This window comes from the organism of the source record quoted next, unplaced genomic scaffold (genome assembly GCF_019419815.1).
Source record: "Pyrus x bretschneideri cultivar Hongxiangsu unplaced genomic scaffold, Pyrus_bretschneideri_v1 Contig13, whole genome shotgun sequence".
Taxonomy (NCBI): Eukaryota; Viridiplantae; Streptophyta; class Magnoliopsida; order Rosales; family Rosaceae; genus Pyrus; species Pyrus x bretschneideri.
Genome location: NW_025999424.1, coordinates 8,017,795 through 8,156,316, shown reverse-complemented (window position 1 = coordinate 8,156,316; position 138,522 = coordinate 8,017,795). Strand labels below are relative to the sequence as shown.

The following is a 138,522-nucleotide window of genomic DNA, read 5'->3' as shown; positions in this document are numbered from 1 at the left end:
CGTGTTAACACAAGTGTAACCCAATAATTTATCACATTAATATGACCAATTGATTGGTATTCAAATTAGTCAATTGACTTGTTTGTAAATATGAGACCATGACCTTCTAGCCTAAACTAGACCTCTTTGGCCATAATCACAAGTTAGGTAACGAAGTCTAACAGTTTTTTGTTAACATAATTTTAGAGGTAAATTACATTTTCACCCTTAAGTTTAAGGTCAATTACAACCTCATCCAACATTTTAAAAACATTTCAATCACATATATTTACTTTTATTTCATTTCAATTTCATACCATCATTAGAAAATTTGTTAAGTTAATGGTTAGGTGATGATGTGGCAAATATGAGGATGGCAACCAATTTTGCACCATGTGAATAAAAAAGAAATAAATATTAATTAATAAAAAACAGTTTTTCGTATAATTGAAATTTTGGAAAATATAAAAATAAAATAACATTCTTTTCTATCTCCCGTCCAACGTCTCGAAGTCCTTCATCCCTCGTCCCGCCATTGCCACCTTCATATCAGTACCCAGAACATCATATGCATAGTCGAAACCCATTTCAAAACCTATCTTGAACATTCACAAACCCATCTCGAAACTCATCTTAGAAATCCCTTCCCTCACAATCTAGATCCGACAAGACACCGTTCACAATCCCCAACTCCAGCAACCTTAGATCCAATCCAGAATCCAAAACCCAAAACCCAAAACCCTTCGTCTCTCTCGGCATCTCTGCCATAGCGACCAATGGAGTCATACATCCTCCAAACTGCACCACCGCTATTCTTTTACCACAACACTGACCCACAGTTATTCTTCCACATCATCACTCCTTAGATTGTCAAATACCAAAATCCCCTTTTGATTTCGTTGCTGGCTGCATCTCAGTGGTTCGATCGACGCCAATTTGAGGTTAGAATGAGAGAAAGAGATGGAGGAGGTCGCTGGAAATAAGTGGGAGGGCGGCATATAGGGCAATAGGTTCCGACCTTTCCTCTATTTTTTTTTGGGTAATCTATTTTAGAACACACACACACACACACATACATATATTTTTTGGTTGATACAAATCTAGGTTTTTTGGTTGATCACAAATAATCTTGGTTTTTTGGGGTTTTGGGTTGGGGGGTTGCAGGGGAGGTGGGGTTCTGGGGTTTAGGTTGCAGGGGAGGGGTTGGTTGAGGGGGGTGTTTTTGGGTTGCGGGTTTTTTGGGTGGGTGGGGCGTTTGGTTGCGGTGAGGGGAAGGAGGTTGAAGATGAATAGTAATGGTGGTGGGGCCCATTACATATGTTTTAAAAAATATTAGCATAAAAAGTTATTTATTATTTTTAATAATTTTTTTCTTATGTGGCATGTTAGTGACATCCACGTTAGCAAAAATGTAGTGGCATGTCATCACTTAACGGTTAAATTGACAGTTTGAATATATGAAGTTATAATAAAATTAAAGTTTGTATGTGATAAATTTTAATGTTTTAAAAATAATGTATGAAGTTGCAATTGCATCCAAATCTAAATGGGCAAAATATAATTTACTCTAATTTTAGTAAGAACAAAAAATATATATTTTAAGAGTTGGTTCTGACTTTGTGAATAATAATGTATAAAATGAGCTTATCTAATATTATTTTTTTCCTAAAAAATTGTCAGTAACTGCATATCACAGACAAGATTTGTTTCTTTCTTGTTTGCCTCTTGGATTACACAAGATTTCTTTCTTTTCTTGTTGCCTCTTTGATTGCATGTGCCTTAAATTTCAGAGAAGAACATGTAACTAAGATGTAAGTGTGATGTTATCTAAAAAACTATGTGATATCAACTGGGGAAATTAAAAATACCTAGAGGCATGTGATTGGCCTAATATAATGTCATCGTAACATCTCAATTGCATGTAAATTTTTTACTTGAGTTAAGACTCAATAAATCAATGGACGAATTGAATGAATTGCAATCTGGGTACTTGCGTTCATGGTCATTTTACACAATCACAACACTTTTACATAAAAGTTTATCAAACATTCTTGCGCTACTTTTTTTGTTACAAGTACCTTTACAAGTACATTTTATCAAACACTTAATTATTTAATTTTAAAATGGTTTATTTTATAAAAAAAATAGTTTTTAATCCCTAAATAAGATGAAGTTTAGAAAAATGTCTTATACAAGATTAAAAATTGATTTTAGTCCCTAGACTCTATTTAATGTCAGCATATGTATTCAATGTCTTTTTTATTTATTTATAATTTTATGAATTTAAATTTTATGAAAATATTATAAATTTTAATTCTCATTATGGTAAGCATCTTATATAAGAAAATATTTTCGTAGAGATTTTTCGGTACATTTTTGTTTTTTCATATTTTCTTATCTGCCACTAATTCATTGTAATATATTTAGATACGAACATTTCGATACACTGGGTTAGTATAATATGTTTAGGTACGGACATTTCGGTACACTAGTTTAGTATGATATATTTAGATACTGACATTTCGCTACACTAGTTTAACATCATATAGTTAGGTACGGAATTTTCAGTACACTTATGTTTTTAAGTATTTTCTTATGTATCACTAATTCACTACAATAAATTTAGGTACAGGCATTTCAGTACACTAATTTAGTAAGATATATTATGATACGGACATTTAGGTACACTAATTAGAGAAAGTTAAATAAATTTAATGAATTAAAATGTATATAATAATAAATTTAATGTAATAACATTAAATAAGTTATCTATTAAATACAAAAACAAAAATATAATATGAATTTGAATTAAGTACACATTAAGGGATTAAAATCAATATTCAATCTAATATTAGATTTTTATTAAATTTTAATCTTCTTGAAGGATTAAAGTTCAAAAACCCTTTTATTCTAATATCACAACAGAAACAATTTTTTAAAAGCACCAAACTACCGAACTAGCCCTAACACACAAGGCAGGAGATGAATTCAAACACTTCCATTAAAAGTAAGACAACCACACCCAACAAAAAAAAAAAACACAACCCTATTAGATAAAATCTCTGCAAATCTTTTGCATATATATATGCCTTCTCATCGATGCTTTGGTAGAAATCTGAGTTTTCCTTGTTCAATATTTCAGGGAGTTCTCAATATCCACCACAAACCGGTACTTCACATCCTTCTTTATAAGCCTCTCAATTGCTTCATTCACATACTGAATCGGAACTATTTCTATGTTGGGATATATTTTCTGAGCAGCACAGAAGTTTAGCATTTCTTGCATCTCTTTCGTACCACCCGCCACGCTACCAGATATCGATTTCATACCTGTGAAAAAAAAAAAAATTTAAAGATCAAAGCATCTTGTTCAGCTAATCAGTAAACCACCGCATTGTTTAATGTAGCGTAAAATCACTAATTTTCTAAATTTTAAAAGCACCAAAACTTTGAGCAATGAAAATGTTGCAGTACCCAGAATTAGGCTCATAGGACTCAGTTTAACTTCATTTGGTGCCCCAACCATGACAAGAACGCCGGCAGTCTTCAGAAGCGACATGTACATATCAAATGAGTGATCAGCAGATACCGTATCGATGATGAAGTCGAGGGATTTAGCCATGGCCTGCATAAAATGAAGGTTAATACAATCATTACATACAAATATATAACAACTCATAACATAGTGCAAATAATGCCCAATTTTGGAAGGCTTGTGCATTTCTACCTTCATCTGTTCTTGGTCGGATGAGACCACGAAATTGTCTGCACCAAGCAGAGTTAGAGACTCCTCTTTCTTTGATGTGCTTGTGCTGAAAACTGTTACATTCAGTCCGAAAGCCTTACCAAATTTCACGGCTAAGTGACCAAGACCGCCGAGGCCAATCACGCCTAGTGATTTACCGGGTTGGTTCATCTTATGGCGTATCATTGGAGAATAGACAGTAATGCCGGCGCAAAGAAGAGGTGCTGCTGAAGCCAATGGATAGGATTCTGCTATCCTGAAGCAGTACCTGTATAAATTCAAATACATAACCAACAATGTCATTGATTTCTCAGGGAATTGAAAAACTTGCCTTATAATTCCTTGAGCATTAGGCAATTAGGTTATATGATGCTGACATAACATGAAATATCAACAACCCCGTTAATGCTTATTTTAACACGTTGATTAGTAACGCTACATGGCAATGCAACTGTTATCAAACTAAAAGATTTCTGATGAGAGGACACAAACGACACCAACCTTTCGCGGACAACAATGTAAGTGGAAAATCCACCTTTCGTCATGGTACCATTGACGTCAAGACGGTTGTAAGTGTAAACAACTTCTTTTTCACAGTAAACTTCAAGGCCGTCATTACAGTAATCACAATTTCTGCATGAATTAATATAAGTTCCCACTCCAACATGATCACCAACTTTGAATCCGCAAACATTTGAACCGACCTCTTGCACAATGCCGGCGATCTCATGTCTGTAATTTGTACATTAAGCAGTAGTTAACTAAGAATTAATCATATGATAAAAATAAAATCATGAGTTAATGGATGCACATATATACGTACCCAGGCACTAAAGGATAGGTGGCATCTCCATGTTTGTTCCTTGTCCAAACCACTTCAGCATAGCAAACTCCACAGTGTGTGATCTTTATGGAAACATCGTCACTCCCAACAGCCCTGCAGATTCATTAACAAACTCATTGTTAATTAAGCAGTACGTTTAGCATGCAAATTATTAATTAATTAATCAAAATCGAGCGTACCGGCGGGCAAATTTGTAAGGGGAAAGAACCCCAGACTCATCTCTTGCAGCCCATCCCAGGCAATCCTCCCCCTTATTTGCATTTTCTGAGCTCATGTTGCTTGCATATATATATTTATATATATATATATATATATATGTAAGAGATCGAACGAGATCGACAAGTAGTTGTGGGTTTGTTGATATATAGTAAAACGAGACCTATTTATATACTTGCGATAGGGAATAAGGAGGATGTAACGATGACGCAAGGGCATGCGCATATATCACTTCATCATAACTATTTGAGAAAGAAATTAACAAGGAAAAAGGTGGTCACGACTCTTATCTCTTATGTTCATGGAAGTGGACCTATTTTTAAACCGTATTAACTAATTAAAATAATGATTATGGAATATTGGATCCTAAAGTGTCCTAATTGATTATGTTTGAGGATTAATGTCCTTGGCCGACTCTATATACAATAACTTAAAGGTGGAGAGAGAAAATTGAGCTCAGAATCCTATGATTGGCGGATGTATTGAACCTTAACCGAAAAAGCATCTGACCCAACCGAAGATCGAGTAGGAGAGAGGAGACGATCGCCTTCTCTCAGTGTGTGGCTTCACTGCAAAAAGTAACTAAGTAGCTCGAACATTTTTTTTTTCCTTCTTAAATTGGTATGACATAACCTGGAAAAAAACTTACTAAAAATACCATTAAAACATAGTAATAATGACATCTATAGTGGAGTTTAGAGAATGAAATAGGCATTGTAATATTAATTGTTAATAACTTAGAGATGATAACCATACTTTGATACAAATTGTTAGCATCACGAATGAGTGCCCTAAATCAACACCTAAACTAAAATTTAAATTCAGACAGGAACGAATCAAACGAAACGACTAGTCGTAAATGATGAGACATTTTTAAACCATCAAAATAATTTCCCTCCACACACACACACACACACACTCTCTGTCCCGCTGCGCAGTCCCACAATGACTGACACACAGCGCACTGCTCCGTCCTAATTCAAACTGCAAACCCTAATCTCCCCAATTCCCTTCTCCGATTCTTCCACTTCCGATGTCCTCCAACGGCCCCGATGAGCCCTGCAACTCCGAGACCGAACCGGAAACAATAGCCCTAAGAATCAAGCAGAAGCGCTCCCGCCGCGTGAGCTTCGCCGACACCGAGATCACCTCCGTCCACATATTCAACCGCGACGAGGAGTACGACACACCTCCCGACCCCAAGCCCCGACCCAGCTCTCAAAACGACGTCGCACAGGCCGAGAACCCGGTGATAGGGTTTTTTAGGGACTTGGGCGGTGACAGCGACGATTTTAGGGATTCCGATGACGATGACCAAAACGACGACGGGAGGAAGTCGTTTTTCAGGCCAAATGGATCGCCCTCTCCTGGGAGTAGCGTTCCGGGCTCTGCTACCTCCAACGACGGTAAGCTATAAATTTTATCTTATTTTTTTATTAATTAGTAATTAATACACAATTAGGAAAGTAAAGGAAGATTCTTTAGAGGATGTTAGTACTTAATGGCTTATGTAATTGATGCTTTATATTACCAGCTTACGTTATAATCGACTTTAAATTACTCGGAGAGGCTGCAGATAATTGAATTTTTAACTACATAGATTCTTGTTTGTCTAGGTAGTAATTCCACTGAGTAAAAAATTCAAGTGTCTTGGTCGAAAATTATAGTGTTTTTTATGATTTATTTTTGCAGAAGACAATTTCTTTGGCCCTGTATCGGCCAATTTCATTAGACCAGGACGATTATCTGATTCCGCGGCCTCAGATGACATTCATGAAGCTACATTGGATACTACAGCATTTTCAATGCATTACCGCAGTCTTGCAAGGTCAGACTCCGGAGGAGATCTCAAGACCCCAACAGCAGTGCGCCTTGCCTTTGAAGAGAGGATGCCAATCCATAATACCAATGTTACTGATTCTGGAAGTCTCATGTCTCTAACAAAACCGAAGATGCTTACTCCTCAGTCTTCGGTCCCTGCTGATAAGGTTAGAAGTGGCGAAGATTCGAATGACATGAGTATTATAGAAGAAAACCCACATAAGTACGAATATGGAAGACTATCTCCCTCATTAGATGCACTTTTGGCAGCAGGCAGCAAGGATCTGCATGCTGACTCTGTTGCCGTCCCTGCCAGTTCAATGTCACCAAAGGGGGATGAGGTATCTGCATCAGATGAAAATGAGATTGGCCACATGAGAAATGGTAGAACTACTGAAATGGGCAATTTTGGCACTAATGACATGCCTAATGAGGCAGAATCAGTTTCTCGTATCAAGTTGAGTGAGGCAAATGGTGGTTCTTTTCATCAAACTGCTTATGATGCCTCATCTAACAGAGGTCGTAATCCAGCTGCTGGTGACTTCATTGATGGCCAAATCCAGACTCCGAATCAATTAAACAATGTAAGGATGTCTTATGCAATCAGGATTTGATAAACCCATTAGCAGTTTGGTTTGATCTCATCCATTTGGTATTTTAAATTAGTAGATTTGATGATGCATGTCTTAGACTCTTTGTTGTTGTTGTGAGGATTGTGGTTGTGGTGTTGTTAGAAGGGTGAAATTTCATGCACTTGAACCAAAAAGGTTCTGCCAGTGCGTATGATTTTATGTACTTCGAAAACGAGTTTTAATAATGGTTCAAACAGAGTGTCAGTAGCTGATTTGGAAATTTGGAGTGTAGCCATCTTATAGCTTTTGTTGTTTGATAAAATGGATTGCGACTGTTTTGTGGGCGTGGGAAATAAATACTGGACTTTTCTATGGTTGGGTTTTGTAACAAAATAATGTGTGAGAAACCCCCTGTTTACCAAAAAAAAAAAAAAAAAAAAAATAGTATGTGAGAATGAAGGTAATGTAGTAGCTTTTTATGTGAGATTAAGTTGTTTGAGGTTGATGAAATTTGGCTGTTCAAACATGAAGGGTTTCAGTAGAAAAATTTGGAAGTTGGATATTTGGATTGGACAACAGAAGCTGATACTTTAGTTTTCAGCTGGAGTAAATGGCCTCAGTTGCCAAAGATTTTGTCTAGTAGTCTAGTTGCTCTGATGGATGATGATTTATCATATTAAAGTACATTTTTAATTTTAATTTTCATCATGTTATTATTGTAGTTGCATGTCCATAATCAACTTGTTCTATACTGAAATACACATTTTACCATTATTCCATTCGATCTACACCAAAAAGAAACTAAATATCTGTTGTTATCTTATTAATAGCATCATCTTAGAGTTATCATGCTTGACAATTCAGGACTGGTCCTATTCCTGTCGACTTTAGCTTGCATAATTGATGCATTATTAGTGCTTGCATTCTAGTTAACTATTCATTCTATTATATTATATGTTTACATTACCAGTGAAGAAAACGGGAAGTGTTAAAAAATTAGATAAATGTGAGTTTTTGTATCGGTGAACTGATGCACAGGTTTGTTTGCAGGTGAATAAGGAATTTACTGAAGTTGGATCTCCAAGGGATATGAAAAAATTGGAGTTAACTGCTGTTAATGGCAAAGTCCTACCAGAATTCAATAGTGAAGCACTTCAGTTTAATGTGTTTGTCCAGCATGAACCTGTTTATCAACATTCAAGTCAAGGCATGGTTCAAGAATATTCTCTTAAGGAGAAAACATATAATAGAGATCAACATTTGGACCAACAATATAGATCACCGATGGAGGGGTCCACATTATTGTTATCTGCTAGACATCAGCAATCGGTTTGGAATACTCCTAATTTGGCAAGACACTCAAGGATAGTGACTCCATCCTCGAAACAACCAGGTTCCTTTTTAAGTGCGGAACACACAAAACATAATGAGTGGGTTTCATCAATTCAGAAAAGTATTTCTAGATTCACACTTCCTGAGCCTTCTCCTTGTGCTTCTAGTCTCAAAGATGGAATTGAAAAATTAAAATGTAGATTATCAAGTTACTCATCTGTGAATTCTCCCATAAAGAATGTTATGGCTGACATTAGCAAAGATCTCCAATGCAAATTTTCTAATTCTCCTACTGCTTGTTTAGAGAAGCAAACAGCTATGCCTGATCTCAACAGTGGACAGAAAAGCTTATGTAACACGAATAGCAATGGGAATGAGAACCCAATAAACATCAGTATGTTGAGCCAGGTTAACGAGACCACAGACCTTGATAAAGATGAAGAGCCTCAGCATAGCATGGTTACAGACACTCCTTTGAAGGATACATTTGGCACACCAAGAAAAGCAGTGGCTTCACCCTCTCAGCTGTCAATATCAGGAAGCAAAATGACACAGCACCTCTTGATGTTAGAAATTCCCACTGAAGGATTATTGGTTTCTGCTGGAACTGCTCCCATATTGGCAGGTGAGCGAGAAGATAATCCTCCCCATCTGCAAATTGAATCTGAAAAGAACTTCCAATCACCTTCAAGAGGTGCAGTCATTCTAAACTGCCCAGATAAAAGCATTCCAGGTGGAGCAGAACCACTGCATTCTAAACCATATGTCTGCAGCAGCACGACTGAACAATACCTTCAGGTCTGTATATTTGCTAAATTTTAAAGGGACATGGACACGGGGCCTATGTTTTATACCACACAGATTTGTTCGGCTTTGCATTCCATGCTCATTCTATACACAGTAGGCTGGGTGTTGGGCTAATATTTACTCAAATTTGAAAACAGCTTTATATAGTTTCCCATGCTTTAGTTGGCTGCTGTTAAATACTAGGCTGTTCTATTTAGAGATATCATTACTTGTTCTGTGTTGCTTAGGGGTTTGACATTTTGTTCGGCAAATGGTCAATGCAGAGCCCTTCCAGTAAAGAGTCAGCTGAGAACCCCTCCACGAAAGGGCGAACTCAGGGTCCACCCCGGGAGAATCCAATCCTGAATTCTACTGGGAGAAAGGTAACTCAGAGTCCCCTCAAGAAAGTGCCAAGTCAGAGTCCCCACAGGAAAGAATCAACTCCGAGTCCTCCCAGAAAAGAACTTACTCTGAGTCCTGGAAGAGAACCAATTCGAAGTCCCTTTGTGAAAGAGCTAACTCGAAGTCCTATCGTGAGAGACCCAATTCAAAGTCCTATTGTGAGAGAGCCAATTCGTAGTCCCTTCATAAAAGATATGAATTCGAGTCCTTCAAGAAAAGAGTCAACAGATAGCCCCTCCAGGCTGGATTCATCTTATGCAGCTGACACTGAGAATATGCAACCCTTTGCTGGGAAAGGCCTAGTATCTCACGAGTCCAATTCAAATAGTCATCCTAGTAGTGATGACTGTTATCAGGGAGTGTATAATTCACATAGTCCATTTACAGGGCAAGATTCAGAAAAATCTGTTGGACGGAAACGACGAAACCTAGGAATAATTTCTGAGGATGGATACTGTAAAGATATGATCCCCAGCATCCAGAAAAGCCCGAAAGTTCCCAGAAGTGAGAACTGCAATCCAGAGTTCATGCTGCATCAGTCAAATAAAGGTTACGATGGCAGAGTGAAGTGTGGGGGCGATACAACATGGAAGTGCTGGACTGATGTGTGTGTACTATTTCATGTTTTGTGATAATCTACTTGAATAGCCAGGTTTTCTGGCAGATATGATAAGTATTTTATTTTCATACCTTTTCTTACTTCAGTTTTCCCTCTTGCAGATTTTAGTAAAATTCTCAGGAGATACGGAACAACTGCTTTCTCCATTGGCAAGAAAACTAAATTTAAGAGCGGTATATTCCTTTTTTTAATTACTTCCTCCCAAGTAAAATCTAATCTGGGTGATAGAATTAACCATCTTATGGTTAGGCTTGTTATCTGTATCTGTTGGTTGACATTGCTGTTTTATCATGATCATGTAGATCGGTGTGCTGGATGATATGCTGGTCCACCTATTGAAGGCTAAAAAATATGGGACATTGTGTTCTGAGGTCCAGTCTCAGGTTTGCTGAATTAAATGGTCAATCAGGGTCTGTTATGGACATGTTTACATATTATAGTCGGACCAGATAGCATTCTTTAAATCTAATAGAACTTCTACACTTTCAATTTTTATGCTAATAATGGTATTTAATGTGTACAGAAGTTCGACTGCATCAATGTTGGGCATAAAAGGTGGTGTCTTTCATCATGCCTTTTTTTTTTTTTTTTGCGAATTCTTACCTGTCCAGGAATGTGTGTTAGCTTAATAAGCATTGACATTAACCTTTGCAGAGTAGCTGAAGCAAGATTGCTGCTTTATAAAATAGTGTATGAAAAGGCAAAATTGCAGTTAATGCAAGTGAAGCGCGATAAATTACAGGTTTGCATTTTTTTTTAAATATTAATTAAGGTTGGCTCTCTTATGTTTTTCATTTCTAGATGTGCATACAGTTCGTCACCTGGACTTATACTTGCCTGCAGAGTAGAGTACAGCTCTTACGCTCTGCAATTCAGAAGTCTCAGATGCTGAAATTGAATTACATTCGTTGTCAGTCTGAACCTAGTGAATGGCAGACTCATGTTGATGATAGTCATCATCAGTCCTCTCTAGTTAATTCTGAGGGTGAACAAGAGGTAATCATCAACTCTATTTACCATTTTCTTTGTCCCTGTAATCGTAGCTTCAGTAATTGTTCTTGCCAATTTATCTGTCCAGTGTTTCTCTAATTTTTAATAGAAGGATTTTAAACACTTACGAAAACTGTTACAAAGATTATAAACCAGAGAAACCTTTTGTAACTACAAAGCAAGGTGAATGATTTTTTTTGTTTTTTTTTTATTTTTAAAAAGCCATTACATGAGAATGTATATATGCAATTGAAATGTGATTTTATTAATTTCTAGGCAGACCCTACTTTATTGGGAATATATTAATCAGAGTTAAGTACTATTCTTTAAAGTTTTCCTGTGAACCAAATTCGAAGAAAGATGCAGTAAATAAAATTATTAGTAGAATTTGAAAACAGGTGACAGGTTTCTGTTATAAAACGTTCCAGAAAATTAAATAAGATGAATACAGCATAAGAAAACCGTTCTTCTTCCTTTGTCTTTCTCAAACAACCAGTTCAGCTTATAGATATTACAAAAAATAATTATGTGAAGATAATGAAATTTCAGGTCATGAGTTTTGTTTATATAAACCTTTTATTGTCAGGCTTCCGATGATAATGTAAGCACAATGAGGCAGGAGCTTAAAGCTTTAGACAGAGATGTAAAAAAGTTAAGCAATTTCTTTCACATCCACTGCAAGTTGAAAGGAGAACCAAGTTGCGCCGATGCTATTTCATTAGTTCAACATCAACTGAAGACAAGAGCATGTTGCAGGATTATATGTCATGATTTACAGGTATTTTTTACGTGATATGACTTTTTTCAGACACGAAATAAATGACTTATTTTTCTAAGAGACACCTATGATTTCAACAGCTATGGAATATTGATCATTTTGAGATTAAGAATGGCCATTACAACATTCTTCTCAGCTATCACGGTTATGTCTTGCAAAGGTTTTTTCTCGTTCTCTTTGGATGTTCTTTTGGCTAAGTCATGGACATTTTCTTTCTTGTTACAAAATTCAAGTATGACATGTGATTTCATGCTGATGATATATACAGGTTTATGGGTACTGTGGGCCCAACATCAAACATAGCCATCTCACACAATATGAATGATATAAAAATCACAAAGGTACTGAGGTCATTAGGTTGTTTATTTTACTATTCTTTTTCTAAATGGTTATTTTTTTGGACGTCAGGAATTCCCAAACATGGATGTTCAAGTTGCATTTGGTTTTGTGCTAAATGCTGAGGTCACCAAAAAAAGTTCTGAGTTGAGATGTTCGCCTTTGGCACAAGAAACACAAGTATGTTACTATTTAAGTGAATGGAATATTACGTGCATTAGTTATAGTAATTGTGATACTGGGTTTCAATTCCCATAGGTCAAAGTGGATAATATGTTTCCAACTCCACATTCTATACTGCTTTTTCACTTTGGTCTATATATAATGCAGGTAACCCGTTCACTGCTAAGAAATCTGCTAGACGTGGTTGAGGAAGTGCACCTGGCTCGATTTGAGATTGTAAATTTGATTCAAACAAATTTTCAAACTTCATCTGGTAACAAAATCTACTCCTCTAAATGTGATAACCAATTTGTTTATCTGAACTTTCACCATCATTCACTGAATAAATTTTTGGCTCACCTTCACATATAAAGTTATTTTTGTACTAAATTGTTGGTTATATGTTCTTGTTTATAGCTGAGCAGCTTGATCTGAAGCTTTGTTTCCTTAACTTTAAGAGTGGTAGACAAGTGGCACTGACTCTTGACGTGACCTGTTTGAAAAGGTACAATCCTATCCAATTTCCTTGACTATCTCGTTGCTTATTTAATTTGGAAATTTATACCATATGAATTGGCTTCATATAGTTGAACGAGTCACATATAAACAGTATTAAAGTATTCTGTCACTGCTGTAAATTCCTGTTGCAGTTTTAGGTTTTGTGCCCATTTATCCGTTCTTTGTACCCGTATGCATTTAATCATGTTACTTGGCCCAACAAATACATTTAGATTCCTAAACAATACTACACTCTTCTGTTTTTATTTAGGTTCGTACGTGATGACTCGTGGGTATCATGATCATCATGTGTGGTTTAACAATGCAATAATAATAATAATGCACTTCAAAACTGCCCTCCTTGTCTTTACCACCTTAAAGCTCTCCGAAATGCTATATGGACTACTTGTGATTATCTGCAAATGTTCGTTGTTCGTCTGTCAGTATCCTCTATGCCTTTCATACCTCAATGTGCTTTATACGCACATATACCTTAGTGCTTTTGAATAAATAGTGACTTGTTTGTTGCACATATACCTAGTGCTTTGAATAAATAGTGACTTGTTTGTTGGTTTCTGGACAGTGGGATTTATCCCTCGGAGATCCTTCCACATCAGATACAGGCTTCCGAATCTGCAGTAGAAAAGCCGCTGCCTGAGTCACTTTTAGCTGAAATACGAGCTGCAGCCGATTGTCTTGATTCTGGATATACGAGAATAATGAGGCTCTGCAAGTGTATCTCCAACGTGGTGTAACTTCACGCACAGAGTATCTCCAAGGGAGGTCAAACGCGTCGCCAATACATCGTTGGAATTTACCTTAGGTCACCCTAGTTGCATATTTAGCTAAAGATAGTTCGATAACTCGGGTTTTTCACCCAAATCCTATTGGGCAGACTCTTGTAATCGAGTTCTATCGCTCGAACCGTGCAGGGTCGCTAACATATTGAACTTGGCGAGGTTGAGCACACATTCTTATCTTTTGTTGTAAGTTCCAACATTTACGATCAGCAATGTCTTCGTATTTTTGCTATTGACGACCAAAAGAAAGAACAAATTGTTAGTAGGGTTTTGGAAGGGGACAAATTTATTTATTTATTTTTCAGACCAAAAGAAAAGTGGAAAAGGAATATTTTGTTGCTGCAATGTCGACTAGTACTTGGATCTACCAGAGGACATGATAGAAGTCTAGGGTTGAAGGGGTAGAGGAAGATCTAGGAAAACTTTGGAAGAGACTTTAAGAAAAGACTTAGAGTACTTGGATCTAACGGATGATATGATACAGAATCAAATATAATAATATTTTAGGATTCATATAGTCGATCCTACTTAATGAAAAAAAAGGTGTTTTTGTTGTTGTTGCAACGTCGACTAGATATTTTCTGAAAAATTGGAATCTCCAATTTAAATGGACAGGTGTATCTGTCTTTGTGGCCTACCAAAATCTATTTTTGGCTTGTAGGGTAGAAGATATTTGTCCCAAAAAAATAAAAAAGTGCAAGATATTTTCTTGATCTTTTTAATCCCGGAAAAAATCTGAGTTGAATGGTCAATTGGCACCCAACCTGTTTCATACGGGTAGTAGCCTCGGTGGACTTTTATCCATATTTGTTACGAAATATACTTTCTGGTTTTCTAAAATTGTATCTGGGCGTAGATTTTTAAGGGACAAGTTGAGATTTTCACTTGGGCAAAATGGTAATGTGCAAGAGTTTGTCCAATGGAGAACTCATGAGTCATAACTGATTGACGTGCCCTATGCTGAGTTTGAGGGTTGCTACTGATAGTTGTCTTTCAACTCTCATTAACGGTTTTGATAGTCATTCGCTCGAGCAAAATAGTAATCGGCAAGAGTTTGTCCATTGAATAACTCAGCTGTTGGCGTGCCCTGTGTTGAGTTTGAGAAACGCTATTGATAATCGTTTTTAAACATGTATTAACGGTTGACAGTCATTCACAAGCATGAACACGCTTGAGTTTGAAAAAATGCTACATAATTTACCTTTACAACCACAAACAGTTAATAGCCACTCATGCGTAATGAATTTTCTCACCTCCAATTTGAAAACGATTATGACAATCTAACGCTCTTGACGTTGATGGATTTGTAGGTCCCACAAGCACATGCTAATTGTCCCTACGCACGAGTTTTCCTTACTATTGTTCATGTGTGACTTCTATATATATCTTTTTTTTTTTTTAAGTAATATATTTACATTAAAGGGGGAGATGAGTTCGACTAAGCCACACAATAGGCAACCTAATTTGATATCAAATTCACCATCCCTTGTTAACGCAAACATGTTGAAAGAGATATTAATAGATTGATACGCATTTGATAGCATAGCGTTACAAAAACAATCCTCTAAATCTGAAGTTTGATTTTTTTGTGAAAGATTAGCTTATATTTAATAATTAATAAATTATAAATTAAGGATGTTCTGGTTTATAGATTTAGGTCAACTTCTTAATTTTCTTCCTTTTTTGGTGGACTTAAATGATATGCTAATTGCTAGTTGCTAATATAATACACGTTAATGGTCTCTTTTAGCCTTTGTCAATGGCATGGGGAGTCGCTGCCACTGGTAAGTCTGGAAGACTGGTAGTAGTAGTCCAGCAGATATTCCAGTCCAGGGAGGACCAGCAGATGGTCCAGCCCAGGGAGCACCGAGAGGATAGGATATTATGTGGGCACCGTGGCTTGATGTGAGAGAAACAAATTGTTCACAAGAAGGTTAGTTTGGTACATACACACAAAAATTTGACAGATGGCCAAAAGGGTAGCACTTTTTGTGAGAGTGGGGTTTGTAAGTTGGGACGGATCCTTTTTATCGGAGAGATTCATGATCATGTTTGTTTATCGTATATTAAGAGATCATAAATAATTTAAAGTTTAAAATTTAAAATCAAATATAAATAGTAACTAACGAAAACTGACCGTACAATGTAAGATGAACAATTACGATCACAAGATCCTTCGGATCCCCAAGAAAATGATTCGGCGAGGATCATTTTCCTGTAAGTTGAATCTCACATGTCTTTTCTTTGGCCTGCCTTATCTCTTATTACAATTAGCTGAGCACTAATCACAATACATAATACACTGGTTACCTTAATACATTTGATTAAGCTCATCTAATATACTTAGCTTCCTATCACCTCCCACTTTTTCTTGTTGCTTCCAACTCCTTTGGGGTTTTGGCCATTTGTAAGAATTTTGTATGATAAACAAGAGAGTTGATAGATGGATAACTACCCTAGCTTTTAGGACGTAAAATTACTTGCATTTGGTTGTATATTCATTTGTCTTTATTACTCTTGTTACAAAACGAGTCACGTAGCTTTGCGAGGAGAAAATAGAGATAAACGAAGATGGCAAGTCTAGGGCTTGTTTCCTTTTGATGTACCACAAAAAAATGATAGTTAATCCTAACTTTGGATAACAACTTACATGCAACGCGTTAACTTTTTTCTTTGTATTTGATTGTCTCGTTCCATGATGCAGCATGTGTTGGCCTGAGATGGTTGAATGACCAAAACACAAAACCTTGTGAGTAACGGCTGACCTGAGGCTCTAGCAGCCATTGAAGCCGATGTGAAGAGTTTGAAGTATGCGGAAGCAACTTTGAACGCCTATAGTCTTCTACAAATCATAAGAAGTCTATATGTTGTGTTGTAGGGTTTGCATGGACTGCTAGGATTATATAGCTGTTAGGTTATGACTTCTGTTTATTCAAACCCCTCCACACCCCCATATAATATGATATCAGTTTTGGTGAATAATATCAAGACGTTAATGACAGTAACTTGCCCTTTAAGACAAAACGATGGACAAGCTAATTATATGTGATTTCATGTAATCATGATATTAGACTCCAATTACATTCCTATTGATTTGTAGGATCATTTTAAGGTTAATTTATGTTGGAGTTCCAATCCAACGTTAATGCTAGAATTCAAATCCAACATCATGTAGTCACGTGAGGAAAGTACAAACACAAATGAATATACACCTCGTTGAGTGTAAATTTTTTTTCCTGATTAGATTAACTCAATGCTATATTAGATATACAAAATTGTCATTTAAAACCACGAAGACAAGTGAATATACACCTAAATTTCTTTCCTAATTAACTCCAATGCTATAAATGGCATAGAATCTGTCATTTTTAGAAAGGTAAGAAAAGGTATATTCACACACACCAACCTCAATAAATTATGGTTATCCTATTCAATCATGTAGAGTATAAGGTGAGGTGCATGCACCATAGTTATGATAGGACTTAGGTGTGAAAAGTGCAAATATAGGCTGTAGTGGGATCACATATTATGTCATGGAGTTATGACTCATTAGAGCACGATTATCATTATTGGCCTATTATTGTTGAATGTCAAATTAATAATTGTATATGGAGACTTTGCCTTCACTTTTTGGGGTGTCTTTGTGTTGTTGATATCAAGTTGCCTCATCAACACTCATATGAAGGTTTCTAGAGCTTTAAGGATTGGATTTTGGGGATGTAGTAGCAAATTAAGAGAGTGCAAAAGAAAAATACCCTAAGATTGGATTGGATGGCCGTCTAAGACATCAAAATCAAACGAAAACTCAAATCAAATATCGAAACGGATGTGAATTGGTCAGTGGACGAAGATGATGTGTCCGTCTTTTTTCATAGGAATTCAGATATCCTACCTTGTTAATAAGAATATTATTTTGTCATCAGTCGAAAAAAGGGGACATGTGTAAGTTAAGTCGGTTGTCTAATCCATTGTGTTTACACTTAGATCTGAAGTCAAATCTCTGTTCGTACAAACCAGATTAGAGTTTTATTTTTGTCAAGTGTAAGAATTTTATTTAAATTCTAATTAAAACTTTGCATCAACCGTTAAGATATTAAAAGGTCGAATTAGCTCTATATGATCCTATCTAGATTAGTTTAGAACATTACTTTGTAAGAAAATAAACCAAAAAAAGAAAAGAACCATAAACAAAAACAAAAAATCATCAAAAAAAAAAATGTAAAAAAATCAGACCAAGGGGAAAAAGAAAAACAAATAAACAGAAAATCTAGGGACAGATGTAAGATAAGTGATTAGGACACATGACATGCCAAATCATGTGGGATTAGATTAAGGACCATGTGGAAGCACTTTTGACAACTTGTACACCTTATTTCCATATACCAAAAAGGAAAATAAAAAATTCCCAAAAAATCCCAAAGATAAAACAGAGAATCAGAGAGATATTAAGAGGGAGTTAGCTTCAAAATTAAATATCAGTTTTATACGATGGGGGGACCTAGAAAAGTGAAGGGCCTAACTTTTTCCCTGCACTAGGAAAATGACAGGGACCCACACAAGTAATGCACTTTTTATCAACTTTGCTGAAGTCACCATCTTTTGGAGCCCCTCTGACACCAAAACAACAACATTAAGCTTATGCTCACACCCACCCCTCCTCCCCAACCCAATCTTTCTATCTTTTCCATCTCCACATAAGAAAGAACAACAAATTTGGGTGAAAAAACCCCAAAAAGTTCATATCTTTAGGAGTCCTTCAGAAATATCAAAAGCTGTTTGTCTACAGATCTTATCCTCCTCTCCCTTTCTCTTGGTAAGGTTTCCCCGAATGCTCTCTCTGTCTGTTGGTTTTTTGTTTTCTGTTACTATTTTTCAGGCTTATTTATACTTCAAAGTTTTATTGGGTGTTTGTAATGGATTTACTTTGATATTTCCTCTGTTGGTGGGTCTGATAATTCTTATCTGAAAAATCAGATGGTGAAGAAATAATATATAGGGCCTAATTGAACTACCCTTTTATTCATTTTTTTGTTTTGAAGAGAAATTTGAAGCCAAAATCTTTGCTGCAAAACTTGTTTAATCTGTTAAATTCACCCAAAATATTCTACCTTTTGTGTTTTTGGTGATGCAAGTTTGTTAAAGGCTTTTGCTTTTTCAACTTTCTGATTATATTTTCTTGTCCAAATACATCTGCAAATTTGGTTTTTGTATGAATTTTTCTTTTTTTTTTTTTTTTTTTTTTTAACAAAATAAACATGTTTGTGAAGCTCTTGTTTGAAAGGATGTTTTAGATATTTAGATCCATTTTTTTTAACCAATTTTTCAGATTAGTAATCATAGCATCTCCTACAATTGACATAGTAACTTCCCTGTTTCAATAGGCAAAAAACGAACCTTTTTGTTGTTCTTGTTTCGAATTTGTTCTCTACGAAAACTTGTTCGTGTTCTTCTTGTAAGATCTTTTTACAGCAGTAATACTGATTTTGTGTTAATGATGTTGTTTGAAGGTTGTAGTGAGATACACTCGGCAGAATTGTGGTCTTTCTGAGAAGCTAGTTTCGGTTGGATTCGCATTCAATTTGGATAAATTGGAGAAGATTTGATTAGAAGAGAGAAAAAAGTTGAACCATGGGTTACCTGTGTGACTACTGCCAGGTTCAAAGGTCCATGGTGCACTGCCGGTCTGATGCGGCATGCTTGTGTTTATCGTGTGACAGAAATGTCCACTCCGCAAATGCCCTGTCTAGGCGTCACTTGAGAACACTTCTTTGCGAAAGATGCAATTCACAACCTGCATCAGTTAGATGCACAGAAGAGAGAGTGTCTCTTTGTCAGAATTGTGATTGGATGGGTCACCAAGCATCGACTTCAGCATCTGGACATAAGAGGCAAACCCTCAATTGTTACTCCGGCTGCCCATCATCTGCCGAACTGTCGTCTATCTGGTCATTCGTATCAGATTTACCTTTTAACGGAGAATCTACTTGCGAGCAGGAAATGGGATTGATGAGCATCGCTGATAACGGCACCAGAAGTGATTGGAGCCAAACTGAAAGTAACACTAGGCAAAGTGCATCTGGTGCGGATGAAGTGAATGCTGCGCATTCAATGGAGAAATCTGGTATTCTGGTTGGTTCCTCTTCGGTGCCTGAACGTAGTCATGCTCGTCATGTTGTTGGCCAGCTGACCGGATCTGTAAATGCTTCATTGCCTAAGGTAATTTTTATTCCAAAATTATGATCTTAATACAGTATTGGGTACAGTCATGTGTATGATTTTGTTCTAAGTTTGAAGTTTCTTCATCAATGACCTTTGGAATTTCGTGTTATGATTATACAGCTGTACTCTCATGGGGGCAAAGGTACTGGACTCCCCGAAGACGATGACCTTTATGATGATTTAGATATGGATGAAATGGAATTGAATCTTGAAAATTATGAAGAACTGTTTGGTGTATCTCTCAATCACTCTGAAGAGCTTTTCAAGAATGGCGGGATTGATAGCTTGTTTGGGGCAAAGAACGTGTCCAGGGATTGTCAAGATGCGGTTGCTGCTGAGGTAATTTTGTCTCCTTATTTTCGTGCTTTATGATGCTCGGACTTTCGACATCTGTTTTTGTTCATTGCCTGGGCGCTTGTCTTAGACTAGACTACTGTATAACTAAAAATTGCTTTCTTTATCTTACAAGTAGCCGTTCTGAACTTTTTGGGTTTTTCTTTTGAATATTTCTTAACGTAGTTGGTAAAGTATGTCCAGATTTGAGTTTATAAAATGTATTTGTAGTTAACTAATAGTGCTTTTTTCCAGGGGTCTTCAATTGGACTGGGAAATGCTCCACAGCCAGCGTGCAGTAACGCGGCATCTGCTGATTCTGTAATGAGTACGAAAACTGATCCAGTTATCTGCTTTCCAGCAAAACAAGCACATTCAAACCTTTCGTTTTCGGGCGTCACTGGAGAGAGTAGTGCTGGTGATTGTCAAGATTGTGGAGCGTCCTCAAAGCTTCTCATGGGAGAGCCGCCATGGTGTCATCCTTGCCCTGAGAGTTCCATGCAGTCAGCTAACCGTAATAATGCTGTTATGCGTTACAAGGAAAAGAAGAAGGCTCGCAAGTAAGTGTACTCCAAAAAGTAAATATATTAGCAAGCGTGCACACACAAACCACTATTTGTTCTTCATTCATTTATTAAGCCAGCAATCGTTTTCTAGTTTCTTTGCCACTTTGTTTGATCACTTCTTGGAGTAGTCGTATGTTTGTTTCTTATTATTCGCCGTTTATAGAGATTTAACCATGTAGGATACCTTGATTTCACTCTATACTTACCTCTGGATGAAGTGGTTACACTTTGACGGAAGTCTTATTTGGTTATGAAATTTCATGCTATCTATTGAACATCTATATTTTCTGTTGTCCTTTCGATAGGTTTGAGAAAAGGGTGAGGTATGCTTCTCGCAAAGCACGGGCTGATGTAAGAAAGCGTGTCAAGGGCCGCTTCATTAAAGCTGGTGAAGCTTATGACTATGACCCTTTGAACCAGGCCAGAACCAGAAGCTACTGAGTACAATTTTTAACAATGTTATATAATATAAAAGACGATTTGATCCTTATTACGCAATGGTAGATGAAGTTGATGCATCTTTTCCTTGTGCAGTGAAAAGCTGTATGATTGTATCACAGGGCCTTGGTTTCATTGAAAGAGAAGGGTTGATGCAAACGGCCAGGTTCTGATGCTTCACTAATAAAGTGGAGGAGCAGATTTCTGATTCTAATCACCATGACAGATTGACTGATCGTGACATTATTCAGAGCGTTCGTTTCCCTTTTATGTTTCTCTGGCCGAAGTTCATCTGTTCAATTATTCTCCCTGGAGGATTCACATTGGTCTTCCAAACCATTACTATGCTTGATGCCTTGATTATCCCTGTTATTATATTTTGTCCTCCTGCTCCGATGACTCCTATAAAAAGCGGCTGCCATGGCGTCTTTGCAGCTGAACTTGTAGTTTCCGGTCATTAGGTTAGCCTTGGATTGCTATTTTCCCCCTTTTTTCTGTTCATTTGACATGCACATGATCTGTACGTATGCCGTTGAGTGTTATGAGCTCTGACCTAAGAGTTAAACTCGGACTTGTAAATTTCTCTTTCATTTTTGTTGGCCTGGGTAGACAAGAACGGGATGGTTTACATATGCAGTTTAGGGAGATTAGTTTGTAGTTTCTTTATACCGATAAGAGGAGGGGGATGTTAATTCGCTGCCGTTGCCGTAAGATGTAGTATCTTAATTGGAATACAGTTCACCTTGTAATTCTAGTGTGTAGCATCTCATGTACTGTCAATAAATTTTGCACCGTTCTTTCGGTTGCAGGACAAAACGTAGTTTCTTTCGGATTTCAGTTTACGCCTTTTGGATGCTAAGAAAGTCCGGTGTTTTGTTGCACATCATTGTAATGTACGCAAAAATATATTCCGCTTCGCTTGCAAATGTAAACTGCGAGTTTATTCATTGCTTCTGTGAGCTGCTTCTCCAAAATCTTCTGAAGGTAAAAGAAAATTTTGCACAAAATGAGCGAGAAAAACAGGATATTTTCGCTAATTGCATCAGAAAGCACTCATTTATAACATTAATAGAAATCGAAAACAAAACTCCTCCTGTGCAGTAGCAACAAGGATAACACGGTAGTGTTTACAAAAAAGTATGCCTAGGACACAATCAGCACATAGCCGTTTGTGCAGTTTCACAGCATCAATCATCATCGGAACTATCTCCAGCCGTTCGTGCAGTTCCACAGCATCAATCGTCATCGGAACTATCTCCAGCGACCCTTCCAATGTCATCTTCCACAACGGTGTCCTGTATGCAAATTACAGCAATATGTCACCAGAATACATAATAGCAACTACAAGTGCACTGTGTATGCGCGCACATGTTTAAGTGAGAGCACGCGAGTGTCTTTGACCGGTGAAACACTTAACAAGATGTGATTAAAGATCCTTACCGGCATCTTATTCCAGTCTTTCAATTTGGGATTTGTGAGCATGTAATTATCTCTTAAGGGAGCCCAGGCTGGCCCTTCACCATCCACTGCGCCTTTAGACGCATGAGCCTGCATGTTAAATCATTCTCACATATAAAGCCCACAAAAGAATAATTAAGAAAATATACTTTAGCAATTTGGCACTACCAACAATTTAATGGAACCAGGTGGTTGGAAGATAAATATATTTCAGAAAAGGACCTTCAACATCAGATCCTCCAAACAGAATTGGAGCAATGGTCTATTTGATTGTTCAAATCATTGAAAATAAGAAACAAGAATGTCTACAACCATACCTTCCCCAGTAAGGAAGATCAAGATGGTAAAAATGATGTGGGAGAATGCAAGGAACTGAAAAAAAAAAAAAAAAAGTAGCTGACCTTCGAAGACGTTTTGCCCAACTCTGAAAAGAATGCTTCTTTCCTCCGCTTTTTTATCACTGGAAACATTTGGACAACGATATAGGGAGATTAAACACACATTCAGAACAGAGATTTACACATTTAAACTCAAAATTTGCAACTGCCAGCAGAGAAATATGTGTTCCATGTGTCTCACCGACAAATATAGGAGTAATTAATAGACCAAAATGATCAGTTAGATTTGTGTAAACTGAATTTCAATAAGCATAAATAACTTGCCAGAATACACTTTGTTTACAGGGTTTGAATGCTAATGGTGAATTTGTGCTCAAAAGACATTCATGATTCAAACCAAGGTTTTAAAAGGCAATCAAATTATGTGAAAAATAGGATACCTCAAGAAAACGTTAAAAAACTGGCATTGATACACGGTCTATGAGAAAAATATAAATCATAAGATGACAGCATTCTTTTTTTCGGTTAATTAGAGAATGTGCGAGGCTGCTTGGAGGACAATTGACGGGGAAGAGACAAAGAGTCCCCTCAAAAGGCCTCGCCACAAAACACTGAATTAATATCTGCCTCCTAACAAAGCCATGTATGAAATCCAAATCAATCCATACGGCTACTCAGAGACGCAGGAATAAACATAAAATCACAAAACAGTTCAACACTATCTGTGATATGATGAAAACGTATTGCTTTCCCTATCAGTTTAAAATTCAAAACTAACTCAACCACATAGTTGATACCTGAAACTCAACAAAATAAATTGGCAAAACAGAGGGCCTCAGCAAAACTGAAGGTCTCAAATTGTAGCTGCAGTACTAAGAAGTCAGAACACACCTTTGGCATCTTTAAACTTGGATGGATTCAGTCCTTTCTGAGCATTTTGTGCCTTGTTGACCTGCATTAGACACGAACACAAGCTCATGACTCAATGCGGCGCAACAAAAACAATCTTACAAAACTTAAAACTTTTAAACTCCCAATTCAAAAACAAGCAAACAATTAGATTCACATAAGGCAACTTACAGCATTGAACAACTTCACCACTGCACATCCAGCATTGTACATGGTAAATGTGAGCTAAGTCAGTATGAGAAAGAAATTTGATAACTCCCATAAGACAAATAACACTTGATCAAATATATCTTAACCAAAGGGAAAAAATTCCGGTACCTCCTTTAGTAGCAACACCGATTAGAAACTTTTCATGCGTGTCCAAATAATTGGCCGGCATCACATGCCCCTTTTCTATCACCTATCAAATCAAAACGATCTAAACAAATAAGCATTAAACCTCTCAAGCATAATGTTGATACATACACATTACAATTGAAAACAAATCGAAGATATGAACTACCGTATGCTTTTCCTTCTTAGCCTCGCCCTTGGCCTTGCGCTCCGTCTGCTCCTCGGCAAGCTTTTCTGCAACAAGCTTCTTGTGCGCCGACATCACCGGTCCCTGTAAAGCAATCAAATTTTGTTATTGAAGAGTCAAGACACAAAAACTAAACAATTAGACATAGCAGCTCAACTCTATATAACTCACCACTGCATTCAGAGAAACTGACTTCTTGATTATACTCCTGAATGCCAACCTAAACGCATTGCAACCCTCCGAAAACTTCATGATTCCGGGCAGAATCTCGCCGTGCTCCTCGTCATCTGAAACTCCATCACCCCTATTGCGACCACCACCACCACCACCACCTTCCTCCGACTCTTCTCCTGAAGACGACGCGGCACCGCCACTCGGCTCCTCCTCATTGTTTCCCAACGGTTTCGGTTTCACATCTTCCTGTTTGGACTCCTCCTCCGACTCCGAATTGTAGTCCTTAGCTCGTTTCAGAAACAGTTTCTTCATTTTATTGTTAAACTTCTTCGGCTTCATGGCTCTGATTTCCTCTGACGAATGTAACATCTTCGCCTTCTTCTTTGCCTTGGAGCCTTTCTTCTTCCCTATTTTCCTCTTCCTTGGCTCTGTTGCTGCTTCTGGCAGATGGGTTTCTTCGGCCATGGCGTCCTATGCTCCAAACCAAATCAAGGTTGAATCTTTGCCTGCTGCTGCTGCTGCTGCTTCCGCCGATAACTGGCTGGGCTATTTGTGAAAAAGAAAAATTACTAGCAGAGAAGAAATTATAAACCGGCGGCACAAAAGAAGACAGTTTGCCCTATTTTTGTTTCTATAATTTGCTTAGACGATGGCGTTTTATCAAGAGCAACTCCACCCCCTAAGACTTTGCACCAGCATCAAGCCCATTTATCCACTTCAATAAACAGTAATAGACCCTAATGAACAGTAATAGGCCAAAGCATCTCCACCCCAAAATAAATGTGCTGGCACTCAGTCTAAAAATACGCTGGTACAAACGATCTCCACCCCTACAAAATGTGCTGGCACCCAGTCCATTTAAAATATTAAATAATTGTTTTATAAAATAATAAATAAATAAAAAGTTTTAATTTCGGATAGGATTTTTAACCAATCTCGTCACGCCACGTGTCATTATCTGAATGTACTATTTTTTGAATAGATTTCCGCTAAGATTTTCAACCAATCCCGACAACTCACGTGTCACTTCCTGTTTACAATAATTTAGGCAAGATTTTGATAAGATTTTTAACCAATCTTGTCACGCCACGTGTCATTATCCGAACGTACTATTTTGTAGATAGATTTCTAATAAGATTTTCAACCAATCCCGACACGCCACGTGTCACTTCCTATTTACAATAATTTAGCCAAGATTTCGATAAGATTTTCAACCAATCACGTAGTGCCACGTGGCATTGTCCAGAACCTCATCTTTTCTTTTTTTGTCCATATAAACCCTACATCCCTACATCCATCCTCACACTAAACTCAATCCTTTTTTTTAGCTCAGAATTCTTCTTTATTGTTTTCAAATCTTGAGTTCTTACAATGTCTTCTTCAAGGAGAGCGTATAAACAGTTGCAAGAGCAGCAGAAAAGGTTGTTGGCACAACAGGAAGAATTGGTCAATCTTGACCAAGGTGGAGGTGGAGATGAGGTCTTCGCAATGGAGGAGAATGAGGATGATCACCATAGAAGGCGGAGGGCCTCACATTCCTGCCGTATCATGGAAGCTATGGGTCAGATAGCCCAACTCAGACGTGCGGCAAACATCGATAGAAGAAGGGAAAGACGAGGTAAAGATTTCTTGGAAGATTATTTTATTCCCAACAGCGTTTTCCCTGATTATGTTTTTAGACGTCGTTTTATAATGCAACGAAGTTTGTTCGATAAAATCATGAGTGATGTTTGCAACCATGATCCATATTTTGTGCAAAAAGAGGATGTTTTTCATGTTCTAGGTCTTCTTCCTGAGCAAAAAATTACGGCTGCCTTGCGAATGCTTGCATATGGAGCATCTGCAGATTAAGTGGATGAGATCGCAAGGATGGGAAAAACAACAGTTCTGGAGTCCCTGATGCGGTTTTGCTCTGCAATTGAAGCCCTCTACACCAATGAGTACTTTCGGCAACCCACGCCAAGGGACATACGAAGGCTTCTAAGGAAGGGTGAGATGCGAGGCTTCCCTGGCATGATTGGAAGCATCGACTGCATGCACTGGACATAGAAAAACTGTCCAAGTGCGTGGCAAGGAGCTTATGGCGACAGAAAAGGAGCCAAAAGCATCATTTTGGAAGCGGTGGCTTCTTTTGATACATGGATTTGGCATGCTTTTTTTGGTGTTCCAGGAGCTCAGAATGACCTAAATGTCCTTGCCCAATCTCCAGTGTTTGACGAACTGCTACAAGGAAACGGGCCGAGATGCACATATTGGGTTAATGGTAATAAATACGAGGGACCATACTACCTTGCAGATGGTATTTACCCAAGGTGGTCAACATTTGTCAAAACAGTGCCACATCTGTAGAGTGAAAAAGAGAAACACTTCGCAAAGTGTCAAGAAGGGCGTAGGAAGGATGTTGAGCGTTGTTTTGGTATCCTGCAAGCTCGTTGGGCCATTGTCAGGGCTGCAGCTAGAATGTTTGATGTCGAGACTCTTCGATCCATCATGATGACGTGTATTATTCTCCACAACATGATTGTTGAAGACGAGTATGATTATGATGCCGTCGATGAGCCAGATCCGATGAACAACTCAAGAACACAAATCTACTATGCTCATGACCGGACCGAAGATCCCGTGCAACACGAGTCGTTGGAACGGGATGGACGTTACAATGAATTGATCGTTCAACGGTACACTTCATTGCAAGAGCCATACTGGCACATAACCCGCCAGAATGACTTGATTGACCATCAGTGGAGATTGCACGAAGGCAAAGATAATTAAAATAAGGCTTGTGGTTGAAGAATAAAGTGTATTGTTTTTTAAGTAATCTTATTTAGTGTGTTTGTTTTTTTTTTTTTAAGTTTAAATGGTGAGGTTATGTAATTTTATTTGGTGTTTTTTTTTAAATGTTTATTTGGTGAGTTTATGTAATCTTATTCAAATATTTAAATAAAGTACAAAAATTACATAAGAAATTAAATAAAGTTCTAAAAGTAAATAAGAAATTACATAAGAAATTAAATAAAGTTCTAAAAATAAATAAGAAATTACATAAGAAATTAACTAAAGTTCTAAAAGTAAATAAGAAATTACATAAGAAATTAAATAAAGTTCTAAAAGTAAATAAGAAATTAAATAAAGTTCTAAAAGTAAATAAGAAATTACATAACAAATTAAATAAAGTTCTAAAAATAAATAAGAAATTACATAAGAAATTAACTAAAGTTCTAAAACTAAATAAGAAATTACATAAGAAATTAACTAAAGTTCTAAAAGTAAATAAGAAATTACATAACAAATTAAATAAAGTTCTAAAAGTAAATAAGAAATTACATAAGAAATTAAATAAAGTTCTAAAAATAAATAAGAAATTACATAAGAAATTAAATAAAGTTCTAAAAATAAATAAGAAATTACATAAGAAATTAAATAAAGTAGTACAAATAAATGCGAAATTATACAAAGTCTGTGGAGTTAGGATATGTGGTGCTAGGATCTTGGTTGCTAGGATTTCTGTAGCTGGAACCCCCTTGACTTGTTTCGGCATCTCTTGCACGCCTCCTTCGCACGACATCTCTTTTTTCTGATGTCCAAAAATATTTTGAATTCGGAGATAGTCTTACTAGAGACTTATTCATAGTGTCACGATCTGTTTGAGTCATCCTTTCTTCTCTAAGCATCTCATTCTCTCGATGAAGTGCTTTTCTAATCATCTCGTTCTCTCGATTAACTATTTCTCTTTGTCTCTCAGCCGCCGCATCACGAGCCTCAGTAGCTGCTATTATTGCTGCCATAGCAGTAGCTTTTTCCTCATCTCTAGCCTTTTCCCATGCCATGTTCAGTTCACCTTGACGAGTAAGTTCCTTCATATATTTAGTGTAGTCATTTTTGGAAGAACTACCTTTTTTCTTTGATGCCTTTTTACCTTGAGGCCTGAGTGACTGATGAGTCAGTTGGGTCTCTGGCACTTGTTCAAGCGTCCCTTCCGTGTCTTCAAATGTGTTGGCTTCTTGTTCGGCTGTGTCTGCTTCTGGCGAACTGTGTAGACTCATACCGTGCATGACAACTTCTGGACCGGTTGCCACAATTTTGTATCTAGGGCAATCTTTGACAATTTGCCAACATTCCCATTTGTTGAATGATTTGTTATGGTTCTTTGCATTGTAGAATGCTTGTGCTTGTATTGTCTATAAAAATGTGGGATAAGATAGTATTAAAAAATACGGGTGTAACATAAAATATTGATGGACGTGGAATGCATATAAATTACATAAGAAATTACATAGAAATTACATAAAAGAAATTAAATAAATTAAAATATTGATGTGGGTGTAACACAAATAAATAAATTAAAATATTGATGGGCGTGGAATGCATATTACATAAAAATTACATAAGAAATTAAATAAATTAAAATATTGATGTGGGTGAAATGCATATAAATAAATAAAAATATTGTTACCTCATCCGCTAAACTTATCCCACTACGCAGATTACCAGAAGCATGAGAAAGGGCGTTTTTCCAACAAGTAAAGGATGCGTTGAGTTTTTTCCAACGACCTTGAAGACCTTGACTAGATCTGGCATCTTTTCCATGTACATCTTTTCCATGTACATCGCAAAACGATTTCGTAATTTTACTCCACATTTCTCGCTTATCCATCTCATTACCCGTAATCGGGTCATGAGTAGTGCGAACCCAACATTCACACAACGTAACATCTTCACTGAGCTTCCACGAAGTCATTTTTTTCTCTCAAAGTGTACAAAATATTCAAATGTAGAAAGTGTAGAAAGTGTAGAAAATATTGAAATGTGGTATAATGTGGAAGATAAGGGTTAGGTATTTATAGAAAAAAAATTATTTTTTTAAAATTTTTCTGCATTTTTTAAAAAAATTTCACAATTTTTAATTAATTTTTAATAAATTTTAATGTTGTAATTAATCTGGACCGTTGGATTTGAAAAATAATCAAATCCAACAGCCAACCAGCTGCCACGTGGCCAACGGTCAAATTTCTAACTGTTGGGCCTTTTTTTTTTTTTTGGTGAAAAAAACGTGGACCGTTGATCTGTGATCAGACGGTCCAATTTAAAAGTCAAATTTAAATTTTTTTTACCATTGGAAATCCAACGGCCTACAAAAACTAGCCGTTGGAAATCCAACGACTCTGAGGAGGGCCACGTAGCCCTCAGCCGGTCGAACGCAAGTTGCCCTGCACGCGGGCCCCACCGCCTGCAAGGGCTGTCGGCTACTCGCGCCTAGTCGCGCGTGTTGTGCACGCGCCAGGGAAATGGACCGGCTTCTGGGTCTGTCCGAAATAGGCTGGGCTGCTGCCTGGCTTGGGCTGGGTGCCAGCCTATTTGGCGGGCTGGAGGTGATGGACAGAGTCTCGGCCTATTTTTTTCACTTGGTGCCGGTCCAAATGCCTTGGGCTGGAACTGCTCTTACATGTGGCCTAATATCCTAGCAAATAAAGTATTAGTTTTCTATCCATGCACTTTTGATAGGGTAGCTGCCAATATACCAATGGTGATTCAGGCTCATATGTCCTGCCATCAAGCCGTACGTGACCTAATGCAAGGGCCTCAACTCCTCTCATAATGGGCTAGCAGTAATGTCGTTCAAATTTGTCATGGGCGAGAATCGAAGTTTAGACATCTAACTTACCAGTGAAGAAGAATACTACTAGACCATATGTAAAACTAAGTGGCACTAAACCTCAAATTTAAGATTTATACTGTAAAAACTCTTCCATTAGAGGCAATATTCTTTCAGAGATACAGATTTCTTTTAGATTTCTAAATAAATCTTCAAAAAAGTGGTGGGAGTCCCGAAGTAAGAATTCCAATTGAAAATGCTCTTCCCATTGAAAATTCTATCAATCTAATGGCTGTTAACATTGCAACTCATGATGAAGAGTTGTGACCAAAATTAAGAGAAATAAGTAATTAAAGTGGTGTAATACCTCCTTGAAGAGACATGTGGACCTGGGTGCATACGGGCATATTGAAGACCACCAATTCTCTCTTTATTCCGTGTATAATTCAAAACCTCCTCCATTGTTATATTATTTTCTTATACAAAAGCTCTAGTAACTAATATCTGCAAATTAGTTTCTAGTTTAATCTTGAGCGTTCTTATCTCTTTTAAGTGTTTGGGATTTGTCTTAAGAGTGTAAAATTTTGACAAACAATGAACGGAAGGCCGGGTTTCATTGTATCCACAAGGCTTATTCGTATATTCTCTTTACACATTGGATATGGGGCGAATAGAGTCCAGAAGATAGCATATATACGTGCCTTACCGCAATCTTTTATCCTTCATCATAAGTTCATAACCATAACTCACATGTTTACAAAATTTTCCCCAACAGTTTTCAGACTCTATTTCTAGCCTTTGGTTATGGACTCTGAGGGAAGATTGCTTGGTTCGATAATATATCATATATTCTGTGGATGCATTGAATTGGTGGAGGCAACAATGGAGACAACGATTTGGTGGAGGCAATGCAAGAGGGGCAAAGTAATATGATTTCAAATTTATGTAAGACAATTTCAATGCTTATACATAACTGGTACAAAATTTTATAAACGAAATTCTAAATGTTTGATTGGTTTAGTTATGAGAATTACAAATATGCATATGCTTGAATTATGTAGATCACTTGGTATATGTTTAATTAAGACATAAAGTGGATTGGATGTCATCGTTCCATTTCATGTTGCTTCTTATTGTATATATGTCGTGCGCAGTCTTCTTTTCTTTGAAAATGTTTAATTTTATACTATTGAGGAAATTGCAGTGATAGATATTGGAACGGTATGGATTACTTATATGGCATGAGGTTGTTAGGACCTGTGACTTAAAAGTGGCAACTGCCTTACAACAGCAAACTGTCCTGTCTAATGCAAAAGGACTTGTATCTTTTGCGATTGCTGCTGTTATGTGTTGTTGTGTTCTTGTTACTGAAAGCATGCTTGAAGCGGTGCATGCGCTTACTTTACTTCTTCATAGACATGCTTTTGTTAATACATGAATAAACTTAAAAGCCAAACTGGAAAAGTGATTTGAAATTAGTGCTTTTGTTGACATTCAAAACTATAATATCATGCTGTTGGTGATTCATATATCTTTTGGTAGGCTGCTTATAATTTGCTGATGCATATCTTGATATTGTGATGTATTTCTTTTTGTAAAATTTTGATATATATTATGCATGACGGTACGTAAATTATCCAAATAAGAAGGTTAATGGGATCTTAATTAGCATACTGCAATTGACTAGTGCAATGTGCGCGCTAAATGAATTTAGTTTTATTGTTAAATCAAAGATTAGCCTCTAGTGAAGGTCATGTATTGCAATGAACAAACTATGATTTTGGACAAAGTTGGATCTCAGTAATTGATCATGAGGTTTGCAAGGAGTAGAGGTAGGTTTACATGAACCCATACCTGCCATGTCAACTAAATCCTTAATATATATTAGGGTTGATTGATTCCCAAGAATGTCACCATTTGTCTTGTATGTGATCTGCACCCCAAGGAAATGGGTGAATTTACCCAAATCCTTTAAATAAAAAACTTCAGACGGTTCTTGAAATAAGTGAGCTCACCCTTAACATGCAATCAAAGCATGTTAAGAGTTGCAGAAGTACAATATATGAAGGCGATTGCAAGCACTAAGTGATTTTCATATAATGAAAACACTACTATTTAATTTTTCCATCCAAAGGTAACAGTAAGCCACAACACTACATCTACCACGGCTAATTGACCACAGACGTATAAAGTTCGTTATAAAAAGTCAAATTTAACCACGGACATTCGAAGTTCGTTGTAAATAATTATTATAACAACTGGCATAAACAAAACCATGGTTGAAATGGTTAAAATAACAACGCACGTTTAAAGCCCGTTGTAATTTAGCTAAATGTCAAAGTTCTAAAAGACACTAGGCGCTAGTCAGACGGCGGGCTAGGGCCTAGGCGGGGTCTAGGCAAGCGCCTAGGCGGACTAGGCAGATTTAATTAAATCTATTAAATTTCGTGTAAATAAGTGTCTATTTATACTTAAAATATATATAACTTCATCATAAACTACAAAACAGAATGACATATATATATTATGAGCTATTGGAATATAATGAAAACATGGGAAAGGAGCATATAGTGTGTCTTCATTTAAGTATTCAATAAGTTTCTTACAAATTTATTGAAAAAAATAAAATGCAAAATGTAAGTTATCTATTTTCTGTCTAAGTAAGTCGCAACCTATGTGAGTGCCTAGGCGGGTCTTGGCAGGTGCCTAGGCGGTCTAGGCGGGCGCCTTAGTAGGTCAAGGTGCTCTTTCTTAATTTCCAAACGCCTAGGCATTAATCAGGGCGTTGACCAGCCGCCTAGCGCCTAGGCAGAGATTTTTAGAATAGTCCACAACAAAGGTCGTGGTTGCAAAAAGTTTTAACAACAGCGCCTTTTTAATTTCCGATGGACTGTAACTGTAAGGGTAGTTTTGTAAGAAAAAAATAACAATTAAAAGAGATAAACAGAATAAAATAAACGTGCAAAAAAGAAATCTGATTGTGGAGGACTCGAACTAAACTGCCACAAACTGAGATAAAATAGAATGAAAAAGAAAAGAAATTGAATGTGCAAAAAGGAAACCTAATTGTGGAAGACTCAAGAAATTGAACATGCAAAAAGGAAAGCTGATCGTGGAGGACTCGAGAGTAAACTACCGCAAACTGACTGAAAAGATGAATAAACTATCAAGAACTCACAAATCCACATTCAGTGATTTACAAATCCAACATTAGAGAAGGAGGGAAGAAGCTTCATTATTGCTGCTAGTTCGAATGGTTTGAGTAAATTTTTGTTTTCAATTTTATTCTATGACGCTGCCAACAGTTACTAAAATCCAGCAAAAACACAAATTGTGCATTGTGAAGCTCATCGTTCCTCTTCTATTTTTGAGTCGGTCACAATTTAAGACCGATAGATTGTTTTTATTCTACTTTGTTCAGTTTTTGTATTTCTATGTTTTGCATCTATATACATAATGATTGGATTCTATCAAGCACTTTTGTTAGTTGTTACCTTTGTGCTTCGCCTACTTTTTCATGATGTTCATGGTTACATTCTGCAATCTACATGGAGCACATCCTAGTATTGCAACTCTCGTTTCTACTTAATTATACATACACATAGAGGCTCTCTCTTGTAGAAGTTTTAATCTACAAACATGACAAACCTCGCTATGTAGACGTGTAAACGAATGAGGGAAAATGCGAACGTGTGAGAAAATAGTTTCGCGGAAGCGGAGAAATAAAATCGATTGCTCCATTGTGAAAATCAAAAGCAAGCTCTTCTCCACTGATACCCAAAGGTTTTTATGTGAGTTTAGTTTTGCTTAAGTTTGGTTTACTTAACCATTCTCCTCTGCTTATATTACTTGATTATCCCTTCAGGCACTTCTCACACAGGAGTGGTCTTCTGTCCTTTTGACTATTATTTTTCATGTCACACTACTCTTCTAGTAAGAAACTCAATCTATGGCCTGGTGGTTTGAAATAAAAAAAGAGAGCCATGAATTATAGCAATAAATTTTTTTAGTATTCACTTGCATCAAGATTGCTTGCTTTTTGTGTAATTGACTTTGTGGATTTGATTTTTTCAATATATGGGCCTTGAGTGGTGAGTTTTGATTTCTAAGCTTTATATTTTTCCTTATTTGTCTCATTGGTGGTTGGTGGTTCTAATTCATGACGGTTTATAACTCAAATATGAACTACATTTACAGCCACCTGCAAATTTAAAGTGTGATTGGCTTGCAGGAGCGTGTCTTCTTGAAGAAACGATTGCAGAGAAGACAAATATCATTGGAGGACCAAGGTTGGAACTAGGACTCGAGTTTTGTTTTAGAGTGCGAAGCAAAGTCTCTACGTATTTTGGTGATTTGGTATATTTCTTAATATAACTACTCATTTTGTTGTTAATTTTAGTGTAATATTTGAATATATATGAATTTTAATAAAGTTAAATTTGCAATTTTGTATATAAATATCTATATATATTATTTTTATTAAATAATTTTTTTTATTTTTTTATTTTTACTTTTTTGAATTTTTTTTATAGCGAGCATTATCTGTGATCAATTTGTAATTCACAATAGCTATAGCACGTAGTGTTAGATCTCAATCTATTACAAGCATAATCCGTTACATTTGACAACATGCATAATCCATGGTAGAAACAAAAATTTTCTATCACATTCAGAATACTAATGGACACAATGTCCATGATAAATTGCAATTTATCACGGACATCCACCGTAGTAGATGAACTTTTTTCTTCTAGTGAGTGACTGATCCTGTAATGTATGGGGCAGTTGAGCAATGGCTCCTAATACGCATTGACTAGTTAAAATACTACAGTTACAGGGTACCGCATGCTTACCTATATGAGTGGGGAGGTGGTGCCGCCTTCTCTAGGCGACTTGGGGTAAGTCTCTAGAGCACTTACGAAGGTAGATATAGACACAAGGCAAATCCGCATGTCAGTTTTTAGAAACACTCGTAAGAGGTTCAAAAGTAGATGTGTCTGGTTAGGTCATATAGTGGGATCGTAAGTTCAAAGCATAGCTACTTCTCCATCTCGATTTAACTTTGATGTGTCTTTACTAAGCTAAGGTTCAAGTTCATAAGACACCTTAGTTATGCACTAGGCTTTCAAGAAAACTGCTCAAGAAAATTTTACAAAATGTTTTTAGTATTGTATTATTATTTTGAAAGGGTATTTTAGCCAAAATGATCACTGAGATTTGCATAACATATCACTTTGGTCCCTGAGATTGAAAATCAATAGAAATGGTCCCTGAGATTGTCCACCATCCATTATTTTGGTCATTCCGTTAAATGTCATGGAGCTCTTGGCCGAAAGTTTGGGCAATTTTTCAAAGCTTCGTAACTAAATCGTTTCTTAACCAAATTCGACCCATAATATATCAAAATGAAGATAGGAAAGTGTAGAACAAGATTATACCTATTTGGAAGCCCAATGGTTGCCAGAGATGGCTGGAAAATAGCCTGAAAGGTGACTAGTCCGCGGGAAAACTGGAAAACTCATCAAAAATTGGGTAAATTTTAAACGTTCATAACATCTTCAATACTCAACGCAATCAAGTGATTCAAAAATGAAAATCATACTTCTCGACGAGACGAAGAGAATGGTACCTTTCTTGATAGCTAAGGCCGGAAAATGGCTCCAAAGTGGCTGTCTTGGTCTCGAGTTAGCCACTTTCGAGTCGTTTTCCGGCCAAACCACGACGAATTAGCTACCTTCTCTTCGTCTCGTTAACAAGTATGATTTTTTTTTATTCACTCGATTTTGTTGAGTATTAAAGAATTATGAACGTTTAAAGTTTACCCAGTTTTCGGTGAGTTTTTCAGTTTTCCCGTAGACTAGTTACCTTTCAGGATATTTTCCGGCCATCTCCGGCAACGATTGTGCTTTCAAATATGTATAATCTTGTTCTATACTTTGCTATCTTCATTTTGATATATTATGAGTCGAATTTGGTTAAGAAACGATTGAGTTACTTGGAGGCAAATAGAATATGAAAGAAAGCATTTTATATGCGCTTTGAAGCAATCTTCCATCCTCCATCACAACCATATCCCACATGTTTACAAAAAAATTCAAACATCACCCCCAATGTTGATTTCTTCCATACATTTGGATGTCTAAAAGATATCCAATTCAAATGATTTTTGCATGAGTGATCTTCAAATGAATATCAAGAAAATTAACGGTTTCAATTCTGGAAATAGTAAAAATTCACAAAAAGTGAGATATGTGCTTCTGGAACGCAAAAATTATCCTTTAACCTTTCACACCCCGAAAAATAACTCAATAAAAAATAAAGGTTAGAATTAAAAATGAATGTAAGAAAAGCTAAAATAAATGTGCTGTCATTTTCCTTTACAATTATCCCACCCTTAACGCCCATCGAGGGTTTGGCAAAATAATCTAAATAACTTGCATTGAGTGAACTCATCAAATTGTGCAAGAAAAAGGACAAATAATGTGAGAGAGAAGAGAAAATAAAAAATTGGTCAATGGGCAGCACGCACCCAAGATGGTAACAAGAGGTAGGGTTTGCAAATGGTAATGGACAAGAAATAAATAAGAGATGGGCAGCACGTGAAATCCACCTGATACCATATCATTATCAGGCTTTTCCTATCAGAGTTACCTAAATTTCAATGAACTTTCATCGCACTACACGGCTCTCTTACCTTTCAAAAGATTATACATATGTATAGTCCTTTTTATGAAGCCACTCTTAAATTCTTAATCTTATAATCCTTTAAAATAAACAAATAATAGCGCATGAAAACATGAACGTATCCATATTAATTAATGAAAATACATACGGCGTCATGTACTCAAATTATAGATTGAAACTTTTTTTTCGCAATTTAGATTTGTTGAACGTAGTTATATAAAACAAATGAAGTTTTTACTACAAAACAATAGCATGCATAGTTAAACGGAAAGATATGATAATGTTGGTATACGGTGTTTCGAGTTTAGGGTTTGGGGTTTAAGATGCGGATTGGCCGTACGTATGCTAATTTGTGAAGAGATTTGGAGAGTTTTAATTTTTGTTAATTTTTTTTAAGATTAGGAGATTGTTTGGAGGAGGAGAATGAAACGCCCAGAATCTCTGGTTTCCACTCCTTTATTCATGACATGGAGACAAAACTTATCGATTTAAATATATATACATATATTATATATATTTCACCATCAAATCTGTGCTTAATGCCTGTCGGATCTGTATTATTGCATCCAGAAGCGTTTGAACTTGTCAGGCATAATATACTTTTCCAGATTATAGTACGAACGGTGCATGTGCAGGTCCGTGTCCATTGTGTGTACACCAGCTAACGGCCATTAAATGGAGTCACCAACAATGGTGTCTGTTAATGTCATATGTCATTTCTTGAAGAGGTATTTCTCAATTTCCTTAGTTCTTCCTTTCAAATTGATAGGGAGTTGTCAATTTTTTCTATGATTTAATTTTAGCCATCTCTAAACATTTTAATTAGCTAATTTTTCTTTTTAAATTTTAATTTTAGTCGATTATCCGTGTCCTGAAATTTTTTATTGGTTAATTTTCTCCTTGAACTTTAAATTTCTAATTGCAAAAAAATTATTTTATCCCTAATTTGGACAACATATTGTTTTCTTGTTCTTTTTCTCCTCAGCTAGTTCACTTCCTACACTTATTTGTTTGAATTTTAGAATTTAGGGGGGAAATTAGAGTTCTCAGTGGGGGAACTGGCCAATTATAAAAATTCAGAGAAATAATCGACTAAAATTAAAATTAAGGAGAGAAATTAATCAATTATAAAAGTTCAACGGAAAAACTAATAGCGCCTTACAAGTTTGCGCGGGAGAAATCAATCAATACCTCTTTCTTGAAATGTAAAATAAGTGAAGAATTCACGCAATAACCGAGTACATGGATAAATACTGTTAATAAATAAGAGATTTACAAACTCTTTGCTCACCTATCAATCACTAAAATGTCCTATTGTTTGACTAAAGAACAATACCAAGCTAGTTATTACAAATATATCATCATCAATCATCATTTGCAAAGTTGGCATTTCCAAAGATGAAGTTATCTACGTAATCTTATGATGAAAGTTTGGAAGAGTTAGATATGTTTTAATATTTATACTCAATCACAAAGCAGCATTTAGATCACTAATCCAACATCAATCCAATCAAGTTGGGTAAGCAGTCTTTAACTTAATAGTACAAATGGTGCTTATTATATATATACACACATAGCAAAAGTCCTTTTCTTTTGGTAGAAACCTTCAACGCGTTAGAATATTTCTTTCAACCCCGTACAAAAGTCAAATAATGTATAAAGTTGTAAGAGGGTGTAGCTGTAGTCGGTAGAACATTTTACACTCATGCACAGTGAGAAATCAACTTTTCAACACTTATTATAATATTAGAACTTAACACGTCATATTTGACATGAAAGACACGGCAATTTTAGTACATATTGCGAATAGGCGTGATATCAAATCAAAATAAATGCTAAAATAATAGATTCAACCTCAAATAACAAGAGGGCAAACGTAGACAAAGCATAGTTTTGATGTGGCTAGTGACTATACATTTGTACAGTTTTGGTCCTTCCTTTGCGTGCATGCATGAACCACTCCCATAGTTCAATTATTTACCAAACCAAAAGGACATTTTGGCATGTTTTTATGGGATCAGTTCAGATTCCAGGAAAGATGTACCTGTCAACCTAAACACACAAAATATAAACTTGCAGGACACTCCCTCTCCTTTTATCTTTTGGCTATGAAATTGGCAAAAGAGAATCTGTAAGATGTGAAAGTTCCTTGAAGAAAAAGGTTAAAACCCTAAAAAGGAGGTTTATCTTCATCCTTATGGACCATGCATGGCTAGTGGTAGATGACTTTGTTTGGCCATTTGCCGCGTGGCAAGTGGTGCTGATGATTGGAGTGCTCGGCTCCCATTGGCCCACTACCATGTCGTTTTTCTAGTGCTCCTTTGGAGAAACGACACGTAGGCAAGGGTTACTTTCCAAGAAAAGCGTAGTCCACAAACAAAACCTTACCGAGAAATGTAGACACATATGCACCTATGTGCAGATAGACATTGTAGCAATGGGACACATTGGCATGCGACAATTGGTGAAAAATGACATGTAATCAGACATCCCATGACACATGTCTATCGGAGGCGAAATCTTAGCAAGTAGGAACAATCTTACCTATATTTTGGCCACTCGATAACATGATATGATGAGTCTATAGAATTTTAAAACTTTGTGTTTTTTTCTTTAGAGAAACACTAACAACTGTCTTAAATTGAGATTTTTAATGGATTTTTTGGCATTTTATGTTTTTGACATTATGTTTTATAATATTAGTATGGAATGTTAAAAAGATGTGATGGAGAGAGTCCATGAAGAATTTTATTTTTGAGAAAGTCTCCTTAATATTTATATATTCTTTATTACACAATAAACGAAATAAATACGTTTATACAACTGACTATATACACAAAATGACTCAAGTTGCACAAGCCTTTGATGTGTTAAAAAATGTTAATTCTGTTGTGAAACTTTTGTTACAAATGTAAATTCATCTGATGATACTAGCATTCCATATTTGTTGGGAATGTTTGGAGGAAGGGTGAGAGCTGCTTGAGGCTGGGACCAAGGCCCTAGCAGACTTATGCAGGGCCGTGCTCCTAGACTCGGAAGATGTAATTAAGGAGAGAAGTGCAAAAGAAGAGAATAAAAGCGTGAAAAAGCAACACCAAATCAGAAATTAAGACATTCTAACATTAAAAAAAAAAAGTATTTCGAGTCTTAAACTATAAAAGAAGGTATATAGTAAAGCTCGTAATAAAATCACACCATTTGCCATGTAAATTTTCCATGACATCATCTTTGCAGATAAATCTTGTCATGCTATACCAGGTAGGTAGGTAAATCGAACACAAAGCTCCCTGAAGATAAAATTGGCAAGTAAAAGAAGAGAATGTTTTACCAAAACAAGACATGAAAATGGGAATAAAAGCAGGTTAAAAAGCCTGTAAACAGAGCAAGATGTTGATATAAAGTAACCATGGTTAACAGAAGATGGAGTCCGCATAAGACGGAAGCCTAACCATGGTTAGAGAACTTGGGTTAAGTTGCCGGTAATCTTCGGTGTGGATTGTTCCTCTTGCTATATATACATAGTGAGAGCAGACTGTGCAGAGCAGCCATTGTCAAACAAAATATATATTTATATGCTGATTGTGTGTGTGTGACTGCTGCCTAAAATCCCTTGAATCCCTTCTTCTTCTTCTTCCTTCAGCTCCTCTGGTCGGTACTCTGTTTTTATAAGGACTGAAAAAGCTTAAAAGCTCCAAAAGTCTCACTGTGTAAGTCTAAATTCTCAACCATTTTTTGAAGTTGCGGACTTTATTTTCTGCTTGTTTCTTCATTTTTCTTTTCTGGGTTTGATCAAAATTGTTCATTTTTTCTGTTAGTAATCAAAAGAATGCATTTTTAATGGTTTTTTGAGGGATTAATTCGAAGAATTCTAGATCTTATGATACATTTGTTGCTGGGTGTGCTGGGTTTAGGAAATTGGGTTGTGGGGTGGGATCAAGTTGCTTGCTTTATCTGTTTTGTCTTTAATTTGGTAATGATCTTGTGATTTTAACTGGTTTAGGCTTCATGATGGTCAAATTTTTGCTAGATCTTGATGGTGGTAGAAGCTTTCTCAATGGTTTTTCTTTCACCTTCCATCCAATCTTGCCATTTGGGTTCTCAAGATTTGGATCCATTGTTGTTGTTGTTTCTACATGCTTATTTTTTGCTTCAAATTTTTAATATCTCTGCTGGGTTTGAGGTAATAATTTGTTCTGCTCTTTTTAAAGTCCGGGGTATAAAGCATGGTTATTTCAGTTATATTTTTGAACGTTTCATTGACATTAGGGGGAAAGGGGGTGTTTTAATAAGAAAAGGTGTTGAATTTTCAATTCTTCTGCGGGTCATGCGCTTTTCATGTCCCTATATTTTGTGGATTTGCTGGATCGGTTTTGTTATTCTGTTTATTTGCGTATTCATGATCTCCATCTCTTTTCGATTTGATCAAATAATCTTTGTGCTTGATACGAATTCCGCTGTGAAAGTTTAAGCTTTTAATGCTCAAGGGTCTCCTTGTGATCAATTTTTATGATTCGATCTTGTTTATATGAAAGGTTTCTAATACTTTCCTTTATTGCATTGCAGGTCGGATTACACCAAGATATCGGTGACATTTCAACTTCGTTTGAATTAATCTGTCTCCCGTTTCGTGTCTTTGCCAGTTGATTCTGGTTTCACTGTCCCTCAACAATCTTGTACTGATTTTAGCTTGAGTTTGGATATTCCGGTGTTTACCATACATTTATATTCACAAATCCGAACCCCTCTAACATCGGTTTTGTTCAAATGGGTCTCTCAAGTCTACCAGCTCCATCAGAAGGAGTTCTATGTGTGCTTTTAGTAAACACAGCCCTATCAGTCTCCATTATCAAGGGGATAATCCGATCAGTCCTGCAAGTAGTTGGTATCCGTCTCACATCAGCCTCCTCATCTTCTTTCCCATCAGAAGACTCTGCTGAAAACCTCTCAGAATCATTTGAGTTCCATGTCAATCCTTCGGCTAGTTACATTGAGGACATCAGGAGCCATATCCCAGCAATTCGGTTTGACGCTGTGTGTAGCTTCAAGCAGCAGAAACACGAATGCTCCGTCTGCCTAACCGAGTTTGAACCTGAATCAGAGATCAACCGCTTGTCTTGTGGCCATATTTTCCATCAACATTGCTTAGAGAAGTGGTTGAATTACTCGAACGTTACATGCCCTCTTTGTAGGACTCCGTTTATGCCTGGGGAGGACGCACCCTGCTTCTGGTAAAGGGTTTGCAAAGCATGAAAATCGCGAAGAACTTCACGTACAGTGTTTAGTGTACAGGTATTTTACAAGAACGCATCGCCGGGCCATAGTGTTGTTATACCTATGTTATGTGCGAGTTAAAACTTTGATAGTATGTCGATCGGTCTCACAGACCAACATTTTTACGATTGTACATATTATGGAGTTACCGAAATTTACATATCTACGTTTGTCTTTGGGTTATGTTTATCGAATCTTCGAGTTTTACTTGTGTCATGGTTTACTGTGATATTCCCTTTCCTACTACTTCCAATCATACTTATGCAGCCATATATTGTATAGTTGTGCTTAAGCTGCGCTTTGAAAAAAAACTGCTTTTACTGTGCTGTGATAATAAGTTCATTTTTGTTGTTTCACGTTTTCAGCTTTTTTTCATCCAAAATTGTAAAAATAAGCTGTTTTTATTTACATATCCGTGAGCCCAATACCAGAGTTCTAGTTATATATTGAACGAAAAACATGAAGTTTTCAACTCACAAGGGCCAATGTGGTTTTGGTTTGTAAAGTCCGAATGGTTCTTAGACTATCTCTAATTATCGGGTTAAAACTTAAAATTTAGGTTTTAAACCTTCTAAAACTTGCTCCAGGAAAATACCGGTCAAGATCTAGACCTGGGTTAGTGGGGCTGGCCCACGGTGTGCGTGGACGCGCTTAGGAAAATGGGAAACTGCAACAAGGTAACAAGGCCAACTCGTTGAACGCGCGAGGCATTGACAGCAAGGGGGCCCCACCTTGATGTGATTGTCAGCCACCCAAAACGAGCCCAACGGCTCTATTCTGATCTAACGGCACGAGTTATTAAATCATTGGTTGATCAAGCGGTATATATTCAAAATAATTAATTTTAAACATTAAATTTATAAATACATTAAATCAGTGACTGAGATCGGTAAAATCTATAGTTAAAAAAAAATTCAACGGCCCAAAATTATATCCAACAGCTAAAACAATTTAAAAATAATTTATTGGCTAAACACATGTTTCATGGGGTCGGTTTAATGAATTTAATATTTATCGAAACCTAAATATTTTTTGGTTAAAATGTTCATAAAAATAAATTAGGATAATCTACTTAATTTATTTCTAAGAAAATTACTTTAAAAAACATTTAGCTTAAATTCATTCTTTAATAATCTCAGATTAAAATTTTAATCCAGAATCATTTTGGAGAAGAAAAAAATGTTAGGGTAAAAATTTTTAGGTGATATTAGGTGTTACTAAACGTATACAACTAGTGATCGAATTTCTCTAGGTGTTACTAGTTGTATACATATGGTTCTGTATAATGGTGAAACGTCCAATTTTCTTGTGAAATATAGGGTGGAGTTTGCTTCCTTCTTAATGAAGGTGTTATGAATCTATGGATGGAGTTTTCATTTTCTTAAGTTAACATCAAGGAAAGTGAAACTAGGAGGAGGCTTTCAAGGACCATTTCTTAATGGTTTGAGAAAATGGAACAAACCCTAAGAATTGAAGCATCAACTGAACACTTGAAACAACTGTTTGGAGGAAAAAATAGCTACAAAACAATAAACCCTAAGATCAAATAACGTTATAATGGTGGTCCTTTTTTTCTTTGTAGCTTAGTAAATTGTGTTTTCTTCTACGGTAGTGTTATCCACACACTCATTTTTATTTCTCACACGCTCCTTTTAGTTTTCAACCAGAGGTGGTTGAACCGCACACACACTCCATCCCCGTATATTTTGGTACCACTCATTTTAGCCTCATGTCTTGTATCTAGGGCTTGCATCTGGACGAAAGAGTTTCTCCACCGATGAAAATTGTAATAAAGTCATTTGCTTTCAAGCACCTTATAGTGCAGTGCATTCTGTCATCACAAGCCAAAAAACTTGATGGGGATGAAAGAGACCTTGCAGAGGGATTAATAGGGAATCATGTGGGCAGACTCAAAGCTAAATTCTTGAACCTTTGTTTAACATGAACCTGTTGATTAATCTAAAATTTTGTTTTTTCACGTATTTAATTACATATTGTATTCTGGGAGCCGAATATATTTTGGAAGTTTGGAATTTGAAATAGTTCTAATACGTTACGTGGCAGTAAACATATGAAAAGTTGTAAGAAAGTAATATCAGTACATTTTCTAAATAAGTAACATGCTCTTAAATATAATTTTTTTTTAACAAATGATATTATCTTTGTTAATAAGGTAGAGAGTGGATTAAGCCTTACAATGGGAGCTAGCAATAATGTGGTTCAAATTTACCTTCGGCAAGAATCGAACATAAGATCTCTTATTTATAATATCATTATACTATAATATTAAATGACTGCTCTTAAGTACAATTTTAAAAGAGAACTGTTATTAGCACACTCAAAATCTCATTCTATACTCTTTACAAATGTATTTTTCATTCTAATTATAAAAAATTTAAAATACAAAATAAAAACTTTAGAGTACCAATAACAATTATTAAAAAAAAAAAAAAAAAAAAAAAAAGCTGCCAACTTCTGCTATTTGTGGAAGACAAAAAAGCTGCCAAGCATATTTGAGGGTGCCATGTTGTCATGCTTTTGGCAAACTTTTAATAAAGTGATTAGGTGTGTCCAAATCGGTAGTTGCAACTAGAATATGGGAACCATCATTAGACATGATCTCTCTTTTTCTCTCTCTCTCTCCCTCTCTCCTCTCTCTTCTTTCTTTCAAGTGAAGTAGCCATATTTGACTATAGTTTTAACTTTGGAACTTGCCTCTCAAGTAATTTTATCTTCCTTGTTTCCACCTATTTTGGTGCATTTAGGGCTCGTTTACTTATTCATAATCAAATTGAGAGGAATTGAATTAAGGTGGAACCAGAATCGGATTTCTGTTGAAGTTGTTTACTAAAATTGTCTGGATTCGAAGTATGAATGATGTTGAGTTTATATAAGTTGTTTACTAATTCACTTCAATCGGAATGAAAACTTGGTTGATTACTGTATTGCCTTTACATAAATAAATTATTTTCACACTAATTAATTGTTTACTAATTCACTTCAATCGGAATAAAAACTAGGTTGATTACTAAATTACCCTTACATAAATAAATTATTTTCATACTAATTAATTGAATTAAATTTATATAATAAAATTCATCTATATAAAAATATATAAATAGGTTTTATTTATTTATTAAAAGATGGCATAATGAGTATCAAATGAAGGGCAATGTTGGGATAATTAGAAATAAGTGAGGGCATAATTGGTAAATAAAATTCATTCCGTATTCCTCAAGTCACAAGGAATTGAAGTACCTCCCTTACGTAGGGAGTCCAATTCCTCCAAAATTAGGAGTTGGATTCTTTAATGCGTGTGGACCCCACATGTATTTTGATTTCCTAAAATTACGTAAACAAAGGTGTACGCCGTAATTGGAATCCAATTCTGTAAATTGATTCCGATTACGGGTACGTAAACGTATTGGGGAAACTACTACTCATTTGAAAAGTGAGCTGCCTTGGCTTTTTTTTTTCTATCACTTTTCACCCATGGTATAATCATTTATTTTTATTTTCATGCATTATTCAATTATATATGTATATTCAACGCATAATGCACAATTTTAATACTGTGATTGAGTTGATCGAACAGTTTTTATGAAACCGCGTGATTGTATTTCGACAAACAGACAAGAGAATCAAGGCCATGCTGAATTTCAAGGTTTCTGCAGCACCTTTAACGCAGTACCCATTACTTGTAAAGATGCTCTATGGAGGTACTGAATGAATTTCCATGACACTATGCCAATAGGATCGAAATAAAATTTTGGTTACGAACCAAAACTGTGATGTAGCTATTTCTAATTCATAGGTGATTAGTTGAAAATGCGCTTTTTGATAAGCTCACGTTGAAGAGAGTTTCAAACTGGTAAAACTGTGAGTTAGTGAAAAACATCTGAAAGTTTAGCAGAAATACATCTATTGAGAAGTAGTTGATCACCATCGATTGGAAGTTGATATTTAGAAAATAGGGTTAAACTTGAAACATATTTGACGGTCATTTATCGAGAAAAAAATTTTATGTTGTCAAACATTCTGATATGCTCTGCTCTATCGTCAATTTTAATTAATAAATAGAGAGCGATGTATGATTCATAACTTGACAACGTAACGTTTCATATACCGAATATAAAATTATTGGTTGTTAAAATTTCGAGAAAGTTATAGCAACAGTCTCTCAATTTGAACTCAATTGGAGCAATTATCTCTCAACTAAATATCTATTACCATTGGTCCCTTAACTCATCAAAACGTATAGACATGGTCATTTTCGTTAACTCTATCAGAATTCCGTCAAAATGAGTTATGTTGTAATGATCATTGCTACAACTGGGTTAGAGTTGAGGAACCGTTTTTCCAATTGGATTAAAGTTGAGGGACCATTTTTCCAGTTGGGTTAAAGTTGAGGGACCATATTTACCTATCGATTCAACCTCATGTGTGTGACACATAACTCATTTTAACAGAAGTTCTAACAGAGTGGAAGAAAATAATAAAAGTTGATTACTCCAAGTGAGTAAAAGATGATGGGCTATTACTACAATTTCCTCCAAAATTTCGTACATCAATTTGTTTTTTAATTTTCTTCTTCTCACAACTCACTCACAAAGCAAAGCAGCAACAATTCATTCTATCCAGTTTCTCCAGAGTCCCAAAGCTGAAGCCTTCAAGCTCAGCACCCATCAAATGACGGACTGCCCCTTCAGCCAGTCCTAATTTACCATCCCAGCACCGCCCATTATGGCTTTTCACTGCCCCTGCTCCACTGAAGCACTGGAGTCGCGGCGTCTCATGGGCGTCCCGGAAGCTCACGCTCGTCCTCGGCGCCAACACCACCTCCTCACGAAGCAGACCCACTTCCCCTCTTCCTCCTCTTGGCTCGTTCGCTCCGTCAGCCTGAGGTTTTTATCACCGTACGTTTCGATTTCAAAATTTTCAAGTATTGTTGTTGATTGTGCTTCTGAATTTGTTTGGGTTTTATATGCTTCGAATTATGCACATTGAATTCAGTGTCTTTTGTCGTTATAGAGTATGAAAGCTTGCGTTTTTCGATGTTCTGGAACCGGGTTTTATTTGGGTCTTTTTCGTCTTCAGCATTGCTCTACTCGCAATGTATGTCAGCATACATTTGGGAATCAGAGTCAGTGTCATCTTGATAGGAAATTGTGTTTAAGTTGAAGCGGATTATTATTTCAGTATCCAAGGTAATTATGTTCATGTTTTTGGTTAATCAAATCATAGGAAGCATGAGGCACACCATTAAGGGAGTTTGAAATATATTCGCTTGATTACATGTCAAGTGGTTGGCATTGGTTCCAACGAAATTTCCAGCATTTGTAGTTACTCTACCCCTATCCGTGCATGCTATGAAAACATCGTTCAACAGATGAAATGTGGGATTATCAAATTAAATGCCGGTTGCTGTAGTTCCTCTGTCCGTATTTGTGCATACTCAGGAAACTTCAGCATTTGTGTCTCAACACAAGATGAAAAAATTACATAGAAATGCTTTAAAAAATACTTCTGTTAAGTCTGACTGTCTTTGTACTTTGTATATCTCTGTTTTTCTCTTTTTCTCTCCTTGGAAGGATTTATACATTATGGTATCAGAGCAGGTATCTATACCATCACATTGTTGAGAGTTGTCCCACATCGGTGAGGGACAAGGTTTGCTATGTGCTTATATGGTCTTGGACTACTCCCCATATTGCCAATTGGTTTTATGGTGGAATCTCAATTTCATCACTCATACCCCTCGGAAATGCGTTCAGATTCACTCTCTGTATGGCAAAGCATAGTTCTTTCCTGAGTTCTCCTATGATGTCCATGGAGAAAAGTAACGCGACTGTACTGTTTTTGAACATCTTTGATACTGTTTCCTTGTCTGTGTTAGTCTTGCATTAATATATTTAAGCTCATTTCATTGTCTGGTTTGAGAACTTCAACCTACACCCCACCCCCTGGCGGAAAAAGATGCATTTGTAGTAGTAATTTCTCTACTGATAGGACTTATCATCCTCATCTATGTTCAGACAGACAACTACGAGAATGCAAAGAATTAATTTGAGATTTTTCTTTGCATTATGCTTCACTGGTCTGAGCGATAGTGTTGTAATCTGAAGTTTTCCTTTCCACAATGATCATTCTTAGTCTTGTTTCTACCTATGATAAGGAATTCAAGGGAGGAGTCCTTTTATTTGCTTCTCTCCCCATTGGTGCAGTTTGTGTAAAGCTAAGGAGGAGAGTGTTAACCATATTTTTCTTCATTGTTCTTACACGATTCAACTGTGGTGGAAATTGTTTCAGGAGGTTAGAGTTAGTTGGGTCATTCCAAAGGGTTGTTTCGAGCTTTGAAGCACCAACTTTGAGGCTCTAGGAATTGGGAGGAAAGCTAAAGCTTTGTGGGGTTGTCTGGTGTCTGCAGTTTTTTGGAACATTTGGTTGGAGCGTGACAAAAGAATTTTTGAGGATTATACTGGTGTGGGGGTAGCAGATCTATGGGGAAGAGTAAGATATTGGGCAGCCCTCTGGGCTTCAGTTTCGAATGATTTTAAGAATTACTCTCTTTCTCACATACTGTGGGATATGTTAGCAGTTGTAAAGTGATTTTGGTTGAGGTTTTCCTACTTGTAACAGATCCTCTTGAGAGATTTTGTTGTTCTGTTCTTGGTGGATTTCTTATCCACTTCTGTGTATTTCACTTTTCTTTTTTAATAAATTGTTATAGTTTCTTCTCAAAAAAAAAAAATATAAGGAAATATGTAACCTCCTTTTTTAACGTTTTAAAGAAACAAGGATTATAAGAGAATGCCTCTCTTAGTACTAAAGTAAACTATTATGTCGTTAATGTTACACATCAATGACAGCATCCTTTCGGTAAGTACTTTCCTATAGTTAAAAATGGCTTATGGATCTAGAACACTCTGGTTTCTCAGGAAAGTCAAATGCTGCTTCTAAAGGAATGTGCAAGATAGTCTGGACAATAGAGGCTGATCTAGAAGCTGGCCAGTTTCTATACATAACTGGGGATCCTACTGTTCTTGGCTGCTGGGAGCCGGGGATTGCTATACTAATGTCTCCTACGGAACATACAAACTTATGGAAGGCTGAAGTCAAGGTACTTTTGCCTAGTTGCACAAAGTAACACGTGATTATGTTAGTTTTGTGAAGCATGAAATGATGCATGAATTACGGTATCTGTCAAATATGAGATTTATTTATTTGTTATGACTTACACAAATGAAAGCAAACAACAAAATCCATACACATGTTTCTAATATGATAAAATAAGTAGTTATGGATTTCCCGTTAGCATAGAAGTAACTAGAGATGTTTCTCCTGGGAAAAAGACGAAGAGAGACACAGAGAGGTAGAAATATTTCATTTTTATTTTATTATATGCTGTAAGGTTCGCTTCTTCACCCTTTACTGTTCGGCAGATTAATGGTGGTGTCAATTTCAAGTATAACTATTTCATAAAGACAGAAAGGTGACCTTCATATGACATCACCTGGAGACCTGGACCTGAATTGTCTATATCTGTACCCTTACCTGTCAAACAAAGTGGAAAAATTATAGTGCGGGATTCATGGATGAGGACCGATACCACAATGTCTCCGATTTGTTCATGGCATTCGTGGATAGAGGAGGCATATCTTCCAATACAGCCTTTATTCTCAGCTCCAGCTAGAGGTAAATCTCCCTCATAATGCCTTGGTATATGCAATCTCTTTCCTTGACATGTTTCTGAACACTCAAATGCTTCCAGTGGTTTGACAGATGAATATGAGATTACGAAACACCTTAAAAGTGATATGATTGAATCAAAGCCAGCTTTAAATCTTCCTATGGAGAACGCTGATGGCGAACTTAACGAGGGCTTAATTTCCAGTAGTGAGATTTTAGAGTTGAACCCATTCTTAATTGAACCAATGGAGGATAATGTGTACTCTGATGGCGACCGTATAGCGAATAGTAGTCAGAGGGGCTCAACTTCTATTAGTTGTTCAACTGAAAGACATTATCCTGTTGAGTAACCCTGGTTACTCCAGTCACCTCTTTTCTGTTTTGTGTCCAAGGATAAGATGAGGTCTGATGTGTCCAAAAAGAATGACAGCATAAAAGATGGTGCGGAGAATTTGGAAGATCCAGAAGATTTGTTGCCTGAAGAAAGGAATAACCTAATTTCGAAGGAACCTGTTCCTACAGTTATACTGATTAATTCTTCTGTATGTAGCATGCAAAGGATAGCTCTACTGGAATATGGGAAATTGGTTGAGTTGCTACTGGAACCAGTTAAAAGTAGCGCGGTGTGATAGCATGTATATAGGTGTGGTTTCGAAACTTGTCCCCCATATGGGTGGTGCATTTGTAAATATTGGGAGCTCTAGAACCTCTCTAATGGACAGTAAACTAAACAGAGAACTATTCATATTTCCTCCATTCTGAAGGAAAAAGAAAAGTGAAGTCAACAGTAATATGTTGGATGAGCACATGACTGCCTACGAAAATGAAAGTGTCACTTGATTATGAAGCGACTGATGACATCATTGAAATCAGCTCTCAGAACAATTATGTAAAATCGATGCACAATGATGTTGACGATGATGAGCATGATATTGAGGATGAATTTGATGTTTCACATGTTAAGGAAAACATCAATGGTCGTATACTCGATTATGGTGAAGTAGAAGCTGATCTTCTAGAAGGAGAAACTAGTTCTGTACCTGTTGCCATAAATGGATCTAGCAATTCTCAAATGTCTCACCTCCAAAATAAGAAGAGGGATACAAATACTGTGACTAATGAGAATAAGTGGGCCCGAGTTCAGAAAGGCACTAAAGTTATTGTACAAGTTGTAAAAGAGGGGTTGGGTTCAAAAGGTCCCACACTGACTGCATACCCAAAATTTTACCACGCTTTCCAGGTGAGCAATTACCTTCAGGAGATTGCCCCTGATCTTTGTGATCGAGTAGAGTTATACAATAAAAGAATTCCTCTTTTTGATGAATTTAAGATAGAAGAAGAGATTAACAGCATGCTCAGTAAAAGGTGAGTGGCGGGCAATATTGCTTATGCTCTCAGTTGTCACATTCTCTAACTCTGAAGATGTGTATTGACCCATTTGTTAATTTTTGTTTCATGATCTCTTCACTTCATTGACCCTGTATATTTGGTTTTCTCTTTATTTCTTTGGGGGTGCGGTGAGTAAGTATTTTTCAACTATTTTTGTTGATGTTTACGTCTTTTGCCTTACAGGGTTCCACTGGCTAATGTAGGGTCTTTAGTGATAGAGCAAACCGAGGCATTAGTCTCTATCGATGTAAATGGAGGACATGGGATGTTTGGTCATGGAAATTCACAGGAGAGAGCTATTTTAGAAGTCAACCTTGCAGCTGCCAAACAGGTATGCTACATGCTGAACTCTAGCTCTCTCTTTACAATTTGTTTGCCTTGCACTGACAAGCAACTTGTATATTTCTTGCCAGGGAACATATTACTCGGTTGTGACTTGTAAGATGGTAACAGATCATATTACCATGTTTATGCAACTATTACCTGGTTGCCGTCCGATTTCCAAAAGATGTTATATCTTTCTTTCAAGGCTTTAAGTTAGATTCTCGTTTTTTTTTTTCATCTGGTTCTTTAAGCATTAAGATACTTGTTTGACAGAGAATAATGTGTTCCAGATTGCAAGGGAGTTACGACTGAGAGATATCGGTGGCATAATTGTGGTAGATATCATTGACATGGCTGATGAGTGTAAGTCGAAGTCTCCCTCTCTTGTGGGTTTGTGGAAGTGCTATTGACATATTTAGGCATAACCATAAGTTCATAACTGGTTTTGTCCTTAGGATGGATAGAAACTTACAGAACTTCATGGTTTTATGGGGAAAAGGAGGCAGGTTAATAAAAATACATAAAAAGATTTTTAACCGTCATCATTTTTATTTTGGGAAGTTATATTTATTCATGAATTCCTCTTTGGCACTGGCTTATTTCCATCAAACAAGAGATTGGTCTATGAAGAAGCTAAGAAGGCTGTTGAGAGAGACAGATCGATGGTTAAAGTCTCCGAACCGTCTAGGCATGGACTTATGGAAATAACAAGAAAGCGAGTGTTGCATTATCACGATTCACAAGCTTTTAGTTTTCAGTAAAATTTTAAACAGAATAATTTTGATGAAGATTTGCAGTTAACGCTGTCTGAACTATTTGTGATTACCCAGATGGTTGCTTGAAATTGCAAATACGTATATAGATTATTTAATATTCAGAAATTTATGTCTAAGAGCGGAACATGGAAATCTTCACAAGATTTATATATTAACAAGAGGATCTTCATACAATGCTTGATGAGCTCAGTCAAGGTTAATTGTTTTATGTGATGAATGATGGAATGATGTTGGCAGGTACAGCCTAGTGTGACGTTTATGATTAGTGAACCGTGCGCTTGCTGTCATGCCACTGGGAGATTAGAAGCATTAGAGACCTCCTCCTCCAAAATTGAACAAGAAATTTCTCGATTACTTGTAAGTGAAGTTTTAGACTACTATATGTTGCTTTGTGTGCATATAAATCTGAAAACTTGGGAAGAACTGGCAAATGCAATTGTGTATATGTTAGAAAGAAATGAACTACTCAATCTCCTTTTATTGACGGAGAACTATTTCTTTCAAGAATTGAAATCCTGCTAGCAGGCTTTACAGCTATTTTAACCTAATACCATATAATTTTAGTTCGTTCAATTGTTAATGTGCCTTTTGGAACAGAAAAGTTAATAGTTCTTGAAATTTTATCAGGCGATGATGGAAGAGAGACCGGACCCGGGAAACCCCAAATCTTGGCCAAAATTTATTCTGAGAGTTGACCGTCACATGTGTGAGTACTCAACTTCTGGCAAAAGGACTAGACTTGCATTCTTGAGCGGTTCCCTCAAGGTCTGGATTCTACTAAAGGTATGTAAAACCGACGAATATTCTTGATCCCAATCCTTCAGTTTCTGTTCAAGATTTAGGATGACATGGGACCCGGAAAATGGTTAACTTGAAACTTCAGATGAAAAGTCATTTTCAGATGAAAAGTCACATAAAGATCCGCCTCCAGTAACGATCTCAATGTTACAATCTTCGGAAGGCAGAGGTAACAATTCTGGCCACAAGGTGACCTTGTTTCCGGTCAAAAAATGGAAGACCGGGCGAATATGAGACTTGCCCGATCGATGTGTACTTGTTCTGTATACGGACTAGAAAATTTTCTTTCTGATTCATTCAAATGTTTATTATATCAGAGGAGGATGTAGAGAAAGGAGAAAAGAGAGGATTATATGGCATTTTGTTGATAAAAGCCTGTTAATTTATTGGATCACATTGTAGTAATGCTTGGCCAACAAGTTTTGTTAATAATACCTTTGTATTATTAAATAATACAAAGGTTTTTGAGCGGAGAAGTTATACGGTGTGAAAGTCGCTAACTTTTTAACTACAAACTCCTTCAAAGCTCTGATTTTTTGGACAAAAAGCTTGCTTCTTTCACGGGTATTTGAGCTTTCTGCCTTTCTGGGTTCTAATTAAAGTGAATCTTCATCTAATTTGATATGGGTTTTCTTTGGTTTTGCCATTTTTGGAGCTTTTGATCTGGGTCTTGGAAGACTAGTATGAGAAATTGAGAGGTGGAGTTTTGTTGGATTGAAAGGTTCATCATGCTGGATCAAAGATGCTTATCTGATATGCCTATCCCAAAATTTGGTCGGTGTATGATTAATTCGTTTTTTTTTTCTCTTCTGTTTTTCTTTAGATTTTCCTTTTTCCATTTAACATAGGTTATTATGTGAATAGTTACTAAAATTATTTTGGTTTGAAGCAATTTTTCTTTTTCTCTGTACAGTGGCAGTATAAATAATACGATTATTAGTCCGATTTGCACCAAACGTCCAATTAATTTAATCAGTACTATCCGGTGACTATTTATCCTATTCGACTAAAATAGTCAGTACAGTCCAAACTGTCAAACAAGGCCAAATGACTGATTCGGGATCATGATATTGATTGTCCGGTGGACCGGTGCTTCTCTTTAGACCTTTTGCACTCCACTAATTTATTAAGTCCCTTGATTCTTCTTTAATTTATTCAATCATACAGCTAAAACGAAATAGGAGAGTGCAAGAAGTGAAAATAGAATAACATTAACAGAAGCACTAGCAACTTGGTAGTTACCTTCTCTGCTTAAATGTGCTCCTCAAGGTAAAAGATAAAAGAGTGGAAATTTGGGAATCGTTGTCGGGAATCTTCATTAGCACTCCAAACCAGTCATTTTGCCCTACATTTTTCTATTTTTGATGATTTTCTTGGAATGCGGGTAACAATTCCCTATTTATTGAAGGCTAATAATGATTAGAGACGAGTAAAAATAATTCTGGAACAACTCCCCACAAGATCACATGATTTAATACATGGGCTTTGACATCAAACAATACAAGTTCAACCGAACAGTTACGAAATTCGAAGTGGTGAAATATTGAAAGTTGCTTTTTCTACAAGTACAAAACTCATGACAAAAGCTACTTAATTCTAAGACTATCAGTTCAGGCTTACAATTTCTCAAATGCAAATCATAACAATAAGCTAAACATGTAAACACGTGGATATTGGCAGTGTAGCAAATAACGAAGTCACAAACCTTATTTGCGGGGATCAGCTGGTCGCGGTGCTGCAACTGTTGATACCATCCTTGCAGTCGTTGGTGAGATCGTTGAAAGTTTCAATCTGCTTTTTCCCTCTCAGGAACACTTCTGTATCAACCGAGACCCTCATGTAACCGTCAAATTCAACCGGAACTCCATTGTTGAGTTTCGTGGTTTCAGAGTACCACTCGCTGTTTTCATCCCAAAGATCCTTGTACTCGTCAAGGAAGTGAGTTGTATACTTGTCTTTCAAAGGATCAAAGAAAGATGTATCCGGCTCATTTGTTGCAATGTAGAGGTTCCGCCCGTCTTCAATTTTGTTAGGTAGGGTTGAGAGCAGTGCATTGGGTGAAGTATCTGCATCAAGGTTAGGCCACAACTCCTTGTTCTGTGCCTTCTCTCCTCTCTCAATGTGCACAGAATCATAATCCCAGTTCAATTTTGATGCAATTGCAGACACTATATCCATTAACCTTCTCGATTTCCACACCAAATGCCATGGTCGTTGAACAACAGACTCTGTCTCCCCTTCACACACCCTATACCAATAATTGTCTGGCTCCACAGACCCAAACTTTCTCATAATCAAAGTATCCTTGACATCATTAAGTTTCATAGGTGTGACCCTATAATCCTCCACAAGATGCAGACCCAACCCGTCTTTCTTCTGCCATTTTTCCCAATCTGTCCAAAACTGCTTCGCGTCTAACACAGATGCAGATTCTCTTAAATGCTCAAAGTCAAAGTAAAACCTGAAGTCCTTCCCTTCCTCATCTTGATTAGACGAAGTGTAAATCGAAGACAGACAAAGAGTCAATTCCATGACCAAAGTTCGGTTCAGGTACTGAGCTTCACCTAAAGCACACAAGAAACTCCACAAGTAATGGTTCATGCTCTTGCACCTATCTCCACCACCCGTATATATTAAGTATTTCCCATGACTGAATGAAACTTCAGACTCAACCACTGGTAGGGTATCATTTACAATCTCACCAACAACTGGCAAAGAATTCTCCTCAGTCTTCCCTTGCTTATCAAATCCGGCCTTCTTCTTCCTCTTCCTGGCATTTACTCCAGTATGGTACTCTCCAATATCACCCACACTAAGAGTACAATTCTCAGACTTCAAAATGCTAAACCTCCGATAGTCCTTGTAAAAAGAAGCAGTCTTCCCTTCCTTAGGCCTAAACCGCCAAGCCATATCACAACTGTTACCATCCGAACCCCGCACTGGTTTCCCAAACCGGTAAAAATGAATATCCTTAAACTTCTCTATGGTGGCCCTCATCATCAAATGGAACACTTCCGGGTCCCTGCAATCAATGGGACCCTCACAACTAGCCGATTCTGCTTCAGAATTCTCAGTAGGCGAGTTATCGGCCTCGCTCAAGTTAACAACATCAGTCATATTGATAAAATTTCCAATCTCTGTTTGATTGGGAGCCAAGAAATTCTCACCAGTCCGGACCACAGTGTCATCGGACTTGAAAGTGGCATTGGATTTGGATGTGAGGAATGTGGTGATCTTGGTTGACGGGTGAAACAACGGGTCTTCGGGTTCATAGGTAGCGGCAATGATAGTAAAGATCAACACTCCCAGCACAAAAAGCGTAAAGCAAAGGTTCCCAATCAAGGCAAGCGCATTGGGGCCCAAATTCTCAGGCCTAAAGCCTCCAGTTCTGGCAAATGGGGACCGACCCATCATTTTTCGGAACTAGAAGCTTCTTCTACAACCAACCAAATCCACAATCTACCACAAAACAAAACTACCTAAATCACCAAACCACCCAAAAAATCGAAGATTTAGTAAACAAAATGGAGAGAAAATAACTATATGGGATTCGAAAAGAGATTTTTATCGATTTGGGTCCTTTAATTTCAGATCTTGGAATAAATTCCAAGTGGGGTTTTGGAGACCTACGAATCGATGCAATGTACGAAGCCAAAAGATTAACAGACGAGCGAAGATTTTTACCTTCTTCTTCTGGTTTTCACGTGGAGAGATGGAGCTAGAACCGTCGGGAAAGCTTCATTTCGTCACCATTTTCGTCGGTTCTGTCGACTTTGCTTCTCCAGTGCGAGTGTGAGCTGTGTGCAGCTGCTGGATATTCTCTCTCAAAGACTTTTCGGCGAGGGACGATTGTGACGATTAAACCAGATCACCGAATTCTAGACTGCGCAGGGGGTGTACTGCGCTTATCCGTTAGGATGGTTCCACGTGGAAGAGGCGGCTGCGTGGAAGGAGATGAGTGGTGTGGCGTATTGCGCCACCCGTAATGAATTACTGTGTTCGGTGTTTATTAATGGGAAGTGTCTACTTCACGGTTTAACGACTACAGACACACCGACAGTGGCAAAAATGTAATTTTAGGTTCTACTAATAATGATAGTTAAAGTAATTAATAAATTAATGATGTATTTTAAGCTCCTACGTATCAGCTCTTTTAGTTACTGAGTTAACAATTTCTTTACCTAAAATTGTTGTCACATGTTAAGGTTGGTGCCTTAACTAAATAAGTAACTGTCCTTGAGCTAAAGTACAGAATGGAATGGATTCCAGCCTTGCCACATGGGCCAGGAGCATGAGAGCGGACTTGTATGCAGCGAGAATGTCGTTGGGCAGTTTCCGTGTTATTCACATTTACATGTGAGAAAGTTAAAACGCATGACAATGTGTGATTGGCTTGAGATGACGTTACATTGACATTCCTATTATATGGGTAATGACACTAATGTGGTATCCTGAAAGAATCCCGCATGTGAGAAAGCTAAAATGTTTGATAGCACGTGAAAGACTTAAGCTATTGCCATAATGACGTTCCTAATATAGATAAATTACTCCATGTAGCACTTCACCTTTTGGGGTTGCTTTAAATACAAGGCATCTTCAATTATATAATTTTTTTTTCTTTAGTTTAATGGAGGAGAGGGAGTCGAAAACAAAATCTCCGGTGCAAAGAATCATCTCTGAGCCAACTGAGCTACAAGCCCCTTTCCGATATCCTTAAATTTTGGACATGGATTACCAACTTGACACTGCCTATATTTTCACTTGTGGTCAGAAGAAATGTGCAGTAAAATATCCGAGTGATTTTATATATATACATGAACAAAGTTTGAGATATACAATGGAGTCACAATTCACCCTTACTCCAATCCAACATTTCAACTCCAGTAACTGGAGGGCGATTTAGCAGGGTGCAGAGTTTTAACTGGCCAAACAAAATTATTACATAGACTGCGTATTCGAAGGTGGACAAGATGCAGCTCTCTGCTCGATTCGGTTCATGCTATGCTCCATGCTTCTTTTAACCATGTCTTCCAATAACATCTTTGCGGTTTCAGCTGCTTTGTCCGCTCCATCTACCCTTGTGGCAATGTCGTATACAATTCTCTCTAAAACGGAGGATGCCAGTTGCTTTTGCTGGGGAGAATCTCTAAGCAAGTCTAGCAGCATATGAGCTCTATCCCGGGCTTCAGCTGTGCCATCTACTGTCAGTCGAAGAAGACCTGGGACTGCACCTTCGTTAAGAATGAGTTCCCTGTATTTGTCGCGGCAGCTCTGACACATGGAGAGCAATGCTCCAACCGCGTGTTGTGTGCTGATTAGGGATCCATCTTCAACAGTCTCTACTAAGGTTAATATCCCACCTTCTGTGTTTGAGATTGCAGTACGTCCTTCTTCAGAGTTGGATAGGATCTCGAGAAGGGCAGTAGTTTTTTCAGCAAACTTGGAGTACTTTTTGCATTCTTTGAGGAGGTTGATAAGAGGACGAACGGCTGTAGCATCCAGAATGGTAGTTGAGTTCTCTTTGCAGGTGGAGAGATTGTGCAAGGCAGTCACAGCATCAACTTTTCCTTGAACACTTCCGGAGCTGAGGATCTCAACCAGGAGAGGCGCAGCTCCTGATTCTGCAATGATTGGCTTGTTCAGTGCAGCAGCTGAGAGTGTTAAGATTGCCGCAGTTGCTAAATCCCTTAAACTACCATTTTGGAACTTGAGAAGCTCAACAAGCGGTGGGAGGGCTCCGGCCATCACAATCTTGACCTTATTCCTAATTAGCATAAAACAAGGACCCAATGAGACATACAGACACCATGTTGAATATTATACTAGTAACAGCCATAACCTAAAACGAGGGTAATGGCCAAAGAGCAAAGAATTGCAGTACTAGGGACCACTTTAAAATTCACATATAATAATGCAACCATATCTACCACAATGTGAATTCACATGATTATAGTTAGGAGAATCCTCCACAAAAGAGACAAAAAAGGACTAAAGGACACCATTTAAGCGCAATAACCGCAACAAGTGCTATTTTTACTCAAGGTGACTTTCTGGTATCAGAATGCTAGTGCAGCATTAAGATAGAGACAATATAATCTGTCTGAATTCAGCCAATGGATTCCGAACTAGCATTTAATTAAAATACAAATATTTAAACTCTGAGAAGAAATTTCTCTCTATTAACTTCCACACAAGTTTCCATTACCATGTGTACGAAGGAAAACAAACAAAAACAAAACTAAAATGAAAAACTGAACTCGACAGACTCACACCCTTCAACAGATACATATACAAACAAAGCCATCTCATTGGTCAAGCCTTTGGGCATTCCATCTCATTTGCAGCAAAAAGGAAAAATCCTTAGGAATCAAGATCCAGCTGGATCTTCCAATACATCGGTAAAAGGAGAAAAAATTCGTCAAAAAAGGCTCTCTCCGTCAAGTAGTTTGACATCATCAAGCACTGCCCTTTCTCTCATTTGTTCTTTTAATAACCACCACGAGGCAGAAATTTTGGTAAATTGGACTGAAAGGAACCTAATTCTTCCAGAAATTAAAAATCATTTTTAGTATCAACTCTTTGGCCCAATCCCAACTTCATCGGTAACCAAACAGAGGAAAAATACACTATCATCTATTTCTTCTTCTGCATATCATGTCACCCTCGCTCAGCTAGTAAATAAGGAAGTCATCCAATCCACACAATTACGGACAAAGATGATTTGTATTCGCTAATCTCAATCAAGAAATCACCAACCAACTTATCAAAATCCATTTATTTGCTAAGTAATGTGATCAATTCTTTTCATTTTTTGAATCAAAATCTAGAAGCAAAGCAACCCCATATGAGAAAAACATAAACTCATCTCCAAAGAATCATAAAACAATCACAGAACACAAAAAGTTTCAATCTTTCCGAAAATTAACACAAAGCAAATAAAACCCATCGACAAAATTAGCAATTTCTATTCCTTCAAACCTCAGCAGTGAATAAGCAGAGATAAATTCAAACGCAGAGCAGCAAAAGTTACCGTTCGTTTCGGACAGCAAGGTTGAGGAGCGCGAGGAGGGAAACTTGGCGCGCATCTGGATTAGGAGAGCAGAGCATCAACACCAGCGGCGGAATCACGCCCGCCGCGCCCAGCTTCGAGCGAGTCTTGGAAGACGAGGACGAAGTGGAAGACTTTCTGACCAAGTTTCTGATATCTCTGGCGGCTTCAATCTTGGATTCGAGATCGCCATGGATGAGCTTCGAGGAGATTTCGAGTATAAGGGTTTGTTTCCTTTGGTTCCATGTCTCTGCCTCCTCCTCCTTCTCTGCCACTCTTTCTCCTTCTCCCACTCCCACCGAGGTTTGCTCCTCCTCCCCCATCTCTCTCTGTACCAGCAGAGGAGTTTCCGTTTCTGTTTCGAGGAGTTTTTTCCTTTTCTTTTTATCTTTTTTTTGCTTTATTATCTTTTCGGTCTTTTTCTTCTTTTTTTTTTTTTAAAATTTCTTTCTCCAATGAAAATGCATTAACAAATGCTACGACTTGCAAAACCAAAGGGGTTATTTTCCAAAAAAGGAAAACAATACGGATTGGAATACTTAAAATGGGTGCAGTATCGATAAACTCTTTTTTACTTCTCATATCATCTTAATTTGGTTTAAAATTTTGATCTCTCAAGCATTATTATCAGAAATGTATGACATGTGTTGCTAAATTTATGATACATTAATGTATGACATATATTGCTAAATTTGATTTATTATTGATTTTAGACAAAAAATAATAATAATCATGGTTGGATCTACAAAATATTGTTGCAGTCAAATGTGAGGGCTGTTTCTCCACAAACCCAAGTCAAAATTCCCAAAATTCAAATGGGAAATTGCTAAAATGTGTAAGAGTTCATTTGGATGTACTTTTAAAATGACTGAAAATGTTTTTAGAGAAAATATTTTTGATTCCAAAAGCATTTGAGGTGTTATCTGTAAGAAACACCAGTTATGTGTTTCATCCATAAAGCACCTTAAGTATTTTTTTTGGATTTACTTGCATCTTAATTAAAGATTGGTTCTAAAATCATTTTACCAAAAATGTTTTCAGTCCTTTTCAAAGCACATCCAAACAAGATCTAAAACTCTAAGCTTTGAGAATGATTTTTTTTAGAATATTTTCCATTGCAGCTGTCTACCACAATTGTTTTATGTCTTTTTCTGTGTAGTTGACAAGAGTTTATTGAGGTCAAAAACCATTTCTCGTTGCCTTCTTCCCCGTTGAGCATATTAGGATCTAAGGTCATCTCTAATCGAGGGCTGGCGAAATGGCTCGTTTTAGCCTTCTGGTCCTCCAAGATATTAATATTTTAATGAACAGTACATGACCATATTTGCCTCCATCTCCAACCAAGTACATGACCATATTTGCCTCCATCTCTAACCAAGGGCCATAAGGCTCATTTTAGCCCTGTCACAAAAAACCGTCTCCAACCGAGAGCCATAGGGCCAAACATAATTTATTATTTAAATTTAAAAACTACAACAACTTAAATTTAAAAACAACAACTTAAATTTAAAAACTACAACTTATATTTAAAAACTACAACTTAAATTTAAAAACGACAAATTAAATTTAAAAACTACAACTTAAATTTAAAACTACAAATTAAATTTAAAAACTACAAATTAAATTTAAAACTACAAATTAAATTTAAAAACAACATTAACTTAAATTTAAAAACTACAATAACTTAAATTTAATATCCATAATCAACATCATCTTCATCATTCGCCATTGTAGGAGTATAGCCAGAGGTAAACAACAAAATCCGCCATCATCCGCCATTTGTGAGGAATGGTGAATAAATGGTTTAGGTATTTATAGAGAAAAATTTAGAATTTTTAAGAATTAAAAAAAAAAAAGCCAAAAAACCAAAAATAAATAAATAAAGGCCCAAAAATTTGAATCCAACGGTAACTGGCATTAGCTAGACTTTGGATTCAAACTTTTGTTTAAGCATTCATGTATATCCTACAAGATTGCTGGAATTTCTGGCCAGCCCTTTGACCCTTTCAGATTTCGTGTGGCCCACGAGCCCTATGGCCTAGCCCTCGGTTGAAGACGATTTTCAGACTATTTTTGGCCCTCTGTACCAATCGGTTAGAGATGGCCTAAAGTTGCTACTTGCTAGAGAAGAAGGAGAAAGTGGGCCCCTTTTAGTATTCTTAATTTTATTTTCAAATTGATTTTCTTTAACAATGAATATTCATTTTTTAATTTGTTTTTTATATACATTGCCTAAATTATATGAGTTCCGCGACGTGCACATGGGCAAATAACAGAAAAACTAATAAAAATTAAAACGAATGTATGATATTGAAATGAAATAATAAGTAAATATATGAGATTAAAATAATTTAACGATGTATGAAATTGCAGTTGAACACAAACCTGAAAGAAGGGCAAAATGTAATTAACCTCTTTTTATAGTTTTTTTTTTCTTAATTTTCAAATATTAGGTTTTTATTTAGCTTTTTCATGTGGCATCATATCATTGGCTTTATAAGTCCCCACACGCATGCCACGTCAGCATGCAAACATAAAAGTTAACGGAGTTGGAAGGAAGGGATGAATTGATGTGTAGACCAAACCATGAAGGATGACATTGATGAGTTTGAATTATAAAGAGCTAAAAGTCTGACTTTTGAATACATAAGGGACCATAAAAATATGAAGACTGACCACAACGTTTTACCATCACTAGGTCTAGCAGACTAAGACCAAATGGAGTTACAGAGTATACTGCCTATATATCGTCCATATCCCAAGGGAATGAGATATCAAGAGAAAAACGAATGTGTGAAAATCACTATTTTTTGTTTGTTTATAATAGTGTTTGGTATACCATTGGCGTGCATGTAAACCATACAATCAACGAGTCATTCTAAGTGGTTCGGATCCACCAACTAGATTCATTAGAATTGTTCAATGCATGTCTAATTGTTAAATTTAGCGCTCTATGTCATACATGATTGTATTGCAAAATTTTCATGCAATCAATACCATTTGAATTGATGCCCAACTACTAGTGGAGTTTTTATCATTATTATCTTTGTAACAAATTAAATTTTTGGTTGATGCTATCATGCTACAAAAAGGTCATCTTTTATTCAAAAGTCTGGACTACTCAATAGTACAAAACATAGATGGTCAAAATTGAATCGGGAAACTATTATTTTTCTCAACTTGTCAATCTAATTGATAAAAGTCAGATTACTCAATAATCCGAACTATTAAAGACGAACCCCAGAAGGCATTTAGGGCCGAGTCATGTAAAAATGGTACTTACGCAAAAGACATAGGGAATTAGTACATTCTATTTCTTATGCTACATATGCCCTTGTTGGATGCTCAAATGATTCTTTCTTATTAAAGAGGACCAAAACAAACAAAATGGCAAGGAAAAGGTTAAATTGTCCTAAAAAAAAATATGTTTTCTTCTGAAAAATCTATGTTGTCTCTGGTATTCTATTAGAAATTATCAGATCATACTAATTGTCTAAACAAACATCATTAATTCAAATAAAATCACATAAAATGCACTCAAAACGATTAAAACGACTCCAAAATTAAATTAGAAAGCACACAAAGATATGTAATACTTATTTTTCTTTGATCTAACAATTATCGTCCATGTGACATGAACTCAAATCTATTAGACGAAACGGTAACCGACACGACTTACAATTAACATAATTGATTAAACAAAAATAGGAGTATATCATTATGATCAAACTATCTATAGGGAAAGGGAAGGGTAGCATCACTCTATTTCTTCACACGATCGTTCCCATGAGTTTATGTGATTCCTGTAAGTGACGGTTGCCATGTCACAACACTTCGTACCCTTCTCTTCCCTCGATGAGATTGAGCGCTCGAGCTTTCACTCAAGCGCTCAGTTTCATCACCGTTGTGCTTGACATCAATGCCATTGAATCTCACATGTTTCTTGCCAACACTTTTCTTTCTTCTGAGAATACCACAAACAGAAGTATCACGTAGCTCACCAGCCGCGGTACCTTGTTTCTAGCGCGAAATTGTCTTAGCTGCAGTTGAGACATCCATGGAAGATTGGGATACAAAGGAGTTGACGAAAAACTCTTTGTTAGGTTTTCTCATTCCACTCTGGAGCTTCCTCACAGTTCATTGAGGAATAAGGTGTATTTTCTCACCAGTTATGTGCTTCTTCCAGGAAGCACTTTAAGTGCTTTTTCAGAATTTATTTGTATCTTAACTAAAGATTGGCTCTAAAATCATTTTCACCAAAAGTGCTTTCAATTATTTTAAAAGCACATCCAAACGAGGTCTAAAGCTTCAAGCTTTGAAAGTGATTTTTTTAGAATATTTCCATTGCAGCTTTCTACCACAATTGTTTTGTGTCTTTTTCTGTGCAGTTGGAAGGATTTTATTGAGGTCAAAAACCATTTCTCGATGCCTTCTTCCCTGTCGAGCTCATTAGGATCTAAGGTCGTTACTTGCTAGAGAAGAAGGAGAAAGTGGGCCCCTGGCCCCTTTTAGTATTCTTGATTTTATTTTCAAATTGATTTTCTTTAACAATGAATATTCATTTTTTTTTAATTTGTTTTTATATACGTTGCCCAAATTATATGAGTCCTGCGACGTGCACATGGGCAAATAACAGAGAAACTAAAACAGATGCATGATATTGAAATGAAATGATAAGTAAATGTATGAGATTAAAATATGGAGAAATTAGATTCTCATCCCTCTTTTTTCAATTTCATTGAGTAAAACCTTATTCATTTTTAATTTTTATTAAGGTCCTTAGGTTTTATTGAACGTCATTAATTATTTTTATAATAATATATTTTACATATCAAAATAATTAAATTTTATTTCTAAATATATTCATTTAGTGTTAGAACATTATATTGACATATTTATATTAATGGCTAAATTTTGTATCATATACTTTTATTTTTAGTTTGTACCCATTTTTAATTTGCAACCTTTTTTTTTTTTTTTAATTGTACCAATTTTCTTTTCAGTTTTAGTTTGTACTCATATATTATTTTTTTTTTGTGTCCATATTTTGCAAACTTTTATTTGTACTCATATTTTTTTAACCTTTTATTTGTACCCATAATTTTCTCATAATGTGTGACATCCCACATCGCCCAGGGGAGTGATCCTTATATGTATATCCTCATCCCTACCTAGCACGAGGCCTTTTGGGAGCTCACTGGCTTCGAGTTTCATGGGAACTCCGAAGTTAAGCAAGTAGCGCGCGAGAGCACTCCCATAAACAAAACCGTGAGGGCGTGGTCGAGACCCAAAGCGGACAATATCGTGCTACAGTGATGGAGCGGGCCCAGGAAGTGGTCCCCCCCCCCCGGGACGGGAATGTGACATAATGTACCCATTCATCTTTTAAAAATGTACCACTTTATTATATGTAAAATGTACCTTTTTTTTTTGTAAGTACCAATTTTTTCATGTAAAATGTACTCATTTTTTAATGTAAGACCTATTTATTTATTTTAATCTAAAATGTACCCATTGTTTTTTTTATATAAAATGTGCCCGTTGTCTTTTTCATACAAAATGTACCCATTTTTTTTTATATAAAACGTACCACCTTTTTGTGTAAAATGTACCAACTTTTTGTATGTAAAATGTACCCACATTTTTGTGCAAATATACCAATTTTTTGTATATAAAATTTCATTAATATAAGTAATGACAAATCATGGGTTTTATTTAAGTATAATTTGTTATTTATACTTTTTTATATAAGTATAGTTTATCTTTTAATATTTTTAAGCCACTTGGTACTACGGTTTGATGATATTCCTCTTCGCTTAGAAGTGAGAAGTCTTAGGTTCAAATCTCATGGATGGCGAATTCGATACCAAATTAGGCTACCCATTGTGTTGCTTAACCGAACTCTCCCTGCTTCTAGTGTAAAAATATCAATGTTCTAAAAATAAAATAAAAATTTAATCCCACAAATCATGGATTTTACTTAAAATCTCATCAATATAAGTAACTACAAATATCAAATTTTAATTTAAAATTTATATTGACATAGAAATGCATTGTTGCATTAATTTCAGGAACTTTAATAAAAAACTGAAATCCAACAAAGTTTCAATCAAAGAACGTTGATAATTAAAGACCGCATCCAAAGTCACCCTTAAAATATTTTAAAGATGTTGTATGAAATTGCCATTGAACACAAATCTCAAAGAAGGGAAAAATGTAATTTACCTCTTTTTATAGTTATTTTTCTTAATTTTCAAATATTAGGTTTTTATTTAGCTTTTTCAAATCATATCATTGGCTTTATAAGTCCCCACACACATGCTACTTCAGCATGCAAACATAAAAGTTAACGGAGTTAGAACGAAGGGATGAATTGATGAGGAGACCACACCATGGAGGGTGACGTTGATGAGTTTGAATTATAAGGAACTAAAAGTCAGACTTTTGAATACGTAAGGGACCATAAAAATGAAGACTGACCACAGCGTTTTACCATTGATGTGCATGTAAACCATGCAATCAACGAGTCATTCTAAGTGGTTCGGATCCATGAACTATATTCATTAGAATTCTTTAATGCAGGTGTAATCATTAAATTTAGCAATATATGTTGATACATTATTGTATTGCAAAATTTTCATGCAATCAATACCATTTGAATTGATGCCCAACTACTAGTGGAGTTTTTATCATTAATATCTCTGTAACAAATGAAATTTTTGGTTGATGCTATCATGCTACAAAAAGCCATCTGAAAGGCAATTTTTTCTTTAAAAGTCCAAACTACTCAATAGTACAAAACATGGACGGTCAAAATTGAATCAAGGAACTATTATTTTTCTCAACTTGTCAATCAAATTGATAAAAATCAGACTACCCATTAGTCCGGACTATTGAAGACGAACTCCATAAGGCATTTAGTGATGAGTCATGTAAAAATGGTACTTACGCAAAAGACATAGGGAATTAGTCCATCTATGTCTTATGCTACATATGCCCTTGTTGGATGCTCAAATGATTCTCTCTTGTTAAAGAGGACCAAAACAAAATGGCAAGGAAAAGGTTAAATTGTAAAAAATATGCTTTCTTCAGAAAAATCTATGTTATTAGAGATTATCATATAATTAGATCATACTAATTGATTTTATGTTGTATACATAAGTTCTCAACAAACATCATACAATTCAAATAAATTCATATAAAATGCACTAAAAAAGTTTAAGACGACTCCAAACTCAAATTAGAAAGCACATGAAAACATGTAATTTCTTCCCTTTGATCTAACAACTATCGTCCATGTGACCTGAACTCAAATCTATTAGACGAAACAGCTACGGTTGAGACATCCAAACGAGGTCTAAAGCTCTGAGCTTTGATAATGATTTTTTTAGAATATTTCCATTGCAACTCCCTACCACAATTGTTTTGTGTCTTTTTTTGTGCAATTGGAAGGAGTTTGTTGAGGTCAAAAACCATTTCTCATTGCCTTCTTCCCTATCGAGCTCACTAGGATCTAAGGTTGTTACTTGCAAGAGAAGAAGAGAAAGTGGGCCCCTTTTAGTATTCTTAATTTTATTTTCAAATTGATTTTCTTTAAGGTAAAGTACAAAAAACTACCTCAACTATTGTTCTCACGACAATTTCATACCTCATCTTTTTAAAATGACAATGTCATACCTCATCTTACGAATTTGTGCCAATGTCATACCTCCGTCAGTTTTTCTATAAATTTCTCAGTTAAATGCTGACGTGGCTTGATTTGGGACCCACTTTCTTTTAAAAATTAATAAAATATTATTAAAAACTAAAAAAAATCATTTAATATTTTTTAAATATTAAAATAATAAAGAAAAGTTAATAAAAATAAATAAAAAAAAACAAACAAAACTTCCCCTCTGCGCGCCGTCTCTCTTCTCCCCCGTCTTCATCTCCCTTCCTCTTCTTCCTACCTGCTACAACCCAAAAAAAAAAACAGAATAAAACTTTGTCCCTCCCCCTCCCCCCCCCGGGGGCGCCCTCTCTCTTCTCCCCCATCTTCATCTTCTTTCTTCTTCTTCCCCCTATCTACTACAACCCAGAAAAAAGAAAAAAAAAAAAAACAAACAAACAAACAAAACTTCCCCCCCCCCACGCGCCCTCTCTTCTCCTTCATCTTCATCTTCTTTCCTCTTCTTCCTACCTGCTGCAACTCAGAAAAAAAAAAACACAAAACTTTGTCCCTTCCCCCCCCCTGGCGCCCTCTCTCTCTTCTCCCCCATCTTCATCTTCTTTCCTCTTCTTCCCCCTATCTGCTGCAACCCAGGAAAAAAAAAAAAAACCCAATTGTCTTCCCCCGCACCCACCCTCCACACCCTCTTCCCTCCTGCCTCACTCCTTAAATCCACACCCATTCCCCCCATTTTCTCCGCGCCCAGGTTCTCCACCCGCGGAATTGGCCTAGCGAACGGGGATCTAGGTTTTTTTTTTTTTTTTTTTATGGGTTGCAGGTAGTGGGTGCGGGAGGGTTTAGGGAAGACATGAAGGGGGAAGAAAGGGATGAGTTGCAGAAAAGGGGGAGTTGGAGAAGATGAAGATAGGTATTGTGGTTTTTTTCCTTCTTTTTTTTTTTTTTTTTTTTTTTCTGGGTTGCAACAAATAGGGGAAGAAGAGGAAAGAAGATGAAGATGGGGGAGAAGAGAGAGGGCGCGCAGGGGGGGAGTACGAAGTTTTGTTTTTTTTTTTTTACTTTTTTGTATTATTTTAATATTTAAAAATATTAAGTAACGTAAGGTATAACATTGGACCAAATTCTAAAGATGAGGAATGACATTGTCAATTTTAAAAGATGAGATATGATAGTGTCGAGAGACCAATAGTTGAGGTAGTTTTTTGTACCTTACCCTTTTCTTTAACAATGAATATTCATTTTTTAATTTGTTTTTTTATATACGTTGCCCAAATTATGAGAGTCCCGTGACGTGCATATGGGCAAATAACAGATAAACTAACAGAAATTAAAATGGATGCATGATATTGAAATGAAATAATAAGTAAATGTATGAGCTTAAAATATTTTTAAAATGTTGTATGAAATTGCACTTGAACACAAACCTGAAAAAAGGGCAAAATATAATTTACCTCTTTTTATAGTTTTTTTTCTTAATTTTCAAATATTAGGTTTTTATTTAGCTTTTTCACGTGGCATCATATCATTAGCTTTATAAGTCCCCACACACATGCCACGTCAGCATGCAAACATAAAAGTTAACGGAGTTGGAAGGAAGGGATGAATTGATGTGCACCAAACCATGGAGGATGACATTGATGAGTTTGAATTCTAAAGAAGTCTGAACTTTGGAATGCATAAGGGACTATGAAAAATGAAGACTTGACCGTAACATTTTACCATCACTAGGTCTAGCAGACTAAGACCATATAGAGTCATATAGTACTCCTATACTATATCGTCCATACTACAAGGAAAAGAGATAACAGAGGATAACGAGTGTGTGAAAATCATTATTTTTTTTGTTTATAATAGTTTTTGGTGAAACAATTGACGTGCATGTAAACAATGCAATTAACGAGTCATTCTAAGTGGTTCGGATCCACCAACTAGATTCATTAGAATTCTTTAATGCATGTCTAATCGTTAAATTCAACAACATATATCATACATTAATGTATTGCAAAATTTTCACGCAATTAATACCATTTGGATTGATGCTCAACTACCAAGGGAGAGTGAAATAATATGTTGATGTATCAAGGTTCGATTATCTCTGTAACAAATGAAATTTCCAGTTGGTGCTATCATGCTACAAAAAGTCATCTGAAAGGTCATTTTTTCTTCAACAGTCCAAACTAATCTATAGTACGAAAAATGTATGATCATAACTGAATTGAGGAACTATTATTTTTCTCAACTTATCAATCTAATTGATAAAAGTCAGACTACCCAATAGTCCGGATTATTAAAGACGAATGAAGAATGCATTTAGTGTTGAGTCATGTAAAAATGGTACTTATGCAAAAGACACAGGGAATTAGTACATTCTACGTCTTATATATGCTACATATGCCCTTGTTGGATACTCAAATGATCTCTCTTGTTAGAGAGGACCAAAACAAAATGGCAAGGAAAAGGTGAAATTGTCAAAAATATGCTTTCTTCAGAAAAATCTATGTTATTAGAGATTATCATATAATTAGATCATACTAATTGATTTTATGTTGTATACATAAGGTCTCAACAAACATCATACAATTCAAATAAATTCACAAACAATGCACCAAAAAAGTTTAAGACGACTCCAAACTCAAATTAGAAAGCACACAAAAACATGTAATTTCTTCTCTTTGATCTAACAACTATCGTCCATGTGACCTGAAATCAAATCTATTAGACGAAACAGTAAGCGACACGGCTTACAATTAACCTGGTCTATAATTGATTAAACAAAAACAGGTATATCATGATGATCAAACTGTCTATGGGGAAAGGGAAGGGTAACATCACTCATATTTCTTCACACGATCGTTCCTATGAGTTTCTGTGATTCCTGTAAGTGATGGTAGCCATGTTACAGCACTTCGTACCCTTCTCTTCCCTCGATGAGATTGAGCGCTCGAGCTTTCACTCGAGCGCTCGGTTTCACCACCGTTGTGCTTGACATCAATGCCACTAAATCTCACATGTTTCTTGCCAACACTTTTCTTTCTTCTGAGAATACCACAAACAGAAGTGTCACGTAGCTCACCAGCCGCAGTACCTTGTTTCCAGCGCGAAATTGTCTCGGCTGCGGTTGAGACTTCCATGGAAGATTGAGATACAAAAGAGTTGACGGGAAACTCTTTGTTGGGTTTTCTCATTCCACTCCGGAGCTTCCTCACAGTTCGTTGAGGAATAAGGAGTATTTTCTCACCAGGCGTGAGGATCTCATCAGGCTTAACTACCGAATCCCAGGGCCGCCTAAAAACCTCAGGCCTAGCCAGCAAGAAAGAGGGGTGCTTCTCCAATATCTTGGCCGCCGGAGTAGCCATGTAGTACCTCTCAACACGTCCGCCGACATGGACAATCTTCAAGAGAGAAGTGCACCCCTCCTCCTCCGGCTCTGCTTCTGGGGCTTGTGGCCGCCGTGAGAACGGTTTGAGTTTATGGACGTTGAGAAACTTATGGAACATGTTGGCTTGGCTATTGTTCTACAGAGTCAGACATTGATCATACAGTCCAGCACAGAAACACTTGGTTTCCCCTTAACGTAATTGACATCGATGAATACAAGAACTCGTTTTGCGCCCCGATTGGGCAGAGAGTCGAAGTTAACAACGTCAAACAAATAAAAGGTCAATAGGCAGGAAAGCGAAGGATTGTCCGCGGCTGTCGGCAGGTGGCCTGCAGCTGATTTCGAGAGGCAGGCGTGTTTCAAAGAGTAGTCACCACATCAAACTCATCGCACAAAATTGTACTCATCTGCAGAGACTATCTGATCAAACAGCATCAAACTTTGGCCATCAAACTTCAGCCCCTCCGCCATTGAGCGCCGTTCGATCGTACCACCGATCAAGCGTGACACTGTTCAATCCACAAGCTCTTTGATGTGCAGAAACACATGCAGACAGTCAATTCAGCATGTAAAAAATTACAACATATGCATACAGCATGTATCAGAAAGTGAACATTCTGCACTAACATTATCTGAATTCAACTACGTATTTTTTTCTGCGAACACACAATATTTGACTTGCAACCGTGCAAACTATGAGAAGCACCATCAGTACCCGAGCCGGCTAATAGAAATGACATGTTTGCTTCTGTTATAACAAATACAACAGTTGAATACAGATGTTTCTTGCTATCAAAATTCACTTTACAGGTAAGACAGCAGAGTGGAATGCTAAAAATTCTTCGGCAGCCTATAATCTTACCTTCCTTAACCTATAAGACCTCAAATATAAAAGAGTAAAGAATGGAAGAGATTCTCACCACGCAACGGTAAATTCTCAGTTCAAGAACTCCAAAAAATAAAGTAAAACGAACTAAAGGGAAGAGACCAGATAGGACTCGAAACTATGAAACAGAAAAAATGGTAACACCATAAAGCAGCACAAGAAAAAGACGACCTGCCATGCCTACCTTAACTAACTAAAATGGTCAATCTCAGTTACAGGTGGACCGCACCTTTTATGTCCTCAAAACAATCTGAAGATACTATCGGCGAATTCCCTTTTTTTTTTTTATGGTTTCCAAGCCTCCTTTCACAGATTTACACTCAATCTAAGCCAACTTCGTATCCTCTTGATGCCTCTCTCCACCCAAACTAGTTGGAGTTGGATAATTTCCAAGATATTCTTCTTTCGAAGTTTACAAAATGTTTCAGTAGTTACTCGGCCAGTTCATTTGTGCATGTTGAGGCTGTTGATAAACATTGCCCCCAGGTCCCACCATGTCAACAGCCCCAGCCATGGTATGGGGCTGTTGGAGAAGCGGATGAACTGCTGCTGCTGTTGCTGCTTGCGCAGGGTGGTAGAGACCAGCAAAGGTTCCATGGCCAGCCTGCGTTGGGGTGAAAGTCATGTGCTGACCCTGATGGGGAAGGTTGTAAAACGAACTTGTTAAGCTGGATATGTCTCGGCCAGGTGCTGCAACCCACACAGAAGATCCTTCACTCTGTAGAAAAGCAATTTGCAAATATCATGTAATGGTAATTATGGTATGGAGGGGGAAAATGGCAGGACTTGATGAACACAAAAGATGAAAAGCCAACGCTCTACAATACTAAAAAAATAGTAGTAACACTTAGCAATGATGAGCCCTTACAAATTCACAAGACTGGGTAAAATAAACAACACACAACCTTTACAAAGTAAAACAAATTGAAGCAAATCTCGTTTACCTATATCAAACTCAAAGAAATCTATTCACCAAAGGGAAAAGCAAGTATTCAATAAAGTTGTCATGTTAAAATAAATGAAAACAAATAAATACAAAATTATAGACAAAATTAAGTATTTTAGAGACGTGCTTTGTAAACACCTTACCGTTCCTTTCCGTAAAAATTAAATTCACCGAGTTAGCAAACGAATAAAGAAAGATCAAGCTCTAATCTTTTACTGCTAGAATTTTGACATATCAAACAATGGAAAAGATAAACACCAACCTGCTGTCCCGTGATGTATACATTACTTTCCTTGAACCGAGATGAGGCAAGATCCTCATTAGAAGTAGAGTTTCCTACCGTTGTGGGAGCACTCGGATTATAACCAGCTGGGGAAGAGCCATATGGCCCATAACCACTTGCCATTCCCATATGAGCAGAGTTCCCCGTATTAGTCCCTGTTTTGTATTGCGGCAGTGAGTATTTGACTCCTGTGGCTGCTGCTGCTGGAGGAGCTGGATACACACCACCAGCTTGAGGTTGCTGAGGAAATGCACCATTGCCCAAAAATTGGTGGATGGGTGGAGGTGGAACATAGAATGGGGAAAAGTAGTGACTGTAGGGAAAATAGTTAGGAGGATAATGAGATATGTGCATCCCAGCTGGTGGTCGAAAGACAGGAACTGGCTGCTGAGTTACAGATATCGAGCTCTGAACAATCCCAGGAGCCTGTGTCACCAATGGTGTTGGGCCAGCTGCAGATAGAACCCCGCCCTGAAAATAGGCATTAAATATCATCAGAATACAGGAAGCATCTTAAAAACCAACACATGTCACCTATGTCCATCCACACATCACAGAAAGTACATACATGCATAAATAACCCTACTTCATCCTATCCAAGAAAATGAGCTACCATCAAAAGAGGAAAATTTAGTACCAATCCCGCATGCCCAATGAAGAGCAAACCTTGACATATACACATTTTTGCAATGTCGTTCACCAGTATATTTTAAACCCACGGTAGTTTTTCATGAGAAAAAACCAGAGTTGAATGGACTATTAATGTCAACATCAGATATTTTGGTGCTTGAGTATGCGATGCCTTTGTTCCATTCATGCTAGCATCTTTGGTTGATACTTGGTAATACGGAAAAGTTGCTATGCCTAGTACGCAAGTAGCGGTATCAGAACGACATAATTTTAAAAATTAATAAATTAATAAGGTGTTATTATCTGTGATTTCCTTTGGAAAGAATTATGATGTTATAAAAAATATACTTTAAGGCTCACTTTCAATATGACCATGTATATTAAGATGAAATCTCTTATGCTTGGATAGGCTTCTTTATAATCTTCTCAATAAGAATTACATCTAGTAGTGAACACATATTAATCAATCAAGACAACTCGGTGCTCAAATTTTCGAAATTGCAACTAAGTCAATTAAGAACTAATCTATATTGATTAAAGCTATAGAGACATGGCACCAAGGAGACCTTAGATAATGCGATTACGTTACAAACCCACAACTCTCTTAACTTTGAAAAAATGAAGGTGCTATTTGTGCAAACCTCTTGGGGAGACTGAGAACTTTGAGGCAATACTGCAACATTCGCATTGTACTCGGTGGAAACCCCAGGAGAAGGAAATGGAGAAAGGCGGCCATCACTATCAGCACCTGAGCGGTAATATTGGGCATAATAACTTGCTGGGTCAAAGGGTGGTTGTACCTATTGACAAACACAATTAAAGCCACTATCAATTGATTGCAAAATCAAAGAAAATTCTATTTGCAAGGAATGTAAAATCATATTTCACACCAGATCAGGCAGAAAACGTTTCACATCAATCAACATGTGAACTTTAAAAGTCACTGGACATTTAATCTCGCATTCCAACTAACTGAGATCAAGGATTAGTTGAATTGGGTTCTAGACATAAGAAATTAAAGTAATGCACAAAATATAAGCAGTTACAATATGGCTATATCCGATAGTATAGGAAGCTTAGGTTTGAGAACTCACTACAAAGCTTGGAAGGCGAGAAACATCACGTGCTTGAGACTCAGAGTTTTCAAATGGTGCAAGCTGACTCCCTAAAATTGGGGGCACAAACCCAAAACTGTAGTTCGGAGAAGTATGAGCCACCGAGAACTGATGGCCCCCAGCTGGCAATGCAGTGTCATGCTTAGATTCATTGTGTCCTGAGGCTACACTGGATGATACATCACCCTCACCGGATGATATATTTTCGGATACTAGAGGAGGTGATTGCGGATGATCAGGATAATCACCTTCATCAGCAGTTGCCGAAGTATTTTGATTGCTGCTCCAACAAGAAAGGAAAGCAAACAGTAATGAATTAACATCAGCACACGTTTAATACAAGATAATAATACAAAGAATATACCACGCTAAAGATGGAAATGCAGGGATCAGAAACATGTTTGTTTACTGATAGTACACTATAATGGCTAAATCCAAGCACAGGCTAAAACAAAATGATGGAAACCGGGAAAGGGATTGCTTGCGAATGAACCTTATTGGATGAATTAGGATCTGATGAAGTTTGTTGGTTTACCACTAACCCCAAAAGCTTAAGCCCTTAGAATTTGGATCAACAATTATTTTATATTCTAATATTCCCCCCTCTAATATAGGACTCTTTCACATACTAAAGTCCAAAATGTCAAATTGGGATGTCGCAATTGCAGAGATTTGAACTCAAGATTTCCTACCAGGATGAGGTTTGATGCTTTACCATTATCGTGAAAAAGCTTTAGTTGGAATCGAATTGATCAACAATTTATCTCAAGATAGGTCAAAGTTCAAACACAAGCCAATTAAAAGCGGATTGATAAATGAACATGCTCCAAATATCTGGGGCAATGATCAATCTTCTTTATCCAGAAAGTTCCTTGCAAATGAAATTGCAGTAAACATACGAATCATGCCAAAGTAAAATAAATAATGATCACTACAAAGGACAAACCTTGAGGATTGTTCCTCCACAGATTCTTCAACAACCTGAGAAGTCTCAGACCGTGGTGTTGAGCTCTTATCACTCTCAGGAGCACTCACATAGCCAGTACTTATTCCAAACATAGCACCAAAACTTCCAAAACTCAAGTTGGTTCTTTCAGATTCTGGAACATGGATGTGATTTGGAAGAATAACTACTTTGCGCTGAGGAAGGTGTAATTCCTCTAGTTTTCTCTGCAGTTTTGAAGTTGCTTCTTCTGAATCAAGGACTCTTGAGACCAGCTGCGACTGGGAAGGGGCCTCTATGGAATCGGCAGAAAGCTCAGATGCGGGAGCAGTTCCCAGACCTTGGACAACAGCAGAATTGATTGGTTTTGGTTTCCACTCTTTGTTGGTACCAACTGCTGAAGAGAAACAAAACATTACAAAAACAGTGCAAGTCAAAAGCTATCATAAATTATTAAGCATAGTAGAACACATCAAATTGTCAAGCGTAATTTTTCTTGAGAAAACTTGTGCACCAAGTTACCAACTTAGGAATTATGTCTTCTACGTAGATTCCTGTTATGATTGATTTCACTGTTCTAGTAGTTAGAAATTCACCCTGTATCATGATACTGATTATCTCCAAATTTACTAAAGACTGAACTGACTCTCATTTCTTTCTTTGCAAAGGAGAAATGAAAAATCTAAAAGTGAATTAAGCAGTAGGGACCAAACACAGAGACAAAACTCCATTTTGTCAAGCAGTAAACCATGGCTATCTTTCAGAAGAATGTCAGTCAACCATTCTGACCATGAATTACCTTAGTTAGGCAGATTCAGCCGTGTCAGAATCAGAAGCCACATTAACACACACGTAAGGACAAACAGTTTGAGGACAATTGTCAATGTTTTAAATGCTTCAAACAGATAAGAACAACTCCAATACTAAGCTCAGTGTATTAGTATAATGCAAAATAACATCAATAAAATAACAAAAGCAAAAGACAGGTCACCATATTTTCTTCTTTTTAGGGAGGAAGTTTGGAGGTGAAGTCTAACTTTTAATAATACCCCTAATGTTTGAAAGAGACTCATATGACCTCTCGACAATTTCAAGGACACAACACAATCATTATGGCAAGAAGCATATAGGATTTTATACTATATACACACTCGCACGCAAACAAATGAAACCAATATCATACCTTTTTGAGTGCCAATCAATTGTTGTGACCGGCTACTGTAGTTAGATGATGGTCGACTACCCGAACCACCATAAGTTGATGTAGATGAAGAGCGTGAAAGATCAGAAAGCTGACTTTTCCCAACTCCATGTGTCTTGCTTGCCACTTTACCTTGTGCAGGAGAGATACCAACCTCTGAAGCTGTTATATTGTCATCCAAAAATGCTAATTCGGTTTATAATCAACAACTCAGTACTAAAGGCGGAGGGTGTCTCTGAAACTAATAATCACAACAGTTACATTTGACTCACCTGGAGGATGATGGCTCCCTACTTCACGTTTAATTGTGCCCACGGAACCTGGGAGCCGTGAATCATTAGATGGCACGAGTACAGGATCTGAAGTTGAGAAACAAGCTGCCAGTGTAGATGCTGGGTTTGCCAACGCTGAGTTGCTACTGGAGCTTGGTGCGGGCTGCTCCTGCAAGTCCTCAGTGCCAAATTTAATGCTGGCGCTTTCTTTTGCATCCACTGGGGGGAATGAACTACCCAAATTATCCCCAACCCGTGACAAACTTATTTCAGGACCACTTCCAGCAGATAAATGGTGGGGATGCACAACACTAGGACTTCCAGAAGCCACATTGGTAGGCCCATGCACACTTCTCTCTTTATTTTTTGTCTCACGAGAGGGTGGGAAAGAGAGAGAACCACCTTCGGCACCCTGACTGGGTCCATTTTCTGTTGCAGGACCAGCATTTCTGCCACCACCAGCATCTGACAAGAATTATGCAGAAGACAGTTAGCTTGGACATTGGTGGCACAATAAAAGTCAAACTCTTAGAACAGTTGAGGAGCATGTAAGTAAAAATTTTGAAATCTATTAAGTGCACTTATATAATTATATTGGAGAAGAGGAAGAGATAAACATTTTATCTTAATCAACAGACACACAGAAATTTCATATAATTGAACCGAGATGCTTTGCAACGGTAAAAAAGACCATACAAGAAATATGATCCTGACACAGGATCTAACTTGAGCATCACCTACCATGTGGCATATGACGAGGTACAAAATTCGCCCGGCCACCCCTGCCCCCCCGTCCCTGCCCTCCAGGTCTCCACCGGGATTCTGCAGACTCTTTGTTGTTCAGATTCTGAATGATAGAAGACAACTAATTGTTATTCAAAATAAAAAGTACCAAAAACTAACTCCGCATACTAGTATCGAAACCATCTTATAAATTTTGTTAAAAAAAGGCTTGATAATGGAACATGCTAAAAATTCACGACCTTAACTACCACTTTCCCAAATTAACTGATTTAGATGATGAAAAAACTCAACTTGTGATTAGAACTTCTTACCTCTTTTCTCTTGTCGCGTTTCCTTTTAACCTCATGGAATGGATCTGCATACCAATACATAAAATTTAATTTCAGTTAAGAAAAAATAAACAGAAGGAGAAAGAACAACAAAAACATAAAAAAACAATAGCCTTTCACGCAGAAGAGATAGACACAGATACCATTAAACATAGTATCACCTTCGTTTCTTAGAAGCTACTACATAGAAAGTGCACAACAACATGCAACCATGAATACCAGAACCTAAGGGTATAATATTTGCAATAGTATGCAAAGATGACAAGTAGAACCTTCGCTTAATCTGTGTGTGAGTGTCTTTACACACACGAAAGAAATATATGAGAGAAAGGAAAATATGGGAATCCATATAGATAGAAAGACACTGCAGGTCAACAAAAACCAGAAGACAGCAAACCCAACAAGCCAACAACACATATTATCACTATCAGTTCCATCCATCATCACAACAAAGCCAAGCTATTTCTTTCTACATGGATCTATAACGTTGTTATTAGTTCCCTCCGTCTGCTAAAGAAAATACAACTGAGAATCTTTTTTGGATAATTTTTGTGAAATATAATTAATACAAAAATATGAGCAATAAGTGACCCCACACATTCATCATAAACCTACATTACCTCATTTAGAACACTCACAACTCTAAGGCAAGACTAGACGAAACCAGCTAATCTACAATGGCCTTCCAATCTAGTATAGTAGTATATAAAAGAGAAAGAGAAAGCCCTAAACTCTACGGTTACAAATGACCCCACTGAAGCCAAATCCGACTCTGTTCTAGGGATCCTTCGCCCAAACCCCTGAGTAGTCTTAAAAAATCCTCCAATTTCTCTTCGTCCAAAGGGAGAGTAAATTTAGGAAATGACAAAGCAGATGACTTCACTGGCCGCAATGCAACTAATTTCAACATGAATGTAGCTTTCAAAAAGTTTGAACCAAAACGACAATGAATCCTAAACTTACTTTTCTTTTCACCTAAACGGAGAACATGTGTTTAGCTTCAATGAATGCTGTAGGCTTGTAGTTTACTTCTGGTCACCAAATATAAACAAAGTTTAATGTAAAATAAAGTCCCTAATTTTACCCAAATGCATCTCACTGTTGCCGTAATCACTCTGAACTGCCTGACCATGATTGCAAAGAACCAACGTAGAACCAGCTCAATCCCTAATGATTTCAGAATCCAACCAAGCCCTTATAAAAGCAGAACACAAACAGTGAAAACCCATTACAGCAAATAAAAAACACAACTGTTTTCCCACTTCCCACACAACCAAAACAAAAAATCAAATCAACCAAACACAAAATCAAATCACCAAACCAACACAACCCAGAAGAAAAAAATCAAAACTTTAACACACGGATCACACCAAATCACCAAAAGCAAAAACAAGACAATCCCAAATTAGAAAAACGAGCAGAGGAGAAGCAAAAGCGGAAAAAAGCAATTATGGGTTACCCTGAAGGAGAAGCTTCTGGGCGGTCTCGTTAGGATCCATGTTGCATTCTTTGAGCATTGCGTAGATTTCCTCCTCACTGTGATTGCCGGTGATCTCCTTGATGTCCTGGATCGTCTTCCTCACACTGTTGGGGATTGAAACCCTAAGCCCGCCGCCACTCATGGTTGCAAACCCACAAAGCGAAAGGACCCAGAAGACTTGGGAGTGTATGTGAGAATGTGAGAACAGAGACTTCAGATGAAGGAAAGGGAACTGCTGGGTTGGGAAGATTGGGGCTTTTAGATGGCCGCTATATGAAACATGGACTAAAATAAACAAAAAATTCTCGAAGGGAGAAAAATATAAGCTTTTGTGGCTGTTCGAATTGATCTGCCACAAATAAGAGAAGAAGAAGAAAGAAAGGGGGAGAGAGTTGAGGGAGAGGGGGAGAGGGGAGGAGGGAGCTAAGTGCAAGTCTGTTTGGAGTGTAGGGCTTTTTGGTTTACTTGCCTTTTCCTTAATTTTAATTATTTCATTACGAAATAAAAAATAATAATAATACACACTAGATATTTACACCAAAAGCAAGTGGAATATTATTTACTAGTTCGATCTAATTGTATTTTTTTTTAACAAACGATATTATTTATATTAAGAGAGAGATGGGTTTAACTTCACAATAAACTTGTAATAGTGTGGTTTAAATTTGTTTTTAACGAGAATCGAACCAATTTATTTTTCTATCATTTAGTGTAAATACATAGTAGTATAAAAAAGAAGCTAGAGAATAAATTGATTTTGAATCGTCATTACGAGATTTGAATCGAAGATGTTTTACTCACCTATAAAAACACCATTGGATGATTGGACCGTATATTATGTACCAATTTATTATTATTATTATTATTATTATTATTATTATATGTTTGATTCCATTTCCCAAATGGGGGAAATATTTGTGCTAACCACCGTTAAGTGATAGTGATGTTCACCACTCTATTTATCACCATTAGATGAGTTTAAATTTTGAGATTTGGTTAAATCTAAACTCATCTAATAGTAATAAACAAATTGGTACGCGTTACAGTTACTTAAGAGTAGTGAACAAAAATATATCCTAAATGGGGTGTGTTGTTTTTGCTTAGGGTTAATTTTATGGACCAAGTGCAATCCTTTCTATGAATGCAGTGTGCACTTTTCAATGCGTGTGATCCCTAGCTCAACCATACCTTGACAATCAAATCTGATACATATCACCATATAAATTTTTTCTTAATAAAGTGATATTCTAAATTACGTTGAAATAATTTATTTTTTTAATCACAACAACTACATTGAAAAAAATTCAAATTCAAATAGTACAACTCAAACACTAACAAGCCCAAACATGCAAAATGAAAGGGGATAAAAACTGCTCAAACAACTAAAAAAGCTCACATCACTAAAATTACGTATGATCTCGGTTTCAAGTCCATCAAAACACATATAACTACCATCGTAAACAACTCATAAACCTAAACGAAACGTACCACTATCACTTCAGGGTCATCGTCAAAACCTACTAAGTCTAGTCATGAAGAAAATAAGAGAAAATTCGTTATACTGTAACAACTTTGCATGTGGTATAATATCATAGTGAATTGGGTGTTGGATTTTTATCTATGGGTCTCAAGTTCAAAACTCCTCACTCTCTTAAATTACTGTAATAGTTTCGATTTCTCCTCCTTCTCCTTATTATGGCAATGGTTTCTTTAATTTATGGATCGAACTACCAATATTAACAAAAATAAATAAACTACTTGAACGAAAGTGAAAATTTAAATAAAACAACAGGAACTATGAGCTCGTTTGGATGTGCTTTTAAAATAACTGAAAACACTGAAAATGTTTTTAGAACCAATCCTTAGTTCAAATGCAAGTTATTGGAAAAACACTTAAAGTGCTTTTGGAAGCCGAAAATATTTTTTCTAAAAGCGTTTTTAGCCATTTTAAAAGCACATCCAAACAAGCCATATATTAGTGAAATTAGGCTTTGAATAAAATTGCAAAATATAATATTAATTTCTATGAAAAAAAATATAGGATGAGCGTGTGAGAATTAGCTTAAAAAGGTTAATTAATTGGCTTGTCCTAAGACCAGTTGAAGATACTGTAATATCCGAATATACTTGAGTAGTTAAAAAGGTACCATTCCCATGGTGCGTGCGTATACAAAACAATGGAATGGGATGGGATTAATGGGGTTTGGGTGGTCAAGAATATACGCCCACTATGTTAATCTATGTCCTATTATGTTAATCTATGTCCTATGACTATTAGCAAAGTTGATGTTTCTAAATCATGGCCATTACTACCTAATAAAGTCCTAAAATATATGCAATAATGACATAATTTTTGTGATTTACTTTTTAAACTATATGATTAAAGGCTTGTTTCAAAGTGCTTTTAAAATGACTAAAAACGTTTTTGGTGAAAGTGTTTTCGGGTTCCAAAATCACTTTTAAGTATTTTTTTAGGATTCACTTGCATTTTACTAAGGATTGCTTTCAAAAACACTCTGATCAAAACTGCTTCCAATCATGTTAAAGACACTATCAAACAAGTCCTAATTTAATAAATGTTTGATTGACCAGTTGACTTCTTTAGTGTGTTTGACATGTATTCCTCTTTCATGTTTGTTTTAAGACCAATCGTTAATTGTCACTTAGTACTACGGTCTAATGATATTTCCCTTTATTTATAAGTGGGAGGTTTTAGGTTCAATTCTCGCCAAAGGCGATTTTGGACCATATTATTGCTAGTCTATTATGAGGCTAAGCCCACTCCCTCCCGTTTAGTGTAGATAATATCGTTTGAAAAAATAAAAATAAAAATAAAAAAAAGGACAAATGGTTAATCAGCCATGCAATAATTAAAACTTACACCTCTTTGAGTTCTAATTTTAACAGAAGATAACACTTTTCCTATTTTATATGAGAAAGTTTAAGGGGTTGTATTCAATTTGGAATTTGAGAGATTTTGATGGATTTATAAATTTATGGATTTTTATGAAGTTTAACTAATTTGTAGATATTCCATGTAAAATTTTGATTCAATTCCCTTGAAATTTCATGGGGAGATATGAGATTTGTGGATGCTTAAAATAGACTACAAAATCCCTCTAATTCCTCAACTTTTCCAAATTCTTTAAATTCTAATTATAATTGAATACACTTGGAATTTTATAAACTTCTTTAAAATTCTAATTGAATATAGTTGGGTTTCTAAGGAGTTTAATAAACTATCTTAAAATGCTGATTGAATACACATTGAATTTCAAAGAATCACTTAAAATCCAGATTGAATACCCCTGAATTCATTAAAATAATTAAAATTCCTCAAAATCTCAATTGAATACACCCCCTAAAGGTTAAATGACTCTCGCACTTACATTTTTGTAAACCCATGGAACTCAATAAATAATAATCAAATTGATTTAAATTTATTCTTCATTGTGCCACTTACCACAACATAATATGATCCAATAATATTATTTTAAATTATTCTTGTATACAAGTATCAATTGTGATTTGTGGGTTGAGACAAAAATTAAGATAATAATTTTGTTTTAAAATAAGACAAATAAAGAAAATTGGGTGAAAGTATAATACCATCTCAAAAGAGATATCAAATTTAAAACATCCAAATAATGTTTGATGACTTATGTGGCAATTTGATATTTATACAATTTTTGCTCCACCTGATATGTTAATTAATGATACCATTTTATAAAAAAATTTCTTTTTTTGTAGGGTCCAATTATTGAGAAAATTAACCAAATACGTGAAACACATGGCAACATTTATTATATATTGCATCACATTTCTTAAAAAATTATTAAACGGATTTGACACTTGCTGTCAAATTTGACAGCAGAACGCCTTGTCTTCAAATGACTCGGCACCACATAGGAAACCGAAAGCTCAGTTGAAAAGAATTTGCTGCTATTTTTTACTGTTATATATCTATGTGGCAGTTCTGATATTTTGTTTGGAGATGTTCTAATTACTTAGGAATTAATTTAACGCAGTACAATATTACAAAATTGATCAATATTTAACAACACGAGGCCCAAACTCAAGGCCCAGGCCCAACCCTAGCCTTAAAACTCTGATCGCATTCTTCCGCTTTGCTTATAGATAATGAGCAGAGTGTTTTTTTTCCACTTTTTGGTTCCTCGTTGGCTCTAAAAAACCAAAATTCGCTGGTAATTTCAGGATTTTCGACCACTCAAATCCCGACGGACATGGCTTACAAGAAGAGTAACTATAACCCTCTCTCCGGCGATGGTGCTAGCCCCGGGTTCTTCCTCTCTCTCTCTCTCTCTCTCTCTCTCTCTCTCTCTCTCTCTCTCTCTAAGGGTTCTTTAATCTCCGACTGTGATAATAAGCTAATGCGTTGTATGTTTTGTGTGTTCTTGTTTTGCAGAAAGATCTTCATCGGTGGTTTAGCTAAAGACACCACTTTGAGTAAGATTCCTTCTATTAACTTTGATGGGTTTTCTTTAGTTCCGTGATTTTATGGGGTTTTAGCTTTAATTAACAGTTTCTATCAAATTATCCATCGAAATTTTGATGGGTTTTTTGAAAGTTATGTTTTTTTTTCTTTCTAGTATGATTTTAACTACAATTGGTATGAATTTTGGTGAATTATGATGTTCAATGGACTTTGTTGACAGCTTGTCTCCTTGTTTTGCTTTAAAATTTTGATGGGTTATCGTTGAATTTTGCTCATATCTACCTGCAATGTGTTTGTTGTATTATCTGGTTACAGATACCTTCGTTCAGTACTTTGAGAAGTATGGGGAGATAATTGACTCTGTGATCATGAAAGACCGCGAAACTGGTCGACCTAGGGGGTTCGGGTTCATCACCTACGAGGATCCTGCTGTTGTTGACCAATTAATTGAAGAGACTCATGTGATCAACGGAAAACAGGTAAGCAGCATCCTCGTCCTTCTTTTGTTATGATTGGTTGTATAGAGAATTGTTTAGGTCACTTAAGTGTTGAATCCTTCATTGGTCTGTGCGATTTAGAATGAATGGAGCGGACATTATATGGAATTGGTGTTCCTTTTAATATCCATAAAGATAAGGAATTGTTCCTTGTATTAGCAAATATATGTAGGCCTGTTCTGCAGTACAATGTCTAGATTTGAGTAGTAAATATTGAGGTTATTTTTATCAAATTGTGACAGTTGATGTGAAGTTTGTATTCAGATTAAAGCTCCTTGATGTTTCCACTGTTAAATTGATTTCAATGGTCCTGTATGATTTTTCTTTTACATAATTTTGTGGTCAATTTCAACCAGGTTGAGATAAAGAGAACCATTCCAAAGGGGGCTGGTCAGGGAAATGATTTTAAAACAAAGAAAATTTTTGTTGGCGGGATTCCACCGACCTTTCCTGAAGGTTTGTTGTAATTATTTTTCTTTTGTTGGGTGTTTACTAATGCTATATTTTTCGTTGCACAACTGATGAATTGTTTGCTTCTAACTCAAATTGTCCATTTGAATATCAGATGAGTTCAAAAGCTTCTTTTCACAATTTGGTAAGGTGGTGGAGCATGAGATCATACGTGATCATGTCACTAAGCGCCCTCGAGGATTTGGATTTGTTGTATTTGACAGCGATCATGTTGTTGATAATGTTCTCGCAAATGGAAATAGGATTGATATGGCAGGTACACAGGTGAGTTATTGGCAACAGTCATTCATGGTGTTGGCTATATATTATGGGCGTCTAATGTATAAGGGAATATTTGAAGGTTTTCCTTTAAAGTATTCTCAGAATTGTGAGATTTTTGTTGTATACATTTGTCATAGTTTCAGTCACCCTAGTTTTATCCGGATTTCATCATTAGTGGACTACTGGACTTGAATGCAGGGTTTTCTCCCTCTACATAAATCCAAGTCCTACAGAAAACTTGTGAAGTATAAAAGCCTAGGTTAACTCACTTCTTTATTGTAGGTTGAGATCAAGAAGGCTGAACCAAAGAAGGCCTCAAACCCCGCACGTGTTCCTGCATTTGGTACTGACTCTAGGGCACACCCTTACAATGATAGATTCGGTGCATTTGGCGACCCCATGAGTAGTTTCGGTCCTGGTGGTTATGGCCCTCCTCCTTATAGGTCACTTGGACGTTTTGGCAGTAGGTTTGGTGATTATGGTGGATATCCAGATACTACTGATTTTGGAGGTGGTTTTAGAGGTGCATTTTCTGGTTATCATGGGGAGTCATCATTCGGCTATCCTAGTCGCTTTGGTTCCTACGGTGAAGGGCTTGGCGGGGGATATGATGGTAGTGGGTTAGGTGCATATGGGCATGAAGTTAGGGGCTATGGTGGTTACGATGGTTCAGGCTCTGGTGATGGCTATGATTCAGGCCCTGCTGCTACTTATGGTGGGCCTCGAGGCATGTATGGTAGTAGGGCAGGTTATGGTGGGAGTAGTCGTTACCATCCCTACGGAAGGTAGAATTATGCTTAAGCTTCCCAATAGGTGTTGCATGCAGGTTACTGCAAGAGGCTCTAAGCTAGGAGATCAAATCAACCATTAGTTTGTTCGATGGTCTACTCTATCGCACGGACAACCAAAGTTAGATCATCACTAATTTAGAGACCTCTGTCGTTTATCAGTTAGGCATCTTATTGTCGTCGTATGTTGGGATTTAGAAACTTACTGTTATGTTGTAACATATTTTTGGTAGAATCAGCCTAGACTAGAGTTATCTGCCTATTATCTTTCGTTGCATTGGTTTCTCTATAGTGTGCACAGTGTGAAATATTCAAATTAGTTTTAACTCTTTTGTTAATATGCAGCTACCTTCAGTGAGTTGACATAACTAATACAAATATGTCTAGATATATTATAGGCATGTTTTGAAGTGCTTTTAAAATAACTAAAAACGCTTTTTGGTTACAAAAATTCCTTTCAGATTACCAAATGTTTGACAGAAAAAGTTGAAAGTGCTTCTTAAACATTTGGATGTACTCCAAAAAGAAGTGCTTTTACTGGAAGCGCTTATGAGCATAAGTGTTTTTTAAAGAAGCATTTCCAAACAGGCCTATAATTTGAATGATATAAGATTTGGTTGAAATTATGTTGGTCTTGCTTCCCTTGCTAGCAAATAGGCTAAGAGACAGTTTGAGTCTTGTGCTTGGTTAATGCAACCGCATTGTAGGTTTTCTAATTCTTTGTAAATCCTGTATGATTTGTATTTTCGCCAAATCATACAGGATTTACAGTAACAAACGAATGTCATGTCCTGGTAGGGTCCCAAGAAATACCGAGTTTCTTTTTGGTTTCGAGCGGCATTCTAAAATAATCTAAATTACGGAGTGAGGGATCAAGAGATTAGTAAATATCATATGCGAAAATTTTATTATGCTCCTGTGTACGACGTGCATTGGACAAATTAACGATTTGATGATGGATAAGGATTCAATAGTTACGGATTATGCGATAGACCTGTGCATACTAGAAAATAATATCAAACTGGAACTTCTTACTCAGAATATTAAACCGGATTTGTATTTAGTCCGGCTTAAGGCTTGGACTAAAACACATTTGATGTAAATACAATTTTGTGAGTCATTGTTAGGATTAGTCCACTTCGTTAAATTACGCCGAATGCTTGAGACTACGTAAGTTTATTTTTATATTTTTACCAAATTAATATCAAAAGCTCCAATATATGTGGAACGACAAATGCCGAAGCCAGATAACAAAATCTTAGTAAAATGGCTGGTTATGTAATCGCTCACGTGTCACTTCTCGATACGTCACTCAGTACGCCAGCCGTCCGCCTCGTGGCAGTTGCATGTCCCTGGGAGTGTTCTATTTTATTTTCTCTTTTTCCGGAAACATCCGATTTTGCAAAGATTATAATAGAATATTACGATTACGAGATCTCAATTACATCTATAATTAACAATCGATAATAAAAAAAAGAGCTTGTTTAAAAAATATTGGACTCAAATTACATGACAAATCCAAATAAGACAAACCATCAATAAATTTTTTTTTTCACAATTAATTTGATGAATTTCACAAGTTTAACAAAGTTCTTTTTATTTTGCACTTTGGACCCTACGGTTGGAAGCTAAACGGAGACCATGTCCGACGAAGTAAATTACCGAAACCACCCCTCGCTGATTCTAAAGTCCATTGAATTCAGCGGTGTCGTTTTCGTAATTTTACATAAATACGGTGGCATAAAAGTAAAGGCAAAAATCAGAGCCGAGCAATCTGTCTCGCTGCCACCTTCGATACCCTGCTCTGCTTTTTTCCAAGCTCAAAAGATTGTTCCTTCTCCATTGCAATCGCCTTCTTCGATTCCAGAGGTGAGCTTTTCGGGGTTTTTTCATCTTTTAATCCCAGACCCATATATTTTTTGCACTATTTTCTATTGGTGATGATAAATACTGTTGTTTTTGTTAAGATTTGGTTTATTTAAAAGTTGATTGTTTTTTCTAGTTGATGCCGAATACTTTTGTGTGATAATCTGTGGGTTTATGTGGAAATTGGGTTATTGATTTATTATTGTTCTGTGATATTGTATTGGAATCTGTTGATTGTGTTTGCTAATAGTGAGGTGGGGTGGCTGCCTGCCTGTTCATGTTCGAGTGAGCATTTGATCGAATTCAACAATTTTAGATCATGGGTTTGGGGTTATATTCTTTGATTTTAATACCGGAGGAAGAAATATATGGACTTTCTGCCATCTGGGTTTCGATTACGTGTGGTATCACTGTTTGATCGTATTGTTTTGTTCGGGTTGGTAGTGTTTTGGAAATGAGGAGTTCTTCAGTTGGATGGAAGTTGTTTTGGATTAATTCGGGTTTTTATTTGTAACTGTGGAAGTTGCAGAATCGGCTCGGTGGTTTGCTGAGAAGAAAGTTATGAAATTCCATTGTCGATGATGTTGCACTTCTCATTTGTGCATTCCATGTGGGTGACAACTTGCTCTTGTACGGTGGAATCAGATTTAGTTATATGTTGTGTACATGGGATATAGATGGAATACTACTATAGTAGTGACACTAACCATTAGACATTGCAATCTTTTTTTCGTCCACACAGATTAGTGGACGTCTGCAATTTTTTTCTAACAATAGAATTTATTTCCTTATTTAACTGCCTGTAGCTATTGATGATATTACTAATCAGTGTCATCTATATTAGGTAACTATTCGGTCTATTGAGGGAGGAGTTATTTGTTATTAATAAACATTTAGTGATGGAGGATTCTGAGAAAATTGTGTCGGTGCAAGACAACATGGTTGCTGATGATCACTTGTCAGTTCTGAAAGGCTATGGAACATACGGCATTGTTGGTGCTGTTGTTGTTGCCATACTTATACCTGCATTTCTGTCCACTCTGTTTGGGGGAAAGAAAAGGGGGAAGCAGAGAGGAGTTCCAGTTGAAGTTAGTGGTGAGGCAGGTTATGCAATGCGCAATGCTCGAGAAACTGAGTTGATTGAAGTTCCTCAGAAAGGAGCCACAACCATGGCAGCCCTTTTTGAACAATCTTGTAAAAAGTACTTGCATAATCGATTTCTTGGAACAAGGAAGTTTATTGGAAGGGAATTTGTTACAGCTAGCGATGGAAGGAAGTTTGAGAAGCTTCACATGGGAGACTATGAATGGCAATCTTATGGAGAAGTGTTTGATCGTGCTTGCAACTTTGCATCTGGGCTTATTAAGTTAGGTCATAATATGGATAGCCGTGCAGCAATTTTTTCAGAAACCCGCGCAGAGTGGTTTATAGCCTTTCAGGTACCTTTCATTATTTTTTTTCTTTGTCTGCCTTGAGGTGTCAGTTGTCGTTCTTGGAAATTTCTCTATTTTTTGTCTAAGGACTTGCAAGTGCATGGCCAGTTCTAAAATTAGTTGGTTTTGATTCCAGGGATTCTTCCGGCAAAATATCACCGTTGTCACCATTTATGCTTCACTAGGAGAGGAAGCGTTAATTCACTCCCTCAATGAGGTGTGTGGCAAAATCCCTGCTTTTCTATTCTTTATGAGTTTATTAAATTTATTTAACCGGCTATAGTACTGTTTACCTATAATGACTGAAAATGGAGAACATGGATTGTCCTCATATAGAGCTTTTATACTTTGACAGACCCAAGTTTCGACATTGATCTGTGATTCCAAGCAGTTGAAAAAGTTGGCTGCTATAACCTCAAGCCTAAACACTATTCAAAATGTTATTTATTTTGAAGATGAGGGAAGTTCAGATGCTAGCGTATCTGGAAGTATGGGCGATTTGAAAGTTGCATCCTTTTCTGATGTTGAGAAGCTTGGACAAGAGAGTCGTGTTCCTCCAAGTTTACCTTCCAAGAATGATATTGCTGTTATTATGTATACAAGTGGAAGTACAGGTCTACCGAAGGTTTGTTTCACTAGCCTTTCATTGCAAATTTATTGTTTTCTATTTGAGCAGTGAGGCTGATCCAGAATATGGTCTTGGAAATCTGTCCATTTGGCCATCTGTGAAAAACAATATTTATTAGTGTCTTCTTTTAAATTATAGATTCAAAATTGTAGATTCCCAAAGTTTAAAAACTTGAGTACTTATTATGATCTAATAATTTCTATCTGGCCATGTGGCATCATCGTTAATTGAATAACGTAGTGTGCGATGTATCCGAACATGACTATTTATTTCTAAAACCCAATGTTGTTTATTTTCCTTTGACACGATCTGGTGTGTAATGATATAGGGAGTCATGATAACTCATGGCAACGTTGTAGCCACTACCGCAGCGGTTATGACAGTGGTTCCGAGTCTGGGTAGTGCTGATGTCTACCTGGCATACTTGCCATTGGCTCATGTTTTTGAATTGGCAGCTGAGGTACGCTTGTTTTCGTATTTGTATTACATTACTACAGTACATATGTTAAATTGTAATCATGTTGTGGTTGTCCAGTCTGTGATGCTGGCTGCAGGCTGTTCAATTGGTTATGGTTCAGCATTGACTTTAACAGACACTTCAAATAAAGTTAAAAAAGGAACCAAGGGAGATGCAACTATGTTACAGCCAACCATCATGACAGCAGTTCCTGCTATTTTAGATCGTGTTCGAGATGGAGTTCTGAAAAAGGTGAAGTTGATATTGTTCACCTTGTACGCGGTTGTATAGCATCTGTTATTCACTCATATAGATTCAGGCACAAAGGTTGAGCTTGCACTAATCACTACGGTGTATTACAGGTTGATGAGAAAGGGGGCTATGCTAAGAATCTTTTTAATCTTGGGTTTAGACGGCGACTGGCGGCTGTAGAAGGAAGCTGGTTTGGGGCTTGGGGTTTGGAAAGGATGTTGTGGGATGTCGTTGTCTTCAAAAAAATACGCTCATTACTTGGAGGACGCATTCGTTTTATGCTCTGTGGTGGCGCTCCTTTGTCTGGTGATTCACAGCGATTCATCAATATTTGCATGGGGTAATTGCTCTTTCATCTTGAGATAACCAGATAGTTGGAAGAATAACCTATTTTCATTTTATTTTTCCTTCGAGATAACCAGATATCTGATCAAGGAAAATGAAATTTCATGGCAGGAAGTGCTTTATATTCTTATTCTAATATTGGTAACAGAACACGATATGTCCAATGGGTTAACATCTCTTTGTTTACAACAGTTAGAATCAACATTGATCTTTCTACTGTGTTAGGATTAGTATCTATACCTATTCTTTTAGTTTTATTAATGTGCGGTCAGTATTGTCACAAAGGTTCTGTTGATTCTTATCAAGTATGCAACGTATTTAATTTGCATGCCATTGTTTTTTAACAGGGCTCCTATTGGGCAAGCATATGGTTTGACAGAAACATTTGCTGGAGCTACATTTTCCGAGGCGGATGACACAACTGTGGGCCGTGTTGGTCCTCCCCTTCCTTGTGGATACATTAAGGTACTAATTCCTGGAAAAAAAATTGCTGCAAGTTTATGATCAGAGCAGGATGTTTAACAGGAGAGAATTTACAGGATGATATATCATCATATGAGTAGGAAAATATAGTAATTTAGTTTCACTGAACAAGAGAAGATGTTCTTGTTTAGGTCGAAAAACAAGAGAAGGCATGATGGTGTACAGTTTTAAGGGTTTTATGTCGTATATTATGTGAGATGTGCCAGGCAGGATTTTGAAGAGTTCAATGTGACAGTTATCCTTATTTGATAATGCAGCTTGTTTCTTGGGAAGAAGGAGGATACTTGCCATCTGACAAGCCAATGCCTCGTGGGGAGATTGTAGTCGGGGGATACAGTGTAACTGCTGGTTACTTTAAGAACCAAGAAAAGACTGATGAGGTGTTTAAGGTAAAATTCTAAAGATCCTGTACGTCTTTTTGTGTGTGTACATGTTTTGCTTCATGATCGTCACTCCTCAGAGGCCCTAATGATTAATGACTTGCTACATGCTGCAGGTTGATGAGAAGGGCATGCGTTGGTTTTATACCGGTGACATTGGAATGTTTCATCCTGATGGATGCCTTGAAATTATTGATAGGAAGAAGGATATCGTTAAACTCCAGCATGGAGAGTACATTTCCCTTGGAAAGGTGCCTTTTTTAAGTTTCGTACTATTTCTGATAAATTATGTTTCCAAATGAACGCTCCCCATAAATTTTCTTCTCCGGAATACTAATTAAATTCGTCACTGACCTGCTGCAGGTTGAAGCGGCATTAGCATCAAGTAATTATGTGGACAACATCATGGCATATGCAGATCCCTCACACAACTATTGCGTAGCTCTAATTGTCCCTGCACGTCAGGCCCTCGAGAAGTGGGCACAGGAAGCCGGTGTCCAGTACAATGATTTTCCCGAGCTGTGTGAAAAAGCTGAAACAGTCAGTGAGGTTCAGCAATCCCTCTCCAAGGTCAGTCCGTCCATCCTTATAACCTAGTAGACGATTGGGCAAGAGTTGAAATCCTTTCGTTCCATAAATAAATTTCTAGCATCCTTACAGGTAGCAAAAGCATTGAAATTGGATAAGTTCGAACTTCCTGCGAAGATTCGGTTGCTGTCCGAGCCTTGGACGCCCGAGTCCGGATTGGTTACTGCTGCTATGAAGATTAAGAGAGAACAGATCAAGGCCAAGTTCAAAAATGAGCTCAACAAGTTGTATGCTTGAACACGAACGCTAATGTCTCTTCTACTCTGCTGTGCTACATTGTTCTTGATTTTTAGATATTTTTTCGGTTTAATTTTTCGATATTCCAGTAATTCAATGCTGCTGTTGCAGATGTTTAGTTTGATGCGTGTATGTGGCTAAAGCCTTCATGGGCAAGGAATAGGTCTAGCATGTTTCACATGATAGTTAGAAGGCATAATGCTCTAGCACAACTTTACGTAACTGTGTTCGAAAACAGTATTACAGCACAAACACGAGACCACGAATCTGTATGGTAACAACTTTGTCAAATGGTCGTTACAACACGAATCGTTGTCACGGATACAATTCAATGAATCTTGTCAAATTACATAATATCTCTTCAGGTTTTGGTGTAATTATAATCTAATACATCTTTAAAATATTTCAATATCATATATTTACTATTATTTTTTTTCAATATCATACAACGTTCTTTTTGTTGTTAATCCTTCTGTTAACATCTCTTCATGTTCTTCCATCTCCCCTTGGTCGACTCAAGGACCAGAAGTCCCAGCAGAAGGTCAACCTCGAATTCGACGAAGCCGCACTCAGATCTAAACCTCTGACGGAAGGCAGAGGTCGTCCAGAAGTCGTCGAAGGTGAGCTGGACGAAGCCACACTGAACCTAAAGCCGAAATCCCCAAAACCCAGATTTCGCTGCCCTTCGATTTCGTTCCAAGCGACCAGTCGAATACCAAAATCCCCAAACTCCCCTTCGATTTCGTTGCTGGCTGCGTCTCACGGTTCCGATCGACGCAAATTCGAGGTTAGAGTGAGAGAATGAGGAAAAGAATGAGATGGAGGAGGTTGCCGGGATCAAGTGGGAGGGCAGCAATGGTGTTTGTAGGGGAGGGGAAATAGGTTCCATCTTTCTTTTTTTTTATTTTATTTTTTTTTTTATGGGTAATCTGTTTCAGATCTTATATATTTTTTTGGTTGATTCTTGTGTTGAAAACAAATATGGATATTTTTTTTATGGCGGAGGGGTTGTTGTTTGATCATGCTGCTGGTTGTTGTTTGGGTTGCAGATGGGGGGAAGAAATGGGTAGCAGGTGAGGACACGACTTGGAAGAAGAAATCGAGGCAAGGGTTTGAGGTGGTGAGGAAGGTGGGGCAAAATTCATAGTGAGGCCTTGGGGTTTTCTGGGTTGCTCCGGGCTTTGTAGATGAGGAAATTGATGGTGGTAGTTCTGGAGGAAGAAGCTTTGTTGGTGCGGAAGTGATGGGGGATGGGGGTGGTTATGGTAGAAGGGTGGCTCGGGTGGGGAAAGGGGTGGTGGTGGTGGTGGGAGAAGGGGTGGCTCATGTGGGGAAGAAGAAGATGAAGATTTGTGTTTTTTTTCTTTAATTAATTATTTTAATGTTTAAATTTTTTATTAAATGTTTAGCCATATGACATAAATGTGGCAGCCACGTCATCACAAATAAAACTTTATATTTGTCACGTTATCACTTAACGGTTAACTTAACAGATTTTTTAACGGTTGTACGCAATTGAAAAAAAATAATAGTAAATGTATGAGATTGAAATGTTTTAAAGATGTATATAATTGTAATTGCACCCAAACTTGATGGGGTATTATGTAATTTACCCAAAAATAAAAGTTGAAAGAACTATGAAATGTAGGAGGTGGGCACGGTTTGATTCGGCCCAGTTCCACCCTCAAAATGGAATCGGAATCGGAAAATTTCAATGGTTCGGCTTAGTGCAGTTCTGCTTAAATTTATTACTAAAACCGTACGATTCGGTTCATGACTGTTTACGGTTCTAACCAAAATTATATATATGGTTTTTTCTAATTTTCTACTTCTAATACCAAACACATATTTCAACCACAAATTCAAGTAAATTTGAGTTTCCACTACTATATCTACAAGATTTGTGATCGGAAGATAGAAAGTGGGCATATAAATATAAATCAAAAGATAGAAATGCTTATATCAAGACCAAAGCGTAGATCTTAAATTAAAACTAAAATGTACATAATGCATAATATATTGGAAAAAAATGGAGAAAAATAATGTAGGGAGAGAAAAGTGATAAAACAATGAAAGAGGGGGAGAGAAGTGAAGAACAATATTGGGTTTATGTATATGGTCTTCTTGGAAAAATGTCTTATTAATATAAATATAAAAATAAAAATAATTTATATTAAAAGCGGTTCAGTCTGGTTCTTAATATTTTCAAACTAGAACCGAAATCATTTGAAATGATTCGGTTCGGTTTTTGTTCTGGTTTGACTTTTTTGGTCGACGTGGTTTTTACCCTTTTTTTGTTATAGTTCGATTCGGTTTTCCGGTTTGGCGGTTTTTATGCTCACCCCTATTCAATTAACAATGCTTCTTAAACATATACTCGAGTTTCGTTTTCGTCCTCTAATTTAGTTTATAAATTATTGCATGCTCCGATTATGTTACATGTGACTATTTCATCATTTAATCAAACGTATCGTTATAATATAAAAAATTATGTAATTGAAGTATCGATAATATAACAGTGAAACATATTGAAGAGTGACATCGAAATGTCTAATATGATAAATGCAATGGCTAATTTACCCCTAGTATTCAAAGAGAAGTTAATAAAATTGACGATAGGACTAACTTGACCCTTATATTTTACGGGATGTGATATCCACATCACTTTTTTAACTTTTCACACATCTTTCTTATTTTCGGCTGTCGAATCAGAGAAATTGAAGAAGATCAAAGGACAGAAGTAAAAAAGGGTATGTAAGAAGTAAAAAAATGTGTGTGGATAACACAACCCATTTTTTACATGGGGCGGACGGATTTGGGGTAAATTATACAAATATAAAACTCAGCAATCCACTCATGTAAAATTTTTATTGAAAAGTCACTAAACTGTAGTCTTCGTAAGACGATGATTGCTGCTATAAAATGCCAACATTACATTTTCACCCCAAGACAAAGAAATGAGGAAAGGAAGGTAACAAAAGGGCGCCTTTCGTAACGGCAAAAACGACCACAAACCAAACACCCATAAAACTCAGATAAGGCTCCTCTCTTTTACTCTCTGAGCTTTCGTCAGCCATGGCTGAAGCTTCAAGAGTTCTGCAGACAACTCTCCTCCCCACCTTCCATCACCAACACAAAATCCACACATTCCAGTCGCTCCATTGAATTTCCGCAGACACCCAGTTCAGTGCTCGGTCTCCACGACCGACGGCGCCAAGCCACGGTGGCGCAGAAGATTCCGTGGGGCTGCGACATTGACTCCTTGGAGAACGCTTCTGCTCTGCAGAAATGGCTGACTGATTCGGGGCTTCCGCCGCAGAAGATGGCGATACAGAAAGTGGAAGTTGGGGAGAGGGGACTGGTTGCTTTGAAGAATATAAGGAAGGGGGAGAAGCTGCTCTTTGTGCCTCCCTCTCTGTTTATCACTGCTGACTCTGTAAGACTCTTCTAAATTTGCTTTGTTTTTTATTTGTGTAGTGATTTGGATGCCGGTAATTATATGTTTTGTGCACCAATTGGACACTCCTGTTTGGACGTACTTTTCTAGAAAGCACTTTTACTTGTGTTTATGTAAGATGCACTTCTCCTCACAAGCGGTTTTACCTGGAAGTGCTTCTTGGTAAAGCAGTGCCACTTGAAGATACATTTGTTGGCGCTCCTCGGCAAAGCACTAAAAGTGTTTTGTAATTCAAAAGCACTAAAAGTGTTTTTGTCAAAAGCACTTTAGATTTAGAGTATTTCTGTCAAATATTTCCAGAAGTGCTTTTAGGCCTGACGCGGGTCCCTTAATATAGTGGTTTAACTGCCAGTAATTATGTGTAATGCGTACAACTCCAGTTGAAAATGCTTCTTTAGAAAACACTTCTGCTCATAAGTGCTATCATAGAATTACATTAAATGTTTACTAAAAATTCAAGTGCTTTTTGAAAAAGCATTTGGAAGTGTTTTCTGAAAACTAGGTGCTTCTCTAGAAAGCGCTTCTAAGTGCTTTTATAACCCATAAGCAATTTTAACTTTTTCGGCCAAATGTTATTCCTAGTGCAGCCATTCTGAAAGTGCTTGTTTTGCCGTGTTTGTAAATGTTAGGAATGGACTCGCGGTGAGGCTGGTGACGTGTTGAAGAAAAACGGTGTACCTGATTGGCCATTTCTGGCAACCTATCTGATTAGTGAAGCAAGTTACCTTCAATCTTCTCGATGGAGCAACTATATCTCTGCCCTACCAAGACAGCCTTATTCCCTTCTGTACTGGTAAGTACTAACTAACTAGTAACTACCTCCTGTCCATGTTTTGATGGCGGAATTTTACGAGTCTGTCATTTACTTTGGGAAGAGTCTACTCTCAGATTTTTCTACAGCCTTTATGTATCCTTTCAGGACTCGTGAAGAACTTGACCGGTATTTGGAAGCATCACAAATCAGGCAGCGGGCGATTGAAAGAGTTACTAATGTTGTTGGAACGTATGGCCTTGTATTTGTTAGTGTAGTTTTCTTCATTTGAAATATTTGTCGTATGTTATTCTCGAATGATAACAGTGCTTCCGTGAGTCCAACTTCATGAATCATGATCTCGTAGTTATGGAGTTGAATACTTACTCCTCTCTGGTGCAGATACAACGATTTAAGGATGAGGATATTTTCCAAGTATCCTGCTTTATTTCCTGAAGAGGTATTAAACTTAAACGATGAGCTCAATGCGTGTAGCTAGTGTTGAATATAGCCACATATCTTCTTCAGTTTTTCACCATGTGCAACTTCTTTTACTCCGCTCCATGTTTTGTTTACAGGTGTTCAACATTGAAACCTTCAAATGGTCATTTGGAATTCTTTTCTCCCGCTTGGTGAGTTAACTAGTCCTGTTGATAATGACACTGCCATCGTAAATTTGTTTCTGTATCTGCAGAATGGTGTCAAATTGTGTTCAGTGTGTGATGATGATGACGATTTGGTTGTTAATATAAGTAAAGTACACAAATTTATGATGTGTAATGATGTCACCGTCAATTAATTGGAAGGAATTACTCAAAATTTCTCTAGTTACTGCTTCTAGGTCTAAAATTCTGATATGAAATCCAGAAGTAGGCTGAAGTCTGATATTGGATATTTCGTAAGCACAGTGATTTGTCGAAAACATGACCTCAACATCTTCTTTCTCCTAAGCACAGGTTCGGTTACCCTCATTGGGTGGAAAGGTTGCGTTGGTTCCTTGGGCAGATATGCTGAATCATAGTTGTAAGGTCTGTCAATGAGTCTCTTTTAATAAACACAACCCGAAGTATGAGCTGCACAGATTTTACTCGCATTGTGCATCTTAATTTGACTGGTGTAGGTAGACGCATTCTTGGATTATGATAAATCGTCACAGGGAGTTGTCTTTTCAACAGATATGGCATATGAGCCAGGTGAGCAGGTAAACAATAATTTTTTTCACAACTTTAGGTCTAAATCCATTGTTGAAGTTGCAAAGAAATCAAGACCTCTAGTGATGCTTTTGGTCACTTAATGCAGGTTTTCATTTCCTACGGAAAGAAATCTAACGGAGAGCTGTTGTTATCTTATGGGTTTGTTCCAAGGGAGGGCACCAACCCTAGAGATTCTGTTGAGCTGCCACTGTTGCTTTCAAAATCCGACAAATGTTATAAGGAGAAGTTGGAAGTTTTGAGAAAGTATGGATTGTCAGCGTGAGTACCCGATAGCTCAGAAAAATCATGCTTAGTCTTCAGTCACTCTTTCCATTCCTTTCCCTCTTTCAGTTGAATCTCCAAAATTTATGTTCCTCCTTTACGTTGTACCAATCTGGGATACCTTATCAAGCAGATCTCAGTGCTATCCTATACAAATCACCGGTTGGCCATTGGAGCTAATGGCGTACGCTTATTTAGCTGTGAGTCCTCCAAGTATGAGGGGACAATTTGACGAGGTGCAACAGTTTTAGCTTCCTATTGTTAATCAAAGTTTCCATATTGTTGAACATTATCTGAAAGTTCTTTACTGTAGATGGCTGCTGCAGCGTCAAACAAATCTACAGCGAAGAAGGATTTACAATACAGTGAAATAGAGGAAGAAGCGTTACAGTTTATACTGGACACCTGTGAAGCCAGCATATCAAAGTATAACAAATTCTTACAGGTGAGGGACTAATTTGCAACAGAATTTCTACATCTGTCCATGACTCTATGAACACTCTAGATCGGTTGAAGCTGAGAGATTTAAACATTGAAACCCACAATTGATTTTTCGCTGACAGGCAAGTGGATCCATGGATTTGGACGTGACGTCTCCAAAGCAACTAAACCGAAGGTTGTTTCTGAAACAGCTAGCGGTAGACTTGAGTACTAGTGAGCGGAGAATCCTATTTCGTGCCCAATATGTAAGAAAATTACATCTTTCGTTCTCTATAGATTGATTGTTCTACTAAGACTGAAGCAGGTTTCATCTGTTGTGTGCTTTTACTCTAAGTTTTGACACAGCTCAGCTCTTGTGAATGCTTCTTTGATTCACTCTGTGCTCTGTGCCTCATATGTTTCTGCTTTACCTTAGCTGAAAGCGTTGTGATCACCGGAGATTTTCAAAAAAGAATAACTGAAAATTGTGGATGAGTAATGAGTTGATCTTATGAGCTCAAGAACTTAAACAATAAAAGTTCCGGCTGAGATTGCATGTCTTCTGCAAGGATTATGCATTACTGTTGTGCTTCATAGCAAAATCTGCCTTGTTTTGTTTGGCTGATACGAAGTTGTGACTGATTTCAGATACTGAGAAGGAGATTGAGGGACATAAGAAGCGGTGAACTGAAAGCTCTAACAATCTTCAACGGATTCCGAAAGTTTTTCAAGTGAGAAGAGCTTCAAGCAAGCATGATGTGCTGCTGGGATTTCTGATGAGCCCTGCCCTTTTTGCTCAAGCTACATCTAGTGGCATTTCTTTTGTGACTTTTGGGACCAAATCAATTGAGACAGCCTTCATTTGGAAAGGAGTTGAGGTTCTAATTCATACGATGCCATGAACATGTAACTACCAAAGGAAGCAAGAAAAATGCTACAACTTTGAGGTTTTTCTGGTTGATTTGATTGTATTATAGTATGTGTCATGAACTCTCTTTCCACCTTCATGCTAGCTACCACACCTTTGGACCAATTTCAATAAATTCATCAATGTAGTTGGTTAAAGTGCCAGGGTGCCAAATTTTATCCGTCGTTGTAACGCGATTTTATTTACATGATCATCTATAATTGAGATATCAAATTAAAATGTCAAATTTTGTTTTTATAGCTGTTGTGGCAAAATAACATTTTTAAAGTTGCTTACTCTAACTGAAATGTCAAATTAATTTTCTTTGGTTATTTATAAAATTAAGTGGGCCCAAACTTTAATAATAAATAAATATGTGGGCTCATCACTAAATAAAACAAAAAGAAATTTTTTACGTTGCTTTTAAATTTGACAGCAAAGTGGAGAATGTTAATTTATGTAGAATTTTGGTATCTCCTTTTTTTTATTTCAAACCGTCCACGTAGATTTTTTGACATCTCATTTGAAAATGTTGTAACAATTTTGTTTGGACAATGTTAGAGAGACTAAATTTGTAGACAAAGTTTTGAAAACTAAAGGACATGGAAGTTAATGATTGGTTTATCATTTAAACGTTGATAAACGTGTTCATTCCTATTGGTGACACATCATTTAATTCGCAAATTTAGTCTTCAAATTTAATCTCCCTATCATTATCTTTTTTTTTTTGTTATTGTTAAAAATATAAAAAATTGAGGTCAATGGTTATTGGGAGTAGTGTCAACCAATTTCCACTAGAGGAGGATTCTTTATTTTCCTAATCTCTATACCCTTCCATGTCCTCCTATTTGAACGGCCATGGTTAAGTCACATCAACATTTTATATTGATTGTTTTATAGAGATAATAAACAAAAAACAATGTGTGAGAGGAGATGATGGTAGAAGATGAGAATATAAAGGTAGAGAATCTTCCTCCATTTCCACTTTCTCAAAGTTCAAAGCTCATAAATATGGAGGAAGATTCTCTTCTTTCCTAATTTCTCTCTCATTTTCTCATTTCAAATAATTACGATTAAATCACGTCAATATTTTATATTGATTTTTCTATAAAGAAAATAAGACAAAAAATAAAGTTTGAGAGGAGGAAAAGGAAAAGAGTGGGAATAGGAGGTGAGAAAATTATATTCCTATAAATATAGTTGTTGAAAATATGAAGTATAAATTATAATAGAGAAAACCAGTATAACGTTCCCACTCACCAAAATAAAAGTATAACGGTTTTCACTTTTTGTTGAGTGGAGCAAAAAAAAAGTATAACGGCTTACTTTTCACACTTATTATTATTTTTTTTGTCATTGTTTTTTTTTTTTTTAATTTTAATTTGGTTGATTGATAATTAAAGGATGTGTGAAAAATAAAAATAAATGCGTGGACAACACTACTCAAATTAAAATAATTTAGAATGAAATATTGTAAAAAAACTGATAAGCAAAAAAGAAATGATTAAATCTACCCAAAAAAGGAAAAAAAAATCCTTAAATAGAAGGAAAGTAAAATAATGTATTTAATAGTGATTTTGAGATATTTTAATTCTGTTAATGAATCTAGAGATATTCAATCAGAATTTTAAATGATTTTTTGAAATTCAAGGTGTATTTAATTAAAATTTTAAAATAGTTTATTAAAATCTTTAGAAATCTGGGTGTATTCAATTAAGATTTTAAAGAAGTTTATTACATTCTAGGTGTATTCAATTAGAATTTGATTTTAAAGAATTTGATAAAGTTGAAGAATTAGAGGGAATTGAAAAGATTTCGTAGTGTATTTTAAGCATCCACAAATTTCACATCTTTCCATGAGATTTCGAGAAAATTGAATCAAAATTTTATATGAAATATCTACAAATAAATTAAAACTCCATAAAAATCTATGGATTTATAAATCTATTAAAATCTCTCAATTCTCAATTGAATACCCCACCTGAAAACATAAATCAAATTCTAAAAATGGAAGCAAATCTCACATACATGATACACCCCACCTCTCACAATCAACCCCAAATTCCTAATTAATCATAAACCCTAATCCTAATAATTCCTAATGACCAATGCTTTCTTACCACTTATAACTCTCACTTCTCAGATAATTTTACTTTCTCCAGCACATAGCCCCAAGCAAGTGCCAAAGACATTCCCTTTCTTTTTGGCTCTGCAAATCCCCATCCAACAATGGAGGGCTTGGCTTCCTTCCGGGCTGTTGCTTCTCTCTCTTCCCGCCCCAGAAAACCCATTTCCGCCTCTGCTTTCGACGCGCGTAGAGTGAACTCGCTCTCTCTTCCGTCGTCGTCTTGCTCTATTGTTCGAGCTCAGCAGGTTCTTAGTTTTTCAGATTTCTTAATTTTCTTCTACAGTTTCTGGATTTTACTTTGAACTGCATTGAAATGGTGTTCGAATTTATGGGTAATTGTTTGTCTTTTATTAGATGGAGTCTAAGGGCACTCCGCCGTCGGCGGTTGCAGTGGAAGGCGAACCGGAGCCGGAGAAAGTAGAGCTAGAAATCAAGGAATGGGAGGTGGGTATGTACCACAATGAGGTGGCTGCGAGTCAGGGAATTAGAATCAGGAGGAGGCCTCCCACAGGACCTCCTCAGCACTACGTGGGACCTTTCGAGTTCCGGTTGCAGAACGAGGGCAACACTCCCCGGAATATTCTGGAGGAGATCATATGGCACAAGGACACTCAAGTTGCTCAGGTAAAGTCATCAGCTTTGTGTTTTTGGTGAATTGGGTTGTTCGATAAATCGAAAAGTTTTGGGGGTTTTGAAGACCCAATTGGATAAAAAAAAGCAGAGTGATTTGGTCAAGTTTTGTATATATGATGTGTTACTAATTTGGCTACTGCTAATGATGTTGATTCAGTTGAAGCAGAGGCAACCTCTGTATTCATTGAAGAAAGCTCTTGACAATGCTCCTCCTGTGAGGGATTTTGTTGGAGCTCTGAGGGCAGCACATTCACGAACTGGTCTGCCCGGTTTGATTGCTGAAGTGAAGAAGGCATCCCCAAGTAGAGGAGTTTTGAGAGAAAATTTTGATCCGGTAAGTCTGCATTGTTTCATCCTTATTCCTGTGTTTGGGAGTGTTTCTATTCCTGTTGTGCCTGTATGAGATTCAGTGTGCTGAACTAATGAATTCATGCTCATCGGAATAGAGGAAGTATCATTGTCTATTTTTCAAACCTTAAAAACTGTAATTCTGATCAGGATGTATTTGTTATCCTCCTTGTAATGGAACAAAAGCATTGTATGCATGTGTGTGTTGATTCATTTCTAATATAACTCTGTAACTTTTGAGAAAAGAGAACTTGAGTGGGGATAGCTGCCCCCGGTCATTGTTCTATGTATGTGAAAATGATTTTCTCCCCCAATCTCACCAGTTCTTGTTCTTTTATAAATTATCATGATAGGTTGAAATTGCACAAGCTTATGAAAAAGGGGGAGCTGCTTGTCTTAGTGTTTTGGCAGATGAAAAGTATTTTCAGGTGAGCAAATCAATTTGATCTCTCTTAGAAGTCATTGACGTTAAAAGCAAAACTATAGCTGTATCTCACTTGCTTTTTGCTCAATAAATATAGGGAAGCTATGAAAATATGGTGGCGATAAGAAATGCTGGAGTTAAGGTTTGTCCGTAAGCAGTGTTCCTCATTTTGTAGTATTCTGCACATGCTAGGATGTACTTTGGGTATAATTATTCTTCTAACACTAGCAAAATATGTAGTGCCCTCTGTTGTGCAAAGAATTTATCATTGAGGCCTGGCAAATCTACTATGCTCGAACCAAAGGTGCAGATGCAATTCTTTTGATTGCTGCTGTTTTGCCTGACCTTGACATCAAATACATGACAAAGATCTGCAAGATGCTTGGCATGGCAACACTTGTTGAGGTTTGAGTTGCACTTCTTTCTCCATTATTAGTTTTTTGTACTTCTGTTTGTATGTTGGAAGTTTGGTGGGTTTCAACTGGGAAAATCCGCCCTTGTCTATGTGAGTTAGACTGATTTTACGATTCTTTAATGTCTGGCCTATTCTGGGCTTCGTTTGGATACAGAGTTATGCATCAGTTACAACATATCCTTGTGTGTGCGTGTGTATGTGTATCCTTTTGTCAAAAAGAAAAAACCATATCCAATGAAATCTAATCCCGAAACATCTTGTGTGTTACATTGTTACAGGTGCATGATGAGAGGGAAATGGACCGTGTTCTGGCCATTGAGGGGGTTGAGTTTATTGGCATCAACAACCGCAATCTTGGTAAAATTTCCTAAGCTCTGTGAATTGGCTTATGCTATGATACTTCTTGTCATTTACAATATGGCTGTTTGCTGATCATTTCATCTTTATCTATTATCTATATTTATGAAAGACTAACGTTATTAACCGTCAACCAGTATTTTGCAGTAATATGTGGGAGCTTTTTGAAAGCCTTCAATAATGTGCTTCCTGTTTGAATTTGTGATAGGATCCTCAAAACACCTTCCCCTTTTGCCCCCTAATATGCATTATTATAGGCATAATGACTGTGTGTGGTTCAGGCACCATAATTGGTAGTTCAGTCTTCTTATATTAATTAAATTATTAATTTCTTTTTAAGTGAGGATGTTGATAGGGTTTGAATAAGATGGGTCGGCAAGCTATATATAGAAGGGGATGACGTTGAACCTGCCGATATTCATGTTTGCTATCTGTCAAATCGGGCTGTGTATTGCAGTGTGAACTTTAATCGCAATATGATAACCTTATATTTGATTCGACTGCAGAAACATTTAAGGTTGATACTAGTAACACAAAGAAGCTTCTTGAAGGAGAGCGTGGCGAATTGATCCGTCAGAGAGACATCATTGTGGTAGGAGAATCTGGGCTGTTTACGCCGGATGATATTGCCTATGTACAAGAAGCTGGTGTCAAAGCGGTTTTGGTAGGAGAGTCGATTGTGAAACAGAATGACCCTCAGAAGGGAATAGCTGAACTTTTCGGTAAAGACATTTCCTTGTAAGTCACTTTAGGGAGACCGAAAAAAGTTCAAACAGAGACTTAAGTTGGACCTGAGAATGTGACATTGTATTTATGTGTCAATGAGTAAAGTGGAATAAGTTTGGATGCCTCAGCTGCTTGTGAGTTGTGATAGAGAGATTTGTAACTCAGTTTTTCGTTCTAGCTCGTGCGCTTTGACGAGAATCTCACTTTTCCAAACTTGCAGTTGTGTGACTTCGATCCCTTATGCTTTCGTTTTGTGTCTTAGGTTACCCTATTCCGTCAAGTTGTCGAGGAAAATTGTTAAACTTGTTGCGGAACTATAGCCAAACAATGAGTGCCAAGTTTTGAGCAAAACGCCAGTCCTACATTAACTAAGGTACAATTTTTCTAATGAACTTGATGGAACAAGTTTAACATAGTTTACCGCTATAGAGCACTTTTAGCCTTACTGAAGTAGTCCCAAAGAGACTTTAATTAGGGGTGGTTCGGTATAGGGATACCGAACCGAAAACTATATACCAAATACCGAACTGAAAAAGTTCGGGATGAGATTTTAGCAACCGAAACCGATCCGAAATTTTGCCTTTCGATTATTTCGGTATTCCCGAATATTTTTCGGTTTTTTGGTACGGTTCAGGACGCAGCCAACACCAGCCATCTCCAGTGGCTTCTTCACAAGCCTCCTCCTGAGAGATCTTAATACCATTCTCCTCCGCCACCTCCACCATTCTCAGAAAGCAACGACCACGGCGACGACTCCGAATCCACCTAGCTCCCAACCCCGCACCCACTCCTCTCCACAATCACATCTTCTCATGCCATTTCTGCACAAATCCTTTAGAACCCACATGCAAAAATCCAATCTTTTTCTTCGAGCACGGCGGCGACTCTGAGTCCACCTCGCTCCCAACCCCACACGGCCACACCCACTCCTCTTCACAATCACATGTTCTTATGCCATTTCTGCACAAATCCTTCAGAACCCACATGCAAAAATCCAATCTTTTTCTCTCGAGCTTCAGTGATCATCAAATGGAATTATTTGTTGTGGGTTATGAATCGTGCATGCGCAGCGCTGAGGATTCATAACCCAGAGACGAGAGAGCTTCAGAGAGGATAGAGAGAGAAATGGGTCGAGGCCAGAGACGAGAGAGCTTCTTCCTATCTCTGCTTCCCAACACGAAGACTGCTTCTCTCTCTCTGCCTCAAGAATCAAGATTCAAAACCAAAACAAAAGCTTTGTGCTTTTAGTTTCCAAAAAAGCTTTGTGCTTTTATCCCAAACCGACAAGGCATCACCATCACATGCCTTTTCCATATTATTTTATTTTTGTTCCTTTGCCAGTGGAACCGAAAGGCTCTGCTTTTTATTTTATTTTTTCATTGTTCTTTGCAGATGTAGCGCTGGAAAGTAGGAACCACAAATAAAAGAAGATTTCGGGACTTCGGGAATACCGAAGAAAAGAAATCTGGAAATCAATTCCATACTGAATATTTCGGTATTTTTCGGTATGGGATTACCAAAGTTCGGGATAGTTTCGGTTTGAGATTTTTCGGTTTGGGTTTGGGATTTTTTCAGTTTGGTTTGGGATTTTCGGGATTTTTTTCCAGCCCTAACTTTAATAGTGTTTTTGTGTTATAGAATTGCTTTTTGGAGAATAAGCACTTCCAACTGCTTTTATAGGAAAGACTTGAATGGTAGGACAAATTTCAATGTGTTTTAGGACTCGTTTAGAAGTGCTTTTTAAAATGGTTAAAATCATTTTTAGTGAAAACGTTTTTGGGACTGATCCTTGTGCTTTTTGCAGAGTGCATTTAAGTGCTTTTGGAATTCAAAAACATTTTGTCTAAAAGCACTTTTAGTCATTTCAAAAATATTTACAAACAATCCTTTAATAAAAATAAAATGGAAAACTAATGAAAATGATTTCAAAACTTTGAGTTTTAACGATAATGACAAAATAAAGGGTAAAGTGAATTGTACTAGGATTGCCTTTTTAGTAACTTTAGCTGTTTGATTAAATTTTAAGATCCCAGATTGATTGATTGAGAGGATTTGGTAGAAGGAATCCAAAGAGGATCCTCTCCATCTAAATACCCCCTTTTCGTAGCGGAGAGCATTTTTGTTTTGTACTCTTAACAAGGAAAATTTTCAAATCCTAATTGACGTTACAATAGTTTCCTCTCCCCTCATGATCTCAATAATGTTAAGCTTCACTAAATGACGTGTCAGTATACATGCAAACATCTCTTTACTCACCGTCTATCAATAAAGTTCATTAATATTGTTTACTGACTACTTATTATGGCAAATTCTCCTCTTTCTCCTTATGTCAATATTTTGTCTATCATCCAGATGATAGCAATTGTCGTTCGATTCATTTGTAGGTTTATTGAGAGTGTAATTTTGCCAATTCTGCTATTAACAAAAAATTAACGTTTGAATAAAATGATAAAATAGACGACGAAATTAATATACATTAACGTCTGAATAAGAGAATAAATAAATATATTATATGCATTACATCAAAATTATTCACACACCCTCGTGAATTATTCAATTATTGTTCAAGTGAATTTTAGAAATCCAAAAGAAAAAAAGTGGGAAAATTACAGTGAGCGCATGATGATGATGTCATGGAGGCAAAGTTGCGGTCGCTCCGCTGACACAGCATAGCATGCGCTTCACGCCTGCCAGCGAGCCGTAACCGAAAGAAGCGAAACGCCACCAACAAAGGCAAAAGCAGCAGGCAAGTCGATTTTCCAAGAGAAAGGTGGTGGCGGAACGGCGACGCGCGGATGGCGATGGAGTTCAGGTCCTACAAGGACGACGCGTGGTACGACGTGAGTATCGAGACGGAGGGCGGCAATGGCGGTGGCGGCGACGGCATGAGACTGAGAGTCAAGTTCGCCGGGTTCCGCGACGACCAGGACGAGTTCGTCGACGCCAACGACTTCAGGTCGGTGAGTGACGTGGCCGAGTTGAGGATCTCGGTTCAGGTCCATGTCGGCTCAGCTTCAGGACTCGGAGTGCTCTCAGGTGAACAGGGGGGTGATCGTCTGCGCCGCTCACTCCGCTCTCCCCGACGATCGCCGCTTCTACGACGCCGTCGTGGATGACGTCAGTCACCTTTTTCCCAATTTTCCCTCCGCCTCTCTGTAGTCTTAATTTCTGCTTAATCATGGCTTGATTAGGTGATTAATCGGTGAGTAATGATGATTAGGTTGTGCATAGTAAGCATGTGTTCGCAAACGGAGAAGAACAATGCACATGCACCTTCATCCTCTCATGGCAGCACGGTCCGTTCGCCAGGACGCTGACCGCCAAAGCTCTCGAGCACATTTGCAAAGTCCTGCCTCCGGTTGCTGATGGCGAACTGAATCCACTGCTCACCTCTTTTCTGAACTTGGTAAGGAAGAGAATTGAAGCAACTGGCTTTTCGGATTCGAATGTGAGTTCTGCTGAAGCTGCTGCTGCCAGCAATGGCCGAAATGGGCCCCCCGGCTTTCCTCAACGCCGAAATCAGGCAAGTTTCTGGTTACTTGTGTACGAAGATGTTTAGCTTTTGAATTGGAATTGTGCTGCTGCCTGCTGCATTTGATCTTTGTTAGAATTAGTCTGGATTCATTTCGATTTGAGTTTGCTTTCCTTTGCTGGATGGGGTTATTGTTCTTGAATTTTTCCTAATTTTTGAAGGATTTTTTTTCTTCTATTTTTCCCATATGATAATAATATATAGACTGCTTGGTGGTATTTAATAGTGTGCAAGATTAATGTAAGAGGAAACGAGAATTTGCGCGGGTGAGTTTCCGATAGCGTGCAAGATTGTAAGATTGTAAGCAGAACAGGAGTGAGTGAAATAGAGCTGACTTGGGAGGTTGAGAGTTTGGGAATTTAATTATATGGTTTGTAGTGGGATTTCCGATCCCCTGTCCATGGATGTTGACAAGTTTGTCGAAAATCTTAAGCTTTTGAGACCTGACAGGAACTTTGTGTGGCTCCTCGTCTTTTACATGTGTGCTGAATGCTTGTGGTATATTGTTTGGATGATTGATGCGGGCTTTTTTTTCTTTTTTTTTTTTTATTTTCGTATGCTTGGCCGTTTTTTTGCAGGAAACAAGGCCTTCTAGGTTGTCCTCAGGTCATGTCAAAGGTTTGTACTGATTTGCTTAAGTTCTTTTTTTAATCTTTAACTACTCTTCAAAGGCAAAGGTGAATGTAAAATCTAAATTTATGATCCATTTAGTTTGAATGGATGATTAAATAAAGCTCTTCGGTGAAATCTGATGTTGGAAGTAGTTGATCACCGTGAATATTCTCCACATATTAATGTACTATATTTAAACTAGTCAAACCTATTGGTTACTTTATCTTGTATATAGTATATGAACGAACAGGACATGACGTAGATATTGGAGGGGTGCCGCATATGATCATCATAGACAATCTTGAGAAGGGGTTATTGCCATCAACAATTATGGAGTTTATTCATCAACAACTTTCAATCTCATGTCAAGCATTTGTTTCGCCAAGTAAGTTGTTAGAGATATATGCACGAGGAGGCATTCTGTTGCACAGCAAAAGGAACTTTGACAAGTTATTGGCCTTTTTGGAGAATCCAGATCACATCATTGTTTCCTCGGGAGGAAGGTATAGTGTAAATCTCTTTCCAGTAATTATAAATCACGCAAACTAGTCTTAAAATGGTGTTTGTTAAAATTTAGTAATTAGATATCCAAGCAAAAGATTTTACGGCCTTTATGTAACTTAAACAGCCAGCTGGAACCTGGATGTAAATTTTGGCATTCTGAACCCCTTGATTTGTTGATTGATTGTTAAAATTTTCATCGTTTTGTATTTTCTCCACAGGCCTTGGTTCGTGACTGAAAAATTACCGTTACATGACTCGCTAAAGGCAGTGACTGAAACATTCGCACTTGCATCTCAGGTCAGTTTCCTTTAATTCTTCATGTGTATGCGGCTAATGATTATAACGGTGAAATGTCATTCTAGAAGCCAGAGCGTTTCGTTGACTAATCATTGATCATTGGACGCAACTACTGTATGCACGAAAACCTGATAGAACATGAAATAACTAGTGTATAAAAGCACCGGGTTTCCTCTAAAATTACCGTTCTTATTGATTTTGCAGAAAGTATTAGAGAGCAGAACTAGAACTTGCAATGAATTGAAGGTTGTCGTTTCTGGGACTAAAGAGTACGAGCAGGCTAAGCAGCTACGTGAGTTGTTTAAGCAATTTGCCAAGCATCAATGCATGATTCAGCAGAGATTAGTTATTGAAGAGGGAAGGATCTTGCAGCTGTCTGATCTGGTGTAGAGATGACAAACGTTTAAAGCTTAAGTCCTTGTGAATACTTTTTGTTACGTTGCAGATATGTGTTATCTGCAACGAAGGCGACGCACTCTGACTGCACCAAAATGTAAACGTGACGAGCAAATGAGGCACCTCCGACCACCTCCTATATGTATATCTGGGCTGAATCAAAGGTACATGGATGTACTTAAAATTTTGGTTTGTAAAATCTGGGCTGAACCGAAGGTTTTTTGGAATTCGGTTAAATTGTGAATTTTCAGTGTGATGCTTCTGCTGTAAAATCTGGTATATCAGTTGGTGCATTTGCTTTGAGGATAATTACGTGTGGTCTTTAACTTTTTTCTCCTACACATTTTTTTTTTGTTTGTTTGATTATTCTTTACCTTATTCGGTCGAATTATTAGAAGATAAATAGCGGTGTGCATGGAGGGAAAAAATGAGTGAGGAAATCATTTTCCAAAATTCCATGCTAATTGCGATGGCAAAAGATCCAGCGAGGGCGGACTTGTACAAAAATGCCATTGTGGTGTATCCCATCTCGTAACGATGGATCGATCATTTGTGAACTGAAAAGAATAAGGAAGAGAACAAAGATAGTGGTCTGGAAAATTCAACGGATACATGAGTCTAATAAAAGTGGAAACGGTCAGCTCTTGCATAAATCCGTACCGCATGGTGGGACATAGTTTTGTAGCCGAATCTCACGTAGCATTGCAGCTTGACCCCAAATTTGAACCAAATCGCTCCTCTTTTTTTTTTTTGGAAAATATCATCAAATCACTCGAGTTACCAAAATAAACAAAAAATATATATTCTAACAGAATGGCGATGTTTGATATCGCATCCCACGCAAGCGAAATTCGTGCTTTTTTTTTTCACCGAAAAGGATCCACGCTGGATTTTTTTTAAGGGATCTTAAGATTTCGTGATCTTGATTGTTCATTGTACATTATTCAATTAGTTTACGTTAGGTATTATTTATATTTAATTTTAAATTTTAAATTTTAAATTTAATTTGAAATGATTTCTGATTGTATGACGATTAATGGTTACGATCGTCAAATCCTTTTCCTTTCTCCACTTGGCAAAACATCATCCTATGTGGAGTGTTCCCATTGGCTAGTGGGTCAAGCTATTGAATCACACTGAATCCGGATCTCTTTGTGAGGATTTGAGAATCCGTTTATCGTATATCGTATGGTCAGAAATTATTTTAAATTTTTTAGTTAAAATTGAACACAAATAATATTTGATAAAAACTGATCGTACGATGTACGATGAACGGACATCATTCACGAATCTCCTGAATGCTCACAAAGAGAATCTGATGAGGATCCTATTGGGAACCAAACCCTGCCTCGCTGGCTAAAGCCCATAAATGAAGGAAAGGGATCTTCTTCGGATCCCTTCCACTAAATCCACCAAGTCAAAAAATCTGGATTCTTGAAATTTGATCTAACGGCTAAAGTTATTATAATTTTTAAAGAGGCCCATGGTTTTAGCAATTGGATCAAATTTCAAAAGCCGGGATCCCTTGACTTAGTGGATTTGGTGGAAGGAATCGGAGAGCATCCTTTTCCATATGAAAACGAAACGACATCGTCCTTAGTCCTTTTATTCTGGTCTGGTTCAACAAGAAGTGCCTGGTCCGACAGCTGAGTTCGAGTTCGGCACTTCCCAAATCCCAGTTCATCCTAAAATCCCAAAAACTTCAAGCCTCCGCCAAATACAAAACCAGAACCTATTTCCGAGGTAAATTTTCACGTTCTTCTCGATCTGTGTATTTACATCTCGGGATACCAATCTGGGTAACGATTATTTGTGACTAAAAACCCCGTGATTGTTGACTTTGTGTGCTGGAAATTTGACGGATTTGCAGGGAAGAAGATGGAGTTCTGGGGCGGAGGACACGTGTCCCTGAGTTTGGTGCTGGTGGGTTTTCTGGTTCTGTGCCAGTTAGAAGGGTCGTTAGGGTTAAGGTTCGTGATAGACAGGGAAGAGTGCTTTTCTCATGATGCAAAGTACATGGGAGACACGATTCACGTCTCTTTCGTGGTAATCAAAGTCGATTCGACCTGGCATTACACCGACGACGGCGTTGATCTCGTGGTATGAGTGAATACTATTATGTTTCATATGTGTTTGTTTTTCCCAATTGTTTGATGTTTCAGAATTTTGCCTGTTTGATCTTGTTGTGGAGAAGGATTTAATGGTTGTTGCTGATTTGTAATACTTTTTCTGCCTTGGCACAAAACCGAGCGCTGTGGCGTTCTAGGATTCATATAGCCGACCCTAGTTAGTGGGATAAGGCTTGTTGTTGTTGGCAAGTTGAATTTTGATGCAAGATTAAGCTTGCGGGTTTTCATTTATGATTCGTTGGTTATAAGGGGTAACATAATCTGTTTCGAAAACAGGGGGAAAGAACGGGGCATGTAGCTCGACCCATTACGATCATTCATGATATATATCCTGTACATGAGGTCCTGTGTTTGCCCAATATCGATTGTATCAGAAAAAGAAATAAATAAAATGGTAGATTGAATAGAATGTTGTTATTGTTGGTATATAAGACCGTCCCAATTGGTTTTTCGGTTAGGACATTGCTTTTTTGTTCAATAATGATGGTAGTGGTTTCTGTTTCTGAAATCTTTCTTATACTTGTGAACTATGTTGCCGATATCAGATAAAGGGACCTGGTGGCGAACAAATTCATGACATACGCGACAAGACAAGCGAGAAGTATGACCTTGTGGTTCAGAAGCAAGGTGTTCACCAGTTCTGCTTCACTAACAAGTCTCCTTACCACGAAACCATTGACTTTGATGTACATGCTGCTCACTTTACATACTATGACCAGCATGCTAAAGACGGTGAGAGGCCATCACTTGTTATTACCATTTCCGTTATGGATGAGTCTTCTTTATGGCGGAATAATGATCACTGAATGTTATTTGAATTTATGCAGAGCATTTCACACCCTTGCTGGAGCAGATACAAAAGTTGGAGGAAGCCCTCTACAACATCCAATTCGAACAACATTGGTTAGAAGCTGAGACTGACCGCCAGGCAATAGGTATTAATCTGAAGAACCGTCTTTTCTCTGTCAAATTTTAATTTATTTTCTTTAAAAGAAGTTGGGAGTCTCATGCATAGTCGGGCTGCATAAACGATTTTAACAAGATACGAGAATGATTTCAACTATAGTAATTCGAGGAGTACATCATTTTGAACTTGCATCTGCATGTCATACACGGGCACACAAAGCTAAGATCAAGTCATAAACGATACTTAAAAGTTATGAATACGACTTCAACTGTATTACTTCAAGAAGTAGCTGATTTTGCATCTGTTGATCTTGGATTTTCGTGCAGTGAATGAAGGAATGAGCCGCAGAGCAACACACAAGGCATTGATAGAATCAGCAGCGCTTATTGGAGCTAGCTGCCTGCAAGTTTTTCTTTTGAAACGTTTGTTTGAACGCAAGCTTGGATCCTCTAGAGTTTAGATTAGTCGGTTGTCTACGTGCCTTGGGGTATTTACTGGTTGTGCTATTTAGAAAATGGAAAGAATGTTTATATACTGAAACCATTGGCTCGAGTTTTAATATTTTGAAGATGGTATTTTTGCTTATTGCCTTGAGTTTTAATGGTAGCTTACATGTTTAACTGGAGATAGCAAGATCCAAGACGCTTTGCCTTTGGTACTATCAGATTTTTTGGATGCTTATTTGGGGGCTGTCCGGGATTGCTTGTGTAGGAAGTACTTCTTATAAGCACGTTTGCTATGAACACTAGTGATGAAATAGAAATTTCTCTTGCAGGGAGATGCCCGAGTGGTTGATAGCTTTGGCCTTGAAAATAGGTGCTGATTGAAAATAGAAAATAGGTACTATTCACTTTAACGAAAAATCATATTTTTAACATTAAAAAAATCAATCCTGATACTATTCACTTTATTATTTATTTTGTCATTATCGTTAAAACTCAAAGTTTTCAAGTTATTTTCATTAATTTTCCTTTGAAAATTCTGTAGATCTTGAGTTTATCTGTGACCAAAAAAATGGATCACTGAATCGTAAAAGGTTAGAATCCAAAGCTTCACAGTGCACATATATGCAGTTAAACATGAACGAAACGCAAATTGAATCGATAACAGGAAACAAACAGTCACGATTATCTCAGAGTCAAGCATTGATTCAAGATGAGGAAGCTGCATGCAAATATAGTTCACCAGTTTACGTAAACATAAAACAGTAACATTTTTCAATCATTCATCTCCCAAAACAAGCCCAGAATTTCTACCAATGTTCAGAAGGACAGCAAACAGATTCCAGCGGGACCAATCATGGCTTCTGAACACAGCTCCAGTCTTCTGGAATATATATCGTCGTGGGGGGCATAGATACGTAGTAATATCTTCTGTAAAATTTATGACATGGTACGTGCCTCCTCATGACTCCGCACGCAAGCAGCAAAACCATTTTTTCTACACATCAAAGCACGAAAAGCATAAAAAATCCAACCATTATATTTTTGAAGCTATCATCTTTTTCTTCATCACATTAGGGTTAGGGTGGCTTAAGATCAACCGGCAGCGTTCTTTTCTTTTTCCCTCTTTCTTTTTCATTTTTGGTGCCAGCTTAGTTGGACATCATTCAACAAAGCAAGATTCATGCTTTACCAAAATCAGGATGTTAAAATTTTGCAAGCGAAAAGATAAAAATACAAAACAGATAGGTTTATAAAATCAACGGGTGCCACCAGAGTGAGGACAGCAAAAGAGAAATTTGTTTAACATGGTTCAGTGAGGGTGAATGCAGACATTTTCAAAGTCGAGAGAATAAAAGTTGCACGTAACAAAAACTAATTAGACAGGAAAAGGTAAGTGCTAAGGCGATTTAGCGATCTGGTAGAGAAGTAATATGCATTATCCACAGGGGCATGTATAACAAAGATTTATAACTAGCCCTAAGCTTGGATTAGTTGTCAAATCATATTGAGGTCACTTGCAGTTCACTACTATGAATGAAGAATATTATGTATATTGTGAAACCACAATTTCCCAGTTGGACATAGATTGGTTGGGAAAATAACAACTACTCAGCACCCAAAAAATCCAAATTAGAGGGAAACAAAAACGTTGAGAAGATTTTGAAATTAAAGGATTAAATGCAAACTTAGTCACATGCAAAATGTGATGCTAAAGATGTAAAGATTCTAATGTACTGTGCATCCAAAGCTCGTAATAGTCCAAGTAATTCTTCTATGTTCTCAACCTAAACCACCCTTTAGGCTTTAGGGAAAGATATGACTATGTAATACAGACAGCGTCAAGTATAAAAGAGATAAAGGCATTCCAAAGTGCGGAGAACTATAAGGTCAGCGAATCCAACTTACAGATGGAGGCTTTCCGAGAACTGCTTCATGCTTATATGTGTGATCCTCCTTTGATGGTGAGTCAGGTCTGCCACCTGTCTTCTTCTCAGTCCTAGCCTTGTTGAAGATTACAGTGAATCCCTCAGCTGATGCTGGATCATTGACATCCCATTCACCAAATTTTGGCAACGGTACACCCTTTTCCTGTGGATTTACATAATTTTGATTAAGGGAATCAATCATCTAAAGTCAATGCATACCAAATTGAGATGTATAAATAACACAATTGTGTACAAAGTTCAATGATTCATATGTTCTTGCATGAAATTATGAAGGAAAACAAAATCCAAGTAACGAAGATGATTAAGATTAAGGTGAAGGTTGGCTCCCACGCATCAGCAGAAAAACAGCTTATGAATCCTACTGTATCCTCAATCCTACTGCATAAGAATACAACACCAAGATATATAAAGTCAAGTGTATTCATGAATCGGTTTACAAACACCGATGCCTGTAATTATTCTTCAATATGAAGGTATTCCAAAAAGAAGAAGAGGTTTGAAATTCGACAAGCTTGTAAGAGATCTACTATCAACTCTATACATGCCTAAAATGAACAGAAAGAAATCTTCTTCTTGTAAAGTCAGATTGGGTGACACTATAACCACTACACAGGATACTACGTAATAGTCCATTGTAAGGACAGTCAAGTGCACCAAACCCCGACCATTCGACCATTCTGAGTATTGACCTGCAACTAAGCAACAGAACAAACCTTACCCATTGAGCTAGGCTCACCCTCAGGTAAGAACCCATTGTAAGATTTTAACATCTACAACAACAACAACAAAGCCTTATCCCACTAAGTGGGGTCGGCTGTATGAATCCTAGAATGTCACTGTGCTCGGTTTTGTGCTAAGTCTTCCGTTAGATCCAAGTACTCTAAGTCTACCAGTACTCCAAGTTGTAAGTGTTTAACATCTAAATCATAAAAATCTAAACCATTGAGCACTCAACCTACTAAACTACACTTGACCATTCAACACAACAAACACAGAGAGAGTTTTTCACACAAGTTAGCAATCAGATAAGCTACTTATCGGGGAAGTCGAATCTACAGACATACAACGTCCAATTTGATTCCCAAATACTCAAAAGTCTGGTTGGTATAAACCAGACGAGAAGCTAAAAATACAAACTTTATCTACAGAATATAAAAACCCAGAAAGCAAAAGTGACCCCAGATAGCAAACACCAGCTAGATACATGATATTCATACAGAACAACCTTCTGCTGAAAAATTAGAAACCAGAAGGATGAAATGACAGCAGAAAGCATCGGACGAAGGACAATACAGTAATTTCAACTCCACCACCAAGCTAGAGCTGGAAACGAATCGAATCGAATCGCTCCACACACAAAACTCAGAGTCTCAGATCAAACACAGAACCATACGGAAACATACACCGATACAAATTCAATAACTAAATTAAAAGACAAAAAAAAAAAAAGAGACTAGCTTGCATACCCCCATGAGTTCTGCTTCGAGATTTCTGAGAGTAGCGACGAAAAACGGCGAGTGATATGCTCTGGTTGTAGGTATTTGAGGTGGTGGGGTCTGAATAATGAAGGTGGTGTGGAAATGGAATGAGATGATGATGGATTGATGAGTCCTGAATTTTTCAGGTGGGGTTCGATGGAAGAGAGAGAGAGAGAGAGAGAGAGAGAGTATGAAGTGGGCCAGTGGATGGATGTGGTTAATGGGGGCCCACTGTTTGAAGAGCCAATTAGATGGTGTGCGGTGCTTCCAGCTATGCATCCCATACAGCTTTTGTCTGTTTCCCCATGACTGTATTGACTATATTACCCTCCCTCAAGAATGTTCTAATATAAATGTTGTTTTGAAAACCAAAAAGTTAAAAATTGAAAAACGAAAGTACGAATGTTCATTGCGTTTATTCATTTTTATATAAAATGACAAGCAAATCTAACAGTTAAAATACTTGTTACATTGAAGTTGCATTTGGATATTTGCGGGACCATTTTCATAATTCGATAATTCATCAATTATATCATAGCAATAGTCAATCACCAATCACAATTAAGAGTCGAATTCATCACAAATATGTAGTGTTCTCATATTTATGTGAGTTAAACTTAAAAGAGTTATTCCAACAAAATAAACGCAACTATCTATATGCAATTATTGACAAAATATAAACTCATCGTCCTCTCATATCATAAAAGATGAAAAATAATTTACGTATACCGCATGTTCGTATTTTGACTTTCCTTTTCAATTTATTGCTCAATAAGTATCCAACCCAAAACAATATTTAAGCAATTGAGAGAGAGAGAGAGAGAGAGGAATGGACGCAACTATTAAGAGTCGAACTCATTGCTAATCACAATTGAGAGAGAGAGAGAGAGAGGAATTGACGCACCTATTAAGAGTCGAACTCATCACTAATCACAATTAAGAGTCGAACTCATCACAAATATGTAATGTTCTCATATTTATATGAGTTAAACTTAAAGAGTTATTCCAACAAAATGGACGCAACTATCTATATGCAATTATTGACAAAATATAGACCCATTGTCCTCTCATATCATAAAAGATGAAAAATTAAAAATGAAAAATAATTTAAGAATACCGCATGTCCGTATTTCGACTTTCCTTTACAATTTTGTTCGTACAGGCCATTAGCTCCACATTATTGCTCAGTACCAAGCATCCAAGTTACCAAGTATCCAACACAAAACAATATTCAAGCAATTGAGAGAGAGAGAGAGAGAGAGAGAGAGAGAGAGAGAGAGAGAGAGAGAGAGAGAGATGACTGGGAGGAGGAAGGCTTTGTAGAAATGGATTCTTTGTAGGGGAAAATGGTTTCATCAAATAAGACATGACGTGACAAAAATATGCGACCTGTGGACATATCTAAACACCTATAACCATGTTGATTTAATGAATATCCTAAGAAAATGCAACGTTTGGAACGAAATTGTAACTTATTAGTATTATAGGGACGAAGATAGGGAAAACATGCACACCCAAAAACTTTAAGAAAAGCATAATTAGGAGATTTGTGAAACAACTTTTGAAATGGAGACTCATCATGGAGAACTCTAGTTGGTAAACGATTGATCAAATAAGTTGCTGTATGAAAAGCATCATCCCAAAATGAAGTAGGTAAGGATGAATGAGCAAGGAGTGTGAGGCCAGTTTCAACTATATGACGATGTTTTCGTTCAGAAATGCCGTTTTGTTCGGGATGATGTGGACATGTAAAGCGATGGAAAACTCCATGTTGAGATAAAAAAGTTTTAAAAGTATTGTTGACGTACTCTCCTCCTCCATCGGTTTGGAGTGTTTTGAGTTTAGTATTAAACAAGTTTTCAACCAGTTTCTTGAATGACACAAAAGTAGAAAAAACATCGGATTTTAATTTTAATGGATATAGCCAAGAGTAGCGGGAATAATCATCAATGAATACTACATAATATTTAAAACCATTGATAGAAAATGAAGGTGAAGTCCATACATCGGAATGAACCAATTCTAATGGAGACAAAGACCTAGAAGTTGACAATTGAAAAGGTAACTTGTGACTCTTACCCATGGGACATGAGTGACAGAACTCACGAGTGACAACGCCTTTAATGGGCAATTTATTCCTAGAAACCAAACTTTGCAAAACATGAGAAGATGGGTGACCTAACCTAGAGTGCCAAATTGAATTGGACACTCTAGTACCTAAAAATGCAGACACGCCTTTATTTGTTGATGAAACACCAGAGAAGGGGTAGAATCCATTTCTACTCGGGCCTTGTAAAAGTATCCTCCCCGTGTGAAGATCCTGAACAGAATACGAATTAGGATATAGGGTTAGAGAGCAATTATTTTCTTTGGTAAAGCGATGGATGGATATAATATTGGTGGATGCATTTGGGCAAAGTAGTGTATTAGGTAAGCTAAAAGTGGAGTGAGGTGTACGAATGCAAGTGGTCCCTATGTGTGAAATTGGCAAACCTGTTCCACCAACAACTCCATTGACTTGGTCCATGCCATTATAAGGATGAGGATTCGAAAGACTGGCAGAATTATTTGTGATGTGAGCATTAGCCCCTGAGTCAAACAACCACTCCTGGATGGCAGGTGCTGTGGCAGAGGCAGAAGGTACCGTAGCAGCAAACGCTTGCAAGCGAGGGGCAGGAACGCGGCCCTCATAAGACATGTTTAGGCGGTTGAAGCAGTCGATCGCAGAATGGCCATGACGACTGCATATTTGACATTGAATGCGTCCATTAGTGAAAGGACTTTGAGAAGGAGCGGTGCCGAGAATCCCATCATTTTGGCGAGAGTGGGAGCCTGGGTGAGGGTTGGACCCATGTTGAGAGTGGGATCCTTGATTAGAGTGAGACCCTTGGTGAAAGTGAGGAGAGTTGCAGTGGCGATTTGAAGAGCCACGACCACTAGGAAAATGACTACGACCGCGAAACCCAGGAGAGGATCCTCGTCCCCGAAAAGATGTAGGTGCACGGTTGCCATTGCGGCCTGCTACAAGGGCAGTGAGGCCGTTGTCAGTACCAAATGCAGAATGCATTTTCTGTCGTCTTTCAGCGCCAAGGAGAAGTGCTTCCAAAGCACTGTAGGTAATGGCCTCATCACGAGCTTGGGCGGAGACAACGGTGCTTTCATAGGCAGGGCCTACGTTGTTGAGAATAATGGCAACAACATCGGAGTCTGAAACAGGAGCACCAGAGAGAGAGAGAGTATCTGCGAGACAATTAACTTTATCCAAGAATTCAGAGATGGAAGAATCACCTCTGTGGGTATTCATTAACTCACTGCGGAGTTGGAGAAGGCGACCGGTTGACTGAGAAGCATATCGATCACGTAGGGTTGTCCATGCAGAATGGGAGCTAGTTTTCCCAATTAAAGCAGCAAGTACAGTAGGGTGAACAGAAGAGTTGATCCAGGACAGAACAGTGGCATCCTGTTGCATCCAAGTGTCGAAGTCGGGATTGACTTTGTCAGTGATGTTGCCATTATCATCTTGCAGGAAAGCGGGAGGACACTTACTGGTTCCTTCAACAAAGGAAACAAGATTACGACTACGGAGGAGAGGTAGCATTTGGGCGTGCCAGAGGGGGTAGTTGGTACGATCAAGTTTGATCGTGAGAAAGTTGGAGACATTTGGGAGGGGAATGGGAGAGGAAGAATAAGAAGCCATGTGAGGAGAGAAAAAAAAAAATCTGTCGTTAGACTTTTAGCTCAGAGATACCATGAAAGAATTTAAGCTAGGGTTGTAAACATAGATTGCATAAACTCAACTCAATTAATTATGAGTGAGGTATGGACTTCATTATATAGAGATTACAAGATGAGGTTGGTTACATATCATCTGATTACATTTGAAAATCAAAACTAAGTTACACATGAGTTTTAGATAAGGAAGGAGTGTGATTCCTTGCTATCTGTTGAAGAGGTTGAAGAGTATCCAACTTGTGTGGCTGACTTGGAGATACGTTTACCATGCATTTCGGACTTGGAGAGATATCTTGAATATTTGGTTTATCAGTTTCATCTCTCACACGAACAAGGTCCGACCTCAGCCATTCTGACCTGAAACACAAGTCATGTATACTGATAAGCGAACTGACATCGACATTCAGAGGATACAAATCAAGTATATGAAAAACTCTCGTTTCGCAGAAGAGCAAGACCACCAAGCTAAAATTACATGGAACACGCGACACTTACCAGTTATTGACTTGAAAGTGGCTTACAAAAGCTCCAAAACAAGGGCAGATGCACCTCCTCCGCCGTTGCAAATACCAGCAGCACCATATTTCCCGTTCTTCTGCTTCAGTACCTACAATAGGATTGCACTCTGAATAAGGGGTTTGAAAGAAAAAGATATTGTTCGATGGTAAATAATTCCAGGTAAGCTACAACGGAAAGGAGAGGTGCGGGAGAGTAGCAGCAAAAAGTAAATCAGAGCCTATTCATTCTTAAAGTTTAACATATTCTCCTTTTAGTTTAATAGAATAGGAAGTGAAATGTACCCCTAAAAGGGTGACCAAGATACGAGCTCCACTGCAACCAAGAGGATGTCCCAATGCTACAGCTCCACCATGCACATTAACTTTTTCCTGAAATCAGAACAGAAAATGAGTTAAGGAACAAATGCGGATTCCTATGCTGGTAAAAGCCCGACAGAAGGAGTTGAGACTGCTTAATTAAACAAAAATTAAATTGGATTCATTCTAAGCATTCGGTCAGAGAGAGAGAACTCACTGGGTTAAGTCCAAGAAGTTTCTGATTTGCAAGAGCCACAACCTGTACACATAAAATCGTTCCAATTAATATTCGCAGCCTTGAGATGCTTTACCCTATTTTAAAGATTGCCACAAATTATGATAGCTTACAGCAAAGGCTTCATTAATTTCATAGAAGTCAATTTGAGAAGCTTCCAACCCAGCATTTGAAATAGCTTTTGGAATCGCAAGAGCCGGAGCTGTTGTAAATAGTTCTGGTGCCTGTGCAGTCAATCTCATGTAAGCATATTGGTATGAATGATATGAAAACAAAAATGCACTTTAAAGCTCTACAATCTTGTTCAGATATATAAAACTTCTACAGTACCTGAGCAGCATCGGCGTATCCACTGATCTTTGCAATCACTTGTAGCCCAAGCTTTAATACCTTTTCTCCACTCGCTAAAACTAATGCTGCAGCACCATCACTGTTGATGAATGGTGTTTCAAATTTCAGAAAAACTTGCATTGTAAAGACTTATGAAACCAAAAATGAAGGTGGTTCCATCAATTTAAAATCAAACCAATGACAATTTAAGAAGTAACTTTTGTGCTAATTCAAGTAAACGAATATAAACATTAAATAATTAGATGAAGGTGAATAAATATCAATCATTTAACAGAAACATATACAAACTAATAACCTGATACTAGAAGCATTTCCTGCAGTAACAGAACCTCCACTCTCCTTAAAACTTGGTCGGAGCTTCCGCAATTTGGCAGCGTCAAACTGACATGATAGCAAAGCAAACAATAAGGACGTCTGAGATGGGTAAACTCACGTAATGTGATTCAGATATATCCTAGACTCCGAGTATATGGTATATTTATTACAATCACTTGGCAACATTGGATAATAGACTGGAACTCAAAAATAGTTTGTAGAATGCACTTCCCCACCCCGTCTTCCTCTCTATGCAAATAAAAATGCTGGCTAAACAAACTGCAAATGATAAAAATGAGATATCTCGACTGTGAAGCATCAAAACTATCTACTCTAGAAACTGCATTCCAGTTAGCAGGGGACACCTGATGGACATTTTATATTGTGCAAGAAAAACATAGATATGCCTACGTGTCTGACTGATACAAACATGATTTATTATTACCTTGCCTAGACCTTCATCCTTATCAACAATTGTTGATGGCCTTCCCCTTCCTCCAGAAACTTCAACCGGAACAATTTCCCATGAAAAGGCATCACAGCCTTGGGCAGCAATACCACGCTCGAAGCTCTGAACAGCAAAGTTATCCTGCAGTGGTCACAAACAAATATATGAATAACCTTGTATAATGGTATGCGCTACAGTATTTAAAATGCACAAAAGGACTTATATATTACCTGCTCCTCCCTTGTCACTGAATGCTGCTCAGCACATAATTCAGCGCACACTCCCATGCCATAATCATTGTAGACATCCCACAAACCGTCCTTCAGCATTCCATCAACAAGAGAATCATGTCCAAGTCGAGAACCCTTCCTGCATTTTTTTTGTATCAAATCAGTGCCTGTCAAAGTTTCATTTAAAGTTCAAAAGAGTCGTGAATCAGAAGAAGTATTAACCTTGCTTCGGCAAAATACTTGGGCACGTTAGACATGCTTTCCATGCCACCAGCCACAACAACGTCATTGATACCCAACTGTATGCTCTGTGCTGCGAGCATAGTAGCTGCAATCATCGAAATTAAATTTGTGTTATTCTAATGTCATCTTTTTCCTGCGGAAAAACAAATTTTGTCGCCTAAAAACAAAAACAGATTCTAAAAAATGGGTGTTGCACCTTTCAACCCTGATGCGCAGACTTTGTTAACTGTGGTACAGATCACTGAATTAGGGAGTCCTGCACCTAATGCAGCTTGTCTAGCAGGGGCCTGCCCCAAGTTTGCACTGAGAACATTGCCGAAGAAAACTTCTTCTACAAGTGCTGGATCAACATTTGCCCTCTTGAGAGCAGCTGCAGGTTGACATAAAACAATATGTAAAATCAGTCGATGCTACCTACAAAAACTTAAAAAACTAAAAACCGTGAAATAATATCAGCTTAAGTAAGCAGGAGATATTGTGCTCACCCTCAATAGCTATAGACCCAAGCTTGGTGGCAGGTACAGATGAAAGTGCACCCAGAAAACCACCCATCGGTGTTCTTGCAACACCAACGATGCAAACATCTGCATTCGAATCAATAATATTAACCATAGAAAAAAATTTGAAACTTAGATTCTACTGCAGCGCCTTCACCACGTAACCAACAAATATTATGAATTTAGAAAAACATTTAAAAGCAGGGGAAATAAAAACCTCTCGGCTTGATTGAATCGGAACATGCTTCTGCTGCAACTGGAGCCATTGATACAAGCAAATGGAAATCTGCAATAATTACACGGTACTTGGTTAGTGAATCAAACAGAGCAACGAAACAGAATACGTGACAGAGTACCATGTCGAATTACAAGCAGAACAAAGCGAAGGCTCGAAATAAACCATCAAATGTTCAAAATTAAGAGGGAAAATTGAAAAGAAACAAACGGCTGTGCTTTTTATTTTCGTTTTACCCCAATTAAATTCTGTTGGTGGACTTTTAAGCTTCATTTAAAAAAAGAAACAAACGGCTTTGCTTTTTAATTTCTTTTTATTCAACTAATCAAAACGCACGTTTAGGCTATAGACTTAAAAATAAGGAAAAAATTGAGTGGCTTCTTCTTCTTCGCGAACCAGAACCAGAACCAAACAGAAACGTCGTCGTTGTCGAGGTAAAATTTTCTCGGTAACTCATTTTCGTCTATAACATCGCCGATTTGGCCGATATTTCCGATATATCTAGCGATAATCGCTGATTTCGGAGATATGGGTGAAAAAATAAGCTTCATACACACACCCTTTCCATGTCGAGCGCTCAAAATTCCGATATATCGAGCAAATTTCGGCCATTTTAACGATAAATAGATTAAACATTCTGGAAAATCGTAGAAAAAAAAGTTTCCCAATTCAATTTCACAGAAAACTAGAAGAGAACCCAGTTTCCATTTTCCCATAAGCAATGCCAAGTTCATTTTTTTTTTCTCAGGAAACAAACAGAAAGTGAGTGATTTTTCGATCAGAGCTAGATCTATCATCAGCAAACAAACAAAGCATGCACAAAATCATTATAATTCTTCAAAATTATCGACTAAATCACAGATCCTAATCAATCCAACGATGCAAATGCTAAGAAAACCAAACAGTGTGAAGAACGATCGCACTCTATCCATCGGATGGATGAATCGAGTGAATGGTGAGCTGAGTGAGAGAGAAAAAATCGAGAACGAGAGAGAAGGAGAGAATTGTTACCTTTTGGGTTAGGGGTGTTGGTGGGAGGAAGAAGAAGACTGACTGGCAAGTCTCTCTGGATTGGCGTTGGTCAGCTGCAAATGCGAAAGCACGGCTCACGTGTTATTAAATAGCGGGGGAGAGAGCGCTCGCGAGCACGTTATAAAGTCAAATTATCAAAATGCCCCTGAACAATGAAGATCCACTTTAATAAAATTTTTTTTCTCTCTTTTTGATTTGATGTGTATTATGTAGTACTTTCCGGATTTGAATCCACTCTTGATCTAAATTGTGAGGATTCTAGAAATCTTCACATTTTAATTATTTATTGTGCTTTATGTGGTCACAAATTATTTGATTTTTTTATTTAAAATTAAACGCAAATAGCATCTGACGAAAACTAACTGTACGATGAATGGCTAGGATGTAAAAATCCCTATGATCCCCACAAAATGGATCCAGATCCTCTTCCGTAGTTTCCTTCTTGTTTCCCTGGGTAGTTAGTTGATTACGGGTAGCTGCTCAACTGCTAATGTTATGTTTGTTTCTTTAAAATAAAATAAAAAATAAAAAAAATTAGTAGTGTTATCTTGTGGACAGATGCTAATATTATTAGACGGTAAATCTTGACAACATGTTTAGTAAAACGAAAAACTAACACGATTGATGGTTCATTGGTTATATAATTAAGGAAGTGTACTTAATGCAAATAATTTGTAGTTTCAATGATTAACAGCATTTACATTTGCATCCGAGATCCTAAGTTTTATTCACATTTTTCTCAACATTGCTTGTTTATATATTAAAAAAAAAAAAGTGCTTAACAAGTAGTGTTTTCTTATGAATTGTTAAAAAATAAATCTTAATCAGGCATTCAGTATAAAGCTCAATATGGTAACAAAATCGTATTGTTAAGTAAACAGTCGAATAAGAGCACATTGATATTTTCATACTCAATATTTTCTAGGTTGGAAACTTTTTTTTAAGTATTTTCTTTAGGGAAAAATGCATAACAAAAAGCTTGTTTATTAGATTCTCATGTAGATTATACTTTGATGGGAAGTAAGATTCTCTTTCCTTTGAATCCTCTCCTTTCAGTCTCTTCCTCTCACTTTTTTTTTTCTTTTTTTCTATCTATGAAGAAGTCAACATCAGATGTTTATGTAGTTTAATCATAACCGTTCAAAGAAGAAAATTAGAGAAAGAAGAATTTGGAGAAGAGAAAATCTTACACCGAAGAGTAGTAGTATTGAATAATAATTGTGGAGCTGGCTTTTGGGGGCACCAACCAAAATTGTGATTATTAAATGGGGATTTGTTCCATGTTACATGTGTCACTCTGTGTGTGTGGTTGAGGTGCCAAGTTTGACATTGTTATTTTGTTCGTTGGTGGTGGTGGGAGGTACAAATTGGTCAACTAAGGAGAGCTGATCTAAATTTTGCAGCAGCAGGCTAACATTAATATATAGACCCGGCTTCTCTACGCTTTCAGTTCTCATACGCTTTCATCTTTTTTTTTATTTTGTATATAGTTAAATTATATCAATTTTTTATATTAACTTTTTTTTATAGAGATAATGAGATAAAAAATAATAATGATATAAAATATTGACGTGATTTAATCGTGATCGCACAAAATAGGAAGGAATGAAAATGTATGAGAATTGGAAGGGCAAAGAAGCTAGGTCCAAAATATATTCCTTTGGATGGTTTTAGTTGCAGATTAGATGGTAAAATCGATGCAGATGGATTAAATTTTTAATTAAATTTTTTATAATTGCAAAACAAAATATTATTTTTTGTAATGGGTTCAAAACTCAGCATCATTTCCAGAGAGCGGCTGATCGAGGCTTTGAAGTGGAGTGCTAAAGTTCTATGATTCATGATTTTTTGTACATTGATATGCATAAAACATAATTTGTTAAAGAGTCCTGCTCTTCTAAGATCCTTATTTTGACGACATGTGAGGATTAAATGCATATTAACCACAAGATTATATTAGTTTACATCCAAATGCTTAAAATATTTAACAACTTAGTAAAGAAAAACAAGAAAATGAGTTTTGTAATGGTTCATAGATATTAAGTTGGTTTTTGTCTTATTATCTCTATAAAAAATCAATAAAATGTTGACGTGGCTTAACCGTGACCTCATAAAATAGAAGGGGATGAGAGTGTATGGGAACTAGGAGGGCAGAGAAGCCCAGTAAGAATATATTCCTTTGGTTGGTTTTAGTTGCAGACTAGATGGTAAAATCGATGCAGATTGATTAAATTTTTTATAATTGCAAAACAAAATATTATTTTTTGTAATGGGTTCAAAACTCAGCATCATTTCCAGAGAGTGGCTGAGCGAGGCTTTGAAGTGAAGTTCTAAAGTTCTATAATTCATGATTTTTTTGGTACATTGATATGTATAAAACATAATTTGTTAAAGAGTTCTGCTCTCCTAAGATCCTTATTTTGACGAAATATGAGGATCAAATGCATATTAACCACACGATTATATTAGTTTACATTCAAAGACTTAAAATATTTAACCACTTAGTAAAGAAAAACAACAAAATGAGTTTTGTAATGGTTCATAGATATTAAGTTGGTTTTGTTTTATTAAGTTGTCAAATATTTTAAGCTTTTAGATCTAAACTAATGCAATCTTATGACTAATATGCATTTGGTCATCATAGGTCCTATAATGAGGACCTTAGGAGGGCATAAATGATTCGCTAAATACATGAAAAAGTCTACTTTTACATCAATATCATTTAAAATTAATATCAAAAGAAGAAAGATATACAAACATATACTTAAATATTACATTTTTAGACGCAAATGTTCTAATCAAGTTTACATAATCTAATTTTTCAGCTAATTCTTTTTCAATTGATAAAATAACTAACTCATTCAATCTTTCTTGTGACATAGTTGATTAAAGATAAGATTTGAACTTTTAATTTTGAAAACTACTTTCTGCAAAGGGAACTGTAACTCGTATGGTTAACAAATTCTATAAGCAAAGACTCAAAGCCTGTAAACTTCTTACTTGAACAAATACAAATTTGTAATATTAATATATACATATAATAAAATAGAAATTGGTGGCCCCACCGAAGTAGAGGCCCTAGGCTGCTCGCTTATTCTGGCTACCCTCAAGGTCAGCCTTGTTTCTTGGTGGTGTATTATATATAGATTTTGATGGACTTTCATGATAGTTTGAATGCATTACATTTTGAAGGAGTTTACTTGACTTCCATAGAATTCTTGTGGTTTTGAATAAATGTACATGGATTTTAATAAAGTCTGTGAAACTTTTACCACAAATTTAAATAAAAATTTGTGAATTGTCATTGACTTTTTCATAACCAATTTATTAATTAATTGCTATTTTTAAATTTTTATTATTTGAAATGATAACTATGACCATGGTGGTGTGACCATATAAGGTGGTGGCGGCAATGATAGTGGTGGAAGTGCCACATGGTAATTGTCGACAAGATGATAGTAGTGATGGTGGTGTCATTGGTGGTGGTGGTAATAGTAGTAGTGATTATGGTCATGGCATGAAGCTGGGGTGGTGGAAGGGTAGGGGTGGGGTAGTGGTGATGATGATGGTAGAGTTGGTGGTTATGGTGGCAGTCATGTACGGTGGTGGTGGTGGTGATGTGATATCCCGTCCCTGAAATTAGTATTTTATTTCTTTTTAAATGTATTATGGAGATTTAATTGAAATTAGTTTGTTAATTCTCCGGTTTCGAGAAAAGTGAAGTGAAGGGTATTTTTGTCAATTCTTAAGTTGGAGGTAGAGTTTGATTCCATGAGCGTGTAGGCAGAAACGGATCTTAATTTCGAGTTAGAACGAAGAAGTTAGAAACGTTTAAAGTGGGGAATATTTTGGTTATTTAGACCTTACCATAAATAGTGGGCTTATACAAGTGGATCCCAGATTCTTGGAGGTTTCTATTTCGGGAAACCTGACCCATAACCCAGAAAACCCACCCAAGAACCACCTTGATTAACCATCATATGTGGCCGTGCGAGGCCACAAAAACTGACAAAAACCAACAGTGCTCTGGCCAGCCTTTTCATTTTTTTGGCGAATCAGCAAAGTGATGGCCAACACCACCACCTGAAACTTGTAACCCATCATCCCAAGAGTAAATCCCGACTAGCCTTGACCTCGTTGGACCACTATAGGCGACAAATTGACATCGGGAAGCTTTAGGCACCCGCACGCTATATCGGCAAAATTGACCCTTTTCCATCCACTTTTGGACTTCGTGACAGGGATAAAACTATTCCTCTTGTTGAGCTCTACCTTTCTATTAATTTTGGTAGAATTTGAAGTTAGTCAAAAAACTGGGTCTTCGATCGTCGGAAACCACCAAGCATGGCAGCGCGTGGGGAAAAGTCAAAATTTATGGATTTTGGACAGCGAGATGTTCTCGATGTCTTGAGCCCATATCTAAAGCCCGTTCATCATAATTCGATACGATGGTTCTATTATTCAATTCTTCAGATAATTGTACTGTCGTACGATTTACATAATTGACGATAATCCAATCGTTGGATCATAGTGCAATTTTGTGAGCACCCTAGTTATTATTTGTTTGATCTTTGAGAACTTATGGATCGGAAATCTGATGTGTGGATCTTCGTATTGAATAACCTTAGTTTGTTAACCTTAGTGGACTTACTTTAACGATGGTTGATTTTTAGTCAATATGCCCTATTCTAGTGTGTCGTTTGTTTGTAGTTGTTGTTCAGGCTTGATGGAACTTAGTTGGCTCATCTTGATTTCTCGGTTGATGTGCGTCTCAGTTTACATGCACGTGGCACTTAGGCTTGGTTTGTGTGTTAGTCTTATTAAGTTTCCTAAGTGGGTTTTCGTGTATTGTATTAAGTTCCTTGGAGCGGAGTTGGTGAATCTAGAAGTGCAAATAACCCAGGTGAGTGACTTTAATATTATGTGATATGGTTATTACCCATGAAATTCCTTGTTATATACTTTGTGGATATAACATGGATTTACAAATGATTTTATGGAAATGTGTGCTACTATGATGTGTTTACTTGATGATGCTATCAGAAATATATATACTTGTGATATGTGAGGGCTAGTAGAAGACCGTTAACCCAGTACATGGGGTAATGTGGGATAAAATCAGAATCTGCACCATGTAGCAGTGGTACATGGATGGTCCTGCTTGGTTATCCGCAATGGGGGACCATACTTTGGGATCATGCTTAGTTAAAGCGATGGGCAATCCTTATTACTTAGTTATGGCCATACATACATATTTAGGGGTGATCATGCTTGGTTAATCCGTAACGGGTGATCACTGCCTATTGGTATTTGTAAGAGTGACTATGCTTGGTTAATCCGCTATGAGGGGTCACTACCTACAATATGGTGTTTTCAGGAGTGGTTTTGCTTGGTTAATCCGCAATGGGGGACCACATCCTGATCAGTTGCCTAATGTAGGCTTCGACTGAATTGTGTCTTTTTATAGCCCTAGACTATTATTTATTACATATATGAAAGATAAGATTGAAGGCCTGTGTGGCTCAATCTAGAAAGTGATGATTGAATCAAATAATTTACATGATGATGTTGCCTAAAAGAGAATGATTTCTGATGTGACTCATTTCTACTCATAACGAAGAGATGCAATTATGAAAAAGATACCAATCTCATTCCTACACGTGATTGTATTATTTATGCTGTGTCATTCCTACACAACTTCAAATTGTGTGATGACTGAATATTATCTTGATAGACATGTGGTGAGATTCGAAATTGAATAACCATTCCTATACGTATTAATGAGGTGTATGGTGGTTAAATTATAATATATGTGGAAATTGGACCCTTGTGATTACTCGGAAATGATGACAGGCGAGCGGTGAGTCACAGTCCGAAGGGAATGACGGAATAATATTGATGGTTGATATGGTATACAGAAGAAATGTCTTGTGTGGAGGTAGCACTACTTTTACATTTAATCATTTGATGTTATTTATATTCACATAGATGATATTATTGTCACTCACATAAGCTTTGCAGCTTATCTGGATTTTGCTTTGCCTGGTACGCCATTCCTACTGCGTAGGGTTATTTTGCAGATTAACGGGTATCGGTTATAGGAGAAGATTGCGTGGTGTAGCTGTTGTGGGTAGTGCACTTAAGAGTAGGTATTGCCACCCTTTGTTGTAAGTTATTCCACTGATGCTCTGATGTATATTATATGTATGAGTCTAAGTGACTATATATTTTATATTGTACCGCTACTGTCATACCGTTGCGCATCGATTCTCAGCGTATCTTGGAATCAAGACGTGACATGTGACATTGTGGTGAAAGTAGTGGTATTGCTAGTCGTTGCGTTTTGGTGAGTAGTGGAATGTAGCATTAGAAATTAAAAAAAAAAAATGCAATCCTACAAAATCTTAGAAGGAGAGGTTGAATTTGCAATGACAAAAAACTTCCTACAAAAGCACTCAAAATCCATCAAAATCTATGACTTTTTAAAATCCTTTAAAATCATTGAAATTTCAATGCACCTAAATTTTTGTGGACTTATGAAAAATTATAACTGAATACTACAAAACTTTCATAGACTTTGTAGAAGTCATAAATAGTCTTTATTTAATACATGGTGATTTTTATTGACTCGTTAAAAGTTCATATTGAATGTCCCGCGTACATTTTTCTTCCCTTGCACATTTATGTTTATCTTTTGCTTTAAATTGAATACAACAAAGGAGAATCAAGAGATGAAGATAAACAATTGTGTGCAAAAGTAAAAATAGGTACATGTAAATCATTTTCTTAAAAAACAATATATTTCTATTCTAAGTCAAACAAAATAGTATGAGATGAAATCCCAATTACTCATTTCAATATCATGCGAAAGCGTAGCTATTCTAACCTCGTTTGTCGTCGAAAGAAAGCGAGGCTATGACACTTTATCACCATATTTATTATGTATATAGCTGCTAAACTTTTACCAACTTAGTCTGTTGAAGTAGTAATCATTTAATAAGTTAAGTTGGTGGCAATCATTGTCAACCCAGCTGGACTAGATTAGAAATAATAGTATTATCAAGTTGAAGTTGATATTGGTAGGGATGAGTTCAAGTGTTCAACGATGTCCAGCCCAAAATAAGTGTTTGAATTTGAACTATGATTGATGTATGAACAAAAAAGACTGCACGTTCTGTAACTAAAGACACAATATTGAAATTTAGTTCCGTTTGTGAAATGAGTTATTATGAACATGACGACTATGCAGATACAGTTCGGAATTTGGATGGTGAAGTCAACCACCAATGGCCAAATGAGTACGAATCTCACTATGTTCCTCTTTGCATATATATTACGATATTTTTTCTCTGCACTACACTAAAGTAAAAAAAAAAAAAAAGTTTAAACTCAAAATGCAATGAATTTAAAAAGAATGAACTAAAAGAATTCACTACTTGCATATATTTATATACTTGAGTGCTCATAGAGGCGAATCCATGACACTACATAACTTTTGATACATTTTTTGCAGAGCCTATTTCATAATGTATTTCAACGATCCGATTGTTTATCTTTTACGTCTTCCCTCAGAGATCATGTCTGCAAAAATCATCCAATCTGAAACCATATAGCCGTTGGATTAATATTTTAGGATTTCTTTGTAGAACAATATTCGTTCATTTTTTCACTATATATGAATATCTTAATGATAAATTTGTTTAATTTTTGTAAAGATGATTTATAAATGATGTTTTAAAAGACAGATAATTTGGATCGTTAAAATAAATTACGAAGTGAGTTCCACAAAATATGTGTCAAAAGTTGTATAAAAAAAATAATGCCAAAGATCTGACCTATGTATATATGAGCCAATCGGTATAATTTAGTATATTTTATGGTTTTATAAGTTTCATAATGAAAAAAATAATAGTTTGGACATATTTACGACAAAATGAATGAAATTTAGGTAGCTAATAGTTCATCAATTTGGTGCTATTTAACATGAATGCTATAACTTCTTGGGATTATTTTCGAAACGTTACCAAATTTCGTGGATGATGAGAGTTTGAGTCAAAGTTTACCAACCACCAAATTGTATGACAGTTTATGCAAGCCTTTGTTGACCAACAATTCAAATGCGTTTGTCCCCTTTTTGCAACTTCAGCCACTACTGTGCTGCCTTTCATTGACCAAAACAAAAAAAAGATGTGGTGCCTTTTAATTTTTTTAATTTTCACATTTATATCCTGAAAAATATAGTAATCGAAGCTGATATTGACATTTCAAAATTGTTGTTATATATTTTTTTATGTTTATTTTTTCTCTTGTTTTACAAGCGACTAATGTTAAGTAGACAAATTTTTTAGACTAGACTTGCAAACTGTTACATTTCAGTCCAGCTCCGCTGTAGCAAGATATTGTCCGTTTTAGGCTTACCATTCCCCTCGATCCGTCAGAAACCCTAGAATGGTGAGCCCAAAGTGAACAATATCGTGCTACGGCGGAGCCGAAGTGGGATGTGACAATTTGGTATCAGAGCCACTTTGCCGTGTGGTGCGAGTGTGCCGACAAGGACGTCAAGCCTCATAGGGGGATGAATTGTAACATCCCACATTCACCAACAGAGAGGGGGTGATGTGCCTTATATGTACATACCCACCTCCATATAGCATGAAGCATTTTGGGAACTCACTTGCTTCGGATTCCATCGGAACTTCGAAGTTAAGCGAGTTCGAGCAAGAGCAATCCTAGGATGGGTGACCTATTGGGAAGTTCTCGTCTGAGTTCCTAGAAACAAAACCGTGAGGGAATGGTAAACCCAGAGCGAACAATACCGTGTTACGGCAGAGTCGAGTCTGAGATGTGACACAAACCATATGATGTGTCATCAATAGAAAATAAGTAGGTTAATATATAGCCGATACATATGATGTGTAACAATTAATAACAATTCTTTAAAAGTAAAAATCTTCTTTCCGCCCATACTATTGATCTAACATGTTGCGTTTTCATAATGGTGTTTAGCATATAGTCAGTACATTATATTGTCAAACTATTGATGTAGACCACTTACTAGTTAGAATATTATTTGAATATACCATCCAAATAATCTAACATGCTGTACTATCATAATAAAAACTCTATTAGAAAGTCGTGACGTGTTATGTTGTCTTAATCTAAACCATAAAAATATGATGGGATGCTACCAAACCTTTGTTGTTGAAGGTAGTTGTAGTATTAATACACCACAAACTTGCTCAAGTCACTTTCTTGTATTTATTTTTCTAATATTTGGGATAAAAGATAACCTCTTTGTACAGTCACCAATTGCTTATACATATACAGGGCTCAAATATCTGAGGCACTCATTGTTATTTTCCACGTTTGTGTGCATGTATACAAGGCATACAACTCTCGTGTATGCAAAAAATCAGACTATATGAAGACGAAGCCTATAAGTTGATCAAACATTTGACAGATGAACCGAGAATCGTGTAAATACGCTATACTGCACAATGGCAAGACGGGGTCTGGATTTTCGGGTTGAGAAATTAGGTCATCTTCTCCATTTTATCAAGTTTGTTCACCCTTTGCATAGACCTAGCTAGCTAACAGCGTGAGAAAGATTCCTGCAGAGTGACAAAAGCTTTGATGAATGCAACGAAATGGAGCAGAAGGTGTTTTTATATCAAAGTTTTCTTGAGTAACAAGTTACCTGCACCGATGAACGATCCATTTGGTTGTGAAAGCTTGACTGCCTTGACATGCTCAACGTCCCCGAGGTTCACCAGGGTACCTCCTAAGACTGTATACATCGTCACCATATGTAGTATTGCTGCTTTTGGTGCTGATTGCCGACTGCCAAATGTAGTTTTATTCATGTTCATTGAACTTGTGTAGCTGTGTTCGTATACATAACTAGATGGGAAGTTTGGACTGCTAAAGAAGCGTGCTTATAGTCAAGATTGAATACCCAAAGTACCCCGGACTCGGAGTTTCAGATCCCTGATTCGAGCTCTTTCACAAACTCTCTATTCGCTGAATTCTGTATGGCATCGACATGGCATAGCTTCTAGCATAAATTTACATGCACAAGTACACTTAGGGCCAAAACTGATAAACATTTTGGTTTTACCATCTTCCTGAACTGGAAATCAAACTAATCAAATTTATTTACTTAACCAAAACTGTTGAATTATGGCCAAATTATAGTGGGCCTTTGTTTGTAGGCCCAACTGCCCATTTAAGGGGTCTTTTTATTTGTCCCATTTGAAAAAGCCACGGGGTGGCTAGGGTTCTTTGTAAGGTAACAGCTGCTGCCTTTGTTTAATGTAGAGCAGCAGAAAAAAAAAAAAAAAAAAAAAAAGAAAGGGAAGGGTGCCCCAGCCCCATTTGTGAGGAGGAAGTTGTAGTTGTTGTATTAGCTTTGAGTTTTGTATAGAGAGGAAATTATTTACTTTATTTTCTTCTTTATTTGTTTCTTTGATGAATGAGAGCTATTGAGTGTATTGGGTTGTGAGATTGCTAAACACTTTATAACACTCTCATTTGGTTGATAGTGGATTATTAGGTGAACTCCTACTGCTCCGAGGACGTACAATAGTTACACTGACTGTTGAAGAACCTTGTTAAAATCTTGGTGTCTCTTTCTATTTTTGTTCTTGCATTTCATTTGATATATTTCTTGTGGGTTAACTTGAGTTGGTTCCAATTGGTTTGCTGCTATCCTAACACAACAATTGGTATCAGAGCACTAGTTGCTCTGGGGTACCGTCTAATGGCTAAAGATGTCAGACGGACAAGATGAAAATCCTTTTGGAAGCAACTCAGGGTTTGCAAGAACTACGGTGCAAAATGCAAAGTTTGAAGTGGAAAAATTTGATGGCACAAACAACTTTGGGATGTGGCGATGTGAGGTCAAGGATGTGTTGGCTCAACAAGATCTACTTGCCGCTTTGGGAGATAAGCCAGAAGCTATGTCAAAGTCGGAATGGGAGAAATTAAATTTATGGGCTTGCTCCACAATTCGGTTGTGTCTTGCAAAAACTTAGAAGTATTTTGTGATGCAGGAGACATTGGCAAATGTGTTGTGGCAAAAATTAGGAGATAAGTACATGACAAAAAGTGCAGAGAATCGGCTACACTTGAAGAAAAAACTTTACCGCTTCCAATACAAAGAAGGTACAAAAATGATTAGACACCTTGATGCTTTTAATAAGTTAATTGCCGATTTGATGAATTTGGATAAGGCCTTAATATTGTTGAATTCCTTGTCGGACTCTTATGAGCATTTTGTTACCACTATTATGTATGGTAAAGAAACTGTGAATTTAAAGAGTATCAAATGCCTTGATGAATTATGAAATAAGGCATAGAGATAAGAATCTTGATAGTACCTCTGAAGCTTTTATTTGTTAGAGGTAGATCATCATAGAAGAGATTCTTCTTTAGTAAGAAAAAATCACAGTCTCGACCTAGAGGAAATTCTAAAGGCAGAAAAAGCTTGGAAATGGATGAATGTGCTTTTTGTCATAATAAGGTCATTGCAAAAAAGATTGTCCTAGGTTGAAGACCAAAGGCAAAGTGAGTTTTGAAGCTAATGTTGCTGAGCTTGAAACTGATTTTTCTGATTTTGCTTTAACCGCTTCATCATAATTTGATTGTGCTACTATGTGGGTGTTGGATACGGGTTGTACTCGTCATATGACTCCTCACAAGGATTGGTTTTCAAGCTTGAAAGAGTTTGATGGTGGTGTCATTTTAATGGGAGGTGACAATCCTTGTACAACAAAAGGGATTGGTACAGTTCATTTGAAGTTGCATAATGGTATGGTTAAGGAGTTGACAGGTGTTCAGTATGTACTGAATTTGAAGAAAAATCTTATTTCTTTGGGCACTTCAGAATCCAAGGGCTTCAAGTTTCATTTAGATTGGAAGACATTAAAAGTTACTTATGGTGCACCTGTTGTGATGAAAGCTCCTTGATGTGGTCATTTGTAATTATTGCAAGGAAGCATTGTGAGAGGTGAAGCGTCTAGTCTCAGAAAATATAGGCACATCTAATTCAAATACTACTAGACTGTGGCATATGGGATTAGGCCATGCCGATGAGAGAGTTCTACAAGGGCTTGTGAAACAAGGTCTTCTAAAAAGTGCCACGACTTGTAAGCTTAATTTCTGCGAGCATTGTGTCTTGGAGAAGCAAATTAAAGTGAAGTTTGGTACTGCAGTACATCAGAAGAAGGACATTCTTGATTATATGTATTCGGATGTTTGGGGTCCTACAAAGACTCCCTCTTTGAGTGATAGACATTGGTTCGCGACCTTTGATGATGATTATTCTAGAAGGTCATGGGTCTATACTATGAAGCATAAAAGTGAGGTGTCAAGAATTTTTTTGGGGTTGGAAGAAAATGGTTGAGAACTAGACTGGGAGGAAAATTAAAATTTTGAGATTGGATAACGGTGGAGAATACACATCGGACCATTTCCTTAAAGTTTACAAAAAGGAAGGGATTGTGAGGCATTTCAGTGTCAGGGGAACTCCACAACAAAATGGAGTTGCATAAAGATTGAATCGAACCTTGCTTGAGAAGGTTAGATATATGTTGTCTCAGTCGGGTTTGAGCAAGTCATTTTGGGCAGAGGTAGTTACTTATAAATGTCACATCATCAACTGGTTACCCTCAGTTGTTG

General features: G+C 37.0%; 16 protein-coding genes, 1 long non-coding RNA gene, 1 other non-coding gene and 1 pseudogene across 29 annotated transcripts; 11 read left to right on the top strand and 8 right to left on the bottom strand.

Annotated features, from left to right (window-relative positions):
• Positions 1-2,818: 2,818 nt before the first annotated feature.
• Positions 2,819-4,858, bottom strand: LOC103951791 (probable cinnamyl alcohol dehydrogenase 1). 2 transcript variants are annotated; one of them, XM_048578709.1, is made up of 7 exons: positions 4,748-4,858; positions 4,548-4,661; positions 4,226-4,456; positions 3,826-3,992; positions 3,707-3,744; positions 3,454-3,604; positions 2,819-3,309 (listed from the first exon to the last, which is right to left on the bottom strand). In XM_048578709.1, the coding sequence occupies exons 1-7, from the start codon at positions 4,840-4,842 to the stop codon at positions 3,110-3,112; spliced, it is 996 nt and encodes a 331-aa protein (XP_048434666.1). In that variant the 5' UTR covers positions 4,843-4,858; the 3' UTR covers positions 2,819-3,109. The 2 variants fall into 2 exon arrangements, with proteins under 2 accessions (XP_048434666.1, XP_009361519.2); XM_009363244.3 differs by having other exon boundaries at positions 3,707-3,992.
• An 834-nt stretch (positions 4,859-5,692) lies between these two features.
• LOC103951819 lies at positions 5,693-14,112 on the top strand. 2 transcript variants are annotated; one of them, XM_048579281.1, is made up of 16 exons: positions 5,693-6,190; positions 6,477-7,189; positions 8,228-9,307; positions 9,580-10,302; positions 10,418-10,489; positions 10,619-10,687; positions 10,840-10,871; positions 10,971-11,058; positions 11,160-11,312; positions 11,893-12,084; positions 12,165-12,244; positions 12,353-12,425; positions 12,493-12,600; positions 12,751-12,856; positions 13,000-13,087; positions 13,664-14,112. In XM_048579281.1, the coding sequence occupies exons 1-16, from the start codon at positions 5,818-5,820 to the stop codon at positions 13,833-13,835; spliced, it is 4,122 nt and encodes a 1,373-aa protein (XP_048435238.1). In that variant the 5' UTR covers positions 5,693-5,817; the 3' UTR covers positions 13,836-14,112. The 2 variants fall into 2 exon arrangements, with proteins under 2 accessions (XP_048435238.1, XP_048435237.1); XM_048579280.1 differs by having other exon boundaries at positions 10,619-10,699.
• A 4,363-nt stretch (positions 14,113-18,475) lies between these two features.
• On the top strand, positions 18,476-22,252 carry LOC103951792 (zinc finger protein CONSTANS-LIKE 9). 2 transcript variants are annotated; one of them, XM_009363246.3, is made up of 6 exons: positions 18,476-18,693; positions 19,388-20,096; positions 20,220-20,438; positions 20,688-20,992; positions 21,304-21,418; positions 21,533-22,252. In XM_009363246.3, exons 2-6 carry the CDS (start codon positions 19,509-19,511, stop codon positions 21,533-21,535), a joined length of 1,230 nt encoding a protein of 409 aa, XP_009361521.1. In that variant the 5' UTR covers positions 18,476-18,693; positions 19,388-19,508; the 3' UTR covers positions 21,536-22,252. The 2 variants fall into 2 exon arrangements, with proteins under 2 accessions (XP_009361521.1, XP_009361520.1); XM_009363245.3 differs by having other exon boundaries at positions 21,304-21,439.
• A 221-nt stretch (positions 22,253-22,473) lies between these two features.
• Positions 22,474-25,455, bottom strand: LOC103951794 (RRP15-like protein). The gene is made up of 8 exons (XM_009363247.3): positions 24,833-25,455; positions 24,644-24,745; positions 24,460-24,541; positions 24,313-24,332; positions 24,124-24,184; positions 23,296-23,354; positions 22,877-22,984; positions 22,474-22,731 (listed from the first exon to the last, which is right to left on the bottom strand). Exons 1-8 carry the CDS (start codon positions 25,298-25,300, stop codon positions 22,672-22,674), a joined length of 960 nt encoding a protein of 319 aa, XP_009361522.2. The 5' UTR covers positions 25,301-25,455; the 3' UTR covers positions 22,474-22,671.
• LOC125475054 lies at positions 23,767-23,877 on the bottom strand. The gene has a single exon (XR_007256389.1). It is a non-coding gene; the product is annotated as a small nucleolar RNA U19 (small nucleolar RNA).
• A 15,192-nt stretch (positions 25,456-40,647) lies between the features above and the next one.
• On the top strand, positions 40,648-42,599 carry LOC103951795 (probable E3 ubiquitin-protein ligase XERICO). The gene is made up of 2 exons (XM_009363249.3): positions 40,648-40,819; positions 41,676-42,599. The coding sequence occupies exon 2, from the start codon at positions 41,877-41,879 to the stop codon at positions 42,342-42,344; it is 468 nt and encodes a 155-aa protein (XP_009361524.1). The 5' UTR covers positions 40,648-40,819; positions 41,676-41,876; the 3' UTR covers positions 42,345-42,599.
• Positions 42,600-46,971: 4,372 nt separating this feature from the next.
• On the top strand, positions 46,972-49,004 carry LOC108867554. The gene is made up of 2 exons (XR_007256337.1): positions 46,972-47,299; positions 48,693-49,004. It is a non-coding gene; the product is annotated as an uncharacterized LOC108867554 (long non-coding RNA).
• Positions 49,005-49,293: 289 nt separating this feature from the next.
• LOC125474766 lies at positions 49,294-53,835 on the top strand (annotated as a pseudogene).
• Positions 53,836-54,864: 1,029 nt separating this feature from the next.
• LOC103951796 lies at positions 54,865-57,218 on the bottom strand. Of its 2 annotated transcripts, none has more exons than XM_009363252.3 (2): positions 57,044-57,218; positions 54,865-56,818 (listed from the first exon to the last, which is right to left on the bottom strand). In XM_009363252.3, the coding sequence occupies exon 2, from the start codon at positions 56,771-56,773 to the stop codon at positions 55,079-55,081; it is 1,695 nt and encodes a 564-aa protein (XP_009361527.2). In that variant the 5' UTR covers positions 56,774-56,818; positions 57,044-57,218; the 3' UTR covers positions 54,865-55,078. The 2 variants fall into 2 exon arrangements, with proteins under 2 accessions (XP_009361527.2, XP_009361526.2); XM_009363251.3 differs by having other exon boundaries at positions 54,865-56,838; positions 57,044-57,217.
• A 920-nt stretch (positions 57,219-58,138) lies between these two features.
• On the bottom strand, positions 58,139-60,790 carry LOC103951797 (U-box domain-containing protein 14). Its single transcript, XM_009363253.3, has 2 exons — positions 60,390-60,790; positions 58,139-59,123 (listed from the first exon to the last, which is right to left on the bottom strand). Exons 1-2 carry the CDS (start codon positions 60,728-60,730, stop codon positions 58,298-58,300), a joined length of 1,167 nt encoding a protein of 388 aa, XP_009361528.2. The 5' UTR covers positions 60,731-60,790; the 3' UTR covers positions 58,139-58,297.
• Positions 60,791-72,177: 11,387 nt separating this feature from the next.
• LOC103951798 (GBF-interacting protein 1-like) lies at positions 72,178-80,725 on the bottom strand. Of its 4 annotated transcripts, none has more exons than XM_048579277.1 (10): positions 80,261-80,725; positions 78,784-78,827; positions 78,470-78,575; positions 77,729-78,193; positions 77,439-77,642; positions 76,259-76,652; positions 75,292-75,592; positions 74,839-74,997; positions 73,547-74,038; positions 72,178-73,056 (listed from the first exon to the last, which is right to left on the bottom strand). In XM_048579277.1, exons 1-10 carry the CDS (start codon positions 80,421-80,423, stop codon positions 72,763-72,765), a joined length of 2,622 nt encoding a protein of 873 aa, XP_048435234.1. In that variant the 5' UTR covers positions 80,424-80,725; the 3' UTR covers positions 72,178-72,762. The 4 variants fall into 4 exon arrangements, with proteins under 4 accessions (XP_048435234.1, XP_048435235.1, XP_048435236.1 ...); XM_048579278.1 differs by having other exon boundaries at positions 76,259-76,649; XM_048579279.1 differs by having other exon boundaries at positions 77,439-77,621.
• A 3,689-nt stretch (positions 80,726-84,414) lies between these two features.
• On the top strand, positions 84,415-87,112 carry LOC103951799 (heterogeneous nuclear ribonucleoprotein 1). The gene is made up of 6 exons (XM_009363256.3): positions 84,415-84,581; positions 84,708-84,748; positions 85,053-85,216; positions 85,591-85,690; positions 85,800-85,969; positions 86,249-87,112. The coding sequence occupies exons 1-6, from the start codon at positions 84,526-84,528 to the stop codon at positions 86,753-86,755; spliced, it is 1,038 nt and encodes a 345-aa protein (XP_009361531.2). The 5' UTR covers positions 84,415-84,525; the 3' UTR covers positions 86,756-87,112.
• A 1,363-nt stretch (positions 87,113-88,475) lies between these two features.
• Positions 88,476-93,779, top strand: LOC103951800 (long chain acyl-CoA synthetase 8). Of its 3 annotated transcripts, none has more exons than XM_018648548.2 (13): positions 88,481-88,623; positions 89,150-89,230; positions 89,465-90,059; positions 90,190-90,270; positions 90,409-90,678; positions 91,010-91,141; positions 91,217-91,390; positions 91,501-91,730; positions 92,083-92,200; positions 92,476-92,607; positions 92,715-92,849; positions 92,962-93,168; positions 93,259-93,779. In XM_018648548.2, the coding sequence occupies exons 3-13, from the start codon at positions 89,520-89,522 to the stop codon at positions 93,421-93,423; spliced, it is 2,184 nt and encodes a 727-aa protein (XP_018504064.2). In that variant the 5' UTR covers positions 88,481-88,623; positions 89,150-89,230; positions 89,465-89,519; the 3' UTR covers positions 93,424-93,779. The 3 variants fall into 3 exon arrangements, with proteins under 3 accessions (XP_009361532.2, XP_018504064.2, XP_048435233.1); XM_048579276.1 differs by having other exon boundaries at positions 89,150-89,250; XM_009363257.3 differs by lacking the exon at positions 89,150-89,230 and having other exon boundaries at positions 88,476-88,623.
• A 2,646-nt stretch (positions 93,780-96,425) lies between these two features.
• LOC103951801 (ribulose-1,5 bisphosphate carboxylase/oxygenase large subunit N-methyltransferase, chloroplastic) lies at positions 96,426-100,343 on the top strand. The gene is given in 15 exon segments (XM_009363259.3): positions 96,426-96,577; positions 96,580-96,639; positions 96,642-96,859; positions 97,510-97,673; positions 97,800-97,883; positions 98,034-98,091; positions 98,210-98,263; positions 98,588-98,659; positions 98,752-98,832; positions 98,931-99,103; positions 99,240-99,342; positions 99,420-99,551; positions 99,670-99,792; positions 100,175-100,249; positions 100,251-100,343. Coding segments are annotated over 15 exon segments (1,509 nt in total). The 5' UTR covers positions 96,426-96,498; the 3' UTR covers positions 100,284-100,343.
• Positions 100,344-102,560: 2,217 nt separating this feature from the next.
• On the top strand, positions 102,561-105,591 carry LOC103951802 (indole-3-glycerol phosphate synthase, chloroplastic-like). The gene is made up of 8 exons (XM_048579275.1): positions 102,561-102,806; positions 102,916-103,185; positions 103,352-103,528; positions 103,896-103,970; positions 104,064-104,108; positions 104,207-104,371; positions 104,660-104,738; positions 105,245-105,591. Exons 1-8 carry the CDS (start codon positions 102,663-102,665, stop codon positions 105,478-105,480), a joined length of 1,191 nt encoding a protein of 396 aa, XP_048435232.1. The 5' UTR covers positions 102,561-102,662; the 3' UTR covers positions 105,481-105,591.
• Positions 105,592-107,990: 2,399 nt separating this feature from the next.
• On the top strand, positions 107,991-111,114 carry LOC103951807. 2 transcript variants are annotated; one of them, XM_009363265.3, is made up of 6 exons: positions 107,991-108,581; positions 108,685-108,987; positions 109,575-109,614; positions 109,859-110,111; positions 110,331-110,409; positions 110,614-111,114. In XM_009363265.3, exons 1-6 carry the CDS (start codon positions 108,465-108,467, stop codon positions 110,797-110,799), a joined length of 978 nt encoding a protein of 325 aa, XP_009361540.2. In that variant the 5' UTR covers positions 107,991-108,464; the 3' UTR covers positions 110,800-111,114. The 2 variants fall into 2 exon arrangements, with proteins under 2 accessions (XP_009361540.2, XP_009361539.2); XM_009363264.3 differs by having other exon boundaries at positions 107,992-108,581; positions 109,844-110,111.
• Positions 111,115-112,388: 1,274 nt separating this feature from the next.
• Positions 112,389-114,426, top strand: LOC103951806 (transmembrane emp24 domain-containing protein p24beta2). Its single transcript, XM_009363263.3, has 5 exons — positions 112,389-112,548; positions 112,676-112,905; positions 113,480-113,666; positions 113,762-113,869; positions 114,168-114,426. Exons 2-5 carry the CDS (start codon positions 112,684-112,686, stop codon positions 114,299-114,301), a joined length of 651 nt encoding a protein of 216 aa, XP_009361538.2. The 5' UTR covers positions 112,389-112,548; positions 112,676-112,683; the 3' UTR covers positions 114,302-114,426.
• A 483-nt stretch (positions 114,427-114,909) lies between these two features.
• On the bottom strand, positions 114,910-117,863 carry LOC103951805 (protein NOI4). Of its 2 annotated transcripts, none has more exons than XM_009363262.2 (3): positions 117,700-117,863; positions 116,193-116,375; positions 114,910-115,281 (listed from the first exon to the last, which is right to left on the bottom strand). In XM_009363262.2, exons 1-3 carry the CDS (start codon positions 117,703-117,705, stop codon positions 115,246-115,248), a joined length of 225 nt encoding a protein of 74 aa, XP_009361537.1. In that variant the 5' UTR covers positions 117,706-117,863; the 3' UTR covers positions 114,910-115,245. The 2 variants fall into 2 exon arrangements, with proteins under 2 accessions (XP_009361537.1, XP_048435231.1); XM_048579274.1 differs by lacking the exon at positions 117,700-117,863 and adding an exon at positions 117,459-117,524.
• Positions 117,864-121,494: 3,631 nt separating this feature from the next.
• Positions 121,495-125,960, bottom strand: LOC103951803 (acetyl-CoA acetyltransferase, cytosolic 1). The gene is made up of 14 exons (XM_009363261.3): positions 125,824-125,960; positions 124,795-124,863; positions 124,566-124,664; positions 124,277-124,450; positions 124,060-124,165; positions 123,838-123,976; positions 123,605-123,748; positions 123,140-123,225; positions 122,824-122,923; positions 122,607-122,717; positions 122,476-122,517; positions 122,244-122,330; positions 121,939-122,050; positions 121,495-121,800 (listed from the first exon to the last, which is right to left on the bottom strand). Exons 2-13 carry the CDS (start codon positions 124,841-124,843, stop codon positions 121,961-121,963), a joined length of 1,227 nt encoding a protein of 408 aa, XP_009361536.2. The 5' UTR covers positions 124,844-124,863; positions 125,824-125,960; the 3' UTR covers positions 121,495-121,800; positions 121,939-121,960.
• Between the last annotated feature and the right edge of the window lie 12,562 nt (positions 125,961-138,522).

What these genes read in the sequence shown, in the direction of transcription:
- LOC103951819 (XM_048579280.1), top strand. Translation starts at nt 5,818, where the DNA reads ATGTCCTCCAACGGCCCCGATGAGCCCTGCAACTCCGAGACCGAACCG. An exon ending in CGACTGAACAATACCTTCAG is followed by an intron (nt 9,308 to 9,579) that starts GTCTGTATATTT and finishes TGGTCAATGCAG; the next exon opens with AGCCCTTCCAGTAAAGAGTC. An exon ending in GTTCTGAGGTCCAGTCTCAG is followed by an intron (nt 10,700 to 10,839) that starts GTTTGCTGAATT and finishes TAATGTGTACAG; the next exon opens with AAGTTCGACTGCATCAATGT.
- LOC103951805 (XM_048579274.1), bottom strand. Translation starts at nt 117,509, where the DNA reads ATGCTTTCTGCTGTCATTTCATCCTTCTGGTTTCTAATTTTTCAGCAG. An exon ending in TTCTAATTTTTCAGCAGAAG is followed by an intron (nt 116,376 to 117,458) that starts GTTGTTCTGTAT and finishes GTAAATCCACAG; the next exon opens with GAAAAGGGTGTACCGTTGCC. An exon ending in TTCTCGGAAAGCCTCCATCT is followed by an intron (nt 115,282 to 116,192) that starts GTAAGTTGGATT and finishes TTTGATGTGTAG; the next exon opens with AAAAAATGGTTTTGCTGCTT.
- LOC103951802 (XM_048579275.1), top strand. Translation starts at nt 102,663, where the DNA reads ATGGAGGGCTTGGCTTCCTTCCGGGCTGTTGCTTCTCTCTCTTCCCGC. An exon ending in CAGATGAAAAGTATTTTCAG is followed by an intron (nt 103,971 to 104,063) that starts GTGAGCAAATCA and finishes CAATAAATATAG; the next exon opens with GGAAGCTATGAAAATATGGT. An exon ending in GCATGGCAACACTTGTTGAG is followed by an intron (nt 104,372 to 104,659) that starts GTTTGAGTTGCA and finishes ACATTGTTACAG; the next exon opens with GTGCATGATGAGAGGGAAAT.
- LOC103951807 (XM_009363264.3), top strand. Translation starts at nt 108,465, where the DNA reads ATGTCGGCTCAGCTTCAGGACTCGGAGTGCTCTCAGGTGAACAGGGGG. An exon ending in GTCCTCAGGTCATGTCAAAG is followed by an intron (nt 109,615 to 109,843) that starts GTTTGTACTGAT and finishes TCTTGTATATAG; the next exon opens with TATATGAACGAACAGGACAT. An exon ending in ATTGTTTCCTCGGGAGGAAG is followed by an intron (nt 110,112 to 110,330) that starts GTATAGTGTAAA and finishes TTTTCTCCACAG; the next exon opens with GCCTTGGTTCGTGACTGAAA.
- LOC103951799 (XM_009363256.3), top strand. Translation starts at nt 84,526, where the DNA reads ATGGCTTACAAGAAGAGTAACTATAACCCTCTCTCCGGCGATGGTGCT. An exon ending in AGCTAAAGACACCACTTTGA is followed by an intron (nt 84,749 to 85,052) that starts GTAAGATTCCTT and finishes ATCTGGTTACAG; the next exon opens with ATACCTTCGTTCAGTACTTT. An exon ending in ATGTGATCAACGGAAAACAG is followed by an intron (nt 85,217 to 85,590) that starts GTAAGCAGCATC and finishes AATTTCAACCAG; the next exon opens with GTTGAGATAAAGAGAACCAT.
- LOC103951792 (XM_009363245.3), top strand. Translation starts at nt 19,509, where the DNA reads ATGGGTTACCTGTGTGACTACTGCCAGGTTCAAAGGTCCATGGTGCAC. An exon ending in AAGATGCGGTTGCTGCTGAG is followed by an intron (nt 20,439 to 20,687) that starts GTAATTTTGTCT and finishes GCTTTTTTCCAG; the next exon opens with GGGTCTTCAATTGGACTGGG. An exon ending in GAAAAGAAGAAGGCTCGCAA is followed by an intron (nt 20,993 to 21,303) that starts GTAAGTGTACTC and finishes TCCTTTCGATAG; the next exon opens with GTTTGAGAAAAGGGTGAGGT.
- LOC103951806 (XM_009363263.3), top strand. Translation starts at nt 112,684, where the DNA reads ATGGAGTTCTGGGGCGGAGGACACGTGTCCCTGAGTTTGGTGCTGGTG. An exon ending in ACGACGGCGTTGATCTCGTG is followed by an intron (nt 112,906 to 113,479) that starts GTATGAGTGAAT and finishes TGCCGATATCAG; the next exon opens with ATAAAGGGACCTGGTGGCGA. An exon ending in GACTGACCGCCAGGCAATAG is followed by an intron (nt 113,870 to 114,167) that starts GTATTAATCTGA and finishes ATTTTCGTGCAG; the next exon opens with TGAATGAAGGAATGAGCCGC.
- LOC103951791 (XM_009363244.3), bottom strand. Translation starts at nt 4,842, where the DNA reads ATGAGCTCAGAAAATGCAAATAAGGGGGAGGATTGCCTGGGATGGGCT. An exon ending in CCGACCAAGAACAGATGAAG is followed by an intron (nt 3,605 to 3,706) that starts GTAGAAATGCAC and finishes CATTTTATGCAG; the next exon opens with GCCATGGCTAAATCCCTCGA. An exon ending in TCCTATGAGCCTAATTCTGG is followed by an intron (nt 3,310 to 3,453) that starts GTACTGCAACAT and finishes TTTTTTTCACAG; the next exon opens with GTATGAAATCGATATCTGGT.
- LOC103951794 (XM_009363247.3), bottom strand. Translation starts at nt 25,300, where the DNA reads ATGGCCGAAGAAACCCATCTGCCAGAAGCAGCAACAGAGCCAAGGAAG. An exon ending in CTAAGAAGGAAAAGCATACG is followed by an intron (nt 24,542 to 24,643) that starts GTAGTTCATATC and finishes TTGATTTGATAG; the next exon opens with GTGATAGAAAAGGGGCATGT. An exon ending in AAGACTGGAATAAGATGCCG is followed by an intron (nt 22,732 to 22,876) that starts GTAAGGATCTTT and finishes ATTTGCATACAG; the next exon opens with GACACCGTTGTGGAAGATGA.
- LOC103951797 (XM_009363253.3), bottom strand. Translation starts at nt 60,730, where the DNA reads ATGGGGGAGGAGGAGCAAACCTCGGTGGGAGTGGGAGAAGGAGAAAGA. An exon ending in CTTGCTGTCCGAAACGAACG is followed by an intron (nt 59,124 to 60,389) that starts GTAACTTTTGCT and finishes TATGCTAATTAG; the next exon opens with GAATAAGGTCAAGATTGTGA.
- LOC103951795 (XM_009363249.3), top strand. Translation starts at nt 41,877, where the DNA reads ATGGGTCTCTCAAGTCTACCAGCTCCATCAGAAGGAGTTCTATGTGTG.
- LOC103951803 (XM_009363261.3), bottom strand. Translation starts at nt 124,843, where the DNA reads ATGGCTCCAGTTGCAGCAGAAGCATGTTCCGATTCAATCAAGCCGAGA. An exon ending in TGGGTCTATAGCTATTGAGG is followed by an intron (nt 124,451 to 124,565) that starts GTGAGCACAATA and finishes GTCAACCTGCAG; the next exon opens with CTGCTCTCAAGAGGGCAAAT. An exon ending in GATACGCCGATGCTGCTCAG is followed by an intron (nt 122,718 to 122,823) that starts GTACTGTAGAAG and finishes TTGACTGCACAG; the next exon opens with GCACCAGAACTATTTACAAC.
- LOC103951800 (XM_009363257.3), top strand. Translation starts at nt 89,520, where the DNA reads ATGGAGGATTCTGAGAAAATTGTGTCGGTGCAAGACAACATGGTTGCT. An exon ending in GAAGTACAGGTCTACCGAAG is followed by an intron (nt 90,679 to 91,009) that starts GTTTGTTTCACT and finishes GTAATGATATAG; the next exon opens with GGAGTCATGATAACTCATGG. An exon ending in TTTTTGAATTGGCAGCTGAG is followed by an intron (nt 91,142 to 91,216) that starts GTACGCTTGTTT and finishes GTGGTTGTCCAG; the next exon opens with TCTGTGATGCTGGCTGCAGG.
- LOC103951798 (XM_048579277.1), bottom strand. Translation starts at nt 80,423, where the DNA reads ATGAGTGGCGGCGGGCTTAGGGTTTCAATCCCCAACAGTGTGAGGAAG. An exon ending in AGGGAGCCATCATCCTCCAG is followed by an intron (nt 77,643 to 77,728) that starts GTGAGTCAAATG and finishes AAACCGAATTAG; the next exon opens with CATTTTTGGATGACAATATA. An exon ending in CTCGCCTTCCAAGCTTTGTA is followed by an intron (nt 74,998 to 75,291) that starts GTGAGTTCTCAA and finishes GTTTGTCAATAG; the next exon opens with GTACAACCACCCTTTGACCC.
- LOC103951796 (XM_009363252.3), bottom strand. Translation starts at nt 56,773, where the DNA reads ATGATGGGTCGGTCCCCATTTGCCAGAACTGGAGGCTTTAGGCCTGAG.